Source organism: Myiozetetes cayanensis, unplaced genomic scaffold (genome assembly GCF_022539395.1).
Source record: "Myiozetetes cayanensis isolate MyiCay16 unplaced genomic scaffold, myiCay2020 scf53, whole genome shotgun sequence".
In the NCBI taxonomy this organism is placed as follows: domain Eukaryota; kingdom Metazoa; phylum Chordata; class Aves; order Passeriformes; family Tyrannidae; genus Myiozetetes; species Myiozetetes cayanensis.
This window is the reverse complement of record NW_026087776.1, coordinates 284,742-416,762: the sequence shown is the minus strand read 5'-3', so window position 1 is coordinate 416,762 and position 132,021 is coordinate 284,742. Positions and strand designations below refer to the sequence as shown.

General features: G+C 60.8%; 13 protein-coding genes and 1 long non-coding RNA gene across 17 annotated transcripts in view; 6 read left to right on the top strand and 8 right to left on the bottom strand.

Moving 5' to 3' along the window:
• The window catches only part of PURB (purine rich element binding protein B), a 2,811-nt gene extending 1,997 nt beyond the window's left edge, over positions 1-814 (top strand). The window contains exon 1 of the mRNA XM_050334433.1: positions 1-814. This exon is cut by the window's left edge and continues 1,997 nt beyond it. The gene's annotated coding sequence lies outside the window, so the exon portion shown is untranslated.
• Positions 815-10,985: 10,171 nt separating this feature from the next.
• MAT2A (methionine adenosyltransferase 2A) lies at positions 10,986-15,909 on the top strand. Its single transcript, XM_050334431.1, has 9 exons — positions 10,986-11,138; positions 12,601-12,678; positions 12,756-12,878; positions 12,956-13,068; positions 13,191-13,334; positions 13,414-13,632; positions 13,717-13,899; positions 13,983-14,116; positions 14,460-15,909. The coding sequence occupies exons 1-9, from the start codon at positions 11,048-11,050 to the stop codon at positions 14,560-14,562; spliced, it is 1,188 nt and encodes a 395-aa protein (XP_050190388.1). The 5' UTR covers positions 10,986-11,047; the 3' UTR covers positions 14,563-15,909.
• Positions 15,910-16,459: 550 nt separating this feature from the next.
• GGCX (gamma-glutamyl carboxylase) lies at positions 16,460-24,347 on the bottom strand. Of its 2 annotated transcripts, none has more exons than XM_050334430.1 (14): positions 24,176-24,347; positions 23,383-23,541; positions 22,684-22,849; positions 22,291-22,369; positions 22,107-22,213; positions 21,559-21,722; positions 20,680-20,939; positions 19,640-19,771; positions 18,925-19,076; positions 18,546-18,715; positions 18,128-18,258; positions 17,907-18,054; positions 16,731-16,920; positions 16,460-16,654 (listed from the first exon to the last, which is right to left on the bottom strand). In XM_050334430.1, the coding sequence occupies exons 1-14, from the start codon at positions 24,225-24,227 to the stop codon at positions 16,495-16,497; spliced, it is 2,070 nt and encodes a 689-aa protein (XP_050190387.1). In that variant the 5' UTR covers positions 24,228-24,347; the 3' UTR covers positions 16,460-16,494. The 2 variants fall into 2 exon arrangements, with proteins under 2 accessions (XP_050190387.1, XP_050190386.1); XM_050334429.1 differs by having other exon boundaries at positions 23,465-23,541; positions 24,176-24,231.
• Positions 24,348-24,933: 586 nt separating this feature from the next.
• VAMP8 (vesicle associated membrane protein 8) lies at positions 24,934-26,988 on the top strand. Its single transcript, XM_050334427.1, has 3 exons — positions 24,934-24,981; positions 25,777-25,965; positions 26,786-26,988. The coding sequence occupies exons 1-3, from the start codon at positions 24,979-24,981 to the stop codon at positions 26,960-26,962; spliced, it is 369 nt and encodes a 122-aa protein (XP_050190384.1). The 5' UTR covers positions 24,934-24,978; the 3' UTR covers positions 26,963-26,988.
• A 792-nt stretch (positions 26,989-27,780) lies between these two features.
• On the top strand, positions 27,781-30,634 carry LOC126650001 (vesicle-associated membrane protein 5-like). The gene is given in 4 exon segments (XM_050334440.1): positions 27,781-27,906; positions 28,740-28,871; positions 29,232-29,426; positions 29,428-30,634. Coding segments are annotated over 4 exon segments (417 nt in total). The 5' UTR covers positions 27,781-27,903; the 3' UTR covers positions 29,515-30,634.
• An 829-nt stretch (positions 30,635-31,463) lies between these two features.
• On the bottom strand, positions 31,464-33,058 carry CUNH2orf68 (chromosome unknown C2orf68 homolog). Its single transcript, XM_050334432.1, is given in 6 exon segments — positions 31,464-31,669; positions 32,140-32,247; positions 32,250-32,278; positions 32,771-32,830; positions 32,833-32,885; positions 32,958-33,058. Coding segments are annotated over 6 exon segments (474 nt in total). The 3' UTR covers positions 31,464-31,546.
• A 400-nt stretch (positions 33,059-33,458) lies between these two features.
• USP39 (ubiquitin specific peptidase 39) lies at positions 33,459-38,204 on the top strand. Its single transcript, XM_050334412.1, has 12 exons — positions 33,459-33,488; positions 33,948-34,057; positions 34,162-34,256; positions 34,455-34,591; positions 34,695-34,847; positions 35,341-35,566; positions 35,971-36,048; positions 36,135-36,202; positions 36,620-36,951; positions 37,540-37,675; positions 37,756-37,842; positions 37,931-38,204. Exons 1-12 carry the CDS (start codon positions 33,459-33,461, stop codon positions 37,976-37,978), a joined length of 1,500 nt encoding a protein of 499 aa, XP_050190369.1. The 3' UTR covers positions 37,979-38,204.
• A 175-nt stretch (positions 38,205-38,379) lies between these two features.
• Positions 38,380-41,913, bottom strand: SFTPB (surfactant protein B). Its single transcript, XM_050334411.1, has 8 exons — positions 41,861-41,913; positions 41,193-41,346; positions 40,752-40,820; positions 40,010-40,126; positions 39,649-39,747; positions 39,046-39,393; positions 38,489-38,593; positions 38,380-38,415 (listed from the first exon to the last, which is right to left on the bottom strand). Exons 1-8 carry the CDS (start codon positions 41,911-41,913, stop codon positions 38,380-38,382), a joined length of 981 nt encoding a protein of 326 aa, XP_050190368.1.
• A 3,282-nt stretch (positions 41,914-45,195) lies between these two features.
• MXD1 (MAX dimerization protein 1) lies at positions 45,196-54,915 on the bottom strand. 2 transcript variants are annotated; one of them, XM_050334439.1, is made up of 4 exons: positions 54,870-54,915; positions 50,173-50,202; positions 49,019-49,133; positions 45,196-48,196 (listed from the first exon to the last, which is right to left on the bottom strand). In XM_050334439.1, exons 2-4 carry the CDS (start codon positions 50,184-50,186, stop codon positions 47,771-47,773), a joined length of 555 nt encoding a protein of 184 aa, XP_050190396.1. In that variant the 5' UTR covers positions 50,187-50,202; positions 54,870-54,915; the 3' UTR covers positions 45,196-47,770. The 2 variants fall into 2 exon arrangements, with proteins under 2 accessions (XP_050190396.1, XP_050190395.1); XM_050334438.1 differs by lacking the exon at positions 54,870-54,915 and adding an exon at positions 53,446-53,672.
• A 1,860-nt stretch (positions 54,916-56,775) lies between these two features.
• Positions 56,776-59,636, bottom strand: SNRNP27 (small nuclear ribonucleoprotein U4/U6.U5 subunit 27). Its single transcript, XM_050334426.1, has 6 exons — positions 59,480-59,636; positions 58,556-58,676; positions 57,944-58,053; positions 57,743-57,822; positions 57,582-57,646; positions 56,776-57,077 (listed from the first exon to the last, which is right to left on the bottom strand). Exons 1-6 carry the CDS (start codon positions 59,514-59,516, stop codon positions 57,023-57,025), a joined length of 468 nt encoding a protein of 155 aa, XP_050190383.1. The 5' UTR covers positions 59,517-59,636; the 3' UTR covers positions 56,776-57,022.
• On the bottom strand, positions 58,066-58,520 carry LOC126649993 (uncharacterized). The gene is made up of 3 exons (XR_007631231.1): positions 58,494-58,520; positions 58,328-58,389; positions 58,066-58,223 (listed from the first exon to the last, which is right to left on the bottom strand). It is a non-coding gene; the product is annotated as an uncharacterized LOC126649993 (long non-coding RNA).
• Positions 59,637-62,910: 3,274 nt separating the features above from the next.
• ADD2 (adducin 2) lies at positions 62,911-72,900 on the bottom strand. The gene is given in 15 exon segments (XM_050334425.1): positions 62,911-65,385; positions 66,173-66,271; positions 66,353-66,506; positions 66,993-67,082; positions 67,212-67,331; positions 68,069-68,320; positions 68,426-68,605; positions 69,094-69,192; positions 69,273-69,416; positions 70,681-70,830; positions 70,912-70,992; positions 71,424-71,575; positions 72,029-72,167; positions 72,728-72,840; positions 72,843-72,900. Coding segments are annotated over 15 exon segments (2,130 nt in total). The 3' UTR covers positions 62,911-65,086.
• Positions 72,901-84,015: 11,115 nt separating this feature from the next.
• Positions 84,016-122,502, top strand: LOC126649983 (hexokinase-2). 2 transcript variants are annotated; one of them, XM_050334415.1, is made up of 18 exons: positions 84,016-84,239; positions 101,422-101,584; positions 108,065-108,213; positions 108,466-108,585; positions 110,613-110,708; positions 110,853-110,952; positions 111,264-111,447; positions 112,274-112,429; positions 112,570-112,803; positions 112,971-113,275; positions 113,893-114,041; positions 114,739-114,858; positions 114,956-115,051; positions 115,824-115,923; positions 116,028-116,211; positions 116,464-116,619; positions 117,087-117,320; positions 118,385-122,502. In XM_050334415.1, exons 1-18 carry the CDS (start codon positions 84,189-84,191, stop codon positions 118,527-118,529), a joined length of 2,742 nt encoding a protein of 913 aa, XP_050190372.1. In that variant the 5' UTR covers positions 84,016-84,188; the 3' UTR covers positions 118,530-122,502. The 2 variants fall into 2 exon arrangements, with proteins under 2 accessions (XP_050190372.1, XP_050190371.1); XM_050334414.1 differs by lacking the exon at positions 84,016-84,239 and adding an exon at positions 92,949-93,070.
• Positions 122,503-123,182: 680 nt separating this feature from the next.
• The window catches only part of GMCL1 (germ cell-less 1, spermatogenesis associated), an 18,393-nt gene continuing 9,554 nt past the window's right edge, over positions 123,183-132,021 (bottom strand). Inside the window, exons 10-14 of the mRNA XM_050334416.1 lie at positions 130,098-130,167; positions 126,583-126,658; positions 125,676-125,821; positions 125,479-125,566; positions 123,183-124,491 (exon numbers count right to left, since the gene is read on the bottom strand). Coding sequence (XP_050190373.1) covers positions 124,363-124,491; positions 125,479-125,566; positions 125,676-125,821; positions 126,583-126,658; positions 130,098-130,167 — 509 coding nt within the window. The 3' untranslated portion in view covers positions 123,183-124,362. The remainder of the gene's footprint in view (positions 124,492-125,478; positions 125,567-125,675; positions 125,822-126,582; positions 126,659-130,097; positions 130,168-132,021) is intronic.

The following is a 132,021-nucleotide window of genomic DNA, read 5'->3' as shown; positions in this document are numbered from 1 at the left end:
CTCTTTTTGTCTTTTTTTGCCCCCCCCCCCCGGGCCCGGCCCTGGCGCCACCCGGTCCCTCCAGCCACCTCCTATTAAACACATTTTTCCACTCTCAAACAGTCTTTTTTAAAATTCTTTTTCACTCCCTCAGCTCAGTCCTGCCCTGTCCAGAATTTCGCTTTTTCACCCCGTTTTCCCAGAACTCTGAACTCCATCGCTCTCATTCCAAAGTTTTGCCTCTTCTTCTCCTCCAACGGTTTCGCCACTTTTAGGACTTTTTTTTTTTTTTTTTTTTTTGGCTTTTGATCCATTTTTGGGAGCCTGCTCAGCTGCCTCCTTAATTTATTACCACGGATCCGGCGTCTCCCTCTCTCCGTATTTATTGGGAAGTGAGGAACAGCCGCAGACCCCTGGGGGTCCATCCGTCCGTCCGGCTCCGGTCCTGTCCCGCCGCTCCCGCCGCCGTTGCTCTTTTTAAAGGGATTTTTAAAGCGAGTTTCTTCCATTTCTCCCGTTTTTAAAGCCTTCTCCGTCGCAAAGGACCCGGATCCCTCACTCACACGGGAGCAATAGTCCTTCCTCGGTGGCCGACGTGTCCGTACTGTATTTTGTACCCTCAGGCAGCTCTTTCCGGTGAATTCCTGCTGTATCCACCCATCCTCCTGGTCCTGTGTTCTTTGCCACGGAGAAAATCCAGAAACCACAACGGCGACAACGGATTTGGGGGGAAAAAAAATGCTCCCGGCTCCGCGGGACTCACCGGCGTCCGGCCGCGGGACCTCTCCTTTTATTTTTGAAGAGGATGAGATATATATATATATATATATAAAAATATATATATATTCCTTTGGTTTTTCTTTCTTTTGGCTGAATTGCGGTGATTTAGCCTTATTTCTAAGCCGGGAGAGCGGCGGAGTCGCTGCCGGCCTGGCCCAGCTCCGGGGAGCTGGCTAGAAATACATGGAAGAGAAAAAAACAAACAAAAAAAAAGGCAAAAACACCAAAATCTGATAATAAACCCAAAAAAGCAGCTCCCGGTGTCAGCTCCGGGAGCCTTTCCCAGCCGGAGAAGCGCTGGATCCACGGACACAACCTCCCGCAGCTCCATTTGGGTGGGAAGAGCAGAGAGCGTCGGGGGAAGACAGCGGAAAAAGCAGCCAAAATGAGATAAAATTTGGGGGAAAAGGGGAGTTTGAGGGGAGCGGTGGCCTGGGGAGGCTTGGGGCAGTTTGGGAGGGCTTTTTTCTCTTGGAGCTCCCCAGGAGCCGGTGGGTGTTTCCCAGGAAAGCAGAACAGTGCCGGCATCTCCCCCGAGCCCCCGTTCCCATCTCTGTGTGTATAGACATGGCCGTGTGTACATAGATCAGAGTCGGTTGGGTTTGGGTTGAAATCTGTAGAAAACGGGCAAATTGCTTTTTTTATTATTTTTAAACCACAAGTGGGGGGGGAAAAAATATCCCAAATTCCTGGTACTTCCAGCTTTGTTGCCCCAGAAGGGCCGATGGAGAGCATGACGATGGCTGTACAGACGGAAAGTTGGGAATCCTGTCCAGTGCCCCAAAACCCGCTGGATACGCCCCAAACAGCCGGGCCCGGGGCCAGTGGCACTGCCGGGGGAAGTTCAAACAGCTTCAATTCCTTTTGCCCCAAAAAATATGGAAGAAAATCAGGATTCTCCTGCCTTGTTTCCAGGCGATTTGTGGGCAGCAGGGGATGGGACGGGAGGGGCCGCGCCAGCGGCGGCTCCTCGAGTTGGTGACAAACCAACCCCCAACCCCTCGCCAGCCTCTCTTGTAAAAAAGCAAAAAGTGGAAAAAAATCGCAAAAAACTGGAAAAGATAAAAAAAAAGCAGCTGAGGAAGCGCTGGGGGTACGTGGGGCGATGCCCCGGGGAGCTCGGCAGGTCCTCCCGGTGGGAAATCCCAGGCGGCTCCGCGGGTGCTCCCAGGTGTTCCTGCAGGGCGAGGCCGGCGCCCTCCTCGGCCTCCCAGAGCCGGTCGAGCCAGCGGTGCTGGAGCCAGGGCGGGTGTCGGCAGGGCAGCCTTGGAGCCGGGCAGGGCGGCCCAGAGCCCACGGGGTCCAGGCCCCAGAACAGCGGCCCCAGGGGCTCCAGCCTTGGAGCAGCGGCTGAGAGCGGGTCCTGCTCGGGCGGCTCCCCTGGCACACCCGGGGCAAAGAACGAGCCAGGAGGTTGGACAAACGGTGGTGGGGAGAGCACTAGTATCCTCCTCCGAGAGCCAGATCTTCCACGAGCCAGATCCTCCTCTGGGACCTGGATCATCCAAGAGCCAGATGCTCCAAGAGTTGGATCCTCTGATGGCTGGATCCTCCAAGAGTTGGATCCTCTGAGTGTCCGATCCTCCTCCAAGAGCTGGATCCTCTCAGCACCAGCTCTCCACTGAGCGCTGGATCCTCCTCAGAGAGTTTGATCCTCTGAGAACTGGATCCTTGGAGCGCTGGATCCTCCTCTGAGTCCTGGATCCTCCTTGGAGAGCTGGATCCTCTGAGAACTGGATCCCCTTGAGCGCTGGATCCCCCTCCGAGCAGCAGATCTCCCGGGAGCGCCGCCTCCCTCCCCGAGCGCTCGCCCCGACATCCCTTTGCCGAAAAGAGAAGAAGAAAGGAAAAAAAAAAAAAAAAAAAAGAAAGTTTTATTCCTGTTATTTTTTTAATGAAAGAAAAACAAAAACTAAAGCAAACCTGCACTTTAGGCGGCCGGGGGGGCCGGGGGGTCGGGGCCCCCGTGTCCCTTCCCTGCGGCCGGGGGGCGGCTCCGGGGGCCGGAGGCAGGTCCTGGGTGTTACCACTAGCGCAGACGAGGCCGATGCGACGAACTCCTCCTGCTCCGAGCACTCCTGACGTAGCAGATTTTTGCAAATGGAGTTTTACAGTCTATATTTAAAGAATTGTATGTTTGTAACAAATAAAAGTATGCGGAAAAGTGAATGAAAAACTAGCTCGGGCCTGGCTCGCTCCTTGGGGGGTTCAGGGAGGGGGAGCTGGTGCCACCCTTGGGGTGAGGGGTGGGTGGGCACCCTGGAGCGTTGTGGGGACGTTTTTAGGGTGGTGTGAGGGTGTTGGGTGGCACAGGCTGGGCACGTGGGGTCCCCCACCCTGTCCTGAGGGGTGTCCCTGAGCTGGGGGGTGGGCTGGAGGCTGTGAGGGACTGGCGAGGGAGGAGGTTTGGTGTGTGCAGGTGTGTCAGGTGTGTGTACCAGCACACAGCCGTGTGGGGTGTGTCAGCCGTGTGTAGGGCACGTGTGCCACCAGCGTGGGCAGGTGTGAGGCTGGGCGGGTCTGGCGTGGCACAGGCGCGGGGGGTGTTCGTGTGTGTCACGGCTCAGGCGTGGGGCTGTGTGTGTGTCACGGCTCAGGCGTGGGGCTGTGTGTGTGTCACGGCTCAGGCGTGGGGGATGTGTGTGTGTCACAGCCCAGGCGAGGGACTGTGTGCGTGTCACGGCTCAGGCGTGAGGCTGTGTGTGTCACGGCTCAGGCAGGCGTGTGCACAGCGCAGGGTGTGTGCACAGGGGGGTAAGGCTCGTGTACCGCGTACAGGGCTGCGTGCTGTGCGTGTGTAAGGCGTGTATGTGCCACTCCGTGTCTCCCCCGTGCCCTCCCGTGGGTGCCGCAGCCCCCGCCCCCCGCGCTGCGGCTCCCTGCGGGCTCGGGCTCATCTGAGGACACGCGGGACCCGCCTGCGCATGAGCCGCCACCGCCGTCACTGTCACCGTCACCGGGGCCCGGCGCGACCCCCGCTCCCCCTCCCCGCCCCGAGTCCCCCGGGGCCGGGCCGAGCAGCTGTTCCAGCCTCCCCTTCCCCGCAGCTGCTCCGGGTGGAGCCGCGGGTCGGGGAGCCCCGAGACAGCGGGAGAGGCCCCCGGGCAGCCCGAGGGGTCCACGGGCCGCTGCAGTTGCCGCCCGGGGCAGCTGCAGGCGGGGTTGCCCCCTTCGGGCGTACCGGGAGCAGCTGCGGGATGAGGGGCTGGAGGCCCCCCGAGCCCTCCCGGCAGCTGCAGCCAAGGGTGGGGGCTGCGCGGGGACCCCCGAGCCCTGCCCGGGGCCGGAGGGAGCCTGACGAAGGCGCGCCGGGGGGACAGTGACAGCGACAGGTGCCTGCCTTCTCCTCCTCCTCCTGCTCCGGCGGGGAGCGGCCGAGGGCAGGGCGGGGGCAGGACGGGGGGGACCCGTGAGCCCCGCGGCAGCTGCAGGGGGGCCGCACAGAGCGCCCCACCCTACCCGGAGCTGGGGGCGAACCGAGGCAGCCGGGGGACAGGGCCCGTGCCGGCCCTGCCCCGGGAATCCCCCGCTCCATTCAAAAACCCACCTCGTCACACCGTCCGCTTCCTTTTGACGCCGAAACGGGCTTCGGGTGTGAGAAATGTATTCCCCGTGACACGTTTGTTTAAAACCCGCACCTACAGGGCGGTCCGGGGGTTTGGGCCACGTTTTGATCCCTCTCAGCACTGCCCGAGTCCCCAGGGTGCTGCGGGGTCCGTGTTACCTCCCTGCCGCTGCCCTTCTCCCGCACCCCCCGGGGCAGCCCCGGGCTGGATGTGGAAAACACAGCGGAGGGGCAGAGGCACCGCCGGGCCGCGCTGTCGCCGGGCGGGCTCCCCCGGCCTCGGGCACGGCCGGGCCCTGTCGGGAGCGGAACCCCCGGCTCGGAGGGACCGTTCGTGGGCGAGGCCGCCCCGGGCCCGCCAGTACCGGGGATCCAACAGCGCCCCCTCCTCCTTCTCCCCTCAGCGACACCCCCGCCCCCCCGCGCCCCTCACACAAACACCGCCGTGGGCGGGGCCGCGGAATGGGCGGGAAACCCATGCCCGCCTTCCATTGGCTGCCGCAGATGTCCGTCATCCTGACCCCGCCTCCCGCCGCTGCGTCCGCCGTTCCCATTGGCCGGGAGGTGACGTCAACGGTGGGCGCACGCCCCGCCCCGCCCCTCACCCCGCCTGCGTGCCGTGTGCAAAAGGCAACACAGCCGTTAAACGAGCCACGGGGCGGGGCCAGCGGGGGACGGGGCAAAGAAGCCTCGCTGCCATTGGCGGCGGCGGCATGTTCAAACTAGTATGGGAGGCGCTGATTGGCGCGGACGCGGCGCGGCCCGCCGCCCCCGCCCGGGCGGGTCATTGTCTGGCGGCTCCCGAGGCGGGTCGGGCGCGGCGGCGGTTCCGGGGCTCGGACGGTGGCGGCGGCACCATGGTGAGGGCGGGGGGGCCCCGAGGCCGCGGGGAGCTCGGGAGGGGGGGCGTGGCGGCGTGGCCGCGGCCGTCGCTGTCAGCCTGGGCCGCGCTCCGTGACCTTGGGCCCGGCCCGGCGCTGCCCCGGGGCCCGGCCCGCGGGGACGGGGCTGGTCGGGCCCCCCAGATCCAGTGTCCCCCCAGCGCTGTCAGAGCGGCCCCGTGCCCGCCGGTACCGCGGTTCGTGTCGGTTACGGCGCGGGGAGTGTCAAGCGAGGGGCCCGAGCGGCCTCTGTCAACGGCCCCGGGGTCCGCAGCGATCCCAGCGCTTCCCGAGGGGACGGCCGGGCCCGAGGGGGAGGCGAACGGGGGGTTCGTCCCCTCCAGTGCCCCGTTCGTGTGACCACGGCGGGAGCGGCGGTGCCGCTGTCACCGAGGGAAGCGGGGATGGGGTTCCGGGGGGTCCGAGAGGTTCCCGCTCCTGCGGCGTGGTTTGGGGGGTTCTGGGGGTCCCTGGGAGGCTTTGGGGTTCCGTGCGCTCAGGGGGCCCCGGAGGCTCCGTGGATCCGCGTGAGGGGGTTCTGTGGTCCCACACGGGGATTCGAGGGATTCTGGGAGTCCTTCTGGGGGTTCTGTGGTTCTGTAGGTGTTCCGTGGGTCCTCAGAGGCGTTTCGGGGGGTTCCGTGGGTCCGTGGGGCAATTCTGTGGATCCCCAGGGGGTTTGGGAGGTCCTGTGGGACCCCACAAGGCGGTTTCTGTGGATCTGCAGGGGGATTTAGGGGGTTCTGGGGAATCCCCGGAGGGGGTTCCGTGGCTCTGTGAGAGATCTGTGGATCCGCGGGGGTTCCGGGGTGGGCGAGAAGGGCCTCGATCCCCGATCCCGCGGCGTTTACATGGAAACACCGTCGGGTTATGCAACTCCCGCCGCCGAGAACTTGTGCTCGGGGATATCTGGGGTGTGCGGCGCGAGATAAAAAGTTGTTGTTTGAAGCAACAGGAAGAAAAGAAAAAAAAAAAGTGGTTTGCTTGATCCGGCGGGTGAAATCCAGGGAGGGTTTGGCACGGGAATGTGCTCCCGGTGAGGGGCTGCGGTGGGAAGGAGGGACAGACACGACACAGGGATTGCCGGAGCCCCCGGGAGCCCCAGTTCCTGAGGAGGATAAGGAAGGAATCCTCGGGATTCCCTCCTCGGGAGGGAGGAGTCCGGGAGCCCCGGGGGCAGCTGGAACTTCGTGTGTTCCCTCTGCCAGCCCCGCGGAGGGTTGGGGAAAACCGGGACAAACCTCGGGATTTTGGCGGCGACCTTTTCTTCCTGGATTTTAGTCAACCCCCACTGTAAAGATCCGCCAGGCAGATGGAAAACCTGACGGGGAAGTGGGAAAGTTCACAGCTGGCTGATAAAAGCCTTCTGTGTGAACAGCCAGTGCTTTTCCCAGAGCTGCCTTTTATTCCTAGAGCAAGGAAATATCCCTAAATCCCCCTTGCCTCCTCCTTCTTCCCTCCCCTAAATCCCCCCTCATTCCCCCCAAATCCTCCCTCTCTCTCCAAATCCACCCTAATCCCCCTCCCCGGGTTCTGCAGTTTTATGGAGTGGTGTTTTCTCTGTATAAAACCAACTCCTGGTGCTTCCCTGCTTTTCTGAGTCATCCCTGACAGCCCTCCTGTCCCAAGTGCCAGGACACGGAGGGGTTTGCCAGGGGCCAGCATTCCCACGGCTGGATCCCCCACAGCCTCCCCCCATGCCCTCCACTCATTTAATCACCTCGGGGTTCATTAATTCCCCCTCGTGATCATTTGTTTCCCAGTGTTTGAGCTGGAAGTGCTGTTAACTCTCACCTGGCTGGGCTGGGATGCAGATCTTGGACATTCCCAGGTTAACCAGCACCTTGTTTTGAGGATTAACGAGCTCCACTCGCTCTCCTGGGATCTCTGGGTCCTTTCAGCTCCCTCACCGTGAGCCAAAACTCCTCCTCTTTAGGGGGGATGGGGTTGTGGGATCAACATGTGCTGTAAAAACATGGATTACGAGTATCCAGTGTGTTTCCAGGCTCTGCAATCCCTCTGCTCTGGGTTCTTGGCTCTCTGTTGGCTGGAAAACCTGACCTGGGGGATTATTATTCCTGGTTTTTGTTTTACCTGGAGCTGATCTGGGGGTGCTGACGTGTTCCCCGTGGAAGGTGCAGCTCCCTCGGGCCTCCTGCGTCACCTGCAGCTCCCCCCTTCGTTAGGAGCAGCCCTCATTAGTGAGCAGTGATGTCACAGAGCCTTCCCATGTCCCTGCAATCCATGGATTTCCTGAGGGCGGATGGGAGAGCCCGGCAAACCTTGTTCCTGAGCGACTCCCAGACTCTTGGCTTTGGCATTTCCACCCCCCAAACACGATTTGCATTAAATGGGGCATTTCTGGGGCTCCCACCCTGGAGCAGGGAGGGAATCACCTCTGAATCCCGCAGGAGTCACATTCCTACCAACAGGAACAGTGTCCTGCCCCACACCCTGTGTCAACATGTGGAGAAATCGAATCTTAAATAAAAATAGGCTCACAACTGCTGGAAAAAATGGTAAACAAGGGGGGTTTGGGGCTGCTTTCCCCCATTTGGCATTTTCTGGGAAATCATGGGACTGGGACACCTGGGGGAAGGAGCAGATCCCCAAAGCCCCCCTCGTCCCCAGGCAATCCCAGAAGCCCTGAGTTGCCAGGGAGCTGCTGGATTATCCTGCTGCAGGTCCCTCTGGCTTAGAATTAACGAGATTGTTTGGATTGGGGGATTAATTAGATTAATTAATGTGGCCTTTCTCCCCCAGGCTGGCGGCAAGGCGGGCAAGGACAGCGGCAAGGCCAAGGCCAAGGCCGTGTCACGCTCCCAGAGAGCAGGGCTGCAGGTATGGCACAGGGAATCTATAGGGAAGCGGGAATTCTGGGGGCCCAAACCCTCTGGTTTGGGGTGAAAACTGAATATTTTGGGATTTGGGGGATTATGGAGCGATGAGGAGCCCTGGGCTTGCAGGGGAGGGGTGAGTTTGCTCCCGGGTGAGACAGAGAGGGTGGGAAGGTTAATTGGGAGAATTAATGATTGTAATTATCAAATATTAATTATAATTATTAATGATAAATGAGGTACAATTACATTATTTAATGTTCTATAATGTATAGTTACATTTTATTATATTATAGCAATACAATATATTAGTATATCATAACAATACAGTGTATTATAACAATACATATATTATGTGGATTAGTAATAAATAAATAAATTTAGGAACAACAGTTAAATCCTCTATTTGGGGAGAATTAGGTCGGGTCGCTCCTGGAAGCCACAGCCAGGCATGGTGGGGAGTTTCCTGGGCCCAAATAGAATGTTTTACATTATATAATTAAGTATTTTACATATAAATACAATGATCGCTATAAATACATGATATATATTAGACAACAATGAATAATTAATTCGGATAGTAACAAATCCTCTGTTTGGAGAGGATCGGGTCAGGTCACTCGAAGCCTCAGCCAGGTAGGATGGGGAGGGGGGGGTCTCTCAGGCCCAAATCGCAGAGGGGCTGTGGGTGTTAACGAGGTTGTTAATTGCCCCCCCCAGTTCCCTGTTGGCCGCATCCACAGGCACCTGAAGACTCGGACCACCAGCCACGGGCGCGTGGGGGCCACGGCGGCCGTGTACAGCGCGGCCATCCTGGAGTACCTGACCGCTGAGGTAGGACCCCCCTCCCGGGGCCAGCGCCCCTCCCCCCGGCATTCCCACCTCTTACCGCTGTCCCGCAGGTGCTGGAGCTGGCCGGGAACGCTTCCAAGGACCTCAAGGTGAAGCGGATCACGCCCCGGCACCTGCAGCTGGCGATCCGCGGGGACGAGGAGTTGGACTCCCTGATCAAAGCCACCATCGCCGGGGGAGGTGGGGCTCCTTCCCTCCTTCCCGTCCTTCAGGGAAAACAAACAGGAATGTGGCAGGGGGGGTAAATCCATGGCTGTGCTCTGTGCTTCCCTGGGTCCACACTGAGCGGGGAGGGATCTGCTCAACGTTCACACCGTTATCCCAAAACTCTGCTGGCAGCTGAGGATTTCTTGCAGTTTCTTGGGAATTCTGCAATTCCTGACAGGAATTCTCCCCTTGTCTCGGCAGGTGTCATCCCCCACATCCACAAGTCCCTGATTGGAAAGAAGGGACAGCAGAAGACGGCGTAAGGGAGCGCAGTGCCGGATCCCCCGTCATCGCACCGACCCGGGCACAGCAACACCTTGGGGATGCCAGGGAATTTTTTTTAAGGAATAGTTGAAAGGAAGAACATAGAGGATTGACTGTAGAGGAAACATTGGGATGGGTTTAGATTCCGAGTGGGACACACCGTGGGCCCGTGGGGCGGCAGCCGGGGGGGTTGAGAGGCTGGGCTGCCCCGCGTTTTATACAAAAATGGAACCCATAAACCATTTTTTACAAAAAAACCGAGCTCTCTGATGTGGTGGTGGAGGGAGATTTTGGGGGACGGGGGTCCGGGGCGGAGGGATCGGGACTTTGCCGGCACCGGCCAGCGCCGCATGCAAATTAACCCCGCCCTATATGCAAATAATCACACGAGGCCACGCCCCTCATAAATATCCGTTGTATGGGCGGGGCGTGTCCCAAGGCTCCGCCCCCAGAGCGCACATGGCCGGGGGCGTCTGGGGGTCCGTCTGTCCTTGGCACGGGGGGGCGGGGGTGTCCGTGTGTCTGTCTGTCCCAGCTATGGGGGGGTCCGTCTGTCCTAGGCACAGGAGCCTTTGTCCCTCTGCCCCGGAGCTGGGGGTGTCATGAGTGTGTCTGTCCTGTGTCTGTCTGTCCTGGGCACGGGGTGCTGGGTGTCTGCGTGTCCTGAGCGTCTGTGTGTCCTGGGTAGATGTGTCAGGTGCCCCTCTGTCCTGGGCCCAGGGCTGCTGGCTGGCTCTCTGTCCAGGGTGTCTGTGTGGGGGTCTGGTGTCCAGCTGTCCCGGCCGCTGGCACACTGGGTGTCTGTCTGCCCCAGCGGGTGGGTGCCGGGCTCTGTCCTGGCTGTTCGTCTGCCCTGGGCACGTGGAAGTCCGCCCAGCCGCCCTGGCTCCCAGGAAGCCCCAGGCGGGGCTCGGAGGAGGCGGCGGCGGGAGCCGGGCCCGGGGCGGCTCCAGCACTGGCAACACGGGGCGGGGGTTGCATCAGGCGTCGAGTGGTCCCAAGGACCCAGGGCGCTCTCGGGGGCCGTGCCTGCGCTCATTGGCGCCCCGCCCCGCCGGGCCGCGGTGCCGGGGCAGCCCCGTGGGTCGGAGCCGGGCGGGGGCGGGGGGGGCCGGGCCGAGGCCGGGCCGGGGCCCGCGGGGCCGAGGCCACACAATGGCGGCGCCGCTCGGCGCAAGATGGCGGCGGGGGGGCGGGGCCGTCCTGAGCGCCCCGCGAGTGCGCGTCCCGCGCCGCGCCACAGCGCATGTGCGGAGCGCCGCGCGCCTCGCGCCGCCGGGCCGCGTGGGCCGCACCATGGGGCCCTCGCGGGGGGGACCGCGGGGGACGCCGCTGCACGCCCGGCGCGCCGCGCCGCGCGAGGCAGCGGACACGGTCCGCACGCCCGTTTAACGCCGCTCAGCGGCCGGCCGGCGGCGGGGAGCGCGGACCTATCCCGGCGGCGGAGCCCGCGTTCGGCGTTACATAACGCACTCTCCCTGCCCAGCCGCAGTGGTCCCGCCGCTCCGCCCCCGCGGCGCTCGCAGCTGTCGCCATTGGCTGGACCGGCCGGCGGGGCGGGGCGAGGGCGCTTACAAATAGGGGCGATGCGGCGGGCGCCGCGCTCAGTCCGCCGCGGCCGCGCTCGGGTCCCGTCGCTCCTGCGCTCCCCTCGCCGCCGCTCGTCGCCCTCCGCCGCCACCATGAACGGACAGCTGAACGGTTTCCACGAGGTGTTCATCGAGGAGGGCACCTTCCTCTTCACCTCCGAGTCCGTGGGCGAGGGGCACCCAGGTGCGGGCCGGGTGGGGCGGGGCCGCGCGGCGAGCGCGCAGGCGCGGCCGGGCAGGGGGGTTGTGGTGGGGAGGAGGGTGAGAGCGAAGATGAAGAAGGGAAGGATGGGGATGAAGAGGGCGAGGATGAGGATGGAGGGCGCGAGGGTGGGCCGGGGTGTGTGTGTACGCGGGGGGCGGTGACGCGCACGGGCGCGCGCAGTGTGAGGCGGGCGCGCGCTCGCCGCATTGCGGGCCCGGCGCGCACGTGCTGCCCGCGTGGGGCGGGACACGGCGGGGACGGGGGGACACGGGGGTGACGGTGGGGCGGGGATGGGGCCGGTGCCGCCGTGACTCAGCCGTGACTAAGCAGATCCCGGTGCCTCCACACCCCACGCCCCCCCGCGTGGGTGCCGGGGTGGGGCAGGCCCGGTGACCTCCCTCACAGTCCCCCCGGGGCTCAGTGCCGCCCTCAACGCACCCCACGCTCCCCGGGGGGTCCCCGATGACGTCCGGGCGGGGATGGAGCGTCGCGGGTCTCCCCAGAGGTGCCCCCCGCCGAATGCGAGGCGGGTCCCACACTGCTCCCGTGGGGGCTCGGAGCTTTCTCAGCTCGGTGCCAGCCCGTGCCGGGCTCCCCCGGCCTTTGTCCTCTCCGGTTTGGGGCACATGACTGTTAATCTGCGTAGGCAGCTGCCAGCGCCCAGCACCCGCTGCCGGGCACCCCCGGCACCCCCAGCTCCGGGTACTCGGGCACCCACTGTCCCTGCACCCCCACGCTCCGGGCACATCCTGAGGCCCCTACCAGCTCCAGACGCTCCAGCACCCCACAGCTCTGGTCCCTCTGGCTCCAGCACCCACAGCCTGTGGCTATTCTGGGGATGCTTCTGGGGCTCCCTGCACACTACCACGAGGGGGGAAGCTGCAAAGTCCTTTTCCTCACTCTTCAACCCCAAAAAGCATCTGGGGGAACCCCCTCTGCTCAGCCCAGCCAAGCGCTGCCTCTTCCTCACCCCAGTCCTGCCTGGAAGGTCGCTGCCAAGGACATCCGCAGTCCCAGGGACACGGGCAGCCCTTGGGACACCCCGGGAGCGGGTGGGAGGTGTCCCCCATCCCAAATAAAGCCCCCTGGGAGCGGGAGTGAGCTGGGTGTGCGGTGGGATATGGCTGGAGCAGCTCTGGCGTTGGGCAGCCCCGGAGCTGGGAGCAGAGCTGCTGGAAGCTGGATTTGGGAAGTCAGGATACAGATTTGATCCCCTTGGCCCTGGCTGGGACTGGAGCTTAACTGGGACATGCCTGGAATTCCAGGCTGGGGACAAGGCGAGGGCTCTGTGTGCCCCGGGGGGCTTACAGAGTATGGATTATGGGGCTTGGATCTTGGATTGGGGCTGGGCTGTGCCAGAGACTCCGGAAGGAAGGGCCGGTCCGGGCCAGGCTGGGCTGTCCCACGCCACTGTGACGCCTCCCGCTCTCCATGTCCCCAGATAAAATCTGTGACCAGATCAGTGACGCTGTCCTGGACGCCCACCTCAAGCAGGACCCCGACGCCAAGGTGGCCTGTGGTGAGTGGGGGCACCGGGGGACAGTGGGTGGGTGACGCCGGTGGTGACTCCGTGCTGACGTCACCGTGTCCCCGCAGAGACGGTGGCCAAGACCGGGATGATCCTGCTGGCGGGGGAGATCACCTCGCGGGCCAACGTGGACTACCAGAAGGTGGTCCGGGACACCATCCGGCACATCGGCTACGACGACTCCTCCAAAGGTGCGTCCGGGTGTCCCCGGCTGGGTGGCAGCGCAGGGGTGTGGCACCAAGGTCTCACCAACAGCCTGTCCCCCCAGGCTTTGACTACAAGACATGCAATGTGCTGGTGGCCCTGGAGCAGCAGTCGCCTGACATCGCCCAGGGAGTGCACCTGGACCGCAGCGAGGAGGACATCGGTGCCGGGGACCAGGTGAGACATGGGTGGGGCTGCTGGGGGAGCGGGGTGGGGTGGAACCCTGCAGTGTGACTGGGGTTGAGGTGACCCCACGGTGTGAGCAGGCTCAGGTGTGACCCCCCCGTCCCTGTCCGCAGGGGCTGATGTTCGGGTACGCCACGGATGAGACAGAGGAGTGCATGCCCCTGACCATCGTGCTGGCACACAAGCTCAACGCCAAGCTGGCCGAGCTGCGCCGCAACGGAGCCCTGCCCTGGCTGCGCCCCGACTCCAAGACACAGGTGAGGTGCCGCTGGGTCCCCAAAGCCCTGGGGGGCCCTTGCTCCCCCCGGCTGGCCCCTGACCCGTGTCCCCTGGCAGGTGACGGTGCAGTACATGCAGGACCGCGGTGCCGTGATCCCCATCCGGGTGCACACCATCGTGATCTCGGTGCAGCACGACGAGGACGTGTGCCTGGACGAGATGCGCGACGCGCTCAAGGAGAAGGTCATCAAGGCCGTGGTGCCCCCCAAGTACCTGGATGACGACACCATCTACCACCTGCAGCCCAGCGGGCGCTTCGTCATCGGCGGGCCCCAGGTGCGGCCCAGGGCACGGTGACACGGTGCTGGCGGTTTGGTGGCACTGACAGTGCGGTGGTGGTGACACTGCTGTCCCCTGCAGGGCGACGCGGGGCTGACGGGCCGTAAGATCATCGTGGACACGTATGGGGGCTGGGGGGCCCACGGCGGCGGCGCCTTCTCGGGCAAGGACTACACCAAGGTGGATCGCTCGGCCGCCTACGCCGCACGCTGGGTGGCCAAGTCTCTGGTGAAGGCCGGGCTGTGCCGCAGGGTGCTGGTCCAGGTGGGTGCTGGGCAGGGTGGGCTGTCCCGGTGGGGGGGGCTGGTCCAGGCAGGGGCTCGGCCTCACCCGCGGCCCCCCCGCAGGTCTCGTACGCCATCGGGGTCTCGCACCCCTTGTCCATCTCCATCTTCCACTACGGCACCTCCCAGAAGAGCGAGCGGGAGCTGCTGGAGATCGTCAAGAAGAACTTCGACCTGCGGCCCGGGGTCATCGTCAGGTAACGGGCGCGGGGGGGCCGCGCCGGGGGTGGGGGGCGGGAGTGGGTGGGGGTCCCTCCCGGAGCAGCCTGGGGACCGCCTGGCGCCCTGGACTCCGCGCGGAGCTGCTCGGCCGCAGGAGGAGGCGTGTTCGGGTAAGTATCCGCCGGAGCCGAGCGCTTGGAGCTTCCCCGGGGCCAGGAGCGTTTGGGGGGCTCAGGGGCAGCCCCCGGGGAAGCTCCAACCGCCCCGCGGGGGTGGGGGGGACACGGAGGCGCCGCCGCAGACCCCCCGGCCAGGCAGGGAAGGGGCGAAGGCAGGACCCCGGGGCCGCCTCACTGAGTCGGGAATTGTGTATTCCAGGGATCTGGATCTGAAGAAGCCCCTCTATCAGAGGACTGCAGCCTATGGCCACTTTGGTAGGGACAGTTTCCCTTGGGAAGTGCCCAAAAAACTAAAATACTGAGGAAAAAAGAGCCTTGTTAGGGCTTTTCCCCCCACTCCCGCGGGCGTAGGTTACAGAGAAGCCCGTGGGCTCTGGGGGAAGAGCTCCCGGCCCCCCCCAGCCCCTCCTTTTCTCTCTCTCTCTCTCGCCATCGTTTCGGTTGCGTGGGGACCACGTGCCTCTCCCAGGGCCCCCCCGTGTCCCTCCAAATCCCTCCGGATGGTTTTTAACAAATCCCATCTGACTCCAACCTTGGATATGGGAAAAAGGCCCCAAGTGCCGCCCCCAGCCTCCCCCCTAATGTGAGGGGGGGCGCCCCATTATGGGTCCCACCAGTCCTGCTGCAGGGGGGGACACCACATTTTGTGTCCCCCCATCCCCTCCTTGACCCCAAATTCCACTACATCAGGGGGACATCCCATTTTGGACCTCCATCCCCTCAGTCCTGCTGTGGGGGACACACACACTCCATTTTGGCTCCCACTGTCCCCCCAGCCCTGCTGCAGGGTGTGGGATACAAAAACTCCTCCATTTTGGCTCCCCCAGTCGTCCCCCCCAACCCCCAGTCCCATTATGGGGGGGGACACCCCATTCCACCTCCCCATTCCCCCTGGGACCTCGCTGGTGCTGGCTTTGGTTCTTAACCCTCATTTTTAACCTCTCTTTGCTCCAAAAATGCACATTTTGGGGGGGACACGCTAAAACTCACCCCCAACCCCCCCCAACTTCCCCCCACCGAGGGTTCGGTACCGGAGGAAAATATTTTACATTCTTTTTTCTTGGGTTTTAATCCAAAAGCTGAATCGACTCCCCAACTGCACAAACTCCCCCACTCCCCCGTCCCACTGATGGGGGGGGGCACCCCCCAACTTTGTCCGGATTTCTGGGGGGAAAGGGGAGGATTTGGCCCTTGATACTTGAAGGTTTGGTGTATTTATTGTGTGCCGAGGTGGGGGCGTGAGTACAGAGAAGCCCCCACGCTCAGCCGGCAGCTCCTGACCCCTTGAAAGCCCCCTGCCCCTCCCCATGCCTTCCCCCCGCCCCCTCCCCCCACCAGTTTGGGGTGAAACAGGGGGGGATTGGGTTTGTTGGAGCGCTGGGGGTGCCCCCCGGGCGCGGCGCCCGTGGCCGGTGTGGTACAGAGAAGCCGGCTTGTTTACTGCCCGCCCGAGCACGGCCCCCCGAAGTGCCTTGGGGAGGGGGCAGAGGGGCTTTCTCTCTTCCCCCCCGAGTAGTTTTTTTTTTTTTTCTTGGTTCTACTATTTTCGGGAGGTTTCGTCCGAATGTTTCGATCCACCGAGTCCAAAAAAAAACAAAACTTCGAAAACAAACAAAAAAATCTCAATAAAAGTAAAGTGATGGGTTGGATGGAGTCGCCTCCAGTTTGAGGGGGGAGGGTAAAATGGGTATGGGGGGTTGAAATTGGGGTATGGGAGAAACAGGCACAGAAATGGGGGGGAGAAATTGAGGTGTGTGGGGAATGGGCAGGGGGAAACTGAGGCATGGGGGTACTGGGATGGGGGAGATGGGTACAGCAGGATGAGGAAATAGGGATGGCAAACCGAGGGATTAGGGGAAACTGAGGCACGGGGGGAATGGACATGGGGTGGAAAATGTGGTATTGGGGGGGACTGAGGTACAGGGGGGCGGGGAATGGAAGTACTGAGGGGAAATGAGTATTGGGAGAACCAGGCAGGGAGGGAAGGGGGTGCAGGGGAAAGTGGGGGATGAGGAGACTGAGGCACAGGGAAAACTGGGGTAGAGAGGGATGAGTGGAATGGGGGGAGCTGGGGCGTGGGGGAAATGGGTTCGGGGGGAACTGAGGGATGGGATGGAGGGAAAGGGGGTTTTATGGAGGGGGAACCCACAGGCGAGGGGAGAAACAGGAATACCATGAGAAACTGAGGAACGGGAGGACTTTCAGCTTAAAAAAACAGGGTTTATTGTGGGTGCTCAGAGCTCGGGGCCCCCCCGGGCTGCTCCCTCGCCCTCGGTGCGAGCCCCCTCCTCCTCCTCGCCGCGCCAGCTGGCGAAGGCCACCTCCTGTGCCAGGCGCTCGGGGCCCGGGCGGCCCAGGGCCAGGTTCCGCAGGGCGATCAGGGTCATCAGCGCGCTGCGGGCACAGGGTCAGCGCGGGGGTCAGCACGGGGGGAAAAGGGGGGTGAAAGGGGGGTGAAAGGGGTGCTCACCTGCGGCGGAAGAGGAAGAACTTCCTGCGGAGGAAGCGCCACAGCCGCTGGGCCGGGCTGGATTCCCGCTCCCGCCGCTGCTCCCGCTGCTCCCGCCGCAGGAACAGCGACACCAGCGGGTCCAGCGGGACCCCCGCGGGCGGCGGCTCCCCCAGGATGGGCCTCAGCTCGGGGGGCAGCGGGGACTGCTCTGGGGGAGGGAGGAGTGAGGTGATTTTGGGGTTCCTGTGATCCCCCAGCCCGCTGACAGGGATTTGGGGTGTTCCATAATCCCCCTGGCACGGTGACAGGGAAGGGGGGGGGTGCCATGATCTCCCATCCCCAGTGACAGGGGTGGGGGTCCCCATGATCCCCACCCCTGATCCCCCAGGCCACTGACAGGGATTTTGGGGGTCTCCATTATCCCCCCAGCCTGGTGGTGGGAACTGGGGGTACCTGTGATCCTCCCCAGCCTGGTGATGGAATTTGGGGGGTTGCCATGATTTCCCCACCCCACGGACAGGGATTGGGGGTCTCTATGATCCCACCACCCCAGGGATCACCAGGGCAGGAGATGACAGGAATCTGGGGGGCCCTGTGGTCCCCCACACCCCAGTGACAGGGAATGGAGGCCCTCCATGATCTCCCTCAGCTCAACGGGGGCTGAGGTGATGGAGCTTTTGGGGTCCCCACAGTCCCCCCCACATCTGGGTGCCCCCCATGAGGGTGAGGTGACAGGGATTTTGGGGTCCCCATGCCCCTGGTGCTACCCAGCATGGGAGGCTATGGGGTTTTTGGGGTCCCTGTGACCCCAGGGAGTGAACTGACAGGAATTTGGGGGGCGGGAAAGTTGTGTGTCTTCCCTTTGCTCAGCACTGCCAGGGACTGGGGGGTTCCTGTGATCTCCCCACTCTGAGTGCCCCCCAGAGGGTGAGATGCTCAGGGGTTTGGGGATTTCCATGGGGAGGCATCAGGGACTTTGGGGTCCCAGGGGTGACATGCTGAGGGTTGGGGGTCCCAGGGGTGAGTGCCCAGGCTCTGGGATCCCAGGGGTGAGTGCCCAGGCTCTGGGTTCCTCAGGGGTGAGTGCCCAGGGTTGGGGGTCCCAGGGGTGAGTGCCCAGGCTCTGGGATCCCAGGGGTGAGTGCCCAGGCTCTGGGTTCCTCAGGGGTGAGTGTCCAGGCGGGGGTCCCTCACCGGTGCCGTTGCGCACGCGGTCCCGCAGCTCCCGCAGCCGCGTCAGGTTCCGCTCCAGCTGCAGGGCCGTGGTGTTCACGTACAGGTACATGTAACACGAGGGCTCCGGGGACACCGTGTGCACCTTGTGGTACTGCCCTGCTGGCAGCTGGGGAGGGGTGGGGGGTGTCAGCACCCCCGGGCACCCCCAAACCCCCTGGGGTCCCCCCCCCAGGCCTCACCTGCATCCCCTGGCCCTCCTTGAGCGAGTGGTTCTGCTGCTGCTCCACCAGCTCCACCAGCACCTGCCCCCGCAGCACCCGCAGGCTCGTGTTCCCCAGGTCCTCGCTCACGAAATTCTCCAGGTGCAGGCCTGGAACACACGGGGTGGGGGGGGGGCTGTACTCCACACCCCCCCTGAGCCCCTCCCTCTGCCCTGTACCCTGATCCCCCATCTCAAATCGCCAAGATCCCCCATGCCCTGCACCCCAACTCCTGGGACCCCACCATGCCTGTATTTCCCCCTCCAAACCCTGTGCCCACCCCCTCTGAAATCCCTGTTCCCTCACAACCCTCCCTCTGTTCCCTGACCCCCAGGACACCCTAAATCCCCACTCCCCCTGAACACCCCATCCCCCGTCCCCCAGCCCCAGGCCCCACCAGGGAAGTCGGCGATGAACACGGCGTCCGTGTGTCCGTCCAGCTGCGCCTCCAGCTCCTGCAGCCGCTGCCGCCACGGCGACAGATCCACCAGCAGCGGGAGCAGCCACGGCGTGGGGGTCCACGGGGACCAGGGGGCGCGCACCAGGTCCACACGGGGGTCCACGAGCCTGCGGGGACGAGGTGTCAGTGCCCCACGGCACCCCCCAAATCCCGTGTGCACCCCCAGACCAACGCACCAGCCCCGGCTGCAGTGGGGACACCCCCAGCGTGGAGGAACCGCAGCACCCACACCTGTGCGTCCCCCGGCCTGCAGGGACAGGACATGCACACCCCCACACCCCCCACGTCCCCCCAAAGCCCGCGTGTCCCCCCAGACCTCTGCTGGAAGCGCTCGTTGATGGACACCCAGACGTCGAAGTAGAGGCGGGGCCGGCTCACGTTGTAGCGGGGCAGGAGGCGGCTCAGGCACGACGAGTACTGCTTGAGCATGTCCGCGTGGTCCCGCCAGCGCCGGCTCTGCGTGAACACCTGCGGGACCCGGGGCGGGCTGGGGGCGCTGCGAGGGCCGGGGAGCCGGGGGATTGGGGGTGGGGGGAACTGAGGCACGGGGAGGGGGAATGGAGAGGTGGGGACACTGAGACACGGCCGGGAGAAAAGGAAGGGTGGGGGAACCGAGGCACAGGTGGGGTGTCCCGTGGGTGTGGGGGGGCCCTCATGGGCAGGGGGGCAAGGGGTGAGTGTGGGAGAAGTGGAGGCACAGGAGGGGAAATGAGGGATGGAGGGGAAACCAGGCACTGGGGAAACTGAGGCTTGGGGGGGTCCCGGGGAGGGGTCCCTGTGTTTGGATGGGGGAGGCTGAGGCACGGGGGGGGTGCTGGCTTAAAACTTTATTTGGACTGATCAAAGCTGGCAACACCCTGTCCCTCCTCTCCCATCCTGGAGCCCCCCTCACTCCTGGTCCCAGGCAGCCCCCTGGGTGAGGGGTCACTCACCCCTGGTCTCAGGTGCCCCCCTGTCACTCACCCCTGGTCTCAGGTGCCCCCCTGTCACTCCCCATCTTCTCCTGGTCTCAGGTGCCCCCTGTCACTCACCCCTGGTTTCAGGTACCCCACCTCCCCGGTGAGCCCGTCCCTGTAGGTGATCTTGACGTGCTGGTGGAAGCGGGAATGGACCATCATGTCCCAGGAGTAGCCATAGAGCCCGTTGGTCCAGTTGTTGTAGCCCTGGGGGACACAGGGGGGGGTGGTCACACGGGGAGGGACCCCTCTATCCCCCTCCTGCCTCTCCTGGCAATGGCCTCACCCCCTGCCCCCATCCCACCCCCTGCCCCCAGCCCTGCCCCTGTGCCCCCACATGCCCTGCCCCAGAGTCCCCCAGCCCTCAGGGTCTTTTCAGCCTTCTGTGTCCCCCAAAATGCCCCCACTCTCCCAAAAACGGCCTCACACCCCTCAAATGCCCATCTCCCCCAAATGTGCCCCCACATCCTCAAAAACAGACACTGCGTCCTCCAAAATCTCCCATGTCCCAAAAAATAACTTCACCCCCCTCAAAATACCCCCCATATACCCAAAAATAACCCCATGTCCTAAGAAACACCCCCACATGCCCCAAGTGAACAGCCCCCGTGTCCCAAAAATGCCCCTGTGTCCCCCAAAATACCCAGGTCCCCCAAAATGACACATCCACATCCCTCAAAAATGCTCCCACAGGCCCCAAAATGTCCCTCATGCCCCCCAAAATACCCCCATATCCTCAAAAATACCTCCATGTCCTTAAAAATGCCCTGCCATACCCGAAAACACCCCCATGTCCTCTAAAAACACTCCGATCCCCCCAAATACCCCTCACACCCCCTAAAATGTCCCCTACGAGCCCCAAAACGCCACCAACACCCCCAAAACCACATCCACGTCCCCCAAAACCTCCCTCACCTCCCCCAAAACGCCCTACACCCCGAGGCCCCGGGATCCCTGAGCCCTCCTTGCATCCTCCACACCTTCCCCCTGTCCCCAACCCCTCCTCGGTGTCCCCAACCCCTCCCCCGTGTCCCCAACCCCTCCCCGGTGTCCCCAACCCCTCCCCCGTGTCCTCAACCCCTCCCCCGTGTCCCCAGCCCCTCCCCGGTGCCCACCGGGGTGATGAAGTGGGAGTAGGGCAGGAAGAGCTGCTCCAGCACGTAGAGGATGGTGAAGGCTGCAGCCAAGTGCTGGCGAGGCCGAAGGCCCCCCCGCGCCCGCCGGCCCCCGTAGTGGCAGTCGGGGCTGGGCTGGGGGGGCTTCGTGCTGGGCAGGACCCCCCTGAGCCAGGGGGGGCACCGGGCCAGGAGCGCCCGCGGCCACTCGGGCCGGCAGAACAGCCCGTTGGTGGCCAGCATGGTGTAGGAGAACATCCCTGGGGACGGGGGGGACATTTAGGGACCCTCCTGCACCCCGGGGGGCCAGGGGGGCACTGAGGGACACCTCCCCCTGCACCTCGAGGGAGTTGTGGGGACAGGGGGGTGAGGGGGTGCCCCCCTGTCTGGGAGAGGGCAGAATTAGAGGGGGTTCTTGCACAGGGTCAGAGTGCTCTGCTGGGTGCCCTGGCTGGGGGCTGACTTAGGGGGTGTCTGGGTGCCCCTGTGGGGGGTGCCCCATGGCTGGGGGGGATTTGGGGTCTGGGGAGAAAGTGTGTCCTGTTTTGGGGTGACTTAGGGGATGTCTGGGTGCCTCTGCCATGGCTGGGGGTGATTTATGGGGGTTCGGGAGTGTCCTGCCCAGGCTGGGGGTGTTTTGGGGTGCCCAGGGGGTCCTTGGCCCAGGTTGGGGGTGCTTTGGGGGATGGGAAGGTGTTCCTGCCCAGGCTCAGGGTGTTCGGGGGGTTGGAGGGTGGCCCTGCCCTGCTGTGGGGATACTGGGGGTGCAAGGGTGGTACTGGGGGTGCAGGGGGTACTGGGGGTGCAGGGGGTACTGGGGGTGCTGTGGGGATACTGGGGGTGCAGGGGGGGTACTGAGGATGCCATGGCCCCCCTCACCAATGCTGAAGAGCTGGGAGTTCATGCAGTGGAAGTAGGTGACGAAGACGAGGGCGAGGGGCCGCGTGGCGTCGAAGAAGAGCAGGAAACCCGCGGAGAGGTCGAGCACCAGCCCCCCTCCGTGCACCACCAGCAGGCTGGTCTGCTCCTCTGACAGCACCAGCCTGGCCACAGAGCCTTCCTCAGTGTCAGCCTCAGCACGACACCCTCCTCAGCCTCACCCCAGCACTCCGTCACCCTCCTCATCCTCCCTTTCCTCACTCCAACACCCTCACCCTCCACATCATCCTTCTTACCCTCACCCCGACATCCTCTTCATCCTCACCTTGACACCCTCACCCTCCTCATCTTCACCCTGCCTGTCACCTGTCACCCTTTCATCCTCCCCCCACCACCCTCCTCATCCTCACCCCTTCGCCTTCCTCACCCTGCCCCTGTCCCCCGTCCCATCCTCAACCCAGACCCATCATCACCTCCCTCACCCCCATCCCCCTCCTCATCCCCCCCTGCCCCCATCCCTGCCCGTGCTCCCCCCGTGCCCCCCACACCTGAAGGGTGAGAAGAGCCAGTGCCGGGCGAGGGAGCCCATGGAGAACCCCCCGACCCAGTCCCCGTCCAGCTTCTTCAGCCCCGCGATGAAGTACACGATGAACACCTGGGGGGCAGGGGGTCAGAGGGTCCAGGGGGGGGCCCAGGGGGGACTCTGGGGGTCCCTGGGGCAGGGGCACCCACCTGGGCGCGCAGCAGGGCGTAGTTCCACAGCGGGACATGGGCATTGCGCTTCTGGGGACGGAACAGCCCGTCCACGGATCTGGGGGGACCCACGGGGACAGAGGGGGGACCAGGTCACTGTCACCCCACTGCCTGAGCTGTGGGAACAAGTGCCACCACCCCACAGGGACAGAGAGCCACGGGGACACCCGCTGGGGACCCTGGTGCCAAGGGAGACCCCAGGTCCTGTGCCACCCACTGTGGACACCACGGCCTGAGCCACCCCTGGGGATCCCAGAGCCACCAGAGACCCCAGAACCTCTGCCACCCCACGGGGACCCCAGGCCCTGTGTCACCCAGGTTCAGCCACCCTGCTGCCCCACAGAGCCCTCCCCGTCTCCCCAGGGCGCCCACCCGTAGCGGTCAGCGCCCAGCAGTGCCAGCTGGAAGCCCAGCAGCCCGTAGAGGTAGGAGTGGTTGTTCCAGGAGGTTTTGTCCAGCAGGAACAGGTACCAGTACGGGCACAGGAAGGCGATGCAGCTCAGCCGGTAGCAGCACCCCAACATGATGCCCAGCGCCCCTGCGGGCACGGGACCCTCAGTGTGTGCCCTGTCCCCTCCCGGTGCCACCCCCTCCCTGTCCCCAGCCCTCCCCCCAGTCCAGTGCCCACCCCAGTGCCAGACCCCAACACGATGCCTGGTGCCCCTGTGGGCACCCCACATTTTGTGTCCCCCTGGGAACCCTCTTGGTGCCACCCTCTGCCTGTCCCCAGACTGCCTGAGCTCCCCTCCCCGTCCATCACAGTCCCAGTGCCCATTCCCACCCAGTGCCAGTCCCCACCATGGTCCCTGTCCCCATCCCACCCTCGTTTCTGTCCTAGTGCCATCCCCCAGTGCCCATCTCAGTGCCTTGGTCCAGACACTGTCCCAGTGCCACCCCCCTACCTGTCCCCTTCTGTGTCCCCATCCTCCCCCAGTTCCTCTCCCAGTCCATCCCAGCGCCCATTCCAGTCCATCCCACCGCCCATTCCCACCCAGTGTCCGTCCCCCCGTATTTCTGCCACAGTGCCATCCCTGCCTGTCCCCGCCCTCCCTGGTCCCTCCCAGCCCGTACCCAGGAACATGATGGTGTAGAGCAGGTACATCCAGTCGAGGGGCAGGGGCTGCAGGAAGGGCAGGAGGGGGAAGCGACAAACCTCGAGCCCGTCCAGGTACCGCTGGTCCAGGTGGCCCAGCCCCCGCTCCTGCGGCACGTCCAGCGCCATCAGCAGCCCTGGGGGGCGGGGGGTGGGGTCAGTGACCCCCGTCCGGGAGGGCATTGACCCCCCCTCCGGCCCCAAACCGCCACCCAACCTTTGTTCCGCTGCTGACGTGTTACTGCCCGGCCGCCTCCATCCCCCTCGGACAGCAGGGACCCCCGGATCCCAGCCATCCCTCTCCCAAAGTCCCCGAGCCTCTCCCCGAGACCCTGGATCCCCTGAGCCCCTCCAGACCCGGCCTCTCTGCCCCCCGGAGCTCCCCAGGAGCGCCCCCCGCCCCTCCCAGCCCCCGTTTCGGTGTCTTTCCCGCAGCCCCTCCAGCCTCCCCGAGCCCCGCAGCGCTCGAAGCCAGTCTGGACCCCACAGCCCCGTTTCCCTGTCCCCCCGGTTACTCCCCTGAAGCTCCCCCAGTCCCTGTTCCCCCCAGAGCCCCTTGGTCGCCCCCAGTCTCCTTGTCCGCCCGAAGCACCTCCGGCCATCCCCGGTCCCGCCCAGTCCCGGGACCCCCAGAACACCCCCCGGGCTCCCCAGCCCCGCTCTCCCCGTCCGCTCAGCGGCCCGCGAGCTCCAGTGCCCCCCGGAGCCCCCGCGCTGCTCCCATCCCGGAGCTCTCCCGGTCCCTCCGGAGCCCCCCCGGTCCCCGCTGACCGAAGGCGGCGCGGAAGGCTCCGAGCGCCGCGGGGTCCTGGGGCCGGTGCATCAGCCGGACGAAGCGGTGCCAGCGCGTCAGGTCCCGCAGCTCGAACCCGAGCAGCCGCCGCGCCAGCCCGGGGCCGGTCCCGGGGGTCCCGGAAGGGCCGGGGGGTCCCGGGGGCGGCCCCGCCGCCGCCGCCGCCTCCCCCCGCTCCGGCCGCCTCCGCCGCGCCGGGCCTGCCGGGGGTCACAGGTCAGGGGTCCCGTCCCGGGGGTCCCGCGCCCCCCGCCCCGTTCCCGGTTCCCCGTTCCCGATTCCGCACCCGCCGCCGCCGCCATCGCCACGACCCCGCCCCTCCGCGACGTCACGGCGCGTCATGGCCCCGGCAGCCAATCAGCGATGCGGTGGGCGGGGCAAATCGTCCACACCCCGTCTAGCCCCGCCCTAACCCCGCCCCCGCCCTGCCCCGGGACCCCGAGCCGGGACCCCGAGCCAGGACCCCGAGCCAGGACCCCCGGACCTCCGACCACCTCACAGCTCCCCCTCGGCCGCGGCACCGCCCGGCCGCCCCAAGATCCCGCCCAGCCCCGGCCCCCCGCCCCGCCGAGACCCCCGCCCCGGCCCTCCGCGACCACCCCCGCAACATCCTCCCAGCCCCGGCACCCCGACCCGCCGCGCCCCCGCTCCGCCCCCAGCCCGGCGCCCCCGCCCCGACCCGCCCTGCCCCGGCCCGCCCCCGGTCCGCCCCGTCCCAGCAGTGCCGCTGCTCCCGGAAGCCCCGGGCAGGCGGTGGGAGCGAGGCAGGACCGGACCGGCCATGGTGGGGCCGGGGACACCGGCAGGGGTCCCTCGGGGGCGCCGGGCTGGGCAGGGGCGGTCAGGGGGTCCGCAGGGCAGCCCCTGGGGTGTTCAGGGGGTTTGGGGGTGTCTGTGGAGGGGGGGGGTGTCCGGGGTGCCCATAGGGTGCTTGGGGGTCCCTCTGGAGGGTCCCTGTGGGGTATCCGGGGTGCGTGCGGGGGTCTGGGGTACACACGGGCTGCCAAGAGTGCCTGTGGGGTACTGGGGGAAGTGCCTGTGGGGTGATCGACGTGGATACTGGGGGCATATGGAGTGTACGTGGGGTGCCAGGGGGGTGCCTATGCGGTGTGAGGGGTGCCCGGGGTACCCACAGGGTGCTTGGGGGTCCCTCTGGGGGTTCCGGGGTGTGTGGGGGTCTGGGGTGTCCGTGAGGTGCTTGAGGAAGTGCCCAGGGTGCTTTGGGGTGCCCATAGAATGCTTAGGGGTTCCTCTGGGGGGTGTGTGGGTGTCTGGGGTGCCTAGAGGGTGCTGGGGGGTGCCCGGGGAACCCATAGGGTGCCTAGGGAAGTGCCTGGGGGTGCTTGGGTTGAACGTGGGGCACTTGCAGGGTGCTCAGGGCACCTATGGGGCCCGGGGAGTGCCCAGGGTACATACAGGGAGCTGGGGGTGCCTGGGGTGTCCCAGCAGGGCTCGGCGGGTGCTTGGGGTGCCTGGGGGTGTCTGGGATGGGTGTGGGTGCTCGGGGGGTGCCCATGGAGGGGTGGTGGGTGCCCAGGGTACTGCTGGGAGTGCCCCTAAGCCCTGCCCCGTGCTGCAGGCGGGGGTCCCGGCGGGGGTCCCTGGGGTGGACCCGGCAGATGCCACGACGGGGGACGGGCGCGTGCGGGCGCTGCAGAGGGAGGTGCAGGGGGTCACCACCATCATGACCCAGAACGTGGAGCGGATCCTGGCACGGGGGGAGAACCTGGAGCAGCTGCACAGCAAGAGCCAGGACCTGGAGGCCACTGTGAGGGGGGCACAGGGGCACTGGGGTGGGCACTGGGACCCCATGGTGGGCACAGGGTCGTTGGAGTGGGCATGGGGTCATTGGGGTGGGCATGGGGTGGCATGGGGTCACCAGTGGGGCAACAGGGTCATCAGGGTGGGCACAGGGACCCCAGGGTGGGCATGGGGTCGTCAGGGTCTCTGAGGTGATCACAAAGCCCCTGAGGTGGCACAGGACTCCTGGGTGGGCACAGGGTCCCTGGGGTGGGCGCTGGGACCCTGGGGGGGCACACGAGGTCCCCAAGGGGGCTGCAGGGTGCCCAGTGGGTTGGCATGGGACACTCGGGTGGCAGGAGGTGTCCCTGAGGTGGCAGCGGGGGACCCCAGGCCTGCAGTTGGTGTCCCTGGGGTGGCAATGGGGTGTCCCCAGGGAGTCAGGGATGTCCCCAGGGTTGCAGTGGGGTGTCCCCAGGGGTCAGAGCTGTCCCTTGTGTGGCAGTTGGTGTCTCCAGAGTAGCCAGGTGTCCCCGGGTTGGCAGTGTTGTCCCAGGAGTGGCAGCCAAGTGTCCTCAGAGTGGTACTGGGTGGTCCCCAGGGTGTCAGCTGTGTCCCCAGGGTGTCACAGGTGTCCCTGGGGTGGCAGAGGTGTCCCCAAGGGGGCAGTGGGTTGTCCTCAGGGTGTGAGGGCTGTCCCCAGTGTCTCAGCGGGTGTCCCCAGGGTGGCACTGGGGGTGTCAGGGATGTCCCCAGGGTGGCAGTGGGGTGTCCCCAGGGTGTCAGAGGTGTCCCCAGGGTGTCAGAGTTGTCCCCAGGCCGTCAGGGGTGTCCCCATGTCCCCGCAGTCAGAGCACTTCCGCACCACGTCCCAGAAGATGGCCCGGCGCTACTGGTGGAAGAACGTGAAGCTGCTCATCATCCTCGGCCTCGTGGGCGCCATCGTCCTCATCATCATCATCCTCCTGGCCACCGGCACCATCCCCACCCAGAGCCACCGTCCCACGGGGACACAGCCACCCTGAGGCTGAATACAGATGGGGGGACAAGACACAGGGACTCCTGTGTGTGTGTGTGTGTGGGGGGACACACATGGGGGACAGACGGACATGGGGGGACACAGATGGACACGGGGGGATGGGCACGGGGACATGGGGGGACACAGGGACATGGGTGGATGGACATGGAGGGACACATGGGGACATGGGGGGACACAGGGACACAGACATGGGGACACTGGGGACACATGGGGGACATGGGAATATGCATGAGGAGATGGGGGACAAGGGGAGGGACAGGCCCTGGGGACATGTGGGGATAGGAGTGGGGACACACACATCAGGTCACAAGGGGAACACGCGTGGGGACGCGGGGGGGGCCAGCAGATGCCATGGCAGGGCGTGGGGGTGGTGCCAGGCACAGAGGGACAAAGGGCACAGTGTGGTGGTGGTGGCACTGCCACCCTGGGGGGGCTGGGACGGGCGGGGGACAGGGACATGGGAGGATATGGGTGGCCCTGTGTCTGCAGGGACTTGGGGACACCAACATGTGGGGGGCTGTGGGGACCCGTTTCTGGGGGACAGGGCGGTCCTTGGGGGACACATGTCTGGGGATATGAGGGTCCCTGGGGACACGGAACACCCCAGTATTTGGGGCCTGTAGGGATGGGGGGGTCTCTGGGGACATGGGGGGCCCTTGGGGGCTGTAGGGACAGGAGGGTCTCTGATGGCCCCACATCTGGGGACAGGGGGGTCCCAGGGGACCCCGCAGCTGGGGGGAGGACCGGGATGTCCAGGGGACATCTGGAGACACTCGGGGCAGGGGGGGCGGGGGCAGTCTCAGTCCCTCCCGTCGGGGGCGGCCGCTGGAACACGGGACGGGACGGGCGCTCCGGGACCGGCCCGGGCACCGGCATCGGGACCGGGACCGACCTCCGGGACCGCACTGAGCCCCCGGGACCGGGACCATGGTGAGTCCCGGGCCACCAGCGCCGCTTTCGCTTTCGCTTCCGGAGGGCGGAGCAGGATGGGGAGACCCCCGGGATTGGGGAGACCCCCGGGCTCGGAATTTCCCGGTGCCGGTCCCGGTGCGACCCCCCGAGCTGTCCCTGCGGGCGGGAGGGTCACCACCCCCCTCGGGGTGACCTGCGCGGGACTTTCCGTGTCCCCCGTCTCTGCGTGTCCCGTCCCCCGTGTCGTCTGTGTCCCCTGCCGCGCCCCGTCCCCTCCAGCCCCGGTAATCCCGGTGTCCCCGTGTGTGCCCCGACCCCGCAGAGCCCGTGTCCCCCCGATCCTCGTCCTTGGCCCATGTCCCCACGCTTTGCTGTCCCCGTGGTCCCTGTGTGCCCCCTCCTCGCAGTACCAGTGTCCCCGCGGTGCCCTCGTCCCCACGGTCCCAATGTGCCTCTTCCCTGCGGTGTCCTTGTCCCCACGGTCCCCGTGGTGCCCCTTCCCTGGGGTGCTCCTGTCCCCACGGTCCCTGTGACCCCTGGTCACCCTTTGTCCCCGGATTGCCAGTGTCCCCATGATCCTCACGTCCCCACGGTCCCCACAGTCAGTCCCCCTTCCTCATGGTGCCCGTGTCGTCGGTGTTCCCCTCTTGTCCCTGTGGCATTTCCGTGGCCCTGCGCTCCATGACCCCACAGTCCCCATAGTCCCAATATCCCCATGGTCGGTCCCTGTGTCCCAACGCTCTCCGTGTCCCCACGGTCCCCCGTCCCTGCGGGTGCCCCCACCCTCAGCGTTCTCACAGCGTCTCGCCCCGTGTCCCCTCGGTGTCCCCCCATGTCCCCTGTGTTCCCAGGCGGGGCTGGCGCGGTGCCAGCGCCAGGCGGAGGAGGTGACGGAGCTGATGCGGCAGAACGTGGAGCGGGCGATGGAGCGGGAAGGGCACCTGGAGCGGCTGCAGAGCCGGGCCCAGGACCTGCGACAGGCGGTGGGACCGCGGGGACGGGCGGGGATGCACGGCCAGGGAGGGGGGGTGGCACCACAGGGACACACAGATCTGGGGACACACGTGGCCGGGGGTGGTGGCACTACTGGGACACCTGGAGTGGCTGCAGACCCGGGCTTGGGACCCCCGGGGACACAGGGACGGGGGTGGCACTACAGAGACATATGGCCCTGGGAGGGGACACACAGAGCCCTGGGGGACACTATGGGGACACACGGCCTGAGGGGGACACACAGAGCCCTGGGGGGTATTATAGGGCTGTAGAGCCCTGGGGAGGGGACACAGGGCCATGCAGGGGCTGTACGTGGGCTGTCCCCTGTAGCCCCCCGTGTCCCACTGCAGAGCGAGGCCTTCACCCGCAGCACTCGGGCGGTGACGCAGCGACAGCGCCGGGGACAGCGCCGGTGGCTCCTGGTGGCCCTCGGCCTCGGCCTCTTCGTCCTCCTCCTCCTCCTCCTGGGCCTGGGCCTGGCACTGGCCCTGGCACAGTCACCCCCAGCCACTGCCACTGTCCCCACCCCACAGGCACGGACTGAGCCCCCCCCAGCACCGTGGAGCCCCTTTGACAACAGAGACACGGGGGGGGAAGGGCATGATAAATAAACAGCAGGACTTGTTTGGGTAGACCCTACCATAACAAACCAGTGGGATGATCTTCAGGGAGACCCTACAATAAATAAGCACCAGGATCTCACTCGGGGAGACCCGACATTAACAAACCCGCAGGATGAGCTCTGGGGAGACCCTACAATAAATACACACCCGGATCTGCTTTGGAGAGACCCTACAATAACAAACGTGCCAGACCTTCTTTGGAGAAACTGTACAAGAAGAGAAGAGCGGGAGCCACTCAAGGGAGAGCCTGTAATAAACACCAGCAGCTCTTTGGGGAGACCCTACAATAACAAACCAGCAGGACCCACTTCAGGGAGACCCTATGATAAATCAGCAGCAGCACATGATTTGGGGAGACCCTACAATAACGGAGCGGCAGGATGAGCTCCAGGGAGACCTTACGACAATGAACATGCTGGACCCACTCTGGGGAGACCCTACAATAAACAAGCACCAAGACTTGTCTGGGGAGACTCTACAGTCACAAACCAGGAGAACGAACTTCAGGGACACCCTACAATAAATAAATAACCTGGATCCGTTTTAGGGAGACCCTATAATAACAAAAGCTCCAGATTCTGCTTTGTAGATACCCTAGAATAACAAATCAGCAGGATGAGTTCTGGAGACACCCTACAATAAATAAACACCAGGACTCCTTTGGAGAGACCCTACAACAACAAACATGCTGGACCCCCTCTGGGGTGACCCTACAATAAAAGCAGTGGGGTGATCTCCAGGAAGACCCTACAATCAATCAACACTGGGATGTGTTTGGGGAAACCCCACAATGACAAATAAGGGGGATTGATTTGGGGTAGACCCCGCAATAACAAACCCATGGGATCTACTTTAGAGAGACCCTACAATAAATAACCACCAGGATTTATTTGGAGAGACCCTACAGTAACAAACTAGCAGGTTGGTGACCCTACAACAACAAACATGCTGGACCCACTTGGGGGAGACCCTACGATAAATAAACACAAGGAATTGTTTAGGGAGGGCCTATGACAACAGAGAAACTGCAATAAATAAACTCCACAATCTGTTTCTCAGAGACCCTATAATAACAAACCTGTAAGTTCAGCTCCAGGAAGACCCTACAATAAATAAACACCAGGATCTGCTTTGGGGGGGGACCCTATAATAGCAAGTGTGCCAAACCCCTCTGGGGAGATCCTGTGATATGCAAGCACCAAGAATTGTTTGGGGACACCCTCCAGTAACAAGCCAGTGGGATTTGCTCAGGGTAGACCCTACAATAACAAAGAGATCCTATGATAAATAAGCGCCAGGATCTGCTTTGTGGAGACCCTACAATAACAAACCAGCAAGGTGATCTTCAGGGAGACCCTAAAATAGCAAATGAATCCTACAGTAAATAAGCACCAAAACCTGCTTAAGGTGGGCCCTACAATAATAACTCCTTGTGTCTTCTCTTGAGAAATCCTACAATACCAAAACTGTGGGGTGGTCTCTGTGAAAACCCTACAATAACAAATGGGCCAGCTCCTCCAGGGAGACCCTACAATTAATGAACACTAGCATCTATTTCTGGGAGACCCTACAATAACAAATATGATCTCTGGGGAGACCCTACAATAAATAAACACCACAACCCACCCTGGGGAGACCCTACAATAACACACCAGTGGCATCCACCCCAGGGACACCCTGGGCCAGGGGGCAGGAAGGGGCTGTGGCCCCCCAGAGGGGTCCCTGGTGACAACGATGACACCGAGGAGGGGACCCAATGGAGGGGACAAGGGCGTCCCTGGGCAAACAATGGCACTGGGGAGGGGACAGAGGGTTTGGGGGACATGGCACCATTGTCACCTGCACAGGGACACTCTGGCAGGGGACTCTGAGGGGGATGACACGCGGGGGTCCCCAGGAGCCCTCCCCCCTCCCGAGTGTCCCCCCGCCCCAGTTTCCCCTACAGCGACAGACACCGGAGCCTCGCAGCACCTTTATTGACACCGGCGGGGGTGGCACCGTCCGGGGGGGGTGCCCGTGTCCCCCGGGGGGGTGTGGCAGTGTCAGCCCGTGCCCCGGCGCTTGCTGAGCTCATCCTGCACACGCTGGCACAGGGCCCTGCGCAGGGGGGGCTCCAGGGGGCTGCGGGCGCACACCCGGCGTGTCACCTCCTCCGCGCTGTCCCCCTGGGGGGGACACGGCACCGCTGGGGCCACGGCACCCCGGGACCCCCGGGGCACCCACAGCACCACCCCCTGTCCCACAGAGCCACCCCACTGCCCCACGGGACCCCCCCACTCAGTGGGCACCCCCTGTCCCACAGAGCCACCCCGCTGCCCCACGGGACCCCCCCACTCAGTGGGCACCCCCTGTCCCACAGAGCCACCCCGCTGCCCCGCGGGACCCCCCCACTCAATGGGCACCCCCGCCCCACAGCACCTCCCACTCGCAGCATCCCGACCCTGTGGCACCCCCCCTGTCCCACAGCAGCACCTCCGACCCCACGGGACCCCCCAGCCACCCAATGGGTACCCACTGCGCCCCACGGCACCCCCTCTACCCATGGTAGCACCCCTGTGCCACTGACACCCCCCGCACCCCAACCCTGCCCCACAGAACTCCCCCAGTGCCCCGTGCCCCCGCCCCGGGGTCCCACCTGGTGCACGATCACGGCCGTGACCGTCCCGTCGTCCCCCTCGTACTCGAGGCAGAAGAGCCACGGCCCCCGGGAGGGTCGGGGGGGCCCCACGGGGTCGCCGGGCGGGGGCCCACGCTGGCATCGCCCCCAGGACCCCCTGTGGCACCTGCACCCTCAGGGGGCTGTGAGACCCCCAGGGTGCCCTAACCCAGCACCCCCTCAGTGCCCCAAAACACACCTGGGGTGTCCCCCGACCCCTCCACCCTTGAGTGCCCCCTCCCACCTCCAGCCCACCCAGGGTGCCCCCATTCCCCACCCATCTCCTGGATGCTCCCCCTTGTCCCTGCCCTCCCCACCCCTTGGTGCCCCCATTCCTGTCACCACCACGGGCGCTCCCCACCCCTGACCCCCTCCCAGTGCCCCCTCAATCCCCAGTCCCCGCTGGATCCCCCTCCCCACCCAGGGCTGCCCCCATCACTGCCACCCCTGGATGTCTCCAGCACCGAGGATGCCACCCCTTCCCCACCCATCTCCCGGGATCCCACCCGGTGTCCCCGCACCTTGGTGACCCCCAGCCCCCAGGGGTGCCCTCGCCCTCATCCCCCCCGGATCGCCCGGTCCCCCATCCCTCCCGCCGTGCCCCGCTCACCGCAGCCGCGGGGCCGGTACACCTGCTGGTCGGGCCGGCGGGGCCGGGCGGGGTGAGGGTGAGGCGGAGTGCAGGCCCGGCCCGCGCCTGCCGCACGGCGCGGTCGTACGCGTCCCTGCGGCGGCAGCCGGTTACCGGGGCCGGCGGGAGGGGCGCGGAGCCGCCGGGTGGGGAACGGTGGTGTTACCTGGCGAGCTGGTTGCGGCGGATGTGCCGCACGAAGCCGTGGCTCATGTCGAGCCGCCCGCCCGGCCGGCAGCGCCAGCCCGGGGCCGGGGCCGCCTCCATCCCGGTTCCCGGGAAGGGAGTCGGTCCCAGTGTCGGTTCCGGGGCCGCGGCGCCGCTAAGAGCCCCGCCCCTTCAGCCGAGCGCGCGCACGGCGCTCCCCATCCCCGCGCATGCGCAGTGGCCGCGCCGCCGCCGCCATGTCGAGCCGCGGGCGGCGGGAGCGGGAGCGGGACCCGCGCGGGCCCGGCCGGGGCCGCCGCGACCCTGAGGGGGAGAAGGGGCGGGAGCGGCGGGACCCCGAGCGCGACCGGGCGCGGAGGGGCGCGGCGGGGGCGGCGGCGCTGCCCGTGGACCTCGCGCGCGTCAAGCGGGAACCGGGCACCGGCGGCGCCGCCGCCTCCGGGACAGGATCGGGGCCGCCCCCGCCGCGCCCGTGCGGGTGAAGCGAGGCAGGAGCCCGATGGAGACTCCGACCCTGAGCCCGAAGCCCGCCGGTGGGAACGGGGGGTGAACCGGGGGACACGGCGGCAGTGGGGGCTGAGGGGGCCGCACTGGGAGTGCGGGGAGGGCACGGGGTGGAGGGGACTGGGGGGACTGAGGGACAGGGGTTGTCCCGGGGACACTGGGTTGGGAGGCAGGACGGTGCCACGGGGGTGGATTGGGGTGTCTGGCGAGGGGGCACTGGGGGATGGACACCCTGGGGTGTGTCAGGGGACACCCTGGGGTGTAGGGGAGGCACCCGGGGGTGGGAGGGGCGGGGAATGAAGGGATGGAGGGGACATGCCAGGGTGGGAGTGGGGTGTTGGAGGGGACAATGTGGGGCAGGACACACCAGGGTTTCCCGAGGGGACTCAGGGGCTCACTCTGGGGGTGGTTGGAGGCACTGGGGGAAGCTGGGGCTCAGCCCCAGGGGTCTGTAACGAGGGGGGCATTACCCTGATGCTGTCAGGGCCCTGTGCCCCCCTCTAACACCTCCCTTGCCTCCCCAGTGCGCTACGGCCGCTTCGACCCCGAGGACCAGCGGAGCCGCCACTGCCCCTACCTGGACACCATCAACAAGTGGGTGATGAGGGGCTTCGGGGGGCTCCCCCTGTCCTTCCTGGGGGTGCCCCTGTCCCTGGGGGTTCCCACAGCCCCCCTTACAGCCCTGTGACCCTCCCCAGGAGCGTCCTGGACTTCGACTTCGAGAAGCTCTGCTCCATCTCCCTGTCCCACATCAACGTCTACGCCTGCCTGGTCTGTGGGAAGTACTTCCAGGGTGAGCCCTGCCCCGGTGCTGGGGGGGACATGGGGACAGCAGGGACACCTGGGGGCTGCAGGGGGAGCAAGGGGACAGCAGGGACACCCAGGGACTGGGGTGCTGAGGGGGACAGGGGCATGCAGGGATGGAGGTGGTGCTGGGGGTGTCCCTTTCTTGTCCCCCCCCGAGCCCGTGGTGTCCCCCCTGTCCCCGCAGGCCGCGGGCTGAAGTCCCACGCCTACATCCACAGCGTGCAGCTGAGCCACCACGTGTTCCTCAACCTGCACACCCTCAAGTTCTACTGCCTGCCCGACAACTACGAGATCATCGACTCCTCCCTCGAGGACATCACGGTGCGGGGGCAGCGTTGGGGTCTGGGGGTTCAGGTGTGGGTCCCCCCTTTCTAGGGGGTCAGGTGTGGGTCCCCCCCGTTCTGAGGGGTCCCTCTCCCCGCAGTACGTGCTCAAGCCCACCTTCACAGCCCAGCACATCGCCCACCTGGACAAACAGGCCAAGCTGTCCCGGGCCTACGATGGCACCACGTACCTGCCTGGCATCGTGGGGCTCAACAACATCAAGGCCAACGACTACGCCAACGCCGTGCTGCAGGTCATAGGGGGACAGGCTGGGAAACATCGCAGAACCCCCCAAAACCCACTGGGGGGCTCGTGGGATCGAGTCCCACCTTTCCTACGGCAGATAGGCTGTGGGGGTGTACAGGCTTTGTTTGGGGTGAGCCCCCAGCAAAGCCCCTCTCGGGGGGTCTCAGGGAGAATCCCACATTTTTTCCCACGGGTTTTACAGCTTGGAGGTATGGGTTTTGTTTTGGCATGAAAGTCCTGCATAGTCCAGCTCCAGATGGAAGTTCTGAGGATGAATCCCACCTCTTGCCTCGTAGGCTTTACACACAGGGGGCATGCAGGCTTGTTTTGGGGTGAGAGCCCCCCGTAACCCCTAAATCCCTGCTCAGGGATGAATCCCACCTCCTACCCCATGGGCTCTACATCTGGTGGGGGTGTAGCCCTCAGAAGCCCTCCAGAACCCTCCCAGATCCCCTCTCTGGGGGTCCCAGGGGTTGAATCCCCCCCCTGCTGCCCCCCAGGCCCTGTCCAACGTGCCCCCCCTGCGGAATTACTTCCTGGAGGAGGAGAACTACCGGCACATCCAGCGCCCGCCCGGGGACATCATGTTCCTGCTGGTGCAGCGCTTCGGGGAGCTCATGAGGAAGCTCTGGAACCCCAGGAACTTCAAGGCTCACGTGTCCCCCCACGAGATGCTCCAGGCCGTGGTGCTCTGCAGCAAGAAGAACTTCCAGATCACCAAGCAGGGTGGGGTTGGGGGGAGCCAGGGCTGGGACTTGGGGGAAGGGGGGCAGAGTTGGGTTTGAGGGGTCTGGATTTGGGGAGCGGGGCTGAAATTTAGGGGCAGTGCTGGATCTGGGGAGGAATGTGGGGTTTGGGTGGCAGAGCTGGACCCAGGGAGCTGTGGATTTGGGGGTCTCTGCACTCGGGGTGCAGTGCTGGGCCTGGGGGACAACACTGGATTTGAGAGGTAGTTCTGGACCTGGGATGCTCTGGATTTGGGGGGGCAGTGCTGGACCCAGGGCTTTCTGGATTTGGGAGGCCAGGCTGGATTTGAGGGAACAGCAGGATGTGTGAGGGACAGTGCTGGGTGAGGCAGAGCAGGATCTGGGGTCAGCTCTGGCTCCAGCCCTGCCATGTCCCCATTGCAGGGGACGGGGTGGAATTCCTGTCCTGGTTCCTGAACGCTCTGCACGCGGCGCTGGGCGGCACCAAGAGGAAGAAGAAGAGTGAGTGGTGGTGGGGGGAGATTTTGAGGGATCCAGGGGGGATTACTGCCCCCCTGGTCCACACTGAGCCCCCCCTGTCCCCACAGCCATCGTCACCGACGTGTTCCAGGGCTCCATGCGCATCTTCACCAAGAAACTGCCACACCCCGACCTGGTGGGGCCAGGGGGAACAGGGGGTTGGGGTCACACAGGGTGTTGGGGTACAGTGGAGGGGTTGGGGTCACACAGGGTGTTGGGGTACAGTGGGAGGGGTTGGGGTCACACAGGGGTGTTGGGGTACAGTGGGAGGTGATGAGTTCAAATGGGGGGTGAGGCCATGGGGAGGTCTGGGAGAGGGTGTTGGGGTACAGTGGGATATGGTGGGGTGTGCTGGGGTCAAACAAGGGGTGGTGAGGTGCAGCTGGGGGTGTCGGGGTCAAATGGCAGGTATCGGGGTCCAGCGGGGTGGTGGGGTACCGTGGGGGGTTAGCAGGGTAGAATGGGGGGTGATATGGTCCAATGGAGGGTGTCAGGGTCCGGTGGAGGGTGTTGGGGTCCCACAGGGGTGTCACCCTCGGGTCCCACCCCCCAGCCAGCAGAGGAGAAGGCGCAGCTGCTGCAGAACAGCGAGTACCAGGAGCGCATGGTGGAGTCCACCTTCCTGTACCTGACCCTGGACCTGCCCACGGCCCCGCTCTACAAGGACGAGAAGGAGCAGCTCATCATCCCCCAGGTGCCCCTGTTCAGCATCCTGGCCAAGTTCAACGGCAGCACCGAGAAGGAGTACAAGACCTACAAGGAGAACTTCCTGAAGCGCTTCCAGCTGACCCGCCTGCCCCCCTACCTCATCTTCTGCATCAAGCGCTTCACCAAGAACAACTTCTTCGTGGAGAAGAACCCCACCATCGTCAACTTCCCCATCACGTGAGCCTGGCGGGCCGGGGAGGGGAGTTAAAGAATCCAGGAGGAGACTGGGGGCGTTGATGATGTCTAGGGATGGCTGTGGGTACGTGGAGGGGGTTGTAGGTATCTAAGAGGAGTTGAAAGCATCCAGGAGAGGGTTTAGCGTTTGAAATCACCTGAAGGGGCTTTGAAGGCACCTGGGGAAGGGTTGGGAGCACCTGATAGGGTTTAAAACCACTTTGGAGGGTATTTGGGGCACGTGGGGGATGTTTGAAGGTGTCCAGGGGAGGGTTCTAGTGTACCTAGGAGATAGTAAAGGCATGTGGGAGGGCGTTTGAAGGGGCCTGGAGAAGGTTTGTGGGTGTCAGTGGGGGTTGTAGGCATCTGGGAGTGGTTCATGGGCATCTTGGGGGGTTCTGTGGGTATCGAGGAAGGGTTTGAGAACATCTGGGGGGAGTTGATTTCACCTGGGGAGGGTGGGGGAGGCATCAAGAAGGGGTTTGGGGGCATCTGGGGAGGGGGTTGTCCCTGCATCTGGAGGGGGTTTGGAGGCATCTGGAGGGGCCTGTGGGTGCTCCCCTGCCCCCCTGAGGCGCGTGGGGTGCCCAGGAACGTGGACCTGCGGGAGTACCTGTCGGAGGAGGTGCAGGCGGCGCACGCGCACACCACCTACGACCTCATCGCCAACATCGTGCACGACGGGAAGCCCTCGGAGGGCTCCTACCGCATCCACGTCCTCCACCACGTGAGTGTCCCCCCCCCAGGGGGCATTGGGGGGCCCTCAGCAACCCCCTGGCTCACCCTGTCCCCTCCTGGTCCCGGCAGGGCACAGGGAAGTGGTACGAGCTGCAGGACCTGCAGGTGACCGACATCCTGCCGCAGATGATCACCCTGTCCGAGGCCTACATCCAGGTGAGGGGGGCAGGGGGCAGCTGGCACCCCCAGAGTGTCCCCTGGCACCCCAGAAGGTGCCCTGACCCTCCCTCCCCATCTCCCACAGATCTGGAAGCGGCGTGAGGAGGATGAGACAAACCAACAAGGGGCCTGAGACCCCCAGGGACACCCCCAGCCCCCTTGGGACCACCTAGAGACCCCCTTGGGGTCACTCCCGGTCCCTTGTGGAGACCTAGAGACCCTTCTGGGGACACCCCGAGCCCCTTGGGGACACCTTGAGCCCCTTGGGATCACCCATAACCCCTCTGGGGACACCCCAACTCCCCCCCCCGCTGTGTCTCTCCCCACCCCAAATAAATGCCACCCACTTATTTTTGTAATTCATCTTTCACCTTTTTTCTTCTTTGTGTTTAGGGGGTCGTGGTTTCCATTGTTCCCCCCATGACCCCTCAGCACCCCGTGACCCCTGGGAACACCCCAAAAAACTGGGGACGCTGAGGCAGAGCTGCATCCAAGCTTTATTGGGAAGTGCTGGGGGGGGCTCCCAGTGCCCTCCTACAGCCAGACGTGCTCCTGGCAGTGCTGCAGGGCCTAGGGGGCACAGAGGGGTCAGTGGGGGGCGCGGGGGGTGCCACCCCTCCGTGTCCCCCCTGTCCCCACTCACCTGGCAGCGCCGGGCGGGCTCGGGGCCGGAGCACCAGTACAGGGGGCCCAGGGCACAGGGGCCCAGGGGGGGCGACAGCGCAGGAGGGGCAGCACCCTTGAAGTCCTGCAGGGGGGACATGGGGGTCAGGGGTCACCCCAAGGGTTGGGACACCCCTGGGAGCCTCCTGAAACCCCCTCCCCAGGGCTGTGACATCCTTGGGGTGTCCCTTGGTGTTGTGACACTTGGTGCCCCCCTCCACTTGGGTCACTCTTGGAGTGTCCCTTTTGTGGCCTGTGACGCCCTTGGGGACCCTGTCACTGTCCTCGGAGTGGGGGTGGCATCTTCTGGGGACCTCAGGGCGTGCCCAGGGGTGGTGGGACTCCCTAGGGGCTGTGACACTCCTGGACTGTGACACTCAGGGCTGTGCCACCCTTTGTGTCCCTACCACGGCCCCTGGGGACTGTGACACCCTTGGGATGTGTCCCAAGGACCGTGACACCCCAGGACGTGTCCCCTCGGGGCTGTCCCACCCTGAGGTGCCCCCGAGACCTTTCCCCCCGCCGTGCCCCCCTCACCTCGGGGCTCACGCACTCCGCCAGCCGCACCACGATGGTCTCCAGGAGCGCGGGCGGTGCCCAGGTCCCCACATCCTCGTCCCCAGCGCCCCGGCAGGCGAGCAGCAGGCGGCACAGCAGGCGGGGGCCCAGGCGGCCCAGCAGCCCCTCGAGCAGCAGGGTGGCGTAGCGCTGGGCCAGGCACTGGCAGGCGCCCACTGCCACGAGCGGCAGCGCCCGGCACAGCCCCGTGGCCGCCGCGGCCACCCTGGGCACGGGGATGGCGGCCTCGGCCTGCGCCACGAAGGTGCGGCACAGCCAGCACAGCGGCAGCGGCATCGGCAGCGCCTCCGCGGCCACCGCGGGCACCTGCGGGAGGGAGGGAGGGAGGGAGGGACGGGGTCACCCTGAGCCTCCCGTGGCACCCAAGAGCCCCTGGAGCCCAGAGCCGGGAATGTGGGGGGGGATCGCTCCAGCCCAGGGGGCTGCGGCGCCCTGTGGTTGTTGGCTCCGGAGCACGGTGATGGAGCTGCCCCGGCTGTGCTCGCCAAGCGGGCTCCGGCCCCGCGGTGACCCTGCTGACACCCACGGAGCCACCCCCGCTGCCCCCCAGGCCCCCCGTACCTGCGGGTGGGTGCCGATCACCCCGAGGGCGGGCACGGCCGCGGCACCCCCGGGCTCTGCCTGGCACAGCTGCAGCTTGGCACAGATCTGCCGGGGCACCTGGGGGGCAGGACAGGGACCCCAGTACGGGGCACCCCACGACCAGGTGACCCGAGTGTCCCCGAACCCTCCGCACCCCGAGGTGTCCCTGAACCCCCGGTGCCTGGAGGTGTCCCCAAACCTGCAGCAGCCCAGGGGTTCCCTGGATGGCACAGTGCCCCACTGCCCCCAGCCCCCCGAGATGTCCCCAGGTGCCACAGTGTCCCCAAGGCCCCAGCACCCCGGAGTGTGCCCCGGTCGTGTCCCCCCCGGTGGCACTCACGAGGTGCTGGAGCTCCCAGAGGACGCGCGGGACGAGCGTGTGAACCACAGACTGGCACGGGACCGCCAGGATGGGCAGCGGGAGGCACAGAGCCCTCAGCGCCTGCTCCACTGCCACCTGCGCCGGGGCACCCACAGTGACACCCGCGGGGACACCACAGGGACACCCACAGGGACACCACAGGGACACCCACGGGGACACACACCGGGACACCACAGAGACACCCACGGGGACACACACAGAGACACCCGCTACCGCCACACCCACCACCGCCACACCCATCACCGCTGCACCACCGGCACCCGTGGTGGCACCCGTGACCGTGGCACACATGGTGCCACCCATGGTGTCACTCGCCACCGTGGCACCCGCTGGCATCTGCCACCGCTTCACCCACCACCCCAGCAACCACGGTGGAACCCACAGTGGCACCCTCCACCATGGCACCCGTGGTGGCATCTGGGACCGTGGCACCCGCGGTGGCACCCGCAGCAGCAGCCACCACCTCAGCACCCACAGTGACACCCCCAGTGGCACCTCCCTCCATGACACCTGCTGGTACCCCCGGTGACACCCCCGGTGACACCCCCAGTGACACCCCAGTGACACCTGTGCCTGTGACACCCACGGTGGCACCCTCAGTGGCACCTCTGCCCCCCTGCCCCCACGGTGACCCCCACGGTGACCCCCATAGTGACACCTATGTCCCTGTCCCCGCTGTGTCCCCTGTCCCCGCGGGCACCTGCACGGTCGACTGGTTGGACACGCGGTGGAGGAAGTCGAAGAGCTGCTGGCAGATGGCACAGGTGTCCTGCGGGAGGGGACAGCGGGACACGGGGATGTGGGGGACATTGGGACTCTGGGACATGGGGATGTGGGGACACGGGGACATGGGGGCTCCGGGACTTGAGGGTGTGGGGAAATGTGGGTGTGGGGACAGGGGGAAGCAAGGAGGGTGCATGGGGACATGTCGGTGTGGGGCCATGGGAGGGTGCTGGGACTCCTGTGGATTTTGGGGACACACAGGGGGTAGAGGGACAGTGGGGGAGGGGCACAGGGGACACAGAAGGTGACAGGGACACAGTGGGGTGATGGGTGGGGGGTGATTGGGACACGGGAGTTGATTGGGACACGGGGGGTGATGGGGACACGGAGGGTGGTGGGACACGGGGGATTCTCTCACCACATCAGGGGGTCTCTGGGTGAGGTGGGGGCAGTGCTCCAGGGCCCCGCAGCGCAGGGCAGTCTCCCAGCTCTGGCACCAGGCAGAGGGGGGCACCCCACAGCCCCCCCCGGGTGCCCCCAGACCTGCGGCCACCGTGAGTGCCCAGCCAGGGAGGCAGGGAATCCAGGACCTCCCCCGTAGATCCCCCCACTATCTCATCACAACCCTCCCGGGGGAACCTGAGCACCTGGGACCCCCAAATACATCCCCCCAAGCCCTCAGGGGGACTGGGTCTCCAGGACTCGTCCCCTGCCCCCAGTATACCCCCCAATACCCCATCCCAGTGGGGCCCAGGCACCCAGGACCCCACTCCCCCAAAATGCACACACCACCCCAAAACTCCACCCCCTCCCTCCATGGGGGGACCCGCCTGTCTGGGACCCCCAACCCAACAACCTGTCCCCTCCAAGATGCCCTTTCCCACCCCCAGAGCTCATGGGGGGGGAGCCAAATGTCGGGGACCCCCCCGATAACACCCCCCCAATACCCCGAGACCCCAAGGGGGCATTCAGGGCTCCCCCTCCCCCCAAGGGGCACCCCGGTGTCTGAGCCCCCTCACCCCACAGCAGGGTCCCTGCGGGTGCCCCAGCTCTGGGGGTGCCCCCTGGTTAAGGGGTGTGGGGACCCTACCTGGGGCGACCACGAGCAGGGCGAGGAGCAGCGGCAGAGCCAGGGCCATGGCGGGGACGGGGACAGGGACAGTGGCCGTGCTGGCAGGGCTGAGCCCGGGGCCTCTTATAGCGCTGCGGGACCGGGTCCTGGGACGGTGCCAGCGCTCGGGGACAGGTGTGTCACAGCCGCGGGGACACGGGGGGGGTGGCCACCCCCACTCTGTCACCCTGCCACTGACCCCACGTCCCTGTGTCCCCTATGGCCATGTCCCCATCAGGGACCCCCTTCGAGGTCTCCATGTCCCCACTGGGGTCCACGTTGTGGTCCCTGTGTCACCACGGACCCCATTGGAGTGCCCATGTTCCCACCCACCCACATTCCCTCCATGTCCCCAGTCCCCCCATATCCACCCCCATCTCCCATGTACCCCCACCCCCAGACCACCAACACCCCTCTGCCGTGTCCCCATACCCCCAGGTCCCCACGTCCCCCCGTGTCCCCACAGTCCTACACCCCAATGTCCCCCCATGTCCCCCCTCACTCCCTTGTTCCTCCTGCTCCCCTGCATCCCCCCGCCCTCCCATGTCCCTCCAGAACCCTCGATGTCCCCATGTCCCCACACCCCCGTGTTCACCCCTTTTTCCCTTGTCCCCCCTGTATTCCCCTGCCTCCATATGCCCATGTCCCCCTCATGTCCCCACACTCCCATGTCCCCCTCCACCCCCAATGTCCCCGTATCTCCCCCGCTCCCCAGTCCTGCCCTTCCCCTCTCCTCGTCCCCCGCCACTCCCCGGGTGTGGCCCCCCACTCCCTTCCCGCAATGTCCCTCCCCGGTCACCTTGTCCCCACTTTGCCACTGGAGAGCCCTCACCGCGGGTGCGGCCGGAGGCCGGGCCCCCCACGGGGGTGTCACCTGGCCCAGGTGAGGCCACCTGGAGGGCACCAGGGTGGCACAGCCCTGCCCGGCCCCGCGGTGCCCCCCGTGCCCCTCTGCCGGCCCTGCCCCACCCGCCGTGCCCCTCTGGCATAGGGGTGACCCCCCCTTCCAGCTCAGCTCACCCCAACCCCCCCACCCCGGGACAGGGGGGCGAGGCCAAGGGACAAAGCTCCAGATTTGGGATGTGTTTTCCCATGAAGGTTTTGGGGGCACAGGAGGTGGCAGAAGGACTTGGGGCACACGGGGTGGCACAGGGAGGGGGGGCACACAGTGGCAGAGGGACGGGAGGTGGACACAGGGAGGCAGAGGGACACAGGGGTGGGACTGGCATGGGGGCTTCGATGTGGAGCTGCTTGAACTGTGAAACACCCCCACCCCAGAGCCCTGAACTCCCCTTGAACAACCTCCCCTCCCCAATCTGGGGGCTCTCCTGACATGGGGGTCTCCTTTGGGGGTCTGGGAGGGCACTTGGCTCATAGGTGGCAGGGATTTGGGGGAATATGGTGGATTTGGGGGGGGGCACACAGACAACATTCCCAACTCCCTTCCCTCTGGCTCCCAGCAGCTTTTCCCATCTGTGTTGGGTTTGTGTGCCCAGGTTCTAGGGATGGTTTCTGTGAGAAGCTGCCAGAAGCTTCCCCAGTGTCCGGCAGAGCCAATTCCAGAGGCTCCGGGATGGATCTGGCACTGGCCAAGGCCGAGCCCAGCAGAGATGGCAGCGACGCCTCGGGGAGAACGAACTGAAGGAGGAAAAAGTTGTTGTGCAGGTGAAAATTGCAGCCAGAGAAGAGCAGAGTGAGAACGTGTGAGAGGAGCAGCCCTGCAGAGCTCCAGGGCAGTGCAGGAGGAGGGGCAGGAGCTGCTCCAGCAGTGGAGATTCCCCTGAGATTCCATGGGAAAGCCCCTGGGGAGGCAGCTGAGCCCCTGCGGCTCGTGGAGGGTCAGGATGGGTCAGGGATCCACCTGCAACCCTGAAGAGCCCACCCGGAGCAGGGGGATGCCTGAGCCGGACTGGAACCCCTGGGAGGCCTGTTCTGGAGCAGGTCCTGGTGGGGACCTGGAGAGAGGAGCCCAGGCTGGACAGGTTTGCTGGAAGGACGTGAGAGCCTTTGGGGGACCCTTGGAGCAGGGGGAGGACTCGGACTGGTCTCCCTGAGCAGCAGCAGAAACAACCCCCGTGGTGAGCTGACCGTGCCCCCCATTCCCGTCTCCCTGGGCTGCTGGAGGGGGTGAAGGGAGAGCCCGGGCAGGAGGGAGGGATGGGGGCAGGTGTTTGTAAAGCTCTGATTTTGTTGGTAATAAACTCAGTGTATATCCCCCCGGTGAGTCTGTTTTGCCCAGCACTGGGATAAACCCCACCCTGGGAGCAGCACTGGGATAAACCACATCCTAGGAGCACCCAGGAGGGCTGAGGGCTGGAAGATGCAAGATGAGGGGTGTAGGATGTGGGACATGGATGAGGGATATGGGATGGAGACTGTGGGATGAGAAGAATGGGATGAGAGCAGGAAGGCTCAGCAGAGGGATCTGGACAGGCTGGATTGAGGGGCAGAGGCCAACAAGGGTGAGGGTCCTGCCCTTGGGCCACAACAATCCCCCTGCAGTGCTCCAGGCTGGGGAAAGAGTGGCTGGAAAGCTGGGAAAGGACCTGAGGGTGTTGGTGGCAGTGGCTGAACGTGAGCCCAGGGGTGCCCAGGGGGGTAGGAGGCCAATGGCCCCTGGGCTGTCCCAGCCATGGTGTCACAGCCCCAGGGCAGGGACTGTCCCTGTGCTGGCCCTGCTGAGGTCCCTCCAGGGCTGTGCCCAGGGCTGGGCCCTCAAGAAGAGACACTGAGGGGCTGGAGAGTGTGCAGGGAAGGGAAGGGAGCTGGGAAGGGGCTGGAGCAGCTGAGGGAGCTGGGGGGGCTCAGCCTGGAGAAAAGGAGGCTCAGGGGGGACCTTCTGGCTCTGCAATCCCTGACAGGAGGGGGGAGCCGGGGGGGAATTCGGGCTCTGCTCCCAGGGAACAGGGACAGGAGGAGAGGGAACAGCCTCAGGCTGTGCCAGGGGAGAGCCAGGTGGAACATCAGGAGGAATTTCTTCAAGGAAGGGCTTGTCAAGCTCTGGAAGGGGCTGCCCAGGGAGGTGGGGGAGTCCCCACCCCTGGAGGTGTCCCAGGAACGACTGGATTGGCCCCGAGTGCGATGGCTGAGTGGGATGGTGGGGATCAGTCACCAACTGCACTCCATGCTCTCAGGTCTTTTCCAACCTAAATGATTCCAAGCTCCTGTGATGTGGGATGGAGGATGCAAGATGAGGGATGGGGCTGAGGGCTCTGCCTTCCCAGGGGTCTGGATCCCCATTCCCACCATCCCCCAGGTGCCTCCTGCTCCCTCCCTGCAGCAATTCTGGTTCCTAACACGGCTCTTTCGTAACGAAATAATTTATTTCCTAACAATCAAACAAGACAGAAATATCCATGGACACAGCAAAGGTCTCCTAAAACACGGAATTCCTAAAAAAAAAAAAAAAAAAAAAAAAAAAAAAAAAAGCACCATTCCATTGGCTTGACATGGGATTCGGCCCGACAACGGGATATTTACAGCAGGAACGGCTGGAAATGGGATCCACTCCCGACTGCCCGAGGGAGCCGAGGCCGGGGCGGATCCGCTTCTTGGGAAGCAAAAGGAACAGAAAAAAACGATGGGAAAGCACAAATAAGAGGTGCCCCAAAGAATCATAAAGGAAAGGTTGAGCGGAGACGGGGTGGCTCCACTGGAGAAATTCAGGATGAAACAAACATTTTGGTACTTCCCGGGAGCCAGCGGTTCAGGATCTGCCTTCCACAAGGAAAAAAGAAAGGAAAACCAACCCACAGACGGGTGGGTTTGATTCCCGCCCATCGTGTCCCGATACGACTCCTCCCACTCCCTGGATTTTTATCACAATCTATAAAAAAGTCCTTCCTGCAGCTTATTTCGTAGGAATGCTGGTGGATCAGTGAATTCCAGGAAAAGGCTGGCATGGCGCAGGGGGGCCCCCAGACCCGCCGGGCTCCAGCCTCGTTCCAGGTTAGTGCAGCGTTTGGGGGTTCCCGGAGCACAGCCCGGCAGTGCCAAGGGCCGGGAAGGGTCAGGTTGGGACAGGGAGGAGGAAAGGGGGGAAAAGAAAAGGTGTTGGGAACTGCAAAAGGCACAAACCTGCCCAAACCCCTCATCTGTGCTGAGGCGAAACCTTCGGAATGTCCAAAACCAACCCAAAACCAACGTTTGGGACCTCGGGAAGGGTTTTCCCAGCGCCAGGAATCACCTGCCCGGAGGGACCTGCTGGGATTCCCCTGGTAAGGGACAGATCTGGCCAAACACCAGCGGAGCCACCGGCCCCCAAGGGCTGATATTCCACTTGTTCTCGGTGTTTTCCATCTTTTTGCCTTTTTTTTCCCCTCTTTTTGAAGGCGCAGGGGGTCGAGCTCAGGCGCCCATGGGCTGTGGTGATGCCGGAGGGTGGGAAATTCCAGGGGCTTTAAAGGAAAATCCCTCGTGGTTTGGGTTTTTTTTTTCCTAAGAATCAACACATGGAAAAAGAGCCGAAACCTGGGGGATTTGGGCAATTCCTGGGGCCTTGGGCAGCTTCCTGATTCCCAAATGGGCCAGAAATGGGACTGGGGTCTGAAGGGAAGGGAGAGAAGGAGAAAAGGAAAGATGGGAAATAAGAGAGGAAGGGAAATGGGACAGGAAAAAGGAAAAGAACTGGAGTTTCCCCCTCATCCCCTTGCACTCCGTGGAGCGTCTTGGTGCCTCTCAGCACCTGCAATTCCTGAAGAAAAGGGGCCCTCAGAGCCTGTTTCTTATCCCAGCGCCGGGAAAAGCCCTTGGAGAGCTCCCTGCCGGACACTGAGGCCTCACTGACCCCACGGGGCTGGAGCGAGGGGGTCCCGAGGGGCTGGAAAACCCTTGGAGCGGCCCGAAGGGAAAAGGAAGGTGTGGAAGGCAGAGCTCTAAGTGCCAACATTCCCAGAGCAGCTCTAAAAGCAGGAAGTGGTGGGAATGTTCCCTCCAGTGCATCGGGAAACGAACAAACACCACGGACAGCTCAGTGTGCTCCGGCTCGGGACCCCCCGCCCTCGGGGGTTTCTCTCCCTGAGGCGGCTTCTGGAATCTTCCCCGAGCTGGGAAGATCCCGGCTGGATGGAGAAGTGCTCCGGGGACGATCCGGGGGGTCCCGCGGGGTTATTGCTGAGCGGAGGCATCATCTTTGTGCTGAAGGGGTGGAGAGAGTCCGGGGGCTCCCTCCGAGGTAGAAATACTGTCCCCGAGACTGGAAGCGTGGAAAAGGAATTCCAGGAGTCTGGAATGCCGTGCCACGGGAGGTGGGACATCCTGTTTGGGGTTAGGGAGGGCAGAAACTTCCCAGCCCGGAGGTGGCTGTTCCGAGGGGTGGCTGCCATTCCCCACGCCAGGAATGCTCCGGGACCACGGGAGGGCCGGGATGGGGTGTCCCTGAATATTTAGAGTCGGAGGAGGAGGAACCCCCCGACTGAGGCCGATCCCTGCGCCCACCCAAAATGCTCCGTGGGCGGGTTCCCAACGTGGCTCCGCTCTCTCCCAGACGGAAATTCCACAAGAGGCCGGTTCTGCCTTCGGATCTGCTCCCAAAAACTCAGCTTTTGGGTCCTGAGTGTCAGGAACACGATGCCGCCGGCCAGATGCGGAGGAGGTCGGGAATACCGGGCAGTGACAGCCCGGGAGAGAACCCAGGGAAGGCTCTGGAGGGCGCTGTTACTGCCGCGGTATTCCCGGGCGCTTCCAAGCGCGGCTGGAATGTAGGGCCTGGCGGAGCAGATCCCGGCCGGGACGAGGAGCCGGCGGGTGCGAGCGGAGCCCCGGGAGCAGCGGGATCGGCGGGACGTGCGGGTGTCTCCGTGCGGGGAATGCTGGGGCGGGTCGGGGTGCTGGCCAACGGGATCCCACGGGAACGGCGCCGCTGGAACGGCCGCGGGAAGCGCTTCCTACATCCCGAGAGGAAGCTTCCGGCTGCTCGCCGGCTTCGCCCTGGTCCCGCCGGAGCTGGAATACCCCTCGTCGCTGCCCAGGCTCTGGAGGCTCCCGCGCTCGTCCGAGTCGCTGGGGCTGCTGCTGCTCCAGTCCAGGTCGGCCGGGAGGTCGTCCGTGCTCTCCACATCCACATCCATCTCTTCTGCCGGAGGAATGGGAACGGTTGGAGTCCCGGCAGGGCCGGAGTTCCCACCGGCCGTCCCCCAGCGCGGGCTCTCACCTCGGTCCGAGTCGGAGCGCTCGGAGGAAAGGCTGGAGCCGATGCTGTCTATCCTGACCCGCTCCATTCCCAGCTTTTCCAGCTGCCGCTGGAGGTGCCGCTGCTCCCGCTGCAGCTGCTCGATCTGGTGCAGGGCTCGGCGCTCCAGGTCCTCCAGCTTCTGCGGGGGGACACGCGGCACCCTGAGCTCCCAAAACCCCTGAGCTCCCGGAATTCCTGAGCTCCCAAAACCCCTGAGCTCCCGCAATCCCTGAGCTCCCAGAATCCCTGAGCTCCCGGAATCCCGGCACGGCCACCGCCGGTTCCTGAGGGGCTCCCAGCTCGGGATGTGGAGCCGCATGGATTTCAACTCCCCCAGTCATCCCAGCCCAATCCCAGCACTCCCTCAGTCATCCCAGCCCAATGCCAGCACTCCCCATTATCCCAGCTCAATTCAGCATTCCGTTATCCCAGTCTGATCCCAGTGCTGCCCAGTTATCCCAGCCCAATCCCAGAGCTCCCCCTGTTATCCCAGTCTGATGCCATTGCTCTCCCAGTCATCCCAGCCTTCCTCCAGTAATCCCAGCATTCCCCATTATCCCAGCACAATCCAGAGCTCTCCCAGTTATCCCAGCCTAATCCATCACTCTCCCAGTTAATCCAGCCCGATGTCTGTGCTCCCCCAGTTGTTCCAGCCCAATCCCAGCCCTCCCCAGTTATCCCAGCCCAATCCCAGTGTTCCCCAGTTATCCCAGCCCGATCCCAGCCCTCCCCAGTTATCCCAACCCGATCCCAGCCCTCCCCAGTTATCCCAGCCCAATCCCAGTGTTCCTCAGTTATCCCAGCCCAATCCCAGTCCTCCCCAGTTATTCCAGCCCGATCCCAGCCCTCCCCAGTTATCCCATCCCGATCCCAGCACCCCCGAGCCCCCCGCCCTGTCCCGGGGTGCTGCTCTCGTCTCTGCCCCCCTTCCCGGGGCCGGATCCCGGTGTTCCCGGCTCACCTGGATGTGCAGCCGTGCCCTGGTGAGCAGGCTGAGGGTCGTGTGCCGCCCGGCCGCCGCCCCCAGGGGCACCAGCCCCTTCAGCCTCTCCAGACACAGCCGGAGCTGGGCACGCCTGCAACGGGACCACACGGCTGGATCAGCTCCCCAGGGCAGGAAAACCGGGATGGGGGGAGCTAAACCCACCCAGGGGCCTTCCCAGCCTCCGTGGGCTTCCAGAAACTGGGAGAAAACTGCACAGCCAGGCCCCATTGGAAAAACCCCACGGATAAACCCTGCGGGCACCCTGGGCTGTTGGGGTGATTCCTGGCAGGGAGATGCCAATGACCTCGGAATTCTACCCTCTTATGTTCATTCTCGTCCCCAAAATCTCCACCTCAGGAATGCTGGTTGGTTCCCACTGCCAGCTGAAGCTGCCCAGGCTGACACCCAGCTGTAAATCCCTTGGGAGCACTTCCTTTCCATACTTTTATTAGGAACAGGGTGGTTTTGGATCCAAAACAATACCAGATCCCTGAGGGAGCACTGACCATGGTCCAGAAATCCTCCCTCTCCATGTAACATCCTGGTTTTCTCCACATTAACATGTAGGATGTTAATGCCAGAAGGAAACTCTGGCTCTATGAGGAAATAAATCCCTTTACCTGCTGATACCTGGGATGCTCCCAGCACATCCCAGTTTCCCTGTGTCCATTGCTCCAACCCCAACATGTAGGTCAGATCCTTGGGAATGGGTTGCAACACCCATCTCTGAACCACCCGATCCTGGGCAGCTCCAAACTGGGATTTTGCAAGGACCTGCTGGTCTTGTTTGGGATACACTGGGAGTAAACAGGGATTTCCTCACCCAAAGGACCTCGGGATGACAACACTGGCAAAGAAAGTGGGATTTACTCTTGGGATAAATCCCAAACTCCAACTGGCTCAAAGATGAGCCTGTGGAAAGACAATTTTCCTGAATAAGTGGAGTGGGAGCTGGCAGAGGATATTGATATCATTCCCAGCAGTCAAGGACAGGGAATGCTTCAATCCTTGGTGTCCTTTATCCCACCCTTTCCCTCCCACCGCCCATCTCAACCCATCTCTGCTGGAAAACCCCTGGAAAAGCAAGAATTCCTCCAAACCCCAGCTCCTGACAAACCTCCAGCACTCACCTGTTCTTTTCCATCTCATTGTGTGTCGACCTGGAAAAGAAGGAAGAAGTTATTAGTTCCTCTGGCTGATTAGGGATTAGCAGTTGGGATTAACATGTTGGAATTAGCAAAGGCTCCCTGGAAGAGCTGCAAACCCGGGGGGCTCCCAGAGCTGCTCCATGCCCAGGGATGGGGAGCATGGTGGGATGGAGATGGGGAAACTGCCAGACAGATGGAAACAAAGGGTCAGGAAAACTGCCAAATGGGATTTTAACCCAGACAGGGGCAAACCTTAGAGCTGGGATTGGGATTGACAGCGGTATCAGTGATGGGAAGTTGCTCCATCCTGACCCTGGGCAGAGTCTGAGTGGGATCCCCAAACTGGCTCAGGACACACCAGGGACCGGGAGCCTCCCAAGCCTCGCCGGCATCCAACACCCATCCCCGTCTCCAAGTCCTCCCTCAAATGCCAGGAAGATGTGGAAAACACCCTTCCCTGTGTCCAACAACAGGGAGCAGCTCCAGGGGAGATTCTGAAAGGGCTGCTGACACGTCACATCCACGGCAACCCCCCCCAAAGCTCCGAATTTCCATGGAGCTGGGAGAAGATGGAAAACACAAGCTGTGAAATTCCTGCTGAAATCTGGGAAAGAAGCCACAGGAGGCCCCACTGCCCGTGTTCCCAGGAATGATGCTCGGGGAAGAGCCGCTTCTCTGGCCTAAAAGCCTTCCTAAAACCTCTGGAGGCCTCTAGAAGCTCCCCTCGACTTTGGGGAAAATGTTGTTACATGGCCTGAAAATGTAAGGGTGGGAATGACCCACGGGCTGCTGGGATAGGGATGTCTGCTGGGATGGCCCCACCGGGTCTGGGAGTGCAGGTTTGTCCCAGTGCTGAAGGGAAAACAAGGGATGGATTGAAGGGAGAACGAGGGATGTGCCAAGGGAAAAAAGAGGGATGTTACTGAAGGGAAAATGAGAGATGTCAAAGGAAAACAAGGGATGGCACCAAAGGAAAAGGAGGGATCCCACTGAAGGAAAAACTAGGGATGCCACTAACACAGCAGTGGAAGATGTTCTCCAAGTTTTCCTCCACTTTGCCAGCAGCATTTCCCGATGGATCACCCGAATCCAGAGGCTCTGTTGGCTTCCCAGTGCCATCAGCTCCCAAAAGCCACAGCCCTCACGGCCCCCAAAATGTCTGAGCCAATAAATGCATGTGTTTCACCCCCAGCCCTTCCCCACAGGGCTGGGACAGGCTGCAGCCATCCCCTTGATCCTAACTTATCCAAACACTTCCCAAGCACAGCACAGACAGGGATGAAGCTCCCATCACCCTCACTGATTACAAACCCATCCTCTCTTCCACCTGAATCCTTCCTGGAATGGGTGTTTTCCCTCTTGTTTTGCAGCCACCATCACCAATATTTAGGAAAATAAATTAAACGATTGATGAGTTTTAATTTTGGATAAAATAAACAGGGACAGAGGGGATGGCAGCTCACCCTGGAGCAGATGGAACACATCCACGTGCTCCCCGATCCTTTCCGGAGCGATTTCATACCTATGGAGCCCCTGACTACAATTCCCACTAATTAAAACTTGGGCTGATCACCAGCTTTCCCTTCAGAATGCGTTTTTTATTCCTGAAAAAAAAAAACCCACAACAGCTTGGCCCGAAGTGAACAAAATCCTCCAAGAGGGAAACCTGGAGCGTGTCCCGGCAGGACAAACCCCTGGATTCACCTGGAGCCTGTTTGAAACGAGACCCTGAGGCCTCAGCTGCCTCCCCCACCCACCCTGACAGCCGGGGACACCTGTATGGGCGGGACAGGGTGCTGGGAGAACACTGGGAGAACACCGGGAGCACCCTGGGAGCCACGGCACGCGCACGTCCAGGTGGATTTGTTCCGGTGGCTGCCAAAGGTCGGGGCTGCTCCCGAGCAGGAAAGCGGTGACAGATGAGGTGCCATCCCCGCCCGGCTCCTCCCTGGCACCGGCGGGCGCCGGTGACGTGTCGGGATGAACCCGCTGCCCCTCCGAGCTCCCCTGGCTTGAGGCACAGCCCGGAGCCAGCCCTTCCCAAAACAGCTCATCCTTCCCCTCCGGAGCCATCCAAGGAATAAAGCATGAGGGCGACTCCTGTTGCTCCTGGGATGGTGGGATTTGCTCCTAAAATTCAGTGCAGGTGCTTGGAGCCAACTCAGGGGAAAGGTGGTTTAGGACTGAAAATCAGCAGGGAGGGACAACAGAGAGGAAAAACCAGGGAGAGATAACGGGGAGAAAAAACCAGACAGGGATAACAAGGAAGAAAAAACCAGGCAGGGATAACAGGGAAGAACAACCAGAGAGGGATAATAAGGAGGCTCTGGGTGGATTTCAGGGTGGATAATTAAGGAGGTGACAGGAGGGTCCCCTCCAGCCCTGCCAGGAGCCCTCTGACAGCAGGACCTCACTGGGCCTGGTCCCCTGGTGACAGAGAGTCCCCCCAGCCCTGTCACACCCAGTGACAGCGGGGCCTCACCGTGCCCTGGTCACCCGGGGACAGGAGGGTTCCGCCCACGGTGTCACACACCCGGTGACAGCAGGACTTTGGTGGCAGCACAGCCCCACCCAGCCCTGTCACACACCTGGTGACAGACAGGCCTCACCAGGTCCCCCCGGCCCTGTCACACCCTGGGGACAGAGGGACCCCCCAGGGACTGAGCACCCCCGTGACAGGAGGGTCCCCCCGGCCCTGCCACGTGTCTGGTGGCAGCAGGAGCTCACAGTGTGCCAGACACAGCGACAGGGGGGTCACCCTGGCCCTGTCACACACCCGGCGACAGCGGGACCCAACCAGAGTGCAGTGCCAGGGGGTCAGCCCAGCCCGGCCACAGGCCCAGTGACAGTGGGGCCCCACCGGGCCCAGACACCCGGTGACAGGAGCCCCCCGCCCCGTCACACCCCCGGTGACACCGGGACAGGAGGGTGTCCCTGACGTGGCCACAGTCCCGGTGACAGTGGGACCCCTAGAGCCCGGTCCCGCAGTGACAGGAGCCCTCCCAGCCCCGTCACACCCCCGGTGACAGCGGGGCCTCCCCGGGCCCGGGGCCCGGTTACAGGAGGGTCCCACCGGCCTCGCCGGGAGCCCCGTGACAACAGGGCCTCACTGGGGCCGGGGGGATCCCTCCGGCCCCGGCACCCCCCGGTGACAGCGGGCCCGGTCCCCCGGTGTCAGGAGCCCCCCGGCCCTGCCCGGCAGCCCCACAGCGGGCCCGGCCCGGTCCCCCCCGCCCCTCCCGGTGCCGCCGTCACCTGCCGCCGCTGCTGCTCCTGCGGGCCTTGGCGCGGCGCCGCGAGGCCTCCCCGTCCTTGCCGCCGGGCCGCAGCGAGGCGTAACCGTGCTCGGCCTCTGCGGAGACACAACGGCGGCCGCGGGTCAGCGCGGGGCCCGGCCCGGGGGCAGCGGGGGCAGGGGGAGGGGGTGCGCGGGGGGTACCTCGCTCCCGCCGCTCCAGGAACTCGGCGGCCTCCAGCAGCATCTGGATGCCGAGGCGGGGGCGGCCATGGCGGGGCCGGGACGGGCCGGTCCGGCGGCGGGGGCGCGGCGGCCTCTGCCCGCCCCGAGCGGCCGCTCCGCCAGGCCTCGCGCGCGGCCCCGCCCCAAAGCGCCCATTGGCCCCCGCTGGGGAGGCCCCGCCCATCGCGGGCGCTCATTGGCGGGCGCTGAAGAAGCCCCGCCCAGCGCCCGCACGAGCGGCGCTGCGGGGCGTGGCGGCGCCCGAAGGCCCCACCCCCCGTCAGCTGTGATTGGGCGGGAGAGGCACGCCCTCCTGCCATTGGTCCACCCACCAACGGCCCCGCCCCGCCGCCGCACGCGCTGCCCCCTGACTCACTTCCTGCCGCGCAGCCAATGGCGGGGCCGGACGGGGAAGGGGGCGGGGCATCGGGTTAGGCGGTGGGGGGTGGGGCAACGTGAGACCCGCGGGGACCCCCGGGACAGGGACAGGGACCCCCAGAACAGGGACAGGGACCCCCCGGGACAGGGACAGAGACCCCAGAACAGGGACAGGGACCCCCCGGGACAGGGACAGAGACCCCGACAGGGACAGAGACCCCCAGAACAGGGACAGGGACCCCCGGGACAGGGACCCCCAGAACAGGGACAGAGACAGATCAGGACAGGGACCCCCGGGACAGGGACAGGGACCCCAGAACAGGGACCCCTGGGACAGGGACAGAGACCCCCAGAACAGGGACAGAGACCTCTCGCAGAACAGGGACAGGGACCCCCGGGACAGGGACCCCCAGAACAGGGACAGAAACACACTCCAGGACAGGGACAGGGACCCCCGACAGGTACAGAGACCTCCAGAACAAAGACTCCCAGAACAGGGACCTCTGGACAGGGACCCCAGATCAGACAGGGACCCCCGGGACAGGGACAGAGACCCCCGGGACAGGGACAGAGACCCCGGGACAGGGACAGGACCCACGGACAGGGACAGAGACCCCGGGACAGGGACAGAGACCCCGGACAGGGACAGAGACCCCAGAACAGGGACCCCCAGAACAGGGAGCCCCGTGACAACAGGGGCTCACTGGGGCCGGGGATCCTCCGGCCCCGGCACCCCCGGTGACAGCGGGCCCGGTCCCCGGTGTCAAGAGCCCCCGGCCCTGCCCGGCAGCCCCACAGCGGGCCCGGCCCGGTCCCCCTGCCCTCCCGGTGCCGCCGTCACCTGCCGCCGCTGCTGCTCCTGCGGGCCTTGGCGCGGCGCCGCGAGGCCTCCCGTCCTTGCCGCCGGGCCGCAGCGAGGCGTAACCGTGCTCGGCCTCTGCGGAGACACAACGGCGGCCGCGGGTCAGCGCGGGCCCGGGCCCGGGGGCAGCGCGGGGGAGGAGGGGGGGTGCGCGGGGGTACCTCGCCCCGCCGCCCAGGAACCTCGGCGGCCTCCAGCAGCATCTGGATGCCGAGGCGGGGGCGGACCATGGCGGGGCCGGGACGGGCCGGTCCGGCGGCGGGGGCGCGGCGGCCTCTGCCCGCCCCGAGCGGCCGCTCCGCCAGGCCCCGCGCGGGCCCCGCCCCCAAAGCGCCCATTGGCCCCCGCTGGGGGAGGCCCCGCCCATCGCGGGGGCTCATTGGCGGGCGCTGAAGGAAGCCCCGCCCAGCGCCCGCACGAGCGGCGCTGCGGGGCGTGGCGGCGCCCGAAGGCCCCACCCCCCGTCAGCTGTGATTGGGCGGGAGAGGCACGCCCTCCTGCCATTGGTCCACCCACCAACGGCCCCGCCCCGCCGCCGCACGCGCTGCCCCCTGACTCACTTCCTGCCGCGCAGCCACGGCGGGGCCGGACGGGGAAGGGGCGGGGCATCGGGTTAGGCGGTGGGGGTGGGGCAACGTGAGACCTGCGGGGACCCCTGGGACAGGGACAGGGACCCCCCGGGACAGGGACAGAGACCCCCGGGACAGGGACAGAGACCCCCAGAACAGGGACAGGGACCCCGGGACAGGGACCCCCGGGACAGGGACAGAGACCCCGGGACAGGGACCCCCGGGACAGGGACCCCCAGAACAGGGACAGGGACCCCGGGACAGAGACCCTCAGAACAGGGACCCCCAGAACAGGGGCAGGGACCCCCAGAACAGGGACAGGGACAGAGACCCCCGGGACAGGGACCCCCAGAACAGGGACAGGGACCCCCAGAACAGGGACAGGGACCCCCCGGGACAGGGACAGAGACCCCCGGGACAGGGACAGGGACCCCCCGGGACAGGGACCCCCCGGGACAGGGACCCCCGGGACAGGGACAGGGACCCCCAGAACAGGGACCCCCGGGACAGGGACAGGGACCCCCAGAACAGGGACCCCCGGGACAGGGACAGAGACCCCCCGGGACAGGGACAGAGACCCCCAGAACAGGGACAGGGACCCCCAGAACAGGGACAGAGACCCCCCGGGACAGGGACAGAGACCCCCAGAACAGGGACAGAGACCCCCAGAACAGGGACCCCCAGAACAGGGACAGAGACAGAACAGGACAGGGACCCCCGGGACAGGGACCCCCAGAACAGGGACAGAAACACACCAGGACAGGGACAGGGACCCCCCGGGACAGGTACAGAGACCTCCAGAACAAAGACCCCCAGAACAGGGACCCCCGGGACAGGGACCCCCAGAACAGTGACAGGGACCCCCGGGACAGGGACCCCCGGGACAGGGACAGACCAGGACAGGGACCCCCAGAACAGGGACAGACGCTCCCCAGGACAGACACCCCTGAGAAAGGACCCCCCAGGACACCCCCTTCATGTCTGGGATCCCCACCCCAGGGCAGGGACCACCCACCCAAAGGGCTGTGAGTCCCCTTGAGCAGGGACCCCCAAGTGCAGCTCCTTCATGGCTGGGACCCCCCACCGCAGGGCAGGGACCCCCTTTGGGGTCAGGTGATGGGAAAGGGCCCCCCCACTCCCAGCACCTCCAGTTTGAGGCCAGGGCTCAAATGGGGCCCCTCGGGATTCAACTGATTTGTATCAATTCCCAACGATTTGTGGGAGGGGGAATTGGGTTTAAATGTTGCGGTTTGGGTGTAAATCCGGAGGTTTGCAGCAACCTCTCCCTCCCCCGCCTCATCCCTGAATGATAAAAATTAAAGGAAAAAATAGATCCGGGGTTTTATTAACAGGGAAACAAAGCAAAACCAGGGAACACACAGCAAAATCCTGGCCAGGAACCGACCTCTTTGTACAAAAATAATACCAAAAATCTGGGAAACGGCGACTTGGGGCAGCTCCGGCCGCGGGGTTCGTTGGGAATAACCCAAATTCCACTGGAATCCGGCACCAGATCCCCCCAGGAAAGCAAACTCCTTCCGTGATGGGGGCCGTGTCCCAGTGTCAGGCGATGAAATCCAGAGGCCTGTTGAATCCTCCTTTCCTGTTCATGTACTGCCTGGGCCGGGATGGAGCCAGAGTCAGCCCCTGGATCCAGGGAAATCGGGACAAAAACACCCTGGGGAGGCTGGGAACGGGGCTTGAGAGCTACAGGGAAGCCAATTCCTTATGGATTTGACCAAAAACAGGGCAGGAAAGCTCCCAGTGAGGAGCTGCTCCGGAGGGTGGGCTGTGTGGGGATCCCGGGAGCGCAGCCTGGCTCTACCCTCAAATTCCCATCAAAAAGGGAACGGAACTGAGAAATTGGATGTTCTTTGGGAATAAAGCAGGTGAACAGCGTCGCTTCCCACTGCTCCAATCCTGCCCACCCCACTCTCCTCACCCCCCTCAATTTTCCCATTCCCAGGGGGATCCAAACACCTCTCATCGCTGGTTTTGCCTGTAAACCCCACAGAATTCCTATTTTCCCAAGGCCTGGCAGCAGGATCACCCCAAGGGCAGTGGCCACAGTTACCTCATCAAACAAATCCTTTCTCTACCCCAAAAAAAAGGTGGGACACACCTGTACTTCCTCTTCTGGGACACGTTGATGGCGTAGGCATTGGCAGCACCGTCCACCTTCTTCCCCTGAGGAGAAACATTCCCCAAATCCCGTGGATTGCCCCCAGACAGGGCAGGTGACACCACGGAGCCCACAGGGGTGGCCTCAGGCCCCACACTCACCTTGGTGGTGTCAAAGGAGGCAAAGCCCATCATCTTCATCATCTCAATCTCCTCCTCTGTCTTGCCCTGCAGATCTTCCTCTGAGGGAATGAAATCGGGGATTGGGCAAACATAGATTTTTGGATTCCCAAAAATCCTGGTATCCCTGGGCTGGTCTCACAGGGGATGTTGAGTGTTTCAGAAGGAAAATCCCCCCCTCACCTGTGATCTGTCTCTCCTTCTTGGAGTCTTTGATCTCCTTCTTCTCCTCATCCCGGCGTTCCTTGGGCCGCACTGGTGACGAGGAGCTGGAGCGGTGCCGGCGCGGGGACCTGCTGGGACACACGGGGTGGGGCTGCAATTCCCGCCTGGATTTCCCACCTGGAGCTCCCACTGGCCCCATGTCACCCAAGAGCCCTCACCCGGCTGTCCCCACCCCACACTGGTGTCCCTGCCTGGCCTGGATGCTCCCCACCCTTATGTGGATCATCCCTGCCCTCACCTGGATCATCCCCATCTTCATCTGGATCATCCCTGCCCTCACCTGGATGTCCCTGCCCTTACCTGGATGGTCCCCGCCTTCACCTGCATCATCCCTGCCCTCACCTGGATCATCCCCATCTTCATCTGGATGTCTCTTCCCTCACCTGCATCATCCCTACCCTCACCTGGATCATCCCTGCCCTCACCTGGATGTCCCTGCCCTTACCTGGTTGGTCCCTGCCTTCACCTGGTTGGTCCCTGCCTTCACCTGCATCATTCCTGCCTTCACCTGGATCATCCCCATCTTCATCTGGATCATCCCTGCCCTCACCTGGATGTCCCTGCCCTCACCTGGATCGTCTCCGGTGCGGGGAGCGGGACCGGCTCCTCCTCCTGTCCCTGTCCCGGGACCGGGATCGCTCCCGCCGCCGCCTGTCCCTGTCCCGGGACGTGGAGCGCGAGCGCCGGCGCTCTGCCCAGGGAAGGGTCAGCTCCTGCTTCCCTGCCCACCTCCCAAGGGAAACCCCGACAGAAAATCCCAGCTCCCGAGCACGGACCCTGGGACAGCCCCTCCCTGACCCCCAGGCCCAGGGACCCCACATACCCTGTCCCATGTCCCAGCCCTCCCTGACCCCCCAGCAGAGTTCTGGGCTCAGGGACCCCCACGGGCACCCCCGGGAGTGGGAAGAGCAGCAGGAAAAGCCTCCATTCGGGAGGTGGGAATCACCCGGGATTGGGGGGATCCAGCTGATGGGTGATGGGCCCCAAAAAGCTGAGAGAAGGGCCGAAGGAGGAGGAAGAGAGGAAGAGGAGAAGAAGGAGTAGGGGGAGAAGAGGAGGAGGAAAAAGAAAAGAAGGAGGAAGACGAGGAGGAGAAAGGAGATGAGGAGAAAGAGATGAGGAAGGAGGGAACCTCTGCTCTGCCCAGAGCGAAGAGCCGAGGCCTCACCGCCGCTTCTGCCCTGGAGGGTTTTGGGGAGCCCCCGGACCGCTCCAACCCCTGGGCCGCCCCAGACCCCGCTCCGGCCCCGGGTCTGGCCCTTCCAACTGCCCTGCACGGCCCGGCACCCCCGGTCCCGGCCCCGGCCCCTCCCGGGTCCTCCCCAGCCCCCTCAGCCGCCCCGGCCCCCACAGATCCCCCTTCACCCCCCTGGGTCCCGCCAGGGCCCCTCTCACCCCGGGTCCCCTCACTCCCCTCACCCCGGGTCCCCCCTCCCCTCACCCCGGGTCCCCTCAGCCCCCGTCCCCTCAGCCCCCTGAGCCCGGTGCCCTCACCCCGCCGCGGCGGTGACCGGGAGCGGCTGCGGCCCATGGCCGCCCCTCAGCGCGCTCAGCTCCCGGAGCGGGAACCGCAGGAACGGCCCCGGCAGATGCTGCGGGAGCGCCTCAGCAACACATCGGGACCTGCCAGCGCCCGCCCCACAGCCCCGAGAGCGGGAGGACGGAAGGGGAGGGAAGGGGGACGGGCCGGCCGAGCCATTTCCTTCCGCCGGGAGCGCTCCTGCGGCCCGGGCAGGGCTGGCGTGGGTCGGGATGGATCAGGGATCCACCTGCGGCTCGTGGAGGGTCAGGGTGGATCAGGGATCCACCCGCAGCCCTGAAGAGCCCACCCGGAGCAGGGGGATGCCCGAGCCGGACTGTGACCCCCGTGCTGGAGCAGGTCCTGGTGGGGACCTGGAGAGAGGAGCCCAGGCTGGACAGGTTTGCTGGAAGGACATGAGAGCCTTTGGGGGACCCCCCTTGGAGCAGGGGGAGGACTCGGACTGGTCTCCCTGAGCAGCAGCAGAAACAACCCCCGTGGTGAGCTGACCGTGCCCCCCATTCCCGTCTCCCTGGGCTGCTGGAGGGGGTGAAGGGAGAGCCCGGGCAGGAGGGAGGGGTGGGGGGCAGATGCTTGTAAAGCTCTGATTTTGTTGGTAATAAATTCAGTGAATATCCCCCCGGTGAGTCTGTTTTGCCTTTCCATCTTCCCCAAATTAATTTAATATTAACTTGTACTTTTCCCTAGCCCAGCTCCTAAAGAAGCTGAAAAGACCCCCAGCTATCCAGCACTTCAGTGGATGCAGTTCATGCAAACCAGACTTAGAGACTTTGTAGCTACAACACAAGGAAGTATGAATTGATTCAGAAATAACCAGTGCAGGAGCAAACAAGGGACCAGAGACTGGGGACAGAAATCATCCAAGTGCTGGAGATAACACTGGGCTTTTTTTTTCCCCAAAAAACAAGTAAAACTCGTAGTGATGGTCCTTCTTTTGTACTGTGAATGTGATGCTCTTGTTGGCTTCTTGCTTGACTTGTGGATATGTCTCCTGAATGTATCCTCGGGAAATGGAGCCAGTCCTGTGTTCCTTCACACCAACAAGTGCTTTTAACTTGGTTTTTCTTCTCACAACTGTTAGCAAAATTCAGGATAAATAAGCATTGGCATTTTTAGTGGACATGTTTTTAACTGCTGGCTTAAGTTACAGCTGTATTTAAGAAAGGGAAAAACCCCTTTTTCCCTAGTAGATAACTTTGGCAAGAGAATTCAATATAGTGGTCAAACTGAAACAGTTTAAAATACTAAATTTAATGGCTGTAGTACATTTTACACTGCTTGGCAGTGGGCAATTAAATGCCAGTTAAGTTGGCATGAAGTTCTACAATTAACCAAGTATTTCACATATCTTGCTTTGATTGCCACCTTAGGTTACTGGCTTAATATCCTGGCATCTTTTCATGTCATTACAGAGACAGGTTTATATTTCTTGGTGGTCCCTGTGTGTTTTTTCCTTAGAATAGCTAAGAATGTGTCATTTAACACCCCTCGGAGTCACGAGGCTCACGTTCTTTGCCGGGAGAACCAGAGAGTTTTCAAAGCTCTCATTTCAGTTGAAAACATCTCCCTAATGTGGTTTCTGTTCTCCTGAATGGGAGTCACCACCAGGTAGATGGTTATTATTAGGCAGCAATGAAAACAGACCCCAGTAATTTTGTCTTGCTTTTTCTTACTGTGATTTTAGACCATGTGAAGGCCGAGAAGGGGAATGGTCTGCTTGTAACTCTTATCCTACCAACGTGGCTCTTCTTGCCGTAGCTCCAGTCCTGTCCCTGCTGGCAAAATGCAGATCTGCTTTAAAATGTGACTATTAGACTTGCCATAAAGCTTATCCTTTCCACTCCCACCTCCAGGCTGTTCCCTCCAGGAGATGTGACAGATCACAGGCTGTGCAAACAGTCACGGGCTGGAGGTTCCTGCATCAGTCTGGGGGGACTTTTCAGATTTGAATATGAACCAAGACACTTTAATTATTTTGGGTCAGAAAATTTGTTTCTGACTGGCAGCATCTTCTACAAGCAAAGCTACTGAGATAAATTGTGGGAGGCAGCAATTCCTCAGCAAAACTAATTTTGTGACTGGCCTGATTTTCCCCAGATTCCACCCGAAAATCCACCTAATTAGATGAGCACAACCCCTGCTGTCACACACCTCTCCTGCTGCAGAGGAGAGACAAAATTTGAAGTTCTTGGAGTTCAGCCCCCCACTTTGGGATGGAAAGTGTTGTGTTTTAGTGAGAACACCACAATCAGTCTGCACACCATAACTCATGACAGCGCAGAGGCTAAAAACTAACCTGAAGTGTATTTAAATATTCTCAAGATGACAACCCAGTTTTTAAGTTGAGGGGTGAAATAATGGAGCTCGGGCTCTGCAATCTCAGCCCTCCATCACTCCCAGCCACTCCCCACCATTTCTGTTCCTGCTGAGCATCCACAGAGAGGGAAAAGGGAGTGAGTGCTTTCCCCCATCAGGAGATGGCACAGCTCCTCTGGGCTGTGCAGCTGCTCTCTGCAGTTCCCTCTCCCCATTTGTGGCTGGAGGGTGTTTTTATGGCAGCTGGGAGGAGGGAAGAGCAGGAAAGGCTTTGCAGAGGCTGGAAGGCAGAGCAGCCAGGCTGCCTGAGCCGGGGGGCCAGTGAGGCTGTGGGCAGCTGAGCAGGGCACGGGTGTTTCTCTGGCCTCTCCCAAGTGTTGATCCAGCTGCTGCATCCTCTGGGAAACACGAGGGAAACGTGGGAAAGCCAACATCCATGTGGAACATGGCAGTGCTTGTCTAGTTACCAGCACATCTCCCCTTGTCCCCCCCTGCACCCAGAAAGGAACCAAGACCTGAATTTCCCTTGTCAGGGGGGTCCCTTCAAATTTCCAAGGAGAACTTGGTGTCTGTCCCCTCAAAGGGAAGGGGAGGAGAGACTGTGCAGCAGTTCCAGTGGTGTCTTCCAGACCCCCAGGCAAATCCTTAAGGGTTCTCAAACGTTAACATTTCTGTGGGTTAAAATAAATAGGCTCCACTCCAGGCCCAGCCCCAGCCCCACCTCTATCCCCACCTCCATCCCTCTGTCCATCCACATACCATCCTCAGCCCTATCTCTATCTACCCCCGACCCATCCCCACCCCCAGCTCCATCCCAACTCATCCCAGCTCCATCTCATCCCCACCTCCGTGCCCTTCCCCATTCCATCCTCATCTCCCATCCCTTCCTCTAGCCCATCTCAGCTCCATCCCCACCTCCATCCCCCTCCCCATCCCGTTATCCCCATCCCCACCCCATCCCTATCTCACCCCCATCCCCAGCTTTATCCCCACCCCGTCCCACCTCCCTCCCACCCCCCCGAGCCCAGCACCCCCCTTTCTGCCCCCACAGTCTGCGGGCGCTGCCGGGTGCCAAACACGGGGTTGATTTGTTTATTTACACCGGCGTTCCACCGCTCCCGGCCGCGATTGTCACACGCGGGGACATCCCCCATCCCGCCTGCTCCCGGCGGCGTTCCCGGGGCTTCATCCCGCCCAGCCCCTGGTGGGAAAAGGGGCTCTGAATCCAGCTGGATCCATGGAATTGCCCTCCCCGCGGCCAACACGGGGATCCAGCTCTGTTCCCCGGCACAGGCCCCGGACAGGGATTTGCCTGCCCTGGAGAGACCCCCACCCTGAGCCTCGCTGGAGCGAGGGGAGGGGGAAGCAGGGAGCCAGGACGGGGAGGTTATCCCAAGGGTGATCCTGGGATGTGATCTTGGATCCCTGTCCTTCCAGCTGCGCAGCCAGGACGGGCCCTCGTGGTGGGGGTGATGGTGGCACTGGAGCCTTTGTCCCTGCTGGGACACCGAATCCCTCCCTGCCCAGGAGCCCCGGAATTCCACGGACAGGGAAATCAATCCCTGTCACCCCTGCAAAGCCCATGGTCCTTGGAGAAAGGAGTGGCAAAGGCCCTGGGGACAGACCCTCAGGGACAAAGGGGTGCCAAAGCCCCCAGGACACCCCCCAGCTGGGCTGGGCTGTGTGGCAGTGCTGTCATTCAGGAATGCCCCCCGGGTGTGATGGTGCCACCCGGAGAGGTGACACAGCTATCCCTGGGGGTTCTGCTGCCCCGGGTCACCCAGGGGGAACAGGCTCGGGGACAAAATGGCCTCAGAGAGCCTTAAAATCAGTGGCAGTGAGGAACAGCCCCCCTGGTGACAGGGCTGGGGGCACAGAGGGGGTCTGAGGGCTCCCCTTGGTCCCCCCAGTCCCTGCAGGAGCAGGATAGGGACCTGGGAGGGACACTGGGCAGGGTAAAGGCTCTTCCCAAACTCCAGGCTTGGGTTGGCTATGGGGGTCTGGGAACATCCCTGCCCAGGGGTCTCTCTGCTATTTCCTGTACCCCAATCCCTCCCCACACCCCATCCCATGGGCTTCCTGCTCTTCCAGAGGGGATCCAACCCCTGAGCTGCCTCACAGTGGTGCAAAGCCTCGAAACCACAGTGATGGCACAGGGGAAAATCCTGCTGGGGGTGAGGAAACCCCAATACAGGGGTTCTGGGGTGCCCCAGAGCCCCCCGGACAGGACCTCCTGGAGGGCTCAGGGTGAGGCTGGGGGGCTGATCCGTTGGTTTACCCCCAAAATCCCAGCACTGGAGCGGCTGCAGGGAAGACCAGCAGGGCTGGGGCTTTTCTTCCTGGGAAGAGGTTTGGCTGGGAGGTTGTAACACTGGGAGGGAAGGGAACACCAGGAAGGATTGAACTTGTGCTGGGAGTCCAGAGCTGGGAAAAGCGGGGATCCCTCGTGGGTGGGGCGGTGTGAGCGGGGCCGGGGGGTGCCGGCGGGAGTTGGCAGCGTGTGTTCATCCCGAAGTAGCACTTAGTGAGTGAGTTTTGCTCAGTTTTAAATAACACAGACGATTCCCGGAGGTGGTTTTTTTCCCTATTTTCCCAGGTGCGGGTCGTGCGGTGAGGTGGGGGCTTTTCCAGTGGCGGGGAATCCTGCTGCTCTTCCTCGGGTGGGGGAGACGTGGGGTGGGAGCACCAGGGGAAGGGGAGGAAGCGGTTCTTCAGCCCAAGGAGAGGAAGATTACGATCCAGGAAGGAGAAACCTTGGCTTCTCCTTTGGGAAGAGCAATCGCCCACCTTCATCTCGATCCCATTCTCCCGGTGAAGCAACAGGCAGTTTTCCCTGGGGATGAAGCCAACGCCATTCCAGCAGAGCTTGAAACAGAAGGTGAAGAAAATAACCACAAAACACCCTTTTCTTCCTCAAATCAAGCAGATCCGGGCTCTGGTGGGAAAATCCAACCCTCGGCTCCTGGTGGGAAGGGGCCAGAGCCCGGGAGGGAGAGGGGAGGGAGATGCAGCGGGAATTTCCCCAGAGGGGGACCACAGTCTCTCTAAGCTCGGTGACCGCCTCCGGAAGCAGGTGACAAGGGGGACGAGGTGCCTCGTGCCAGGAGGACCCGGAAAGCAGCCGGATTCCGGGGGTTTGGGGCTGGGCCTCGGCCAGACGCACGAGGCAGGAGCCGTCCCCCCGCCCCAGAGTTCCCGGGGATCCCAGGGATGGCCACCACTGCCAGCGAGGCCTCTGGGGAGACTCAGGATTCGATCTTTTCCTTCTTTTTGCCTTTTTTCAGGAAAGACGGGGTCCGGAATTTCTTCTTCTTCTTGGAGGGGGATTTGGAGGGTGAACCGTCGGGGGAGACGGGGGTGCTGGTCACCGTCTCCTTCTCCTTGGGGACATCCTGGTCGGCGTTGGGGGCTGTCCGGTCCGTCCCCCCTTTTCCCAGCTTTTCCTCGGTGCTTTGCTCCTCGTCCTTCCCGTTCACCACCACCGGCGGCTCCTTCTTGGCGGTGGAATCGACCAGGGCTTGGCCGCCATCCACCTTCTTGTCACCTTGGGAGGGGAGAGGGGACAGGGAATTGGGGTGGCAGTGCCAGTGCTGGTGGGGTTTGATCCCCCCAGTCACCAGTGGGGCCTGGGCAGGAGCAGGATTTGGCCTCCAGGGATGGAGAACGCTGGGATTTGATCCCATCCTGCTGCAGGTGCCTCTTCCCTGAACCTCCCCCCTCCCTGCGGGACAAGCGATGTGGGATGGAGAGCTGGCAGGAGGCAGCGGGAAAAGCAGGAAGCAAACAAGGAGGGATTTCCCAAGGGATTTCCTAAGGGATTTCCTTCCTCGGGGGTCCCTGAGTGGGCCACGGAGAGCAAAGTTCCCCCCGAGCCCGTGTCCCTCCTCCGGGATGGCCTCTCCGTACTTACTACGGTACCAGGGATTCAGGGATAACTCCTTGGGTGACAGGCACAGGGGGAGGAAAGAGAAAGGAGACATTGTGGAGACAGACAGACAGACAGACACCACGAGACACCATGGCAGAGCCAGCAGCCCCGAGCCCCGACACCCGCAGCCGACCGCAATGACGGGAACATCGCACCCACCGGAGCGCGAGATGGGGGACAGGGGGGTCCCCTGCACCCCACAGAGCCACCAGAGGACACCCCTGTCCTCCTGCCACGAACCCCACTGGGGCTTGGCCCCTCCGGGGTAGGGACCCCCCGGGACAGGCAGAGGGCACATCGAGCTGTGTCTCAGCGCGGTTTGCCCACTGCCCCCTCATCCCCCCACTCCACCTGCTCAGGGGGACCCCGCTCCTGGTTTTGGGGTGCTCGTCACCCCACTCACCCTCCGTGGGCTCCGTGGGCGCCGGGGGCTCCGGGGTGGAGCTGGGGGGCGGTTTGGGTGGGGGAGCCCCGCTCTCCTCGGCCGCTGCGTCCTTCTCGCCTGCCACGGAGAGACACGTTGGCCAGGGGTGTCCTGGGTGCCACCCGGGGGGAGAGGGGGATTTTGGGGTGCCCCTCCTACCCTGCAGCCGCTTCTTCCTCTCCACCTCCTGCCTGTACTCCTCCAGCTCCTGGTCCGTGAGCTGGCTGAAGGGGTTGGGGGGCTCTGGCTCGGGGGGAGCCTCTTCCCGGGAGCCCTCCTTGGCCTCTGCATCCCCCAGATGGCTCTCGGTGGACTGAAACAGACCCCCCAGTGACGTCAGTCCCCCTGGAACACTGTCACCCCCTCCAGAGTGGTGTCACATCCCCCCTCAGAGCACCGTCAACCTCCTCCAGAGTGGTGTCACCCCCTCCACAGCAGTGTCACCCCCTCTGGAGTGGTGTCACCCCCTTCACCAGTGGAATGCCGGGGAGGGAAGGGCTGGTGGTCTGAGGAGGGGGATGTGTGGTGACGCGGGGCTGGGGACACTGGGGGACATTGGACTGGGAATATGGGGTGACATGGGGCTGGGGACATCAGGGGATATGGGGTGACAGAGGGTGATGTGGGGCTGGGTGTGCAGGGCTGGGGACACAGTGTGGCATGAGGTGACACAGTGCCATATACGGGACTGTGGCTGGTCAGCAGCTGTGACTGGGGATTTGGGGTGACAAGGGGTTGGGGAAATGGGGTGACACAGGGCTGGGGACACAGGGGGACACGGGGGGACACAGGGCCGTACGGGGCTGCGGCTGGTCTCGGCGATGACACTGGCCAGCAGCTGTGACTGGGGCCCGGCTGACTTCACGTCCTGGCGGTTTTGCTCCCGGATCTGTGGGTGAGGACAGGAATAAATCCCCCTGAGGACGGGGATAAATGCCCCCAAGGACAGGGATAAATCCCCCACCCCACCCCGAGACCCCCGTGCCCCCATCCCACCCCAGGCTCTGTGGGGTCCCACCTTGTTGCGCATCTCCAGCACCTCCTGCGGGTCCGTGTAGAGGGGCACGAACTGGTTGGGGTTCTCGATGCGAATGGGGGTCCCACTGGTGCCCTTCTCCACCTCGTCCGCTCGCAGCCACTGCAGGACCAGGGAGGGAATCCCAGAAAAGGCATGTTGGGAAGGGGGGAGACCCCAGTAATAGAAGGGAGACCCCGATAATAGAGGAGAGACACAACAAGTGCAGGGGGAGAGTGATAAAAGCAAGTTGTGCAGAGGGGAGATCTCAGTGTAGAGGTGAGACACAGTAAATGCATCTTGTACAGGGGGGAGACCCTGACACATGCATCTTACACGGAGGAAAGACCTCAGTAGTAGAGGGGAGACCCCAGTAAATGCATTTTACATAGAGGGGAGATCCTGATAAACATAGGAATACCCTGACAAATGCACCTTGTGTAGGGGGGAGACCCTGATAATAGAGGAGAGACTCCAATAAATGCAGAGAGACCCAAATAAACTCAACTTACAGAGAAGGGAGACCCCAATAAATGTGGGGAGACCACAATAAACTCATCTTACACAGAGGGCAGATCCCATGAAACGCATTTTGCATAAAGAGGAGACTCCAATAACAGAGGGGAGGCCCTGACAAAGCCAATGGCTCTTAGTCCACTGGAAAGGGGTGGTGGGATTTCAAACCAATCATTATTACAAGCTGAGGTGGATTCCCAGGCCTTTCAAATTTTAGGGGGATCAATAACATCTCAGCCACCCCTATCTGGGATCCCCCAAATGATACCCATCACCATCCCAGACACAAACCCCTTCCCAAATCTCCCCAACCCCCTCCCCATGCAGCCCCATCTGTCCCTCACCGTGGTCTTTGTCCTCTGGCCGCCGCCCTGCGGCTCCTCGGCCAGGTTGACCCTGGTGTAGGTGTTGGGGGTGTTGAGCCACCTCGTCTTCTCCTTCTGCTGCTTCTGGGCGTGCTGGCGCAGCGCGGGGGTCCCGGCGGGCTCCTCCTCGAACACGAAGGCCGTCACGGTGGCCGGGATGAGCACGTCGCTCTTGGGCTTGCTCTTCTCCTGCACGAAGGGGTAGCGGTACGTGTAGCCCGTGCGGTACCCCTGGGAGAGCAGAGAGCAGCAGTCGTCAGGACAGGGACAGCAAAGAGGCGCCTGAGCGCGTTTTGGGGGGTCTGGGGGGGGGTTTGGTGGGTTTGGGGTGCTCACCAGGTTGTCCAGCATCCTCATGAGGGCCTCGAACTCGTGCTCGCCCAGGCGGCTCTTGTGCAGGGGCCCGAAGGTGGTGCCAGCGCGGCGCACGGCGCTGGGGCCGTGGGGCACCCGCTGCTTGGCCCCCTCCAGCACGATCAGGTTCTCAGCGCCGCCTGCGCTCGCCAGCGCCGACACCTACCCGGGGCATGGCATGGGGTGAGGGGAGGGGGGACGTGGGGCAGCCCCAGACCTGCCCACGGCCCTGTGCTGGCACACCTGGGGCGCTGTGGGGGGCTGAGACCTGGCCCAGCTCAGTGCATGGACCCAGAACACTGCTCTGACTGCAGAGACCTGGCACAGCTCAGTGCATGGACACAGGACACTGCACTGACTGCAGAGACCTGTCCCAGCTCAGTGCATGGACCCAGGACACTGCTCTGACTGCAGAGACCTGGCATAGCTCAGTGCATGGACCCAGAACACTGCTCTGACTGCAGAGACCTGGCCCAGCTCAGTGCATGTTCCTGGGGCCTGTGGCTGAGCTGAGCCCACGCACAGCTCCGTGCTCGTTCCTGAGGGTACCACAGTGTTGGCTGAGGCCGTGCACAACTCAGGGCTCACCCCCAGGGTCTCCGGGCTGTCAGCTGAGCCCACACACAGCTCATCACCCACCCCGCACTCACCTGGACCTCGCAGGCCGCCTGCAGGTGGAAGATGCTGTAAAAAGCCTCCTCAGCCGTGTCCCCCAGCGCCAGCACCCCGTGGTTCCGCAGCACCAGGATCTGCAGCACCGCGGGAGCTCAGCGGGGTGGGGAGGGGGTGCTGGGATGACCCCCACTCCCCCCCCAGGGTGCCCCCTCACCTTGCAGGTGGGCCCGAGGCACTTCTGGAGCTCCACCCGGTCGGCCTCATCCTCCACCTCCCCGCGGAAGTCGAAGTAGGCGACGTCCCCCAGGAGCAGTGCGGCCCGCGAGATGGGCAGGAGCCCGCAGCGCATGGCCGACACCTGGGCATGGGGGGGACAGGGCAGGGGGGCCCAGGGTACCCCAGCACCCCAAACAACCCCAAAAAACAACAACACCCCAAAAACCCACCCTCAAACCCACACCGACATCCCACACAAAGGAACACAACAACAAAGAACCCCACAAACTCCACTCCCCAAAAAACCCACAACCCCCCAAAATCCCCCCAAAATCAATTGCCTAAACTCCCCCCAAACCTCCCACCACCCCAACTACAAGATCCCGCCCAAAACCAAACTGCCCCCAAAGAGCCCAAACAACCCCAACCCCCAGAAACACCCCCAGCTACCTCCATCTCTCCCTGTCCCCTCCAAACCCCCAACACTCCCAAATCCCCATAATACACTTCAAGGCCCCAGAATCCTCCCCAACCCAATGCTTCCCTCAGACACCCAACTTCCTTAACCCCCCCATGTACCCAAATCCCCCCATCCCCCAACTTGCCCTGTCCCCCCTAACCCCCAAGAACCCCAAGTCTCCAAAACATCCTTCAAACCCCCAAATCCCCCAACTCCCCAGATCCATCCAACTCCCTAACCCCACCCTCCAAAAATACCCCCAATTCTCCCAGTCCCCCAAACCCCCAATGCCCCCAAATCCCTGTAATACCCTTCAAACACCAAATCCCCCAAACCCCATCTTCCCCAGACTTCCCAATCCCCATCCCCCAAGTTCCTCCATCCTTCAATGCCCTCAAATCCAGGTAACGCCCTTCAAATCCCCACGCCCCCCAACCCCAACTTACCCCAATGATCCCCAACTCCCTAAACTCCCATGAACCCAAAATTCCTGTCCCCCAACTCTCCCTGTCTCCCAACCCCAATCCCTGAAATACCATTCCAACTCCCCAAATTCCCCCAACTCCCCTAACTCCCGCCAACCCCAACTTCCCTGAAGACCCCAAACACCCCAAAAGACCCCCAGCTCCTCTAACCACTGTCCCCCCAAACACCCCCAACTCACCCTGTCTCCCCCAAGCCCCCAGTGCTGCCAAATCCCCATAAAACCCTCTAAACCCCCAGATTCCCCAATTCCAATTTTCCTGCAGACCCCATCCCCCTCCCCAAAATCCCAACATCCCAATTCCCCCAAACCCCAACTCCCCGATCCTCCACCGCTCCGCCAACCCACACCCCCCATCCTCCCACGTCCCCAAATCGCCGTGACACCCTTCAAGCCCCCAGATCCCGCCGAAGCCCAATCTCCCCGAAGCCCCCCAGCCCCCCGAAGCCCCCCGTGCCGTACAGCGGCCGCGGCCGGGGTGTGCAGCCGCACGATGCAGCGGATGTCGGGGCGCGCCGCGTAGATCGCGGCGTGGAGGCTGAAGCTGCGGGCGTCGGGCGCGAAGCCGGTGCTGCCCTGCTCCACCACGGCCCCCAGCACGTTCACCTTCACCTGGGGGGCGCGGGGGAGTCAGGGGGGACGGTCCTTCCTCCCCCCAGACAGCCAGAGGGGAGCGTGGGGAGGGGGGCTCACCAGGCTGGCCGCGGTCACCTCGCTGCACGCCAAGCCCTGCGGGGCCACCAGGAAGTGCTCCTGCTCCTTGCTGACCCGCAGCTGTCACAGGCGGGGACAGAGGGGCGTGAGAAACAAGCCAACCCCCCAAAAAAAACCCATCCTGCATCCCCCTCAAAATATGACCCCTCCAAGTGCTCCCAGACCCTTAAAAAAATCTATGATCTTCCCCTCAAACTGACACCCCTAAAGAACCCCCCAACTACTCACAAAGCCCCAAGCCCCTCAAACTTCCCCCCCCAAAATCCTCAACCCCCCCAAAATCCCAACCTCCACAGAACCCCCCAACAACTCCCCAAACCTCCTCAAAATCCCCATCTTCCCCCAAATCTCCAACCCCCTCCCCAAAGGCCCCAAACCTCCCTAACTCCCCCAGATCTCCCTAAAACCCCACTTCCCCATCCCCAACCCCCTAAATCCCCCAGACAACCCCAACCCCCCCAGGGCCCCCGTGGCGGTGTTGGGGTGCTCACAGTGACGGCGGCGTGCCCCAGCTGTGCCCAGCCGTACAGGTCCAGCAGCCGGTGGATGCTGCCCACCTTGCAGCGCATCAGCCGCTCGCCCTTGGCCAGCGCCGGCCCCTCCGTGCCGTGCAGGTCGTTAATGGGGGTGACCGATGCCAGCCCTGGCCATTGGGAACCCCCCTGTCAGCAGTGGGACCCCCCCAAGCCGCAGGGGGGTTCACCAAGGACAGGGGAGAGTTGTGGGGATGGGTTTGCTGGCCCTCAAGGTTTGATGACCCCAAAGGTTTTGGAGGTCCCCAAGGTTTGTCTGGTGGCCCTCAAAGGTTTGGTTGGCCCCAAGGTTTGGTGGCCCCCGAAGATTTGGTGTTCCTCAAAGGGTTGTGGGGTTCCCAAGGGTTTGGTGGCCCCCCTCAAGGTCTCAAAGGTTTGGTGACCCCAAAGGTTAGGGGGATCCCACCGGTCCCAAAAGTTTGGCGAACCTAAAGGTGTGGCCCCAAAGATTTTGGGGCCTCTCAAAGGTGTGGTGGCTCCCAAGGTTTTGGGGGTTTTCCCACCCACAGCTCCCCCATTAAACCCCCCGTGAGTGCCCCCAAACCCCTGCATGCCCCGCATACCCATGGGGGAGGTGGGCAGGGCGGCGGGGGACGTGGTGGCCATGAAGTCAGCGATCTGCCGCAGCGCCCACACGTGTGACGAGTTGTTCCCCTTCTTCATCTGCTCCTGGATCAGGCTCTCCAGCTCCTCCCGGAAGGACTGCAGCACCCGGGGACACGGTGACAACGTGGGGGGACCATTGGGGACACCGAGGGGGTGGGGGAGGGCTTGGTGGCACGGTGATGGTGGCACCACCAGCTCGGTGGCACAGCAATGGTGGCATCACCACCTTGGTGTCAGTGTCACCAGTGGCTTGGTGGCACAGTGGCAGAGGGGGCACTGGCACCTCAGTGACAGCAGCACAGGAGCAGTGACATTGACAGGTGGGGACATGCACCGAGCCAACACTTGGTGGCATCGCGGTGGCACCGACTGGCTTAGGGACAGGAGGGACGCGGCGAGGGAAGGAGGGATGGGGCAGGGACACAAAGGATGGGGTTGGGGGCAAGAGGGCTGGGCTTGGGGACAGGAAGGCTGGGACAAGAGGGAAAGGGGCTGGGGACAGAAGGGATGGGGTGGGGGACGCGGAGGAAGGGTTTGGGGACGCAAAATACAGGGTTTGGGGACAGGTGGGACGGGATGGGGGACAGGAGGGCTGGGGTTGGAGACAAGAGAGGGGGTTTGGGGACAGAAGGGACAGGGTGGGGACAGGGGCTCACCGGGCTCTGGAGGATCATGGTCACCCGCTTCTTCTGCTCCATGAGGTTGAAGTCCTGGCGCAGGTCGCCCCCCCCGCTCCGCGCCCGCAGGAACTCGGCGTCGTCCTGGGGGCGCAGCGGGGCCCAGGGGCGGGGGGCTCGGGCAGGGGCTCGGGGCTGGCGGCCGTGCTCATCCTGCGGGACACGCGGCCCGGCGCGCGGCGTCACCCCCGGCACGCGCACCATCCCAAAATACAGATTGGGAAGAGGCCACCGAAAAATACCCCACAGCTGCACCCCGCAGATAAGGCCCGCGCGGCCCCGCCCTGCCCCCGGGGGGTGACGAGTTGGGCAGGTTGGGGACACCCGGGAAGGGGGGGGATCCCCTGCTGCCTGCACCGCCCAACCTCGGTTACACCCCCCGAGGCAGCGACGGCTGAGAACGGGCACAGCTCAGCGCAGCAGTGGCTGAGAATGGGCAGCTCAATGGATATGGACTAAAGGAGACGGTGGCTGAGAACGGGCACAACTCGGTGCACGGATGGGAGCTGAGAACGGGTGCAGCTCAATACACGGATGGCTGAGAATGGACACAGTTCAGTGCACTGGTGGGAACTGAGGATGGGAGCAGCCACCAAGAACGGGCCCAGATGGGGGCACTGTGGGCACAGTGGCTGAGAATGGACACAACTCAATGCACTGATGGCAGCTGAGAACAGCCAGCTCAGTGCATTGATGGGAGGAGCAGCAGCTGAGAACGGGCAGCCTGGCACACTGATGGGAGCAGTGGCTGAGAACAGGCACAACTCAGTGCACTCACTGATGGGCATGGTGGCTGAGAACAGGCACTGCTGTGGGTGGTAGCCAGGAACGGGCCTAGCTCAGTGCACAGATGGGAGCTCAGAACGGGCCCAGCTGTGTGCACCAATGGGAACAGCAGCTGAGAACAGGCCAAACTCAACACACCGATGTGGGTGATGGCCAAGAACGAGCATAGCTCGCTGCAGCAGTGGGGCAGGGGCTGAGAGTGGGGACCACTCATGCAGCAGTGGGAGCAGCTGCTGAGAACGGGCAGCTCGGTGCACCCATGGGAGAAGGGGCTGAGAACAGGTGCAGCTCAGTATACCCACGGGAGCTGAGGACTGACAGCTCAGTGCACCGATAGGCGCTGAGAGCAGGCACAGCTCAATGCACTGAGGGGCACCGAGAATGGACACACCTCAGCACACCCACGGGTGCACCCCGTGACCCCCACCCCGAATTGGAGTCACCCAGCACCGCGGGGTTGACGCTGCAGTGCCACCGCATGTGTCAGGGTTCAAACAACACCCCCTACCGCCTCCCTAGGGATCCCCAAAACCCCGGCACTGATCCCCCCACCCCCAAGGGCATCGCCACTGAAGTGCTTTGGGAGTGCTGCTGCCCAGGGTCCCCCAAAGCACAGGGCGGGGCTGCCCCCCCAAATCGCGGAGGGTGACCCCCAAGACCCCCTCCATCACGAGGTACAGAAGTAGAGCCCCCCCCCGAAATTAGAGCCCCCCAAATTTCAGTGCTGGGTGCACACCTGGCTCAGTGGGGAGACCTTGGCTGGTGTAAAATCCGGGGGGGGGCCCGGTGCCCCCCAGGCCGCAGGGCCTGAGCACGCCCAGGGAGCAGAGGGGGCTCTAAGGGCCCCCCCTCAACCCCGGGGGGGGCTGTGGGTGGGGTAGGACCCCCCAAAGCTGCCCCCTCCCAGCATCCTCCCCCACGCCGCCTCCGCCCTCGCCGCGCCCAGCGCCGCTGCGGCAGCCGCAGGGCGGGGGGGGAGAGGGAAAACCGGGATGGATTTGGGGGCTGCAGCATCGCCCACCCTCCCCGGGGTGGGGATGCAGTGGGGGAGGGGTGGGGTCAGGTACCACTGAGGGATGGAGGCCTGGGAAAGGGGGAGGGGAGGGATGCAGCCCCCACACCTGCATGCAGCCAGATGGGAGGGAGTGGAAAAGGGAGGTCACCCAGCCGCCCCCTACCCCAGAATTCCCCCTCCCATGGATGCTGCGCCCGGGGGCTGCTGCCATCACCCACCTTCCTCCTCCTCCTCCTCAGAGCATCCTGACAAAGGGCCGCCCCCGACACACCACGCGTGTCCCCGCACCTCCCCCGCCCGCCCTCCCCCAGCCCCCCGAGAACTCAATCACTGCAAATAAACAAGGGGGGAAGCCCCCAAAACAGCGCTGACACTCCACAATCTCCTTTTATTCTGCAGTTAATTGGGATTTATATTAATAATCATTAATCGGCCCTCACCTGGGGAGGAGGGGCAGCTAATTACTAATTATTAATTACAATTTCATAGGTCAATTAATTACAGCTCTGCCCCCCTTCACCTCCGTGTTTTAGGGGTGATGGACCCGCCCCCTCACCCCCAGTTTTGGGGTGCTGATTTCACGGGGTGCAGGGCTTTGGGACAGGAGTGTGACCCCATTCTTGGGGTCTGGAGCCTTGAACTTGGCCGTTGGGGGGGTCCCCCTCGGGACCCCCTGGAATTTTGGGGACAGCAGGAATAACCTTAAAAAAAAAAAAAAAAAAGAAAGAAAAAGGTTTTTTCGCACCTTTGGAATATTTTGGGGTAAAAGGTGCTTTGAAGCCCCCCACCATGTTTATGTTGGTATTAACCAGGTGCTCCCCCAAACCCTGAGCCCATGGGGCCCCCCCCATACCCCAAGGGGCCCCCAACCTGCTCTGTCCCCCTCCAGGTGTCCCCCCACCCTCCCAGGGTACCCCCACTCACCGTCTTCCTGCTCTCCTGCGGTGCCCCAGGGCAGGGAGGTAGGACAGGGGGTCCCCATGGGCATGGGGGGGCACAACCAGGCTGGGTCTCAGGTGGCCCCCCTGGTGGGATCCCCTCAGTGCCCCCCAACTGCTGCTCAGCATCAGCATCGAGCTTCTGGGAAAGGAGGAATTCAAAATATATATTAAAATATTAAAAAATATTGAATGTTTCCCCCTTTGGAAAAAACAGTTGAGAAGCCCACATTATAGGGGGCTTGGGGGTCAGTTTTGGGGTGTCCCACCTGTAAAAACTCAATTTATTTTTAAATATTAAAATAATTCCAACCTGAAAATTAAGAAGCAAATCCCCATCAAGTCCCTGTCAAACACCACATTTTAGGAAGGGCTGAAGGTCAGGGGTCAGTTTTGGGGTTCCCAGAGATGGGGGTGCCCTCCAACAACTTAATAATTAAAAATAAACTGAATTAACAAATTCCAAGCTGAAAAATACCGAGAAAACCCTCACCAGCCCCTCCAAAGCCCCATACTGTGGGAGGGTTTGGGAATAAGGAGTCAGTGTTGGGTTGCCCACCTGGCAGTCCCTGAGTACCCCCCTCAGCAGGTGGATGTACTGGGGGTTTGGGGTCAGTTTTGGGGTGCCCACCTGGCAGTCCCTGAGCAGGGCCCTCAGCAGGCTGATGTACTGGGGGTCTGGGATGGGGTTTGAGGTCAATTTTGGGTGCCCACCTGGCAGTCCCTGAGCAGGGCCCCTCAGCAGGCCGATGTACTGGGGGTTTGGGTTGGGGTCTGGGATGGGGTTTGGGGTCAGGTTTGGGTGCCCACCTGGCAGTCCCTGAGTAACCCCCTCAGCAGGCCGATGTACTGGGCCGCTGCCCGCAGCGTGTCTGCCTTGCTGGGCCGGCGGTCCCGCGGCACCAGCGGCACCAGCGTCCGGAGCCGGGAGAAGCCGCTGTTCAGGTTCCGGATCTGGGGGACAGAGGGACCCCCCCAGGGGACCAGTTTAGAGACCAAGGGGGGACTGCAGTGAGAGAATGAGAGGGGACCCTGAGGGGACCTCGGTGAGAGAAAGAGGGGACACCCTTGGGTTGCACCAGGACCCCCGAGTCAGGCCAGGACTCCCCGGGGTTAAACTCTGAACCCTGAGATTAAACTGGGTTCACCAGGATTGAACCCAACACCCCAGAACTAAACTGGGGGCCCTCCAGAATTAAACCAAGAGTGAGTTAAACCCAAGAGTTAAACCTCGGGATCAAACTGGACTCTCCGGAATCAAAGTGGGGCCCTCACAGAATTAAACTGGGCTCCCCAAGATCTAACTGGGGCCCTTCAGGATTAAACTGAGCTCTCCTAGAGTTAAACTGGAGTCCTCAAGATTAAACTGGAGCCTGTACAGGATTGAACTGGGCTCACTAGAATTACACCTGACTCCTCCAGAATTAAACTGGGGGCCCCAGCAAGAAACTGGGGCCCTTCTAGAATTAAACTGGGTTTCCCAGGATTGAACTAGGCCTCCCCCACAAGATTAAACTGGGTCCTCCCAGAATTAAACACCAGGATTAAGCTAGGGCCTCCTGAAATTAAACTGGGACCCCAAAATTAAATGTGCCCCTTCCATGACTGAACTGGGCTCTACTGGATTTAAACTGGGGTGTCCAGGATCACACTGCCCTCTTCAGGATTAAACTGGGCTCTCCCAGACCTGATCTGGGGTCCCCAGGATTGAACTGTGCTCACCAGAATTAAACCTGTCCCTCCTAGAATTGAACTGGCACCTCAGAATTTAACTAGAGCCTCTTTAGAATTAAACTGCTTCCCACCCCCAGGATTAAACTGGGTCCTCCTGGATTTAACTGTGCCCTCCTAGAACCAAACCAGGTCCCACACAAATAAATTGTGGCCCCTCAGGATTAAACCAGGCTCCTCAGCAGTAAACCAATCCCCTCTCCTCCTCTCTTATCCCACCACACCCCCAAATTAAACTGAGGCTTCTGGGATTAAACCAACCCCTCCAGGACCAAACTGGACTCCTCAAAATTAAACTGAGTCCTCCTAAAATTGAACTGACTACCGCCCGAGGGTTAAACCAGACCATCCTAAAATTTAACCAGACCCCCCCCAGGATTAAACTGGACCCTCCTAAAATTTAACTGGTGCCCCTCAGGATCAAACCCACACTCCCCTGCCCCCAAATGCAAATCCCCCTCACTGAGCGCTACCACTGGTACCCCCATCTTGAGCAGCCCTGGGGGTCCCACCACGACGGGACACAGCCCCCAGCCCCCCCGGGGAGGGATTTTGGGGGGTGTCCCTCACCCTCTCTCTCTCCTTGGCATTGGCCGCCTGCCGCCGCTCCAGCACCTCGGCCGGGTCTCCGGTGGGCTCGTACTCGCCCTGGGCCCCCCGGCGCAGGCGGGCGATGGGGGCGGCGCGGGGCAGGACCCCGAACTGCTGGCTCAGCACCCCCTCCAGCACCTCGGGGGGCGGCGTGGGCTGCAGGACCCCTGGGAGCTGCAGAGCCTCCGTGGGTTGAGGGACCCCCGTTGGCGGGGAGACCTCTGAGGGCTCCGAGACCCCCGAGGGCTGAGGGACCTCTGAGGCCTCCGGGACCACCGAGGGCTGAGAGGACCTCTGAGGGCTCCGGGACCACCGAGGGCTGAGGGACCCCCGAGGGCTCAGAGACCCCTTCCAGCCCCTCCTCAACTCCCCTGGGCTCCCCCATCCTGGGAAGGGGCTGATGCTGGACCTCCTGAGCTGACACCCAAAATAGGGGAAGTTGAGTGAACCCGGGAGCTTTAAATACCCCAGAGCCCAGCGAGGCTCAGGTGAGGCTCATCTGGGCCCGACGAGGGGGTGGGCACAGGGCGGGGCAGGGGGTGCCCTGGCCGTGCCTCAGTTTCTCCACTCGCCCTCCCTGCCTGGGATCCACAAAGCCCCGGTCCCAAAAAGGCGCCCCAAAACCATCCTAGGGGGACGCTGGGGGTCTGTGCAGGGGTGGGCACCGGGATCCACTCCACAGGGAGAGAGGGGTCGGTTTGAGAGGCCTCGCGTGTCCCCAAAGGTGTGGGAAGCACTTTTGGGTGGGGAGAAGAGAAATAGGGGGATTAACAACACGAGGGCGTGCTCGGTAGATGGCAGTGTTAGTCCCTGCCATGCTGGGAAACTTGGGGAGGCTGGAAAAATAGGGGAATATCTCCCTTTTCCCCCACCAAAACTGAAGCCAGGGCACCCTGGGTTATTCACCGTGCAGGGGATCTCACCCCAGTCCCACCGCTGGGATGGATTCCCCCTCGCCTCTGGTGTTTTCATGGGGAAAAGCCCTCCAAGAGGACTCATCCTGCTTTTCCCGGGGGATTTGAGGGCTCCAGAGGGCAGTGGGTGGGTCATGGATGTGTTCCCCCATGGAGGGTTGGGGCCACTGTGCCTCAGTTTCCCCAAACCAGGAAGCACCTGGGAGGGCTGGATACCATCCCCAGCTGTTCCAGGATCCTGGAAGTTCGTTCTGTGTCCGCAGGGAGAGCAAAGGTGGAGAGCAAATTGTAAAGAAACCCCTTAATGGCCCTAAAACGAGCCTCAGAGACACCTGGAAGTTAATTGAGGTTTTAATTAGAACCTGGAAAAACCCAATTTTCCCCTCTTTAATGCTCCTTAATGAGCTTCCCTACCCCACAGCCGGCTCCGGATAATCCCATTATTCCTGCCCCAATCTGGGCATAATTCCAAGATCTGACAAATTGACCCAAGGTGTGAAGTCACCCTCAAAATGGATCTGTGCCTGGCTGCTCACCTGGATTCACCTGTGGGAGCATCCGGGGGGAATTGGGAGGGTTGAATCCCCCCAGCTGGGGTTTGCTCCTTCTCTGTGTCCAGAAAAGCTGGGAAATGCTCCAGGTTGAATGGATGAGGGTTAAATACTGAGGGAAAAGTCAGGAGAGGGAGATGGAAAAGGGCCTGCAGGAAATGGGGTTTGTAGGGGGTGTGCCCTGAGAGTAAACAAGTGGAACTGGGGGCAAAGGAATTGGGAGTCACAGTTGTTTGGGATCGAGGTTATTGGGGGTCAGGGTGATGAGAGAGTCACAGCTATCAGGATCAGGGTTATTGGGGGTCATGGGTGTTAGGGACCTAATTTTTTAGGGGTCACAGTTTTTTGGGGGCCAGAATTATTAGGGACCACATTTTTAGGAGTCGGTTTTTTTAGGGGTCACAGTTCTTAGGGACCACACTTTTTAGAGGTCACAGTTATTAGGTTTTGGGGCTATTAGGGGGTCACAGTTACTAGGGCTCATAGCTGTTAGGGAGCATGGGTTTTAGGGATCACTCTTTTTAGGGATCACTGTTATTAGGGGCCATGTCTTTTAGGGCTCATTTTTTAGGGGTCACAGTTATGATGGACCGTGAATTTTAGGGGTGATAGTTATTGGGGATCACAGTATTAGGGTTTGGGGTTGTTAAGGGGTGTGGTGATCAGAGACTGTGATTTTCAGGGAGCACGGGTGATTAGTGGTCATGGTTATTAGGAACTGCAATTTATTAAGGGTCATAGTTTTTAAGGACCATGATTTTTGGGGTCATGCTTTTTAGGGGTCACAGTTATTAGGGACTACATTTTTTAGGGATTTTCCTTTTTAGGGGTCACAATTATGAGGGTTCAGGGTAATTAGGATTCACCATGATTAGGGATCATGTTTTAGGGATCACAGTTATTAAGGGTCAGAATTATTAGGAACCTCATTTTATACAGGTCATGTTTTTTAGGGGGCAAAATGATCAGGAGTCAGGGTGATGAGGGGTCACAGTTAGGAAGTGGAGCTTGGGAAGGGCTGAACTCCTGTAAAACAGCATCACAGCAGCCTGGGGGTGGTTTGAGCCCCCAGGAATGTTGTTTTCCAGCCCTTCAGGCCCAGTTATCCCTCTCATTTTCTGTCTCTGAGCGTGGCCAGAGCAGGAGCCAGGTCCCAAAGCCCCATCCCAGGATTCTCCCCGAACCCAGGTGTCTCCACCCCTGTGGTGTCACCCCATCCCACCCACCCCGGGGCTGTTGGGATCTGACATTTCCTGGTGTCATGAGACTGGAAAAACAACCAGTGGGTGTCCAATTCTGGGGGCGGGGCGGGCTGGGAAGGTCAGGGCAGGGGGACGGTGCCAGGGCTGATCCGGGCCTGGGGCAGCTGCTGGCACAGGATTAAACCTCAATCCTTCCTGGCGTGGTCCCAAACCTCTCGAGAGTGGCTGGTCCGTGCCAGAGCTGCCAGCCTTGTGCTGGCCCTGAGGTGCCCAGATCCCGACCAGGGGTAGTGAGAGTGAGAACAAAACACTCCGAGGTGGTTTATGGAGCCGTGGCATCACCTCTGGCCACTTCCACGGCTCTGTCCTCCTCCTTGTGCTGCCAAACATATCCCGAGACACCCACTCTCCCGGGAAGCTGCACCCTGGATTTCCTGGCTTCATTCACAACCTGTTCCCTGAGCTCTCCAAGGGTCGAGCCTGGCCTGGCATTGGGACCTGAATCCCAAATTCCAGTGGGTTCTGGGGGCCTGGGAGTGGGTTTGCAGCTGCTGGTGTTGGGAAATGAGGGAAAGTGAGTATCCATATGGACAGGGAGGCTCCTGGAAAGCTTTTATCCTGTCACTAAAGCCATGAAATCCTTTCTCCTGCTGCCATCGATGCTGTTGGTGACATCAGGATCCTCCTCTCCCAAGTACCTTGTCTTTGTCAAATATCCCGGTGCTCCTGTGCGAGGGAGAGATCTGTCCTGGCTGAGCTTTCCTGGCTCACACAGAAATCTGAAGGAATATTTGCCAGGGAAATCCGGAGGCTGCGTTTGTATCCAGCCCCGGGGCTGATGTTGTGGGATTTGAGGATGGGTGTGTTCCCAGTGCGATACCCAGGGGGCTGGGGGGCATCCCGGGGGAAATCGCCATTCCTGCTGCATCCCAGCCAGCCGCTCCTCCATCCCCGCCTTATAAAGGGATTATTTATCCCCCCTTTGTAGTGAGAGGCAGGGGGTGGGGCCCTGGGGGGTGGGGATTGTCCCCGGCCACCCACCGAGATTCCCGGGAGTCCCACACTGGGAAGGGGCAGGTCTCGCCCCTGCCACGCCGGGATTATCCATGAGGCGGGAGACACAATAGGATTTATGAGCGCGGTGAGGATTCCAGCAGGGACATCCGGGCTGTGGGGCTCAGCATCCCCCGGATCCCCCCGACCCCACCCATTATTCCGATGAGATCCTAAACAATCCCGGCTCGGTTAAATCAAAATAATAATTAAAATCCTGCGGGGATTGGTGGGAGGGAGCAAATCTGGGACACGCAGCGATGCCCCCACTCCACATCTCCCACCGCCCAGCGCACGCGGTTCACTGATTTTCCCGGTGCTGGAGATTCCCGGGAGGTGGATGGCGGAGCTGGTGCTGCTCCCGGCCGCGGTCGGAGCGGGATGAACAAAGGTGGCTCTGTCCTTCCCGGGTGAAGGAGCCTTTGTACGAGCCGTGGGCGGCGGAGGGAGGATCCCAGCCTCGGGCAGACGGAGTTTTCGCCGTCGGAGCGCAGAGGAATTTGTGGAGATAAAAGAAATTTCCGCTGGATGACGGCGCTGCCAAAGCCCCGGCACGAGGCAGGTGGATGCGGGGGCAGCTGGGGAGGGGTCAGGGCTGCGTGTTCTGGGGTCCGGATGAGTCCTGGGCTGTCACCCTGGGATGGGATGGGATGGGATGGGATGGGATGGGGTGGGGACGGGTAGGGACAGGGACAAGGGTGGGACGGGGGTTGGGAGAGGGAAAGGGGTGGGGATGAGACGAGGACAGGAAACAGGATGGGGACAGGGATGGAGATGGGGATGAGACTGGGACAGTGATCAGCACAGGGATGGTAACAGGGATGGGGATGAGATGGAACCAAGGCAGGGATGGGATGAGGATGAGGACAGGGATGAGGATGGGGATGGGACAGGGATCAGGACAGGGATGGTGACAGGGATGGGGATGAGGATGGGGATAAGAACAGGACAGGGACAGGGACCAGGATGGAGATAGGGATAGGGATGAGAACAGGGACAGGGCTGAGGATGGTGACGGGATAGAGACAGGGACCAGGATGTGGACAGGGATGGTGATGGGAATGCAAGCAGGATAGGGACGAGATGGAACCAAGACAGGGATGAGGAAAGGACAGGACAGGAACTAGGACTGAGGTGGGGATGGTGACAGGGATGGGAATGGGATGGGGACAAGGATGGTGTCAGGGATGGGTACAGGGACCAAGACAGGGATGGTGGCAGGAGCGGGGATGGGGACAGGATTGAGATGGGAATGGGATTGGGGATGGAGAAGAGGACAGGGCAGGGAAGAGATGGGAATGGGATTGGAACAGGGATGGGATAGGGACAGTGATGGGGTAGGGACAGGACCAGGATGTGGACAGGGATGGAATGGGTACAGGAATAGGATTGGGACAGGCATGAGGATGGGGATAGGGGCGGGGATGAGCACAGGGATGGAGCCGGGGCCGGGGCTCAGCTCTGCCTTGCCCCTCCCAGCCCGTGCAGCACCTGACCAAGGGCCGGGGCCGGGCTCAGTGCCCGGACTAAGATTTAGGGCTGGGTTTAACGTTCAGCCCAGCCAGGTGGTGCCTGAGCCCAGCCCAGAGCCCCCAAATCCGAGCCTTGCCTCATATCTCAAACCCATTCCTGCCTGTGACAGGGAAACCTGGGGCTGCAGCTCCATCCTCCTCACCCCCGACAGCAATTCCTGCCTTTGCCATCCTGGATAACTCTCCAGCACCGGCTGCTGGTGCTGCTGAGCCCTCGGAGCTGGATAATCTCCATTCTAATTAATAAATGCATCAACCTTAAACCTCTTTGCCTGGCAGCTCCTCTGCAGTGGCAGGAGAGGGGCCCTGCATGCCCATGGTCACGTAGGGATGGACCCACGGGAGCCACGGAGCCACAGGGCAGGGGAGGAGCCAGGCAGCTCTTTTCCCTCCCTTTTATCCCCCATCTGCGTTTTTTGGGATTCTCCAGGACTCCCAGAGCTCTACCCAAGCAAAGGAGCCACTGCTGCTGCCGTGGCAGATGCCACAGATCCCGATTAAGCCCTTTGCTGGGTCAGATCCATGCAGGTGGCCACGTGTCCCTGTGCCACGTGTGCGCTCACACGCAGCACACATGTGCACACGCATGATGTGTTCCCAGGATTGGGGCGGTGCGGACCCACCCCAGCCCCTCCGAGCACACCCAGCCCACCCCAGCAGGCATTTTCCCGTTTTATTTCCCCTTTCCCAGGAAAAAGGAGAGCGGGTTCGTTGTAAAACTCCCTGCACTGAAATTCGGGCTGGGGGCAATCGAGGTCACCCCCCACGGGGACAGAGCGATGCGGGGGTCACCCGTGGGCTGATCCACGATCCAGCTGTTCCTTATTTCCACACCAAGGGGTACGGCACACAGGGATGCTCCGTGGGTGTGGGGAGGGGGTGGGCAGGAGGAGCCCAGACCTGCCACAGAGCATCTCATCCCAGAAAGCTCCGTCACTCTCATCCCACAGCTCCGGGATTACGCCAGCGCCGTTCAAATCCCATCTCCATCCGCGCGCTGCCCAGCCAATGACCTCGGCGCTGGCACGCAGGGCCTTCCTCCGCAGGGATCAGAGGTGATAAAGCTCTGCCAGACCCGGCTCGGCACGGCGAGCTCCCAGTCCTGGCGAACCACGGATGCTCCAAGGATGACGTCCATGCACGCGGAGAACGGGATGGACAATGAAGTCTTCGCCCAGGTAAGGGGATTTGCTCCCTGGATTTGGGATTCTGGGAGGTTTATGCTCCTTGTGCCTGGATAAGGAACTGTAATGGATGCAGCACAAGGGGATGGGAGTGGAAGAGGAGCAACTGTGGGTGTCAAGAGATCATGGGATGGATGCTGGGGAATAACTGATGGAAGAGCAGGGGGGAGCTATTTCCCAAAGCTCCAGCTCTGAGCCAGGTGAGGTGATGCTGGAGCAAGACAGGATGTAATATCTGGAGTGTCTTTCTGCCTGTCGGACTGAATTAATGGAAAAATATTTGATCGTGAGTTTTGAGCCATTATCATCCCAGTAGGGAGAGAGGGAGATGCTACTCATGGTGAGCAAGAGTCCCAGGAGAGCCCAGCTCAGCTCGTGCATCCCCAAGAGAGCTCCAGGCTGGGCTTAGGGATCGCTCCGGACTTGGGGTATCAGGGGGATTCAATCCTTCCCCACCCACCTGCAGTGCCGTGGCTTTTGGCTGGGCTTTTGGAGAGGCAGGAGGTGGGTTCCCAGCCCCTCAACTCCCCCACTGGCTCTTCCCAGCCCCTCACCCAGGCTCCGAGGACGGGCTGGGAGTCACATCCACCCGCACGTGGCTCTGCCACGGTGATGTGGCCGCTGTCCCTGCCTGCACAGCCGCTCTCCCAGGACACCACAGGGCTGCAGGGTGGGCTCCTGCTGCAGCCTTGTGCCCGGCTCTTCCTGAAACCTGAATTTTGGGTTATTTCCTCCGACTGTCTGTGCTGGGTGGGAAGGATGTCACAGGAGCGGGTGCAGGCTGGATGTGGCTGTGGCAGGGGGCCGTCATGTGTTGGTGGCAGGGTTATCTCCCCATGGCACAGGGATGGGACCCCTGGGACGCAGCTGGCTCACACCCAGAGCGCCAGCAGGAAGGATGAGGTGTTCAATGGAGGAGGCAAGGAAAAACCCCCTGGCACCGACATCCCCTGCCCAGTCCTGCTCTGGTTTGGTGGCACTGGGGACGTGGTGTGTCCCACGCCGTGGGACATGGTGGTGACCACGGAAAGTGCCCCAGGGACGCAGGAGAAACCTCCCCTTTCCGCTGCGATTGGGAAAGTGCCGCACGCGGGAGTTGCTCACAGCTGGGTGGAGTGACTCAGGGTCCTGTGTCCTCACTGGGACTTTTGACCTTGAAGCTGTGCCAGGCTTTGTGGCACCTGGCACAGCCCCTCTGGGATGTGGGATGGTCCCCAGCTTTCCCTACATTTGGCCATGCCGGCTTTTGGGGACACCATCCTTCCTACCAGAGCTCCTGTCAGCTCTGACATCCTCTCCAGGGGTTGGGGACTATACTGGGGCACTGGGGACCTTGCTGGAGCGCTGGGGATGGTGCAGCTCATGGAAATGGTGGGGGCCAGGCACCTCTCCCTGTGGTGTCACAGGACTGATCCTGGGGCTCTCCACGCTGATCCCATGAGGAATCTGATGTCCTCTTGGGTCAGGAGACATTTGATGGAGCTGGCGGGCTCTGACAGCTGAACAGGCTGACATTGCCCCGAGGGAGATCTGGGCAGGCCAACGTCATCCTCATGGCGCAGTGATGCGGGGTGGGGGGGGCAGCAGGGCAGGCAGGGCGGGAGCTGAGCATGGCAGGGGAAAACAGGACGTGCCAGTGTGGAGGGTCCCACCAGAAAATCCTCCTGGGCAGAAGAGGCTGCTCAGGGATGGAGATGATCCCGAGACCAAGGGTGACCACCACCAGTGGAGGTTGGCCATCACCAGTGGAGGGTGACCATGGCAAGGGAAGGGTGGCCAGCAGTCCAGGATGACCATCACCAGCCAAGGATGGCCATCACCAGTTGGGAGGTGACCATCACCCCCAGTCCCCCCCTTGGCAGAGGTTCAGTGACCCCCATGCCACCCACATCACCCACTTACCCCCATCTCCGGGTGCCACTTCCTAGCCAAACTGCCTTTGGATTCCTCCTGGCTGGTGGCCCCGGTGGCTTTGAGGGTGGTGCAGGGTTGGGGGAGTGAGGGAAGAGCCGGAGCAGCGTGCTGGTGACACGTGAGGACACTAAAATTAGGCGGCTCCAGCTAATCTAATTTAATCTCCCCTTTTCCGTCCGCTCCATGGAGATTAGCCTGGTGTGTGAGGTGTGAATCCAGGCTGCAGGAACTGGAGTGGCCCAGCCTGGGGACACCCACTGTGACCCCCAGGGAAATCCCTGTGGCCGTTCTGGGGAGGGCTGGATGTGGGCAGTGACCTTGGGGCGCAGCCAGAGGTTTGGGATGGGTTGGGAGTCGCTGCAGGGCTGTGAGATCTGCAGAGAAGCAGCAGTAGGATGGATGGATGGATGGATGGATGGATTCCCAGCACCCCCAGCACGGACAGGGCACAACCCTCCCCCTCCCTCCCCCTTGGTGGCGCAGTTTGGGATGGGCGAACCCCCTCCCTCTCTGCGGGGCTGGGGAAGGGCTGTTTCGCCCGGCTCAGCCCAAGGTCACGCGCTCGTCCTGCGGCTGCCGAAGAAAGAAAAGTTCTCCGACCGGTTTTGTCTTCCCGGCCCCGTGCGAGGGCTGGGTCCGGCCGAGTTCCAGGTTTCCGGTGCGTTGGGTGACAGGGCACAGTCAATAAGTGGTCACCGGTGTCATCCCGCTGCCGACGGGCCCGTGGGGACGTGTGTGTCCATGGTCGTGTCCAATGAGACCTCGCTGGAAACTATGTGGAGCAGCGACAGGGTGATGAATCACGGGGCAGGTGATCCCAGATGAGTTCATGCCTCTCCTGGAGCAGCTCCAGCCCTGGGATCATCCCGGCTGCTCCATGTTTGGATGTGCCCAATTCCCCTCTCCCCATCCCTGCTCGTGCCTCAGTTTCCCCAGTGTAAAAGTGGGATGTGACCCTCACCAGGTCTCCAAAGCTCTCCCGGGGGTCTCTCCTGGGGGCTTTGCCCTGGGCTGGGGGTCAGGTTGGTCCCAGGACTCCAGGATGCTCCATCCCTGCTTCAGCCACTGGGCATGGCCCTTCCTCACACTCCAACATTGTCATTACTGCACCACTCGTCCTTAAGGAATCACATTAGAGGAATTAGAACTGGCTGTAGCTCCAATCCCTGCAATCAGCCGCTTCCTTTTCCTAAGGAATGTGGCATTAAATGCTGATAGATTATTACAGACCCACACAGAGCTGGGAAGCAGCTGGGACAGCTTGAAAAGCTTTCCATTTGGAGCTTTATTCCATGAAAGGAATTCCAAAATCTGCTGGAAAACCCCATTTCAAATTTGAAAAAAAAAAAAGACTTTATTTAGAGGAACGGGTTGAGCAGAGCCCGGCTCCTCCTGCCTTTTCCCGACTAGGGCATTATCTGGCAAATCAGTGGAGTCTTGGGGAATATTCTCCCTGAATAAACTGATTTTATGGGACAGAAGGATGGGACAGAGCCCTCATTTTGCACAAACAGTCGCTTCCTTCATCCAGCCGGGCCGGCGGCAGATGGGGAAGGCAGACAGATGTGCCCGGCTATTTTTAGGCTCAAACGCTGCTTTAATTTCAACTTAGCCACAGACGATTTGGGTTTTTTGGGGGGGGAAAAAAAAAAGCTGGATGAGAGGGTGAATTGAAGTGTAGGGGCAGCTACAGAGATTAATGGAATAACCTGAGTTGGAACGGTTCCACAAGGATCAGTGAGTCCAAATCCTAAAAAGCACCAGGTCATGATGCGGGCATTTAACCGGAACACTGGACAGACTCAGGGTGAGTCTGGTGGGACTGGATCCTCCAGGAAAAGGTGTCTGGAAGCAGGATATTCTCAGCTCTGGCTTTGGTTGCTTCTCCCCCTCTTTCCTTTGAAACGGAGTTACAATTCCTTGAAAAAAAAAATCACACACCAAAACGATGTAAATGACCATGTAAAAGGACTCGGAGAGGGTGAAGGCGTGAAGAGCCGGAGCTGCTCCGAACTGGTTGGGAAAGCAGCGGGAGCAGGCAGACGGGTTGGGTAACTCCTGCCCCAGGGCTGCTGGGACCGGCTCTGCTGGGAGCGGGGAGCGGGAGCCGCTCCGGAGGGCCAGGACGTGCCGCGGCCCTCGTAGGGCTCGGGGCCACCAACGCCCGGCTGCGGCCCGTGGATGCCCAGATGGAGCCGGGACGGAGGCGAGGAGCAAGGCGGGATGCTGGAGTTGAGATCCCAGCCCCAGCCACGCTCCCCGAGGCCTTTGGGGCGCAGCGATGCCCTCTCCCCGGCACCCCCTCCCTACGCGGGGGGCAGCGGGACGGGCGGGCGTCGATGTGAGCGCCGCGGGCCGTGGGTGATGGATGTGACCTGACGGGTGCACAGGGCCGCGCACGTTCACACGCATGTGATGGCACACGCGGGGGGAGCGCGGCACACGCGGCGCCCATGGCAGCGGCGGCGGCGTGCACGGACACAGGGGCTGCGGGCATACGCCTGCACACACAGAGGGGGCACCCCCAGGGCGGCACAGGCCCCTCAGTGCATCCCCAGTGTGGCACAGACCCCCCCAGTGCGGCACAGGCCCCTCAGTGCACCCCCAGTGCGGCACAGGCCCCCCAGTGCATCCCCAATGCGGCACAGACCCCCCCAGTGCACCCCCAGTGCACCCTCAGGGCGGCACAGGTCCCCCAGTGCATCCCCAATGCGGCACAGAACCCCCCCAGTGCATCTACAATGCGGCTGGAGCCCCCAGTGCACCCCCAGTGAGGCATAGGCCCTCCAGTGCACCCCCAGTGCACCCTCAGGGTGGCACAGACTCCCCAGTGCACCCCCAGTGTGGCACAGACCCCTCAGTGCACCCCCAGTGAGGCACAGGCCCCCCAGTACATCCCCAGTGCAGCACAGACCCCCAGTGCACCCCAAGTGCAGCCCCACTCTACTGCCCCAGTGCACCCCCAGTGCACTCTCAGCTCCCCCCCAGTGCATTCCCAATGCACAGCTCCCCAGTGCACCTCAGCCCCTCCCAGTACACCCCAATGCAAACCCAGTACACCCCTAACCCCTCTAGTGCACCCCCCACCCCAGCCTCCAGTGTCCCCCCCATGCACTCCCCAGTACCCCAATGCACCCCCCCGTGACCCTCAGCCCCCAGTGCATTCCCAAGTCCCCCAGTGCACCCCAAATACATCCCCCCAGTAGTGCACACCCTCACCACATCCCCAGTACACCCCAATGCACCCCCCAGGGCACTCCCAACCCCCCCATGTGCTGAGGAAGCGAACCTCAGTGCACCCCTCCAGGACCCGCCAGGGCACGCTCCCTGTGCATTCCCAGTGCACTCCCAATACACCTCCACCCCTCCCAGTACAACCTAACACACCCTGCTAGTGCACCCCACAGTGCAGCCTCCCAGTACACCCCCAGTACATCCCAATGCACCTCCCAGGACATCCTAATGTACCCCTGCAGTGCACCCCCAGCCCCAATGCCCCCATTACACCCTAATGCCCTCAAATACATCCTCCCGGTGGACCACTGCACCCCTCACTGCACCCCCAGTACATCCTAATGCACCCCCCAGTGCACCCACAATGCACCCCCTCAGGAAACCTCCAGCCACCCCACTGCACCCTCAGTGCACCTTCCCAGTGTGGTCCCAGCTCCTCCAGTACACTCCTAATGCACGCCCCCCGTGCACCCCCCAGCTCCCAGTTCACCCCAATGCACCCCACACCTCCCAGTTCACCCCAATGCACCCCCCAGTGCACCCTCAGCCCTGCCAGTGCATTCTCAATGCAGCTCCCAGTGCACCCCCAGTCCCACAGTGCACCCTCAATGTCCTCCCCAGTACACCCCAGTGCATGACCCCCAGTGCACCCCCAATACACCCTCCCAGGGCACCCCAAATACATCCCCAGTAGATCACTGCACACCTCAGTGCACCCCAGTACGCCCAGTGCACGCCCCCCCTGCCCCCAGGCAGTCCCACCCCCCAGCGCACTGAGGAAGTGCACATGAGTGCACCCCTCCAGCACCCGCCAGGGCACGCTCCCAATGCATCCCAGTGCACTCCCAGTGCACCCTCACCCTTCCCAGTACACCCCAAGGCACCCCCTCAGTGCGCTCCCAACCCCCTCCAGTGCACCCCCAGTACACCCCAATGCACCCCCAAGGACACCTCAAATACATCCCCCCAGCAGACTCCACTGCAGCCCCTCATTGAACCCCCAGTTAATCCCCCAGTTAATCCCCCCAGCGCATCCCCAGCCACCCCAGTACACCCCTAGTGCATCCCCCACAGCGCACCACCAGCTCCCCCAGTACACACCCCCATTCACCACTCCAGTTCACCCCCAGCCCACCCAGTGCCCTCCTCAGAGCACTCCACAGCCAGTGTACCCCAGTACATCCTCCCAGTAACCCCACTGTACCCCCAGTACATCCCAGTACACCCCAGCACAGCCCAGCCCTCAGTGTCCCCAGTGCATCCCCCAGTGCCCTCCTCAGTTCACTCCCAGACCCCAGTGCACCCCCAATACACCTCAGTACCCACCCAATTCACCTGTCAATGCACCCCAGCCCCATTGACCCCCAGCCCCATTGCACCCCAGCCCCATTGCACCCCTACCCCCTCAGTGCCCACTCCAGTGCACTCCCAGACCCCCTGTGTATCCCCAATACACTCTCCCAGTCCCAATGCACCCCCAGTGCACTCCCAGTGAACTCCCAGTGCACCCCCACAGTGCCCATCTCAGTGCATTCCCAGACCCCAGTGCACCCCCAATACACCCTCCCAGTACCTCCCAGTTTACCCCCTACACACTCCCACCCCACTACAACCAAATGCACCCCCGCAGTGTACCCCCAGTCCCCCACTGCTCCCCAAGTGCAGTCCCAGCCCCCCAGTAAATCCCAGTATCCCCCCAGGGCCCCCCAGTACAGCCCCAGACCCCCAGTACCCTCCCAACGCACCCCCAGTGCCCATCCCAGTTCACTCCCAGCCCCCAATCCCCCACTGCATTCCCAGCCCCTCAGTGCACCCCTCAGACACCCTGCCAGTACAGTCCAATGCATCCCCAGTGCGCCCCACCCATTACCTCTCAATTCACCCCAGTGTACCCCAGCCCTCCCGGTACTCCCAATACATCACCCAGTGCACCCCCAGTCCCCAGTGACCCCCAGTGCACCCCACCCTTCCCAGTACCCCTCAATCCAGCCCCCAGTGCACCACCAGCCCCTCCAGTACCCCCAATATACCACTCCCAGTACCTCCCACTGACCCCCCAATGCACTCCCCACCGCACCCCAGTACACCTTCCCAGTACCCCAATTCAACTCAGTATGCCCCCAGTGCATCCCCAGTCCCCACTGCTCCCCCAGTGCAGCCCCAGCCCCCAGTAAATCCCAGTGCACCCCAGCCCCAGTACCTCTCCAATCCCACCCAGTGCCCCCCAGTGCATCCCCAATACACCCTCCAAGTACCCCCAATAGAGCCTCCCAGTGCAGCCCCAGCCCTCCCAGTACCCCTCAATTCACCCCCAGTGCACTCCCAGTGTACCCCCAGTATACTCCAATTCACCCCCAGAGCACACCCCAGTACCTCTGCAATTCAAGTTGCCCCTCCAGTACCTCCCACTGACCTCCCAATGCACCCCAGACCCCACCTGCCCCAATTCCCCTCCCGCTGCATCCCCCGCCCTCCACTCCTCCTCCATTCTCCCCAGTGTTGCCCCAGTGCTTCCCCCAGTACACTCCAGTTCACCCCCAGTGCACCCCCAGTTCCCCACTGCTCCCCCCAGTGCACTCCCAGTACACTCTCCCAGTACCTCCCACTGACCCCTCAATGCACTCCCCAGCGCCACCCCAGCCCTCCCAGTGCACTCCCAGTACCACCCACTGCCCCTCCAGTTCACACTCCTCCTGGTGCACCCCCAATACACCCTCCCAAGTACCACCCCCTGCCTCCCAGTTCACTCCCATCCCCCGTGCACCCCCAGTGCACTCTCCCAGTACCACCCAGCTCACCCCCCGTGCCCCCCAATACACCCTCCCAAGTACCACCCACTGCCCCCTCAGCTCACCCCGTGCCCCCAATATACGCCCAGCCCTGCCGGCGGTTGCCCCCAGTGCCCCTCCCAGTGGCACCCCCGGCTCCCCCTGTGCCCCCTGTACCCCTCCCAGTGGCACCCTCGGTCCCCCAGTACCCCCTCCCAATGTCCCCCTCGGCTCCCCCTGTCCCCCAGTACCCCCTCCCAGTAGCCCTCCCGGCTCCCCATGCCCCTCCCCCAGTACCCCCTCTCAGTGGCACCCCTCAGTCCCCCCATGCTCCCCCAGTACCCCCTCCCAATGGCATCCTCCGGTCCCTCCAGTACCCCCTCCGAGATGTCCCCCTCAGTTCCCCGTGTCCCCCAGTACCCCACCCAGTGGCACCCTCAGTCCCCCCAGTACCCCCTCCCAGTGGCACCCCCTGTACCCCCGTGCCCCCGTTGCCCCCTCCCAATGCCCCCTCGGTTTCCCCCGTGTCCCCCAGTATCCCCTCCCAGTGGCACTCCCCGCTCCCTCAGTGTCCCCCAGTACCCCCTCCCAGTGGTACCTCCAGCTCCCCCAGTGCCCCCATCTCCCCGGCTCCCCCATGCCCCCCATCTCCCCTCGTGCCCCCCCGGGCGGCGGGCGCCGCCCCCCTGGCTCACACCCTCTCTGCGCGGCCAATGGGGGGGCTGCGGCCGCGCGCGTCACTCGTGGGCCGGGGAACCTCCTCAATGAGCCCGATTGGCGCGGGGAGCGCGCGGCGCTGCCGGGGCCGCTCCGCACCTTCGCTCCGCACCCTCCGCGCCTCCCGCCATGATCGCATCCCACCTCCTCGCCTACTTCTTCACCGAGCTCAACCATGACCAGGCGCAGAAGGTGAGCGGGGCGCGGGACGGAGCGGCGGGGAGGGGAGGATGAGGAGGATAAGGAGGAGGAAAAGCGAGGGAAAAAACGGAGAGGGATGAAAGGTGAAAAGGGAAAAGTGGAAAGGAAAAAGGGAGGAGAAGGGAAAGGGGAGGAAAGAAGGGAAAAGGGGGAAAGAGGGGGAAAGAAAAAAAAGAAAAGTTGAAAAAAGGGTAGGGAAAAGTTACTAAAAAGAAAAGGAGGGGGAAAGGAGGGGGGAGCGAAAAGGAAAAGGGAAGGGGGAAAAAAGGGAGAAGGGGGAAAAAGGGAAGAGGAAAAAGGATGAAGGGGAAAGGAAAAAGAAGGGAGGGAAAAGGTGGGAGGAAAGAAGAAAAAAGTGGAAAAGGGGAAAAGGAGAGGAAAAGAGTAAAAGGAGGGAAAAGAAGGAGGGAAAAGTTTATTAAAAAAAAGTAAACTGAAAAAAAAAAAAGAACAAAAGGGGAAAAAAGAAAAAAGCATTAAAAAGGGGAAGAGGAGGCACAGGGCCCCGGGAGCGAAGGGGAACCGGGGCGCAGCGGGCCGGGGGGGCGGGCGGAGGCCCCGGCGCTGCCCGGCCGGGGCCGCGTGCGGTACGTGCTCGGCTGCGGGACCCCGCGTGGCCGGGCGGGCGGAGGGGGAGGAGGGGAGAGCAGCAGGAGGAGGAGGAAGGGGAGAAGAAGGAGGAGGAGGAGGAGGAGGGAGGGGGGATCTCCGCGCCTCTCCCCCGCCGGAGCCGCGACCCCCGCGGCCGCCGCTCGCAGCACGTGTCGCCGCTTCCCGCCGCCCGCGCGGAGCACCCGCGGAGCATCCCCGGAGCCGCTTCCCCCATCCCGCGCCGGGCTTCGAGCCGAGGCCCCCGCGGGGAGCGGGGTCAGCCCGGGCCACGAGCCCGGAGGTGGCGTTGGCACCTCCGGTCCCCTTGCCCGCGCTGTGCCCCCCGCACCCGACCGCGTGTGTGCCCCCCATCCCTGCGCTGACAGCGACGCAAAACACCTTCCTGCCTCCCCATCCCTTCATCTCCGGGTCTTGAGTCCCTAATTTTGGGGTCCTGAACTCCCCGAGCCCGTTCCCAGACCGCAGCCCCAAGCAGCAGCGTCCCGTTGGGATGCACGGAGAGTTCATGGAGTGTTCGTCACCCCTAATTCCCGAGTTCAGGCACTGGGAAAGCGCAAGTGTTCCTGCTCTCCCGTGGCTCGGGGAGTAGCCGGCCTTTGTCTGGCCGGGACAGCGCTTAGGCTGGGCTTAATAAATTATTCCTGGAAAAAAAATACTAGATGGGAGAGCGTGCGGGGGCTCGGGCTCTTCCCGCAGGGCTCCACCGGCATTTGGGATATTTGGGAATAGGGCAGAGAGGGCTTCGGCTGTGATTCCGGAGGTCGGGAAGTGGTCAGGATTTGCTGATCTGAGTGTGAAGGGATGGGGATTTGCAAATGTTGCCAAATATTTATTGCCAAACAATAAAAAATTGAGGAAAATGCTTAGAGAGCCCTCGGATAACCCTGGAGACGCCACCGGGGAAGTGAAACTCGCCACGTTGACCCTTCGCGGGCGCTAAATAGGAAGGAAAACAAGGCAGAACATTGAAAAAAAACACACCTCAACCCCAACCTAAACAAAGTGCAGGGAAAACTTCCCGGCGCAAAACTATCCTTAAGGAATTATGGGCTCGGCTTCTCCCTCTGCTCGCCAGTGGCCCCGGGGTTGTGCAACAGCCAAATTCAGGGGAAGGGATTGTGTAACCCGACGGCAGAAATAGGCCAGCGGCAGAGCCCGGCTCCGGGCTGCTCACGCCTTCCTTATCAGGAGCTGGGAATAATGGGCAGGGAAGGCTTGGATGAAGGAATTCAGCTTCGTTACCCACCGAGAAAAGGGTGTGCAGAGCCTCGGGGAGCGGCTTCATTTCCCTCCGAGCTCCAAAACCCGAATAAAAACGGTTGTTGAGATGGGAGAGGGAGGAAGAAACTGTCCCGGAGCCGCCGGCGTGAGCTCGGGATGCTGTGGGAGACAGCGCTGCCCTCCCAGCCGCCTCCACCACTGGATTTCTCCGGGATATTTTTAAACAAATTCCTGTGAATCCTCCCGGTGAGGCAAAGCTGGGAGAGAGCACGGAGCTCAGCTCGGCTCAGGGAGAGGGCAGAGGGGGGAGCAGCCAGCTGTCCAACCTGGCTGCTTCCACCGGGGATGCACAAAGTATTCCTGGTTTGTAAATCTTCCCAGGCAAGGCAGGGGTTCCCTAGCACAGGGAGTTGTAGGGGGTGTAATTCCTGGAAAGCTGAGATTTATTTGCTTGGGTCTTTTTAGCAAACCCAGAATTTGAGACTATATTTGGGGAAAAAAATGGCAGGTGGTAGCCTAGGATGTGTTTTCCCTTTGGATCAGGCAAAAAAGGGGCTCGGCTGGGGGAAGAAAGTGCCTTTTCCAACATGTGTGGTTTGTGTCCACCTCAAGGCCTTGAAAATAGCCTCAAAAATAGGATTTTTCTTCCCATTCTTGCCACGGAGCAGCTTTACCTGCTCCCCTGCCCACCCTGGGGGCATGTCACCTACATCCCCAACACCTCCTGCCCTTTTCCTGGCTGGAAAATGGGTTGTCTGGACTTATCTAACCCCCAAGGGATTGTGCAAACTTTAATTAACCTCAGCAGCGTCCTTTGAGATCCCGGCTTGAAAGTTTGCCGCCGCTGAACCGCGTTCCCTTGGGATGTGCCGGCTCCTGCTGGGCTTCCTGGTCCCTCAACCTCATCCTGTCATGCGACAGCAGTGGGAGCCCAGCGTCTCCTATTCCCCATCCCCCCTTCAAAAGAGGGAAACGCTGGCAATGGGGTTAATTTTCCTGGATTTGTGGCCGTTTCCAAGCAGGGGCAGGTTTTCCTTGTTTTGTTTTTGAGGTTTTTTTTTTTTTTTTTTTTTTTTTTAAATTTATTTTTATTTTGCTTTTCCTTTGCCAAGGGATTAGTTTTATCCAGCTGATTCCTCCCTGGCCGCCTCTGTGGCTGTGGGAGGGGCACCTATGGCAAATTCCTGGAAAACCAACTTAATAGCTTCCCTTAAGGCTGCCAAGGTGAATGTCAGGACTTCACACCTTTGGGAAGTTGTCCCTGTATCCCTCCCTCTCTCATCAGAACTGCCCAGCCTCAGGTTTCCCTCCACAGTGGGATGCTCCCAGCAACCAAAGGGGGATTCTTGGCACCGGCCAGACTTTCCCTTCCAGCATCCGAGCGGAATGCTGCTCTGATCCCTGCCCTGGAGACCTTCTGGGTTTGCAGTGGGGGAGGAGCGGGACGTGTGGGCAGGGAGGTGCCTCGAGGGCCGGTGGGAGCCGGGAGCAGTTGGGTGTCTCCAAGGCCAGAGCTGGACACCAGAGCGTGTTCCCGGTCAAACTGGGTTTGCGCGGGGCTGTGGAGCAGTGGGGTCACCCAGGGGTGGGTCAGTGGGTGCTCCACGGGGTCACTTCCTCGCCAGGGGTGCCCGGCTCCACCTCCGGCGTGGATTCAGCTGCCGGCCCGGGGCTGAGGGTGAGGATGGGGAGGAACCGGCCGAGCAGGAAACATCTGACTCACTCGGTGCGAGATGACTCGGGGCGTGTGTCATGCGAGGCTTGGCCCTGCTGGGGAGGGCACGTGGCGCTGGATTCGGCGCAGAGGAGCACAAGGACGTGGGTGCCACCGGGGTCAGGGCTGGGGGAGGGTGGGTGCAGCCCAGCATCACCCCTGTGTCACCCACGGCAGGCTGGGGAAGGGGATGAGCCGGTTCCCTGCCTGAGTCACCGGGGTGGGAAAGCTGGGACGGGGATGGGCAGCGCTGGTGTGGGGAGGGCAGGGACCGAGGACGTGGCACAGGGTCTGTCCTGGGACAGGGAACAAACCCTTTCCAGAGCTGGAGGCCTTCACCCTGCAGCCTCTGCTGCTCCCTCTGCCTCGGTTTCCCTGAATTCATCACATCCCGGCGCAGATCCGGGCGGGATGGGAGCACAGCTGGTGCTCACACCCTGCTGAGAGAAGCAGGGAGGGAGTCGGCATTCCCTAACACTTCAGGGATTCCTGCAAAACAGCATGTCTTTAAATTAAAAACTGTGACAGGGAGGGAAGTAATTTAAAGAAAAGATAACTCCCAGGAAAAATTTCCCTGGAGGGAGGGTTGACAGCACACACTGTGGGTTTGGGGTTCTCCAGCCTTCCCCAAACTCGAACACCACTCCGTTGTTCTCACACATGACAAATGTTTGGCTTTGCTGCCAAAAAGGAGAAGAATTCAGTCCAGAAACCAGCCAACTTCTCCCAGTGTTCTGCTTTTGCTTAAAACACTGCTTGAGTGAGGCACATCCAGCTGAAAATTCCAGAGGGGAGATGCTGGGGGTTGGACACACAGTTGCTCCTGCTCTGGTTCTCTGCAGGCACGTGGCTCTGGGAAAGGATTCAGAGCAAAACAAAAACCAAAAGCAAGCAGCTTCCCCTCCTTGGAGCCTGAGATCATTAACGGGAAAGATGTATCAGAGAGGCTCTTGCAGGAGAACAGCCCTCCCCGGGCTCTTCCCCTTCCCCAGGACAGGGGCTGGGCAGGAAGCGGTTGCACAGGGCCGGAAGCCCTATCACGCTGCAGCTTCCATCCTCCCCAGCTTCCATCCCCCCCACCTTCCATCCCCCCCAGCTTCCATCTCCCCCAGCTTCCATCCCCCCCAGCTTCCATCCCCACCTTCATCCCCCACCTTCCATCCTCCCCAGCTTCCATCCCCCACCTTCCATCCCCACCTTCCATCCCCCCCAGCTTCCATCACTTCCAACCCTGCCCCCTGTGCCCCTGGCTGTCCCCTGGGACCCGTGCCAGGGCAGCAAGAAAATTTATAGGAATTTATAGAATCATGGAATGGTTTGGGCTGGAAGAAACCTTGAAGCCCATTCACTCCCATTCCCTATCCCTCTCTCTCCCACCTTCCCCTATCCCAGGTTGCTCCAATGTGGCCTTGGACACTTCCAGGGATGGGGCAGCCACAGCTTCTCTGGGCAACCTGTGCCAGGGCCTGCCCACCCTCACAGGGAGGAATTCCTTCCTGATATCCCATCTATCCCACCCTTTGTCAATGTGAAGCCATTGTCTCTTGTCCTGTCACTCCAGGCCCTTGTCCCAAGTCCCTCTCAGCTCTCTTGGAACCTCTCTGGGCACTGGAAGATGCTCTAAGGTCTCCCCTGAGTCTTCCCTTATCCAGGCTGAACACCGCCTGCACTTTTCCATGGATAGTGGCATTGAATTGGAATTAAGTTATTCACAGACTAATTAATATTTCCACGGCACAGACCCCTTGGGGTCCAGCCCCTGATTAAGAGGAGTCTTGAGGTGTAAAAGACCATCCAACCCTGGTGCTGCCACCAGAGCTGTGAGTTTGCAAAGCCAAAGCTGGTTGTTGGGTTGCTTTAAGCTCAGCTCAGCTCAGCTCAGCTCACATAGCAACAAAAATTGGGCAACTCGAGGTTTCTTCAGCCACAGGACGGGCGGACCTTTCCTGGGGTGTCTGTGCAAGGTGGGATGGGCGACCCTGGGCACTTCTCCAGCACCTGGCCTGGAAATGAGCTGAGCCTTGGAGACAGCCCTGAGCCAGGAGATGGGGACTTGCTGGGTTTTGGTTCCAAAATGTGGCATCAAGCTTGTTACAGCTGCAGCCGCTCCATGATCCGGTGCTTCAACACAGCATCCTGGGCTGGAGCACATCCAGCACCTCCCAGCCTCCATCCCTTCCCTCTCCCCTCAGTTTGTTTAGATTTCCTTGAGGAAACACTATTAGTCAGGCTGGAAGCTTTCCAGAAATTCAATTGCCCCGTTCTGGATCCTAACCCCGTGACTTTATTTGTTTGGAATTGGCAATCCAACCCAAACTATTCCACGATCTTCCAAAACAATAAACAGCCGAGAAGGTGTTTTTGTCTTGAAAGATGCCCAGGCTGAATTCCCTCTGTTTTATCCCATCTTTGCAACGATTTGAGGGGTGCTTGGAGTAACAAAGCAGGCCACGGGGCTGGGAAGTTTTGGGAATGATGGTGGCCGTGGATCGTCCTTGGTGGGGTCCAGGCACAGCCCAAGGTGGTCTTGCTGGGGAAGGAGCTGTCCTGCAGGATGTCCTGACCTGCCTTAAGTGCCAAGTGGGGCAATGTCTACGTTGGGAGAAGATGATCCAGGTCTTAAAGGGCTTTGGAGATTAGAGGAAGGTCATCCTGTTGCTCAGGCCGAGGTTATTCTTGGTGTGCTGGAGCCTGGAGGACATGGGGGACGTGCCGAGCGGTGCCTGTCCTGGGGGAAGGAGGTGGAACCTCTGGGTGGTTTCCCTGTGCTGGGATTTTGGGGGTGGTGGGTTGTGCACTGCAGCATCTTCACTGCTGAGGAGCACCTGAGCTCCCAAATCCCCCAGCTTCCCTGGGATGAGACCTTCCCTGGCAGGGGGAAAAGGCCTCCATGAGCTGGGGTAACACTGTCTGTATCTCCCGGGATAATGATCTCTCTCCTAGGATAACTCTCTCTCCAGCTCACCCCTAGGAAATGGGGTTGGACTGTCTCTCCTGGGTTGATGGTGTTGGCATAACCCCCGGGATAACTCCTGGGATAACCCTGGGGTAACCCCTGGCAGAGCTCTGGGGGAGGTTTCCTGCCCTGGGGCTGGCACAGAAGTGGGCTCAGCTCCTGGAGCTGGGAGAGGAAGGAGAGGGTGGAGGTGAGCTGGGTCAGTAGGGCAGGAGTGACCAGTTAACTGGTTAACTGGAGGTTACTGGTGCCAGTAACCAGAGCCTCGGTACACGGGAGGGAATTTTCAGCAGGTGAAAGCAAATAGGAGGGGAGGGAGGAGTGTTTGACTTCCCTGCTGCTGGGGTGGATAAGGAGAGGCTGGTAAACAGCTGGCACCGGGAAACCTCCAGGTTTCCTTCTCCTTGGCCTTTCCCTCCTGCCTGCCAGGTCTGCCAGCTCCCGATTTCTGGGAAAGAGCCGAAAACACCAGGAGGAGGAGGAGGAGGAGGAGGTTTTGCCCATCACACCATGAGGATGCTGCTCCCCTGCGGATGAAGCATCTCTCCTGGAATGTGCTGGCCGGGCCTCCCTCCATCCTCTGACCTCCCCCATCCTCTGACCTCGCCGCTGGGATCTCAGCTCCCGGATTTCCAGCAGAGCTGGGGGTGGGGAAAAAAGGGATGCGCTGGAGCATCCTGAGCCTGAACCACGGGCAGCCCAAGCCACAGCAGGGCTGTGTGGTGCAGCCCGGGGTCCGTGAGCGAGGTCACGCTGGGATGGGTGCAATTAGTGGCCCACAAAATGCCCATTTCCTCCAGCGCAGCCCCATAAAGCACAGTCCGAGCCCGTTTCCGCTGACCCCGTGGTACGTGCCTGCAGACAGGTGAGCGAGCGGGGTGGAGTTTTCCTCTTGACTTCTCAGGGCTTGCAGCTGCCCTTTAATTAATTTGAAGCGAAGCTAATTGGAACAGGGCATCGTTTGGGAGCGGGCAGTGCCCGCCTCTCCCGTTCCCTGCCGCGGCCCGGCCAGGCACACGCGCACGGCCAGGGTCAGGGAGGAATCTTTCCATGCCTTTTCTGGGGAAGGCAAGATGCTTTGATGCCATTTATAGAAGGAGCTGGGCTTCTCCATGTCCCCAGCTCACGGCTGTAATGCTTTCCAGGAGCAGGGGGTGGATTTCTTGGCTCTCTGGCCACAGCACCGACTTTGTGTCACACCGGCACCCACTTGTGTCACACCAGCGTGGTTTGCTCAAGGGGGTTGAGTAGCTCTTGGCTCTCGGGGTGATCTCAGCAGCAGAGAAATGATGGGGCAGTGGATTCCTCCCCCGGGGGTCAAGGTCAAGGTGCGCTGGTGCCGTGGCGTGGGAAGGGCTCCACACCTGAAAGCCTCCCTCGCTGACCTCCTGACTCACTCCTGAGTTTGAATTCCTGCTTCTGTGGCAACCTGTTTGGGTGTCTGCAGGTGACCGAGCGGGAAGATGCTGTGGAGCATCGGGTGCAACTCGGGGTCTGGCATTCCCGAGCGGTCTGGGAAGGGGGTGCAGGCTGGCATCTGGGGAGCTCCTTGGAGAGCAGCACCTGGAGGTGCAGGAGCAGTGGTGGGTGATTCCTGGGATGAGCTGTTCCAGCAGTGCCGTGTCAGTGATGTGCCAGTGGTGCCACATCCTGTGCTTTGGGGTGGGTCACGACCTGCTCCGCCCTGCTCCTTTGTGTCACCCCCAGCAGCCATGAGAGGGGCTGGCCACTGTCCTGAGCATGTCCTGGAGGTTGAGGGGCTGGCCACTGTCCTGAGCATGTCCTGGAGGTTGTGCCCATGTCCCCACCTGACCTCTGGGCTTTGTGTCCCCCTTGCAGATCGACAAGTACCTGTACCACATGCGGCTCTCCGATGAGACCCTCCTGGAGGTGTCCCAGCGTTTCGAGAAGGAGATGGAGAAGGGGCTGGGGGCAGAGACCAACCCCACCGCCTCCGTGAAGATGCTGCCCACCTTCGTCAGGTCCACCCCGGATGGCACAGGTACCGTGGGGCGGGAATGCTCCCGGGAGAGCAGAGGGAGGGCGGGGACAGGCAAACCACCCATCCTGGTGGCACTGCCGAGACAGGGATGGCACCAGGGCCACCTGCCCTCCTCGGGGCTTCCTCCTGCCGGGGCTGAGCGCGGGGCCAGGCCCCGTTCCCCGCTCTGGAGGGGCTGCCAGTTCCCTCGGGCAGGAGGGAGGGAGGGAGGGAAGCCGCCCTCGCGTGCCCTTGCTGGCAGGACAGAGACAGTCACGGGTCCGGCTCATCAGATTTCATTAGCAGTGAGGCGGCAGCGCTGCCAGCGCTGTCTGAGAGCCACCCGGGCCCGGCAGGAGCAGGGGCCGTCCAGGTTCCTCACAATGCAGCCTTTCTGCCCACTTCCCGTGCCTGGGGCACGCTCTGGGCAGGCACATCCCCAGCTTGTCCCTCCCAGCCCAAAAAACTGCTTCTCCCCTGGCATCCAGAGGGGAAGGTTCCCTGTTGCCTGTCCTAGCCCGGTGTTTTGGGAAGGGGCTGATCTCCATCCCTGCAGCACCACCCCTTGCCCGCCAACGTACCCAGGGCCCACCAAGTGCTCAGAGCTGGGGGAATGGTCCTGGCTGCTGAAGGGAAGGAGGGACGGAGCCCTCAGCAGCTGGAGTTGCCCTGGCTCCACATCTGGGATGGCAGCAGTCCAGGAAAAGGCCCTGGGGTGGTCAGTCCTGTTGGATGGAGTTGCTGGGAGTTGGGGTTGCTCCAGTGTCGGCACCTCCATGGGGGTCCGGGAAACCTCAGGGGCAGAGGCTGAAGGTCACCAGCAGGAGAGGTGGATAAAGAGGGACAGAGCCAAAAAACCTCGTGGCTGCTCTCTGGAGGCAAGGACAGAAGTGGTAGAATCATGGAATCACAGAATCATAGACCTGTGGAATGGTTTGAGTTGGAAAAGCCCTTTAAGGTCGTCAAATCCAGCCATTTCCCCCAGTGCTGCCAAGGCCACCACTAACCCATGTCCCACATGGCTGTTAAATCCCCCCAGGGATGGGGACTCCACCCCTGCCCTGGACAGCTGTGCCAGGGCTGGACAGCCCTTTCCAGGAAGAAATTTCCCCAATATCCAACTTAAACCTCCCCTGGCACAGCCTGAGGCTGTTTCCTCCCATCCTGTCCCTTGTCCCCTGGGAGCAGAACCTGATCCCCCCCCAGCTCCCCCCTCCTGTCAGGGAGTTGTAGGTGGTGACAGGAGGTCTCTGCATCACTGGGCAGTGCTGGGTGTTTGTTGGTAATGCCTCAGTGAGGTCTGGGGTGGGTGGTGGCATCTCCTGTGCCCCTGTGAAGACACAGGAGTCATGGAATGGTTTGGGTGGGAAGGGACCTTAAAGGTCATCTCATTCCACCCCCTGCCAAGGACAGGGACACTTTCCACCAGCCCAGGTTGCTCCAAACCCTGTCCAACCTGGCCTTGGACACTTCCAGGGATGGGGCAGCCACAGCTTCTCTGGGCACCCTGTGCCAGGGCCTGCCCACCCTCACAGGGAGGAATTTCTTACCAATATCACACCTAAATCTCACCCTTTTTAGTTTAAAACTGTTCCCCTTCTTCTCTCACTACAGCCCCTGCTAAAAGTCTGTCTCCACCTTCCTTGTGAGCCCCTTTAATCCATCTAAACTGTCCATCTGGGCACCCAAAGCATCCCCTGTGCTCTACCCCCTCCATGCACCTGCACCCAAAAGCTGGACCTGGCTCCCTGCCCCAGGATCGAGATTTCCATCTATTTAAATGTTGGAGAATATTTTTAATTACAGGGAGGGCCAGGAGCTGCCCCTGGGCACAGGAACTGCAGCAGCCAAGGGTGCTGGGTGCTGGTGGAGGGTGTGTCAGTGCTCCCAGCACCCTGACCAGCTGCTGGGACAGGGAGCGATCCCTCCCCCTGCCCTTCCAGGATGGGTCCTTGGCATCCTTCCCTGTATCTGTGTCCCAGCTGGCATTTCTCACCCGGGGCAGGGAGAGAGGGGAATGGCAGCATGGAAAATGCCACTCCGGGGGGGTGCTGGGGCAGTCACAGAGCTGCAGCTGCCCAGGGGGGCTGGGAAAGGGGAGGGTTCTGAGCAAATCCCAGGGAGCCAAGAGCTGGAGTTCCCTGTACAGCTCCAGCTGGATCCAGGCTGTGAGCAGCACTAGTGTCCCTGCTCTTGGGTTTTGGAGGGGAGGCTGGAAGGTGGCACACTGGTGCCAAATCCCTGGCACAGATGGTGTGGCAACAGCTCAACGTCCAGGGCTGTGTCCTTCCTTCTTCCCTTATTTTTTTTCTTTTCCAAAGCTCCTGGGCAAAGTCTGACTGGGGCTGGGCACCGAGTCCTGCTCCCACCTGCTCCAGGTGCCAGCAGCTGCTCCCACTCCCAGGACAGGCCTTTCCTCTGCTCCAGGCCTGCTCAGAAACGCCAGTGCCACTGGGCAAAGCATCCCTGTCCTTCCCTCCCTCCTGCTGCAGCCCCCCAGCTCCCTGCCGTGGGATTACACCCCCTGGAATGCAGGGCCAGCTCCCAGCTCCGGGATGCAGGCGGATGGGAGGCGCTTATGGAAACACAAGGTCACAGCTGCAGGTTAAGCCAAAACACAGCCCCGGCTCCCAGCTCTCAGAGAGGCTTCCCCGTTCCTGTGGGGTGGGATAAGAGGGGGGAATTCTGCTTTGGAAGCAGAAACTCTCCCAGTTACAGCTGTTCTTGCTTTGCTGGGCTCTGGCACTGGGGTGGGGGGTGTCCCACTGCAGGCTGGTGGGGAAACAGGTCCTAAATAAGCTTCTCCTTGGATCCCCAGTGACTCTCCCAGGGGCTCTCCCTGCTCAGTGCAACCAGCACCTTCCTCCCTGCTCCATTCCTGGTTTTTCCAGGCTTTGCTGGTGTCTCCACATTTCCTCCTCCACGCCTGTGTTGACACAAGGATCTTGTGGTGCATCCTCTGTTAAGCCCCAGCAGCTGATAACCCCAGCCTGGAGGTTTCAGGAGGATGCTGCAGGATTTGGAGGTCTAATCCCTGGAAATCTGAAGGGTGGCTCTTGGCAACACCTTTCCCTTGGCTGGTGGGCTCAGCTCCTGCTGATGACCGGCTGCCTCTGCAGGAAAACCAGCTCATCTGGCCCATGGGCTTGAAAGGCTTGGGAAAAAACTACTGGTTTTATACCCAAAGCCCCGTGGTTGGGGATTTACTGAATTCCCAGTGAGATTTCCCAGGAAACTGTGGCTGCCTCATCCCTGGAAGTGTTCAGGGCCAGGGGGGATGGGGCTTGGAGCAACCTGGGATAGTGGAAGAGCAAGGGGGTGTAACTGGCTGGCCTTTAAAGTCCCTTTCAACCCAAACCATTCCATGATTCCATGAGCTATCCAGAAGGAGGATAGGGCTGGTGAGGGGTGGCCGTGGGAAGTGCTGGGGTCGGTGCCTCAACCCTGTCCTGCATCTCCCCTGGGCAGCAGAGCCTGGACCTGCTCCAACTTTTTCTCTTCCTCTTAATTTTTATTTACCCAGTCTGGCCAAGGATTCCTACACAATGGAACTGCAGTCACTGGAAGGTTGTGGTTCCACTGGGGGTGGCAGTTCTGGGGTGCTGGGACATGATCCCACACGTGCTGTTCCTCTCCCCTGGTCACCTCCTCTGCTCCCCCGGGTTTTTCCCGGGAGCACAGGGGGTTTTCCCAGGCATTCAGCTCTCACCCTTGAGTTTCCCAGGAGCAAACAGCCCCTGGAATCAGGGCTCTGTGTTTGCCCTGCCCTGTTTGGCTTGTGGGCTCAGCACCACCTCTGATACCTTATCAGGGGCTGTGGGAGCCTGACTTGGAGGGAGGACCCTGACCTGGTGCCAGTCACGGATCCCATCCCTCAGCTGGGTGGCTGGGATTTTTCCAAGGGAGATTTTGCTGCCTTTTTCCTCCTGCAAAGCTGATCCACCTGGGAACCCACCCCTTGACCTCATCCCTTGCCACCAGACTGCTCGTGCCCCTCTGGTGGGTGCTGAGCGGTGTGAGGGGGCTCTGGGGTGGTGTTTGGGTCCCACTGGTGAGGGCAGGGCAGAGCTGGTCCAGGGGCCACGAGCCCCACGTGTGGCTTGGCTGAAGCACCAAGAGCTGGGCAGGAGGGGAGGATGGCCCCACCCAGCCTCCTTACCCCTCTTTTTGTGAGCCTCCTGGGTTCCCTGTGTTATCTCCAAGCAGCTGAGCAACCTGTGACCCTCTTGGCTCCAGTGCCCTTATCCCTGGCATATTTATCAGCCCCCTGAGGTGCTTTCCATGCTCTGCTAAGGAGCAGAACGGCATCAGTGCCAATGGCAAGGGGAGCAGGAGCACAGCCTGACCTGTGTGTAGGGCAGGACACGATGCCAGTGGTGCCCAGCCAGGCATCACATCCAGCTCTGCCCATCTGTGGCTGAGGGGGGTCCCCGTGGTGGCCTCACCAAGGACAGTGGGACAGCCAGGAGCTTCTCCAAGGTTTTCCTGGTGTGTTTTCTGTGTGAAGAGCCACCGTGGCCATGGATGCCCCATGGCTGGCAGACAGGCTGGGAAAGGAGCTACCAAACTGGTTTAAGCCTTGTCCCTGCACAGGGCCAAGAGGAGGAGGAGGAGGAAGGGGTGCTCAGGGTTTGACTGCCCTGGTGCAGGAGCTCCGTGCTCTGACGGCCCCCTGTCCCCCCCCAGCCCTGAATTCTGGCTATGCTGCCTCTCTCAGAGCTGTGTCAGGGGTGTTGGTTGAGCAAGGAGGAGCTGCAAAGCTCTGACAGTCTCCAAGTTTGGTGTGGTCAGGGGTTATTGGCTCTTGCAGGGGCTGTGGGGCCCCAGAGACAACTGAGGCTTTGCCAGAACCTGTGCAGGCACTCGCTGAACTTCAGCTCTTGTTAAGATAATGGTGTGACGGCCTTGGCACCTCCTTATTCCATTGGCCAGCCGGTTCTGGGGTGTGTCCTGGACTGAGGGCACCGTGGCCTGTGCTGGGGGCTGGGCATGGGCTGGTGTCACCAAGAGCTGGGGCCCCCCTGCCCTGTGTCACCCTGGGGTTATGTGATGTTCTGACCCCCCTGGGTGATGTTCTGACTCCCCTGGGTGATGTTCTGCCCCTGCGTGATGTTCTGCCCCCCTGGGTGATGTTCTGCCCCCCTGGGTGATGTTCTGACCCCCCTGGGTGATGTTCTGACTCCCCTTGGACGTTATTCTGACCTCCTGGGGCTGTGTTCTCACCCTCCTTGGGCGCTGTTCCGTTCCCCCTTGGGGTGAAGCGCTGACCCCCCAGTGCTCCCCCATCCTCCCCGTTCTCCACCCGCAGCTCTGACCCTGCTGAAGCTGCCCATGACCCCTGAGCCCTCTCATTCCCGGTCTCCCCGGAGCTCCGGGGGCGGCTTTCCATGGCCCTTTTCCGCCTCTCTAAAGCCGCTCCAGCTCGCAGTGGGTCCCGTGCCCCGTTCCCGAGCCCCGAGCCCTCGGAGGGTGACCCCAGGAACGGCGCCAGGCCCGCTGGAGCCCCGGAGCTGCCTTTTCAGCTGGAGTCACTGGAGATGCCGGCGGCCCCGCTGGCGTGTGCATACTAATGACCCGCAGGTTTTGTCCCGACTGTGGCCCCTTTGTACCAGCACCGGCCGGCACAAAGCGGCCCCCGGGGCGCCGGTATCGGCCCGGGGGAGCCAGCACAGCACATTTAATGCATTCAGGACTCTGACAGTGCTGATAGAGGGCTTTCCCCCGGCCCTCTCCCCACTAAAACAGCCAGCTGGGCGCTTTTCCCGCAGCCCGGGTCCCAAACCCCGGCGAGCTGCCTCGAAAACAAACCGGAGGGGAGACTCTGGGCTCACCCTTGGGGGTCCCCTTGAGGAGCCACGTTCCAGCTCCCCACCCCCCCCAGGGGAAGGCAGCAATGAGCCCCTGAAGGTCTGCTGGAGTTTTTCCCTCCCTGGTTTCCTGCTTCCACCTTGGAGCCGCATGCCAGGAGTGTGCGGGATTCCTGGGGCAGGGCAGGGAGGGTGGCCTGGGCCGGCCAGCCCGACCTGAACACCGGGGGTATGTCCATATATTAAAAGTTTAGCCAAGCTCTGGTGTAGCCACGGCTGCTCCCAGGGTTTAACCCCTTGGGAGGGGGTTTAGGAGCTTCCACCAAGCATCAGTAGGGTCGGGAATGGCTCTGCTGCCTTATTGCTTATGGAGCCTGAGGCTGGAGCTCTTCTTCCCTGAGATCACTGTTGGCTTTCTGGATGGGGCTGGTGGGATTTGGCCTCCCCAGGGCATCCATATCCAGCTCAATGACAGTGCTTTGACCCCCATCAGCTATGGGGGTGTTGGGGGTGCAGAGGAGGGTCAGGCCACGGCTCTGATAAAATTCCAAACATTATGACAATAATTAAAACAATGAAATAGATTTAAAAATGGGACTGTATCCCCCTATCTGGGAGGTTGCTGGTCACTTTGGGGCTCCAGCAGAGTGAGGACCCTCCAAGCTGACTGGTTTTCCCTGTCCTGGTCCCGCAGAGGACGGGGATTTCCTGGCGCTGGACCTCGGTGGCACCAACTTCCGTGTGCTGAGGGTGAAGGTGTCGGACAATGGGCTGCAGAAGGTGGAGATGGAGAACCAGATCTACGCCATCCCCGAGGAGCTGATGCGGGGCAGTGGGGTGCAGGTGGGTCCAACCCCTCCTCACCCATCCCTGGGGTCACCCCGGCACCCCTAAATGTGTCCTGGGGTGGGAGCAGGGCTGGGCATCCCCCACTGCCTGGCCCAGCAGGATCCCAGTGGATCTTGTGCCAGGAACAGGAATTCCTGATGGCCAGCGTGGGGATGGGTGAGGGTGGGCAGGGAGGTGGGCTGGCACCCACTCATCCCCTTGCCTGTGGGCAGCTGTGGGGGGTCTCACTCTTTCCCTTTTATCCAGCTTTTCGACCACATTGCTGAGTGTTTGGCCAACTTCCTGGACAAGCTGAATATCAAGGACAAGAAACTCCCCCTGGGGTTCACCTTCTCCTTCCCGTGCCACCAGACCAAGCTGGACGAGGTGGGTGAGGGGCTGTGGTGGGACGAGCTGAGTTCTTGCCGGGGGTCCCACGCCAATTTAGCTCAGGTGTTTAATTAGTCTTGCTGATTTTGGGTCATGTGACCTTTCCTGAAGGGGCACATCTCTCATTCTAAGCCATTCCCAAGCTCTGGGTGAGAGGAGGTTAAGAACAGCACTGCCCTTTCTTTGTTATGAATATTTTTTGCTAGTGGAATGGCTCAGTGGCTGCACGGTCAGGGACAGAGAGGAGGGAACATTCCTCCAGGGAATGCAGTGCTTGGCATCTCTTCCCAATAACCCTGTTGCTTCTCATCTTCTCCAAATACACCAGAAAACCCCTGTTAAAAGGAACATCAATGTTTTCTAAGGATAAGGTGCCAGGTGCCTTTTTTAAAGCTGCTTGATGAGAATGAGTCGTGGTGGGTCTCCTGTTTGAGACACATCTTGGCCAGGGTTTCACTGGATCATGGAATGGCTTGGGCTGGAAGAGACCTTAAAGACCATCCAGCCCCACCCCCTGCCTTGGACAGGGACACCTTCCACTGTCCCAGGTTGCTGCAAACTCTGTCCAGCCTGTCCTTGGACACTTCCAGGGATCCAGGGGCAGCCACAGCTTCTCTGGGCAACCTGTGCCATGGCCTGCCCACCCTTACAGGGAGGAATTCTTTCTCGGTATCCCATCTATCCCACCCTCAGTCAATGTGAAGCCATTCCCCCTTGTCCTGTCACTCCAGGCCCTTGTCCCCAGTCCCTCTCCAGCTCTCCTGGAGTCCCTTTAGGCACTGGAAGGGGCTCTATGGTCTCCTCAGAGCCTTCTGGATTTCTGAATTTTCTGGATTTTACCTAATTTGTCTTGAGGGGTTTTCACCTATTACCCACCAGTGGGGCCCTTGTGATGATGGGCAGTTCCCGGGGTCACCGTGTGTGCCAGCAGAGCTGGGCGCTGGCGGAGCGAGGGCTGCGCCCCCGCAATCGCGGGGGTCTGGGATGTGATGTTTCCATGGGAGATCAGCTCCTCCCAGAGCTGCAGCAGCCCAGGGCACCCAGCCGTGCCGAGTGCCACATCCCCCCGTGTGCGGGGAGGGGGCTCCCCCGCACCGCTCCGGGCTCCGGGCGCTGTCAGCTCCGCTCAGCCGGCGCTCCCGCCCCGCTGGAGCCGTGACCTCGCTGGGAGACTCAACATCCCGGAGCCCAGCGAGGCACGTGGCCTCTTCCCTGCCACCCACCGCCTCGCAGGGCTCTGGCTCGTGGCGGGGAGGGAGGGGGATGCTTTCCTTGCCCTTATCTCACCCGGCTTCGGAGCGGGATGGAAAGAGGGCGGCTCCATGGAGCGCTGGCGATCCAGCACGTCCTCCCCGCCGGTGGGGCAAGGCTGCTGTGCCTGAGCCTCTCTGCAGAAGCACTGAGGGAGAAGAGGATTAACACTTTCCTCCTGGTAGACACAGCGAGGGGGCTGTAAAAAAAAGAAAGTAAAATAAAGAAGCTGCGGGAGGAAATGTCTCTGTCCCTCTGTGCCTCAGTTTCCCCATCCCTGAGGCAGGGGGGTGTCAGCTTCACCAAGGGGCCTGTGCCTGGAGTGTTGGAGATTCAAAATGCAGTTGAGCCCTTTTCCTTCCCCCAAGGTTCAGCTCAACCCCTGACCAGGTGTCTGCAGTGGAGACAAACCTGGTGCCTCAGGCCACGGGGGGCTGTGAGCCCCCTACCCTGCAGGGATAGGTCAAGGAGCATTCCAAGGCCCCCACCCCTCAGGAGTGGGTCAAGGAGCATTCCGTGGACTTGTGAACAGGTTTTGCCCCAGGGTTCTATAAAATCTGGTCACAGGAACCGCTTGCCCTCCTGCTGGGGAGCAACGAGCAGCTCTCGTGTTATGTCACGGCCATAAACCTTATCTGACACGGAAACGGGGGCTGATAGCGCAGCTGGGGAGCTGATAACAGGGAGCTCCCCCACAGGGAGAGTCCCTTCTTCTGGCAGCCCCACAGGGTGGGGGTCTCACCCTGAGCCTTCCCTCTGATTGTTCCCCCCAGAGCATCCTCGTGACGTGGACAAAGGGGTTCAAGTGCAGCAGCGTGGAGGGCAAGGATGTGGTGTCGATGCTGCGCAAGTCCATCAAGAAAAGAGGGGTAAGAGGCTGGGCAGGTGTGTCACCTCCTGGGGTGGAGGGACGGGGGCACACAGATCCCTGGGATGGGGCTCCTGGGCTCCATGGAGATGTTTCCATCTGTTTTGTCTGTGTTGGGTCACCTCTCTCCTTTCCACCATCTCAGGACTTTGACATCGACATCGTGGCCGTGGTGAACGACACTGTGGGGACCATGATGACCTGTGGCTATGACGACCACAACTGTGAAGTTGGCCTCATCGTTGGTGAGTGAGAGCAAGTGGGTCCATCCCTCCAGGAGCTCCAGAGGGAAATCCTGTTCCTGGCAAGCTTCAGGGTCTTTTGGGGAAAAAAAGAAGTGTGTGGGGGATACCAGTGTTGGAAAACCAGCCTGCCTAATGTCTGTTTGCTTCCCTCTTCACTTTCTTTGGTGAATTGGGCTGTGGTCGAGTGGGAATGAAGGGTAATGGGAATGAGTGACAGTGGGCATGAGTGACAGTGGGAATGAGTGACAAAGGGAATGAGGGATGAAGGCAAGGCAGTGTCCTCGCTCACTGTGCCCCCATGCTTGGCCCAGGTACCGGTACCAATGCCTGCTACATGGAGGAGATGAGGCACATTGACCTGGTGGAAGGGGACGAGGGTCGGATGTGCATCAACATGGAGTGGGGGGCCTTCGGTGACGACGGCGTCCTCAACGACATCCGGACGGAGTTCGACCGTGAGATCGACATGGGCTCGCTCAACCCTGGCAAACAATTGTGAGCAGATTCTTGGCTCGGGCTCGGGCTCGTGGTTTAGCTCGGCATTGTCCGTCCTCCCGTTGCGCCGGCGTTCCTGGGAGCGGGGAGGTCATCCCAGCTAACTGGGTCACCATGTCCTCTGCCACCGGTGCGGAGAGGGGCTGTGTCACGGATCGGGGCCGTCCATCCCCGCTGCCCTCGTGAGCCGCTCACGGGAACGTGCTGATTGCTGTTCCCTTCTCCAGTCATCTGCCAGCCCGGGCAAACACCCCCACCTAATGCCCACATCCCAATCCTACAGATCTCCCGTTCCCCACGTGGCTGCTGGCAGTGTGGGGATGGTCTGGGGGGACTCTGCAAACTGACTTGACCCCCTTCAGGTGTCCATGAGCTGTCCTTGCAGAATGATGGTCATGTCCACAAGGCTTCATATTCTCAGTGGTGGGATAAGCTGCTCTGGGAAGGGATTACCTAGATTCCATTTGGGACTGGGAGGCTGCCAGCGGGTTTTCAGGTCAACCTGTGGCCACCTTGTGGCACACGCAGCCAAACGCACACATTGTTTAGCCTGGAGAAAAGGAGGCTCAGGGGGGATCTTATTAGAGGGTTTAGGATGGATATTAGGGGAAATTTCTTCTCTGAAAAGGTGGTCAGGTGTGGAACAGGCTGCCCAGGTGGTGCCACCATCTCTGGGGGGACTCAAAAGCCATGTGGATGTAGCACCTGGGGACAGGGTTAGTGCTGGCCTTGGCAGTGCTGGAGGAATGGTTGGATATGATGACCTTGGAGGGCTTTTCCAACCCAAACCATTCCATGATTCTATCTCGTGCCTCCCCGTGGGCAGGTTTGAGAAGATGATCAGTGGGATGTACATGGGAGAGCTGGTCAGACTCATCCTGGTGAAGATGACCAAGGAAGGGCTGCTGTTTGGGGGGAGGCTCACACCAGACCTGCTCACTACCGGCCACTTTGAGACCAGATTCGTCTCTGCCATTGAGAAGTAAGTAGGACCCGTGTGGTTTCCTGGGTCCCAGCCCACCTCCTGATACCCCCGGAGGGACCCCCTGCTGCTCAAACCCGGACTGTCACACAGCAGAGATCCCCAGGCGTGAGCCCTTCCTTTATTCCCCCCTTTATTAGGGAGAAGGAAGGGCTGCAGAAAGCCCACGAGATCCTGAGCAAGCTGGGCCTGGAGCCGTCGCACGAGGACTGCGTGGCCACGCTGCGCATCTGCCAGATCGTGTCGACGCGCTCGGCCAGCCTGTGCGGGGCCACGCTGGCCGCCGTGCTGCGCCGCATCAAGGACAACAAGGGCGTGGAGCGCCTGCGCTCCACCGTCGGCGTGGACGGCTCCGTCTACAAGAAGCACCCGCAGTGAGTGGGAGATGGTGGGCACGGGGATGGTGGGTGATGATCTGCTCGGGCCCGGCAGCGGGCAGAGCATCTCCGAGCGTCCCCCCGAGCACCTCTGCGGGTCCCCTGAGGGCCACTGCCCATGGTGGCATATTCAGAACCCTTTTCCTCCTCCTCCTCCTCCGCAGCTTTGCCCGGCGCCTCCACAAGACGGTGCGGAAGCTGCTGCCCGACTGCGAGATCCGGTTCATCCGCTCCGAGGACGGGAGCGGCAAAGGGGCGGCCATGGTGACGGCCGTGGCCTACAGGCTGGACGCCCAGCACAAGGCCCGGCAGAAGATCCTGGAGCCCTTCAAGCTGAGCCACGAGCAGCTGCTGGAGGTGAAGGAGAGGATGAGGATGGAGATGGAGAAAGGGCTGGGCAAGGAGACGCACGAGGAGGCGACGGTGAAAATGCTGCCCACCTACGTGTGCTCAACTCCAGACGGGACAGGTGACTATCCTGCGTGTGTCCTGTGTGTAAGCCCACGTGTGTCCTGCTCAGAGCCAGCATTGCTGCTCCTGATATCCTCAGGAAGGGCTGGATCCTTTGCCACGGGCAGTTCCCTCTTTGTGTTGGGAGTGGCACAAACCTCCAGGATGATGCTGGGCAGAGCACGGAGCCTGCGGGACGTTCTGCCCCTGACTGCACACAAAGCCTGGCTCTCGCTGTGGTTTTCCCCACAGCAGGAATCTCCCCACCTTCATCCTGGGTTGTGCTCCTGGTTCTGCCTGTGGCTTGGGCGAGCGCCTGACCTTGGCTTGAAGCCTGTGCAGGTCCTGTGTGGGGGCAGGAGCTGGACTTCAAGGATCCTTGTGGGTCCTTCCAACTCAAGTTATTCCATGGGTTTATGATTCTAATCCTCATCATCGCACCAAGTCAGGAGCGAACCTCTCCTCCACCTTCCTGCCTGCACCCCCTGTTCCAACCTGCACCCCCTGGTCTCTGCTCCCAGCCATGTCTGGTTTCCAGCCCTCTCCCAGGAAGAGGGCAGATTTGGGGCCACTCTGTGCCACATTCCGGGCGCTCCAGGCTGGGATCTCTCCTGATGATCCTCTCTTGGGTTGCAGAGAAAGGAGATTTCCTCGCCCTGGACCTGGGAGGAACCAACTTCCGCGTGCTGCTGGTGCGCGTCAGGAACGGGATGCGGCGCGGCGTGGAGATGCACAACAAGATCTACTCCATCCCCGTGGAGATCATGCAGGGCACGGGAGAGGAGGTCAGCATGGGCAGCTGGAGAGGCAAAAGGGGTGTCATCCCTGGGGTGGCTGGAACAGGCCTCAGCATGGAGCTGATTTTGCCTTTCCAGGGGAAGGCTGGTGCTGTCCTGCCCTTAGAGCAGCGAGTTCTGCCCAAGGCTCTGGAGTTTGGGAAGCTGGAGACTGGTTTTTAGGTTAGAATGGTGTTATTTCCAGACATGACTGAACCTCCCTGAATCCCACACACTCCACAAGGGCAGATAAGCATCACCCTGTTTCCCAGATAGGGAAACCACAACACAAGCAGGGAGAGACATCTCTGGAGTCTTATTTGGAAAGAGTTTTGCAAACCACTGTGGGCAGCGCTCGGGGACTGGGAGTATCTCCAGCAGACGGGCTCTGGGGATTCCCTTGCAGAGGGACCAGATTCCTGTGTCACCCTGGGGAAGGTGGTACCTCCCCACTGGTCCTTGTCTCTCCTGTGGCCTTTGAGATGGGGTTTTGCAGGGATATGGCCACCTTGTGGGTGGGGAAGAGGGTGAAAAATGGTCTTTTTTGGGGTTGCTCACCTCCCACAGTGCAGCTGAGCAGTGTCCTGCTCCGTTCAAAGTCCTGGGAATGGATCTGAGCATTCCAACATGCTTGGAATGGGTTGGAATCCCCAGCAGGTTGGGTGGGCTGTGGTGGTAACTTCTCCCTTTGGCTTTGCTCCTCCAGCTCTTTGACCACATCGTCCACTGCATCTCCGACTTCCTGGAATACATGGGGATGAAGGGGGTGTCGCTCCCGCTGGGGTTCACCTTCTCCTTCCCCTGCCAGCAGAACAACCTGGATGAGGTAACTCCCATCCTTCCATCACTATCCCTGCCCGGTGCCGGCTGTGCCTCCCCCCTGCCCTCCTGGGGCACTCACTGAGGGGCTTTTCCCACGACAGGGAATCCTCCTGAAGTGGACAAAGGGCTTCAAGGCCACGGGCTGTGAGGGAGAGGACGTGGTGGGGCTGCTGAAGGAGGCGATCCACCGCAGGGAGGTGAGCGGACGCGGAGCCGGGAGAAGCCGGCGGCTGCTCCCACATCCCGGCTGGCTTGGGCATCGTTAATTGGCCTGTGAAACAAATTACTGGGCTGAGCTCAGGGCTAATGAGTGTCGGAAGTTTCACAGCCACCCTTACTCATCACTTGAGGTTGGATTTTCAGACCCCGGAGCTACGAGCTGGCTCCTGGCCAGGGCTGGAGCAGACTTGTCTGGCCATGACTTTGGGAGGCACGAGCTCCTTTCCTCGGCACAGACCACCCAGAGCTCCTGCCCGGGGTCTGCTCCTGGCAGGGCTGACCCAGCCCCTCCGAACCCAGGGGGGTCTGAGCTCTGAGCCCCACCTGCAGCCAGCTGGGGCTGCGGGATGTCTGTGGAGGTGGGTGGTCATGGAGGACAGGGAGTGATAGGATGAGGGGAACAGTTTTAAACTAAAAGAGAAGAGATTTAGATTGGATGTTAGGAAGAAATTCTTCCCTGTGAGGATGGGGAGGCCCTGGCCCAGTTTGCTCAGAGAAACTGTGGCATCTCTGGAAGTGTCCAAGGCCAGGTTGGACGGGGCTTGGAGCAACCTGGGTGTCCCTGGAAGGTGTCCCTGCCCATGGCAGGGGGTGGGATGAGGTGATCTTTAAGGTCCCTTCCAACCAAAATCCTTCTGGAATTCTATGACTCCCACACTCACAGACAAGTCCTTTCCCAGCCGTGGGAGCAGACATAGCAGGAATTCCAAGTCCTCCAGGAATAACCCGTGCAATCCCATCCCTCTGCAGGAATTTGACCTGGACGTGGTGGCAGTGGTGAATGACACAGTTGGCACCATGATGACCTGTGGGTACGAGGATCCCCTTTGTGAAGTTGGGCTGATAGTCGGTGAGGACTCCCAAGTGCCTTTCGGGGCTCGGCTGCCCCGCTCCCACCCCTGCCCTGGGGGTGCAGGAGGTGTCTGAGGGCTCTTATCCTGCTCCTCTCCACAGGCACGGGCAGCAATGCCTGCTACATGGAGGAGATGAGGAACGTGGAGCTGGTGGAAGGGGACGAGGGCAGGATGTGTGTCAACATGGAGTGGGGGGCCTTCGGAGACAGCGGGTGCTTGGATGACATACGGACGGAGTTCGACTTGGCGGTGGATGAGCTGTCCCTCAACCCCGGGAAGCAGAGGTGGGTGGTGGCTTTGTGGGGCTGGAAGGGACTCCTGTTGAGGCTGGGGGTCCAGGAACAGTTCTGCTCCTTGGTGGGTCCAGGGGATGATGATCAGGGCAGTGGCTGGCTCTGGGACGCACCGATGTGTCCCTTGTGCTGCTGGGCTCGCTCCAGGGGGTTGTGCCAAAGGCACCTGGCAGAGCTGGAATCCCCATCCAGAGCCAGTGTCCCCTCTCATCCTGATGTCCAGCCTCATCCTGTCCTTCCCAGGTTTGAGAAGATGATCAGCGGGATGTACCTGGGGGAGATCGTCCGCAACATCCTGATGGACTTCACCAAGCGAGGGCTGCTCTTCCGGGGACGGATCTCGGAGAGGCTGAAGACCAGAGGGATCTTTGAGACCAAGTTCCTGTCCCAGATAGAGAGGTGAGCCCCAGCAGGCGGGTGAGCACCAGCTGGCAGTCAGGGATAGAGTTTGGGGGAAGCATTCCCAAGGCTGGTGGGAGAAGTCTCAAAGCTCAGTCTGGAGCCAGGATGGCCCAGGGTGGTGCCATGCAGGTAAATCAGCAGAATCCACGTGGTTCTGGCAGCACCAGTGCGGAGAGACTTGGAGACTGTCTGGGGTTGGCAGAACAGATGACTCTTTATCCTCTGCCCTGGGCAGAGGGGGCCATGGGTTCCATGGGTGTCACGCTCCAATTCCATGGCTTTGTCCTGGAATAGCCTCCCTGATCAGGATGTGACACCAGGGCCACACCCAGGTCTGAAGGCTGAGGTTGGAGGGGGGCTGCAGAGCCGCTGTGAGTCTGGGCTGTGTGGGATGCAGATCAGGAAGGGGAAGCCACCCCTACCCTCCGCCCCACCTGCTAACGCTGTCCCCGTGCCCCCCGCAGCGACTGCCTGGCCCTGCTGCAGGTGCGCTCCATCCTGCAGCACCTGGGGCTGGAGTCCACGTGCGACGACAGCATCATCGTGAAGGAGGTGTGCACGGTGGTGGCGCGGCGGGCGGCGCAGCTCTGCGGGGCCGGCATGGCCGCCGTGGTCGACAAGATCCGCGAGAACCGCGGGCTCGACTTCCTCAAGGTCACGGTCGGCGTGGACGGGACGCTCTACAAGCTGCACCCGCAGTGAGTGGCTCAGGGGTTGTGTTCACGGGGGACCTGCCCACCCGGGGGAGGTTCAGGGGGTAGCGGGAGAGGATTTGAGGGGGTTTTGGGACGCAAGGGCTGCCAGCAGCTCACTGACCCGAACTCGAGGCACAGCAAGAGCCAACTGCTCCCTAGAGGAGGGGGTACCAGACAGGTAACGCAGCAGGGACCTCCCTCCAGTCCCACCAGACCAGGTTCAATCAGGACTCCAAGTTGGGGGGATGGAACAGGTCTGAACCAAGGGGGGAGGCCATGAGCTGGGTCATGAAGGTCCATGGCCACACAAAAATGTGGCCGTGCCAGAGGTGAAGGGTGGTGCTGCTGGACAGTGGGGCTCAGACAGGGACTAAAGACACTGGACTGAGCTTAAATAGGGGCCCATGGGCAGAGGGAGGCTCTGCAGATCCCCCAGGTGAGGCTGATCAGGGCTCTTGAGGTTTATTCGTGCTCTCAGGGCTCAGTGGGACTTGAGAAGGGGCTGAGTGAAGGCATAGCATGGATGTGTTGTAACTGTGGGCTTGGGCTGAAGCATGGAGACTTGGGCCTTCCAATTCTCATCCCTGGCAGCTCTGTCTCCATCCATCCATCCATCCTCCAACTATTCGTCCGTCCATCCATCCATCCATCCATCCATCCATCCATCCATCCATCCATCCATCATCCATCCATCCATCCATTCCCTCATCCATCCATCCATCCATCCATCCATCCATCTATCCATCCATCCATCCATCCATCCATCCATCCACCCATCCATCCATCCATCCATCCATCCATCCATCCATCCATCCATCCATCCATTCATCCACCCATCCACCCATCCATCCATCCATCATCCATCCATCCATCCATCCATCCATCCATTCCCTCATCCATCCATCCATCCATCCATCCATCCATCCACCCATCCATCCACCCACCCCCCATCCCTGCCCTGGGGGTCTGCAGCGCTCTTCGAGGCAGTGGAAGGCAGTGAAGGGGTTTGGGGCTGTCACCTTCCCCCCACAGCCCGTTAAACCAGCACCTCTGCCTGTGCCCTGCAGCTTCTCCACCGTCATGCACCAGACAGTGAAGGAGCTGTCCCCCAAGTGCGAAGTGACCTTCCTGCAGTCGGAGGACGGCAGCGGCAAAGGCGCCGCGCTCATCACGGCCGTGGCCTGTCGCATCCGTGAGGCCGGCCAGCGGTAGAGGGGAGGAGCTTTGCCCACGAGCTTGGTTTCAGCAGAACAGGACGTTTCCTCCCCCCACAATCCCAATCCCTCCCTCCCTCGGTGCACACACTCACACCAGCCCCCTCCCCTCCAAGCAGACTCGTAGCTTTACTCTCCGAGGCGCCGCGGTGGGACTGGAGGCGCCGTGGGCTCTGTACAAAGTGTTGTCGTAGGAGTTTCCTTGCATGCCATAAAACCACCCGTCGAGTAAAGCTCACAGCGTCCTTTGGCTTCTCCCTGCATTCCCAGGCAGAGCTGGAGCTGTCCCACCCGCAGCCTCCCCCATCACACCCCAGCTCTCCTCCCGCTCCCACCCACCCTCGTAGGGATAATGCTCAGATAATTAAGACACTGCATTGTCACTTTAATGGTACCTATTTATGTTTGTCGGAGTCGTAGGTGTCCGTGCTGTAGAAGCAAACCTCTAAGATTGGGCTAAAGACCTCCACTAGTCTTTTACCCTGATCAAGGCTGTATTATTTCCATGAAAGTCATGGTAACTCTTAAAGCACAGGGTGCAGAACTCCACCGGCGTGGGCCGAGGCTGCACTGGAGGTACCAGGTATCTCCCTTGGTGAGCAATACTAGAGAACCTGCTGGGGCCGGCTCAGAGGGGCCCCCTCCGCCTGCTCCAGCAGAGCACGTGCCTGGAAATAATTGGGGACTCAGGGTCTAATCCCATTTCCTGACCTCTCACCCACACCCTGAGTAGAGCGTAGGAGCGTGGCGTGTATGTAGGGTCGTGTTACACCCCTGGGCACCACTCCCCCTTCCCTCCCTGGTGCATGTGTGGGCACGAGGGGCTGCCACGGGCTGGGATCTCCCCCCGGGACCCCCGAAGTGGTGGCCGCGTGTCCTGCCCTCGGCGCGGTGAGTGCGGTTTGCTTTGTGTCTGTGAAATAGCTCTGCGTCTGCAGCCTTTAGGTGGCACCCGGATTTATACACTGTATAATATTTATGTTTTCAGAGATCTGACGTCTTTTTATGTACATAGTCTGGGGGGGGTTGCATCGCTTCGTTTTAACGTCACCTTCTCGTGTCATTGAAGAACGGGACAGAGTAATTATTTTCTTTTTTTTTTTTTGTGTGTAATTTTTTTTTTTTTTTTAATTTAAAATTTTCTCGGGGTAGAACTGGAGGAAGAGACCCAAATTCCTGATGGATGGCTGTGCAAAAGGTTTGGGCATTCTGACTTTTATCACCTGGAGAAAAGGGAAAGCACAGGAGCAGCGGGGCCCTGCGGCGACGCTGCCAGGTTTAAGGCTGGGTTTAACCCTAGGAGAGGTTTTGTTTTGTCCCCTGCCCTCCCCAGCCTGTGCTCTGGAAGGTGACGGGGATGGGTGAGATAACCCAGGGCTCTGCAGGGCTCCTGTCACCCTCCTGGTCCTGGCTGAGCACGGGCGGTGCACGTGGGATCTCGGTGAGGCACCGGCGAAGCCAAGCTCACCTCCTGGGTGAGGTGACAGGAATTGGTGTCACTCCACTCCCATCTGGCACCCTCAGGGCTGTCTGAGTGTCCCCAGCATCACTTGTGTGCCACGGTGAAACACAGAGGGTAATTTTTGCCAAGGTAGAAGTCTGGATGAACTAAACCCTGCAGGTCTCTGCCCCGGGGAGCAGAGGCCAACAGAGGGGTGGTGGGGGGGTGTTCCTGTAAATATTTAGCAGAAGATAATGAAATTCCAGTGATGTACAAAAAAAGATAATAACTAATAATCCCCACAAACAGCCCTTCAGATTGGAGGATAGAGTTTTTGTCTATTTTTATGTATATTTTTATACTGCTTGGGGTAACCTCATTACCAAAAGTCTCTCTTCTGTGTTGGGGGTCAAGTTCAGTAGCACAATTTTAAAGCAAAATTACTCTTTTGGGCATTTTAAATGCTTATTTTTTTATAAGCCTCGTGGCAATTATGACAAATAAAACCTGTGTATAGAAATGATGTAAGAAACCAAGTTTAGTGGAAGTTTTAGAAGGTGTCAAATAAATTCTTGAAGGATGATACAGAAATCCTCTAATCTGGTACCAAGCAGTTTTGTGTGACTTTTTTTCTCAGAAAACCAGCATTTTGCCTACTGAAAAATGGAAACAGAGATGTTTTTAGCTGCTGAACTGTGCAGAGTTGCATTAGTGGCTGTTTTTACTCTTAGCCAGTCGTTCCCCTTCTGAAATCTGTAGTGTTTTCATGGGTTAGTGAGAGGAATTCTACACAACAGTAGTTTTGGGGGCAGAACGGGAAAGATTGGGATCTGAGCAGCCCTGCTTTTGATTCACTGGAGCAGGTGGCTGACAGGGTGAGAGGGAAAGGGGGGCAGCTGAGTTGGGAGCAGGGTCACCATGGTCCCCTCACCCGTGGGGGGTGAAGGATGGGCTGTGGAGGGGCAAGGAAGGATCAGCCCTGAGCTCATGGAAGGGGGTGGATTTTTGGCTGGGGTTTGGTCAGAGGGACACATGCCTGGTTACCCACCTGGATATCCAGGAGAGTCCCTTTAGGCCAAAAAGCTTTTGCTTTGACTCAGAAGGAAGCAGGGCCTGGAATGTTCCCAGTTTAAGGCAATACTTGAAGCGTTACAAGACCCCCGTGTGCCCTGGGAGCCCTCCCAGGGCTGGCAGGAGGGGCTGTGGGACAACCTGCAGGGCTCTGTGCTCCTCGTTGTCCCCCAGGGGACGAGCACGGGGTGTTTTCTGTAGGGTCTGACTGTAAGGGCTGGGACCTCACGCCACGGGATGTTCTGTGAATGTGTTAAAATGAAGAAGGGAAGATTAAATCCTAATTACTGATATGAAGGGAAGATCAAATCTGTAGGGACAGACGGACAGACTGCTCAGACCGACCTGCCCAGTCTGTGTCTTCCCTCCAGGAAGAAGCGCTGCTTTGTGGATTTAGGATGGCTTGTTTTGCTTGGTTGTTCCCATTTGGATGCATTTTCTTTGCACCCCTGGCATTTCAGCACGTTCTCTGGCCACACAGACAGCAGGGAACAGAGTCTCTGGCCTTTCCTTCCTGGCAATTCTCTCCTCGTTGGTACTTTGGCCAGGATTTTATTGGGGGTTTAAAAATATATATGGTTATATATAAGCACAATCAGCATATGTGGAGTTCTATATAAACACAATCAGCAAATTATCGAGCCTGGCAAGTGGAATTTGCCTCTTCCCCTGCTGAAGTCCAAGGCTGCTTAGGGAGAGGCTCATGTTCTGTCACCCGGGGTGTGCAGTTGGTATCTGTGGGCACAGACCTCTGGCCCCGGGTGCAGTTTGACCCCAGATAACTCTCCCTTATCAGACAATCCAAACCTGTCCAGCTGTCGGAGAGATAAAGGGGGTGAAAGGTCCAAGTGCAAGGGAGGGGAGAGGTGTAAAACGGTGGCAACCACCACCCTGCAAGGGTGATGATACAAGATAACAACAAAATAAAGTGGGATGGGGGAGCCCTGAGCCCCCTCCCCACCTCAGCCCCCTCCCCTCCAGCAGGCGAGGGAAATACCTGCTCTTGGCACATCATTTGCTTGCTCTGGTAAAAAAAAAAAAAAAAAAGGCAAAAAAAGAGGCAATTCCTGGCAATCACAGGGGAAACCTGGAGAGAGGGAAAATCCTTTGCCTTGTGACATCCCTGAGCAGCCTGGAAACCCTCCTGGCCTGAAGCAAAGAAAATGCATCTGGATGTGGGCGCTGGCTCCGCGCGGGCAGGGGAGTCATAAAAGCCAAAGACTGTGTGGCTGCAGAAACGAGTGCTGTAGATTCACCTGATGTTGTTCTTCCGTGTTTACAATATTTATTTTTAGCAATTGACTGCAATGATATTATATATAGGCTTCCTTATTTTTGTACTTTTCATACCGTTTCCCCCGAGTGTGGTGTCTGTACTGCCCGGCTCCCCTGGCCACCACTGCTGCTCCTTGTCGGTGACAATAAAGAGAGAAAAACAACCACCCCCACTGCGGGGCAACTGCCTGGGCTTTGGTTTCTGTGCTCCCCTCTCTGCAACCCCCAAAGAAGGGCCCCTGCCCATACCCCATCCCAAATCCCCAATCCCGGTCCCTGGGAAGGGGGTGCTTCCTTGCACTGACAGTCCCCCCACAGCCAGGGGGTCAAGGGGAGGGCACAGGGAGCCCCCCAGGACCCTCAGGGATCAAGGGAAGGGGTCCTTCTTGTCTGGAAAAGGCTGCCAAGATAAGTTTCCTGCCCCAGAGCTCATGCCCCCATCACGCTGGAGGGTGGTGGGTCCCCAGCACAGCACCCCCTGCCCAGGGTGAGCAGAGCAGGGGGGCCCTGGGATTTAGGGGGGTGAGGGCAGAGCAGGATCAGGCCCTGAAGGGAGGGTGCAAAGCCCTGCAGAGCTCAGACTTCACCCCAGTGTTAAGAACAACCTGGGGTTGATGTCCCTGGTCGCCTCTGCCATCAACCAGCAGCCCCTGTTGCCTTCCACTGAACCCACCATGGCTTCAAAGAGTTGGGACTTCTGGTTAGAGCCAGAGTTCAGTATCTAAATACAATAAATCTGATGCTGTAGAACACCTTAAAATGCTTCTGCCCTGCTGCCAAAGCCATGTGACACAAGATCACACAGAGGTGCTGAATCCAACACAAAAAGCTATTCCCAGCAGGAAAGGACAGACAAGGGCAGTATTCCACTTGAAATCATTTATTGACAAGTTGTCATGTTTCTTCCATCTTGCCCAACACATTTTTATCCTTGTTATATAGTACAAATGGTTTTATATTTTTCTGACATTAAAAAAATAGGCTAAAGAGGCAAAAATTCCCACTTGGAATCCAAAAATCCTGCTGTAAGAATTCAAAGTTGCAAGAGACAAACATAAAACCCAACAAAGACCAAAGAGAGTGTGCCATGACACGACTCATCAAACCAACTGGAGAGGAATCCCTTGTTCCCAGCTCTGCCTTTGTGACCTTGTGAACTGGTGTGAAGTTGGTGTTCCACATAAAAGGCACTCAAAGGTCACAAGTTCCTGAGCTAACACGGGATGTATTCCCAAGGTAACAGCTAAAACAAGCCACAGAAAATGTTTCAAAACGGGTATTTGGTTTGTGTAAGTAGACTCAGAACCCCAGCTCAAAGTTGCTGCTGCTGGGACTCAAATGATGGTGAGGAGTCTTTGTAGTACATGAAAAAAAAAATAATTCACTTAAGAATATCCTTATTAGCAAATTAATGTGCTAAAAAAGAGAGAAGAATTGGCTGCAATGTTAAAACAAGACCAAGAATGAGATGTCTGCTTGTGAGCTGCCAAAAAGGCTTAAAATCAAGCAGGTGGGAAAGGCTGTGCAGTTAAATAACCAAAGTTGAGAGGCCACATTTACACACAGATTATTTGGCCCTAACGGAAAAGGACCAGAAAAATAAGCAGAATATGGATCTGGTATTTACAGATCAGTTATTTAAAAAAAAAAACAAGAAAACAAAAGAACAAATAAAACAACCAAATAAACAACCAAACCCCACACGTCCCACAGCGTGTGCTCAGAATCCAACAGGTGATCCTAAGGGTGATCCACACAAACTGCCCAGCTCCGACTTGGCTCAGTTTTCACCCCGAAGAACCCAAGTGTCACACTCCTCCAACATGGAATGGCTGTGCCTGAAGCTGCAGAACAGAAGCAGGACTGAAATCAGAGCACCCCTGGCTCTGGCCTGCCTGGTTGCTGCTCTTCTCTTCTGAGCTGCCGAGGAGACCCCGAGGCTGGGGATGTTTGTGGGGTCTGAGGCCCGGCTGTCCCAGCTTGGGGGGGTCCCTGGGTTGGGGGAGCAGCTCTGGGGTGGCACAGGGGCTGCCCTGGGGGGACCTCAGGCTTCCAAATTCTCCAGCTGGGCCTCACTGTCCGCCCTCTTCTCTGGGCTTGTGTAGAGGAAGTTGCAGCAGATGTAGAGTGGGAATGTCAGGAGCCTGCTGTCCAAATTCATCACGATCTGCTCCTGGAAGCACAGGGGGCGTGGGTCAGACTGGATTAAAACCAGAACATAAAAAATAAACCCAAGACAGCAACTCCCCTTCACCTCAAGTAGATGGTTTACAGCACTGGCACTGATGAGGCACCCTCAGGCTGCCCACAGCCCCAGAGCTCCCAGCACAGGGAACAACCACAGGAAAACAAATTTACCCTCCAGCACTCTGGGGACAAAGGGGCAGTTTTCAGTTCTGGGAGATTTCACCAACCAGGCAACACTCAACAGTCTGTATTTTAAAGTAAATTTCAGTTTGGGGGTAGGAATTTTTGGGTTTCACTCCAGGAACTGGTTTTGGGGTAGCAAAATCGAAACTTTACCCTACAGTGAGGATGGCACTGCCAGGGAAAGGTTTCGTGTGTTCTCACCACCTCCACATCGCTGCTGGCTGGGATCTGAGAAACCTGATTTACGAGTCCTGCACTTGCCTCAGTTAATTCTGCCATCATGGGTGGAGAAGGGCATGTGCTCTAAGAAAGCTCTAAGGGGCTTTTATTGATTTATTTAATGCAGGAATGAATCTGACCCTTGAACAACATTCTTTTAACTCTTCAGCTTACAAGAGAGTCTTCCAACAAACTCCAAATTTGCCTCTAAATAAGGATCCTGCTGGACAGATTATCCAGGGGGGTGTTGTCAGCAGTGCTGGAAGGCTGGGAGAGCAGCAGGTCCAGACCAGGGCAGCACACACAGCAGCACCACAGGCACTGATTTCACTCACATGGGAACCAATTTCATATCATCAACACCTAGTGAAGCCCACACTACCCCACTGCAGTTCCACTTCACAAATTAGCCTTAATCACCCACTACCTCTAAGAGGAACACTTGAGATTCCACATAAGCAACAAGGAGAACAGCAACTCCCCTTCAGGAGCACCGGTGGCTTCTCCGCATTTTTTTCATGCCTTGGACTCCACAACTCAAGCTCAGCAGCTCCAAAACCCAGAGACACACCTGGTCCTTCTCCAGGGTGAGGATCTGGTAGCCCGTGGTCCTGCTGCAGATCATCTTGCCGCTGCTGTCGAAGGAGGCCAGACGTAACCTGGGGGCACAGGGACCTGACTCAGCACCCCTGGGGGGTTCTGCCAGGCAGACAGGACAGGTTTGCAGTGCAGGCAGGGATGGCAGGGCTGGCCCAGCCCGGGCTGTACCTGAAGGCGATGCTGCGGCGGGGCTGCAGGCTGACCGAGCCGCTGCACGGCTGGTTCAGCGTGTTCCGCTTGAACACGATGTAGCGGTTGGTGTAGGTGACCAGCAGGTCCAAGCCGAAGTTGAAGCCGGTCCAGCGCCAGCAGTACTGCAGGACAGGGGGGAGAACCAAGGGAACCAGGCTGAGGAGGGGCCACCACGTGGGTGGTGAGGGCCACCTGAAGGGTGACAGCCACTGCTCCCACAGCCTGCAATGGGAACGGGACCAGCTACAGGGACGTGGGGGATTCCAGGCCCTGCCAACACCTGCATAAACACAGCACGCCTGGGTAGGGAACCAGCTGTGTGTCAGCTGCCTCCCAGACAGACAAGAAGACAGGGCACAAGTGGGTATAAAGCACTCTGCTCTGGGAAGGGGCTGGTCTGTGAGCAGCACTCACTGCAGGCCCCAGCCGTGCCCAGAGCACTCCTTGGAGCTCAACTCCCTCAGGATAAGTGACTTCAGAGGGGAAAATTCTTGTTTCCTGTTTTTTCACAAGATCTGTTACCTACAGACACAGATGTGTACGTGGAACACAGAGGTTCTGGCTGTGGTTATTACACATTTCATCTAGGGAAGTTCCTTTTCCAGCTAAAAAGAAAAGGATCAGAGCTCTGTTTACTGCCTGTATTTTTCAAGTCTCAGATGACAGTCTCAAACGGAAATAGTTTTCCCTAACACTGTCTCAGCTGCAGCACAAGAGCACCACGAAAGACCAACCCCTTCCTCCTTGCAGAGACACCATTTCCCTCCTTCTGGGGAGAACAAAATGATTTCTTCCTCCCTGACATCTTTTGGATGTGGTTTGACAGTGAGGACCTGAGTGTTTTGGGAGAGCCTGACACGCCTGTGCCTCGTGCCCCACTTACATCCCCGTCCTTGGCGAGTTTGCGGCCGCACCTCATGCTGTTTCCTTCCAGTTCCTCTTTATTTATTTCCTGGGGCCTGAAAAAAATAAAAGGGCATCATTAAGGACACTCCAACAGCTTTGTGTGATACCTGAACGTGGGAAAGATGAACAGACTGGAGTAAACTGGTTTGACCACACAATCACGGAATACCCTGAGTGGGAAGGGATCCACAGCCAACCCTTCTCTGAGCAGAGGTGTGACCAGATGAGCTCCCAGGGTCCCTTCCACCCTGAACTGTCCCATAAACATCCAACCACTCTATAAAACTGCCACACAAACCAGGCTGTGAGACCTCAGTTAGGCAGGACTTTCATAAAAGAACTTTTCCAGACCGCAAAGCTGTAGCTGTTGCAGTGAAACACATTCTCCAGGCCTCATAAAGACCCAAGCCTTCTGAAACACATCAGTCCCATTTCCCAGGCCCCAGCAGAAAGTGGTGCTGGGGCACAGCTGCAGGGCCCTGCAGAACAGCAGTGCAGTGGAGCAGCAGCCACGAGACACTGAAGGATTTCTCAAGGGGCTGGTTACACAACTTGCCTAAAAAAACCGCTTCCCTCAGAGCTCGTGACGTGCCAGAGCCTCTCTGTTCTGCCATCTGACACCACCAGCAGCAACTTTCACCCAGCAGTTTCCTCTGGTGCTTCCACACCTACAGCAGCCCTGCAGAGCCACAGCAGTGAGAGCAGCCCCACTTTTCCAGAGGTTTGTTACTCACCTCACACACAGTGACATCACCAACCAAGCAACCACCACTGCCAGAAAGTCTTGAAGTTACACCAGGCCAAGTTTTATAAACCCCAGAGACATCAATCCCCCCTCCCAGGTTAAACTGAACACCTGCAACACCCAACAACATCCTCCAAGCTCCGCAAGGCAGAAGAAATACAGCATCTGTTCTCTTCCTACTGCTCACACCCCCCAGGAACTTGCAGCTAAAGCTTTTGTGAGCACAGCCTGGGTCTTTTCTCTCCACTTCTGCAAAAAGCAGCCCTGGGAGATGAAGTGTTCCATGAACAGGTTAAGCACATAAACTCATCACAGTAACCAAATTCCCCCACGAACCTCCCGTGTGCTCCTCCACATCTTCCAGCTGAACTGGTTCTGTGGCTGACCTAAATGCAGCAGTGGTGATAAAGGATTTATTTCTGTTTAATTAGTGACAAATTTCACAAACATTAGTCCATAATGCTCAGACAGACATTAGCATCCCCCTCCCCACCCCTGGAGCAGCCTCAGATGATGCAAAACTTCAGCTTTGACCACTTCCATCAGCTGCCACACAGTGAACAGCCGAGTTATCCCATTTCCTCCTCAAACTATCCAGCCCTGGGCTCGAAAGATCTGCCTGGCATCTGCCACAGAACACATGTTTAATTAAAACTGATCCACTTCAGCACAACAAGCAGACCTTGAGCAGCTCCAGTTCCAGGCCACAAGCTCCAGTGTTACACTAAAACATTCGCCAATTGTGAAGAGCAAATACAATGTTTAGGCCTTTTAAATGCAAAGTTGTAAAGCAGAAGAGAAACACTTTCTCCTCCCCCTCCCTGAAGTTCTCAAGAGCAAGCCACGTGAGAGGTTTCCAAGCAGAGCCATGTCCATGCTGGCAGTGCTGGATAAGCAGGTGCTATCACGCTCTGCCCCACGAGGGGTATGGAAATAGAGCCTTCCTTCAGCTCAGGGGGGCAGTCACACCGTGTTCTGATTCCCAAGAGTGTTCCCTTACCCCGGGGGGAAAAAATGTGGCAGGATATCAATACGGGCAGCAGGTGTGAGAGGAGGGGCAGAGCTGGGCAAAGGAGGGGCTGTGGCTCCCCCTGAGCCAGGAGGGTTGGTCTGTCTGCTCTCAGACACAGCCACAGCGTGCAAAACTCTTCCCAAGAAAACCCCACACCAGAAACAGGCTATGGCCCTCCAAAATTAATCTTCAGGAGTTGAAGAGGAGAGTCCCAGTTCAGTACTTTCCCTCCACCGTTTCCCAAAGCTCTGCTGCTGAAAAGAACCACTTCTCAAAGACCTTGACTATTCTCAGCATCAGAGGTTGGGGGATTTTTCACACCATTACATGATAACATCAAAAGGAAGTAATGAAGGGAATTATTTCCTATATAACACATAAGAAGCTATGGAGTCACACCACAGGGTGCTGGGGCTAAAGCACAAGCTGTTTCAGAACAGAACTGTGTGTATTTAAGAACAGTTCCACTGGCTGTCGGTTGTTTGTGATGATCCAGCCAAACCCTCCACCTGAAAAATTCTCAACTGCTACTGCCAGGGAGGCACAGCAAGAGAGCAGGGAAGACTTTCACTTTTAGGGAAGGTGAGAGGTCTGTAACTGAACACTGCCTCAGCCCACATGGGCCCTGGTTCAATTCAGGTCAGTGGTTCTCACACCTTCCAGCCTGTGATTAATCAATGAACTCTCCCGTTGCAACCTGACACGTCCATCTCCACATCTCCACATGCTGGGCTGACACAGCTATGGCAGAAATGAACAGCTGGGTTTGCTGGGTTTTTGGAAGGTTACAGACACTTTGCAGCTGCCTGACCTGGCATTTATCCTCCACGAAGCAATTTAAGAACCAGGAGAGAAGAGAAAGACAGGGACAACTGCCCCAGCTGCATTTTGCCACAGTTTTGGTGTTTGGAAGGAGATCAGGAGACCCCAGCCCATCTGCCAAGGCAAGGCCAACACCGTGCAGCACCTGGTCCAGGGAGGAGAAAAGATGGGATACAAAACTGCAGGATTATGGAGAGAATGGAGGGTCAGCAGTGGAAAGGATGCAGCGCCTGGCAGAGCTGCAGAGCTGGCAGGGAGAGATGTCAAACACAACACTGAGGGGAAGGCTGTGAAACCAGAGGGGACTGGGGGAACAGGTGACAGCATGCTGAGCCCTGCTGGCTGCTGGGCCTGGGGGGCCAGGATGGGAGAGGCAGGAACAAAGGTTACTGTGGAGTTATCCCTGCACAAACCCAAAAGGAGGGATGGCCTCCTGCCCCAACACAGCTCCACTGCCCCCAGCCTCCTGCCCACCCAGCCCAGGGGCAGAGGGCAGGACAGGCTTCTCCATCTGCAGCACTGCTCCCAAAGCATCCTGAAACTGGAAGGCTCAGAAATTACCCTTTTGCAGCCTCAACACCTATTTCAAAGCAAAGTGCTGGTGAGAAGCATTAACCAACATAAAAGAAGATACAGAAGGTGTGTCCCCCACCCAGCATCGACCTCTGGTCCCATTATACCAGTTTTCCAGAGTTCTGCTGGTTAAAGGATGGGAGCCCAAGGGAATAGGCAGCCCCACAGAGAGCAACAGTTTAAAACCACCAAAGTATCCTTTCCCCACCCAAAAAAACCACTGAAATACATGCTTCCCTCCCTCCTCTTAGTGAAAACTCCCAAATTAATCATGTCAGGATTTATATGAGGAAGTTCCTAAATTAGGAAAGAAAAGAAAGCCTGTAATAAATATACCTACCCAATATCATTGTCTTGTTCTGCTCTGAGCATGGCAAACCACTGCTGTTTGTAAACAGAGGACAGCCATTCTAAAATTGAAAAAAAATAAAAATAAGCTTGTCTTTGGAGCTGGGAATGGGGATGGTCACAAACATCTGAAATAGAGAAATAAAATGACTTTGAAATAATGAAGTTACACTTGTGGACTGGATGGCCTGTGCAACCCACCCCCTGATAGCTCCCTGTGCTCTCCAGCTCCAGCCCCAGCCACAGGAGAAGGGGTACAGAGACACATCCCCAACCCACAGGCAGCAACTCCAGACCATGCTCATCTCCTCAAACACTCACCACTTCAACAAGTGATGCAACTCAACCCATTTTCTCAGCACACAAAGCTCTGTTCAGCCAAGGAGCTTGTTAACAACCTCTTGGGAGAAGATGCTGCTTCCTGAATCCCCACCGGAGTTTTACACAAGTTAAACGAGGAGAAAACAGAACCAAGGATAGAGGGAACAGCGCCTTAACACAGAGTAAAACAAATAGAAATTGTGCCCTGCTAGGAATAAACACAACTCATGCCTTCCTTGGAGAGCACACAAAGATTTCATCAGTTCCGTTAATTTAATGTTGCAAGCGGGAGATAAAACAGAACGAGCCCAAAGAGCTGGTCAGGCAGTCCCACAGAGGGGACCCCAGGCAGCCAAGAGCACAGGCTGCAAGGAGTTCTCAGGCAAGATAATGAACAGGGGCAAGGCCATGTGTGAGAACCAGAACTGGGGGAGAGGAGAGGAGAGGAGAGGAGAGGAGAACCACTGCAACCAGAACCAAAGCAGGAGCTGATGGAGGAAGGTGACAGAAGGGAGGAGGGGTGAGGTCACACTGCTGAGATCGACTCACAAGTCCCAAAAGGAAAAATTAAAACCAGCCCTTGTCCTGCTGACTCCAGAGTGAGAATTCAGACTGTGACAGGAGCAAACTGGGAATTAATCAAAGTACAACAAAGTATAAAAATGAACTAAGGAAAATTGCACAGGGAAGGGACACGGAATGGATGTGTTAGAAGGGAAGGAATAAAAGCAAATCAGGAGGGAGAGCATCTTCTCTATTTGTCTACGTGTATGTATTTATTTCACACCTCACATTTCACCTGCAGTTCATCTGTTAATTTCTAGACATTAAGAAGGAAAGTACAGCTTAGGAAATGTTCAGAAGTCACCAAGTAAAACAGGACAATGAGCACTGTGCTCACACAGACACATCATGTGCTTCTGTCTCATGCACCTTTTGCTGCCCAAAGAACAGACCTGTGAACTCCTGACACAGAAGGTCAGTTTACTCCTGCAGGGCAGGCCCCCACACACAGAAGGTATAAAAGTGAATAAATAAATAATCACAGCATTACTTTCAACTACTCAATGTGATTTCCTTCTTCACCTCGAGAGCAATTTCCCCCAGAATTATCTAAAAGGCTTCCACCAGACCACAAAGTCCCCAGCAAAGTCCCCCTTCTGCAGACCCTCAGCTGTGAAGCACCCCTCAAATGCTGGATGCTGGCAGCCTGGATTCTGTTTACTTTATACATCACTTATCTTGTAAAATATCACCTATCAAAGCTCAGAGCTGCTCTGTGGAGATTTTTATGCATAACAAAACTTGCTGGAGGTCAAGCACAACAGAGCAGACCACTCCCAGCTGGTGTGGAAGTGCTGCCTCCACCTGATGCTCAAAGAACACCCTGAAGGGGGCATTCTGAGCACAGAGTTCCTGCCTCTTCTACTTCATAAGACCCAGTGCAGGAAACAGCCTCTTCTGCAGCTTTTGATGCACAAATTTTAACCAGAACTGGGAGGAGGGAAAGCCAGTACCTCTGAGCAGTAACTGTTCATTCTCACCCAAGAGAGGGGCAGATTTCTGGGGAGGAAAGGCCCTGCTCCCTCCCCACA

Bases quoted from the DNA above. Each gene is read 5' to 3' on its own strand.
- MXD1 (XM_050334438.1), bottom strand. From the start codon at position 53,672: ATGCTGCTGGAGGCCGCCGAGTTCCTGGAGCGGCGGGAGCGAGGTACC. The intron at 50,203-53,445 runs GTGACGGCGGCA...CTTCTTTTCCAG, and splicing joins AGGAGCAGCAGCGGCGGCAG to GTCGACACACAATGAGATGG. The intron at 48,197-49,018 runs GTGAGCCGGGAA...GTCCCCCCGCAG, and splicing joins GGGCACGGCTGCACATCCAG to AAGCTGGAGGACCTGGAGCG.
- MAT2A (XM_050334431.1), top strand. From the start codon at position 11,048: ATGAACGGACAGCTGAACGGTTTCCACGAGGTGTTCATCGAGGAGGGC. The intron at 12,679-12,755 runs GTGAGTGGGGGC...GTGTCCCCGCAG, and splicing joins CGACGCCAAGGTGGCCTGTG to AGACGGTGGCCAAGACCGGG. The intron at 13,633-13,716 runs GTGCGGCCCAGG...TGTCCCCTGCAG, and splicing joins TCGTCATCGGCGGGCCCCAG to GGCGACGCGGGGCTGACGGG.
- VAMP8 (XM_050334427.1), top strand. The intron at 25,966-26,785 runs GTGAGGGGGGCA...ATGTCCCCGCAG, and splicing joins GCCAGGACCTGGAGGCCACT to TCAGAGCACTTCCGCACCAC.
- LOC126649983 (XM_050334414.1), top strand. From the start codon at position 93,008: ATGATCGCATCCCACCTCCTCGCCTACTTCTTCACCGAGCTCAACCAT. The intron at 93,071-101,421 runs GTGAGCGGGGCG...TCCCCCTTGCAG, and splicing joins ACCATGACCAGGCGCAGAAG to ATCGACAAGTACCTGTACCA. The intron at 113,276-113,892 runs GTGACTATCCTG...CTTGGGTTGCAG, and splicing joins CTCAACTCCAGACGGGACAG to AGAAAGGAGATTTCCTCGCC.
- SNRNP27 (XM_050334426.1), bottom strand. From the start codon at position 59,516: ATGGGCCGCAGCCGCTCCCGGTCACCGCCGCGGCGGG. The intron at 57,823-57,943 runs GTGAGGGGGGGA...TCATTCCCTCAG, and splicing joins GAAGGAGAGACAGATCACAG to AGGAAGATCTGCAGGGCAAG. The intron at 57,647-57,742 runs GTGAGTGTGGGG...GTTTCTCCTCAG, and splicing joins CCTCCTTTGACACCACCAAG to GGGAAGAAGGTGGACGGTGC.
- SFTPB (XM_050334411.1), bottom strand. From the start codon at position 41,913: ATGGCCCTGGCTCTGCCGCTGCTCCTCGCCCTGCTCGTGGTCGCCCCA. The intron at 41,347-41,860 runs GGTCCCCACACC...GATTCCCTGCCT, and splicing joins CTCGTGGTCGCCCCAGGTAG to CCCTGGCTGGGCACTCACGG. The intron at 38,594-39,045 runs GTGAGGGGGGCA...TCCCCCCTGCAG, and splicing joins CGGAGTGCGTGAGCCCCGAG to GACTTCAAGGGTGCTGCCCC.
- USP39 (XM_050334412.1), top strand. From the start codon at position 33,459: ATGGAGACTCCGACCCTGAGCCCGAAGCCC. The intron at 34,058-34,161 runs GTGGGTGATGAG...GACCCTCCCCAG, and splicing joins TACCTGGACACCATCAACAA to GAGCGTCCTGGACTTCGACT. The intron at 36,952-37,539 runs GTGAGCCTGGCG...TGGGGTGCCCAG, and splicing joins ATCGTCAACTTCCCCATCAC to GAACGTGGACCTGCGGGAGT.
- GGCX (XM_050334430.1), bottom strand. From the start codon at position 24,227: ATGCACCGGCCCCAGGACCCCGCGGCGCTCGGAGCCTTCCGCGCCGCC. The intron at 20,940-21,558 runs GTGAGGGGGGCC...CCCCGTCCCCAG, and splicing joins CTCCCAGCTCTTCAGCATTG to GGATGTTCTCCTACACCATG. The intron at 19,077-19,639 runs GTGAGTGACAGG...CGGGTCCCGCAG, and splicing joins TGGGGTACCTGAAACCAGGG to GTGTTCACGCAGAGCCGGCG.